The 139,402-nt window shown below is 35.9% G+C and overlaps 5 protein-coding genes across 7 annotated transcripts; 2 read left to right on the top strand and 3 right to left on the bottom strand.

Moving 5' to 3' along the window:
• Positions 1 to 4,460: 4,460 nt before the first annotated feature.
• Positions 4,461 to 23,072, bottom strand: LOC137408036 (sodium/glucose cotransporter 4-like). Its single transcript, XM_068094425.1, has 14 exons — positions 22,971 to 23,072; positions 20,646 to 20,714; positions 18,175 to 18,279; positions 17,540 to 17,704; positions 16,731 to 16,836; positions 16,479 to 16,559; positions 13,541 to 13,749; positions 12,614 to 12,749; positions 11,263 to 11,370; positions 9,227 to 9,377; positions 7,458 to 7,626; positions 6,302 to 6,520; positions 5,403 to 5,526; positions 4,461 to 4,699 (listed from the first exon to the last, which is right to left on the bottom strand). Exons 1-14 carry the CDS (start codon positions 23,070 to 23,072, stop codon positions 4,461 to 4,463), a joined length of 1,983 nt encoding a protein of 660 aa, XP_067950526.1.
• Positions 23,073 to 50,832: 27,760 nt separating this feature from the next.
• On the bottom strand, positions 50,833 to 88,586 carry LOC137408210 (uncharacterized). Its single transcript, XM_068094621.1, has 4 exons — positions 88,525 to 88,586; positions 55,575 to 55,964; positions 53,799 to 53,988; positions 50,833 to 51,254 (listed from the first exon to the last, which is right to left on the bottom strand). The coding sequence occupies exons 2-3, from the start codon at positions 55,942 to 55,944 to the stop codon at positions 53,855 to 53,857; spliced, it is 504 nt and encodes a 167-aa protein (XP_067950722.1). The 5' UTR covers positions 55,945 to 55,964; positions 88,525 to 88,586; the 3' UTR covers positions 50,833 to 51,254; positions 53,799 to 53,854.
• Positions 88,587 to 88,912: 326 nt separating this feature from the next.
• Positions 88,913 to 110,016, top strand: LOC137408369 (muscle-specific protein 20-like). Its single transcript, XM_068094871.1, has 5 exons — positions 88,913 to 89,090; positions 92,603 to 92,739; positions 106,247 to 106,344; positions 108,585 to 108,697; positions 109,177 to 110,016. Exons 1-5 carry the CDS (start codon positions 89,040 to 89,042, stop codon positions 109,333 to 109,335), a joined length of 558 nt encoding a protein of 185 aa, XP_067950972.1. The 5' UTR covers positions 88,913 to 89,039; the 3' UTR covers positions 109,336 to 110,016.
• A 4,350-nt stretch (positions 110,017 to 114,366) lies between these two features.
• LOC137408265 (uncharacterized) lies at positions 114,367 to 123,313 on the top strand. The gene is made up of 6 exons (XM_068094715.1): positions 114,367 to 114,496; positions 115,951 to 116,038; positions 117,275 to 117,426; positions 120,222 to 120,300; positions 121,410 to 121,570; positions 122,968 to 123,313. Exons 1-6 carry the CDS (start codon positions 114,424 to 114,426, stop codon positions 123,102 to 123,104), a joined length of 690 nt encoding a protein of 229 aa, XP_067950816.1. The 5' UTR covers positions 114,367 to 114,423; the 3' UTR covers positions 123,105 to 123,313.
• A 226-nt stretch (positions 123,314 to 123,539) lies between these two features.
• Positions 123,540 to 136,314, bottom strand: LOC137408266 (putative glutathione-specific gamma-glutamylcyclotransferase 2). 3 transcript variants are annotated; one of them, XM_068094717.1, is made up of 5 exons: positions 136,266 to 136,314; positions 134,063 to 134,273; positions 132,828 to 132,869; positions 131,222 to 131,458; positions 123,540 to 124,114 (listed from the first exon to the last, which is right to left on the bottom strand). In XM_068094717.1, the coding sequence occupies exons 2-5, from the start codon at positions 134,195 to 134,197 to the stop codon at positions 123,932 to 123,934; spliced, it is 597 nt and encodes a 198-aa protein (XP_067950818.1). In that variant the 5' UTR covers positions 134,198 to 134,273; positions 136,266 to 136,314; the 3' UTR covers positions 123,540 to 123,931. The 3 variants fall into 3 exon arrangements, with proteins under 3 accessions (XP_067950818.1, XP_067950817.1, XP_067950819.1); XM_068094716.1 differs by lacking the exon at positions 136,266 to 136,314 and adding an exon at positions 135,598 to 135,753; XM_068094718.1 differs by lacking the exon at positions 136,266 to 136,314 and adding an exon at positions 135,598 to 135,753 and having other exon boundaries at positions 134,063 to 134,270.
• Between the last annotated feature and the right edge of the window lie 3,088 nt (positions 136,315 to 139,402).

The following is a 139,402-nucleotide window of genomic DNA, read 5'->3' as shown; positions in this document are numbered from 1 at the left end:
TCAACACTCAAACTAAAATGAAGATATTTGTCACAACCTTTGACAATCTGCTATGAGAGATCATCAGGTGTGTAGATAAATCACAGAGAATAACTATGTGCACAACTATTCTGACTGGCCCGAAGGTGCTTGATTCGTGCAGGTGTTAGAATGTCAGTCTATCAAGCTTAATGTCATGAGTTGAAATCCTACACTAAACAATTTTATTCCAACATCCAACCGTGGCTTCGGATGGACAGACACGGCTCTTATCACAGTAAAGATTATAAACTTTTGCAAAAGAAAAGCAATGTTCATCAATTCAAACACCTTTTCGTAAAACAAACACATGTAACAGTGAGCAAAATGTAACATGATGACAATGAAATGTAATAATATAATATATAATATACTAATACAGTCAAACATGGATAACTTGCCCACAGATAGCTCGAACACTTGGTTAATTCGAACGGTTTTTTTGGTCCGTTCCCACGTAATGATAAATTGCTATAGATAACTCGAACTCAACACTGTTAACTCGAACTGTTTTTTGCCCAACGGCTACCGAAACGGTTGTTATCGCTTTAGAAAATCACTTTATTCCAAGCCATAGAGGTAAACCTCAACTTTTCGTAATTCATAAGCGTCGTTATTACCACCATCGGCAAAATACTTTTGTCAACGACTTTTCTAAAGGTTTGGTAAAATGTGATTTATACCAAACATCCGCTTAGCAATCGCCCTTCGGAAGCAAGGTAAAGTGAGGTAATCTTTGCATAAGCTTCAAGAAAAATCGGCAAAATTGATCGTGGGTAAAACGCTCAAAAGAAAAAGATGTCTTTTCTTTTGAGCATTTCAACAACGATCAAGTTTTGCCAATGTCAATCTAAAAAACGTCCTGGCAATAACATCACCTCAAACAACAAACCAATCTCAAGTGATAGAAAAATCTCTATACTTTTTGATAAAAACGTTTTAAACTTTACATTAGAAGCATTTAATTTGAAACAAGCCATTTGTGCTTTTGATTTATATTATAGTTTGTATATGTACATGTATCTACTAATAAATAAGTAAATACATGGACTTGTGACAGTGCTCTAATAACTTGAACGCTCTGATAATTCGAACACTTTCACTCGGTCCCGTGAAGTTCGAGTTATCCATGTTTGATTGTACATAATAATAGTGTAATATAAAATGTACATAATGACATTATGTTCAACTGACTGGCTTTTTCTTTCTATCTAAATCTCAAACTTTGTCAATTAAAATCACATTGCAAATGATTTGATCTTAAAACCTCCCAGTTGTCAGACCAGCAATCTAATCCACTACACTATAATAGCCAAGCTTGAAGCTCTTGAGGTCATTAACTGGCACGGTTGACAGCTACATGTACTAGTGACGTAACGATAATTTAGCCAACCTCAAACACAGTAATTGTTTTAGTAAAGGCAAGCTTACCTATACTGGCTTACCAGGTAAGTTACTCAAATTCTTTAGGCTATTATTTTATTACTCATGGCCCCCACTCATGCAATGCCACGCATTCAGCTAGTCTAGCATTGTCTCTGCTCAATGATGGAAGTGCTGCAAGATGGCACTTGTGGAGCTCAGGCTACATTGGCATCTGAGGTCAAGCGGTTGTGACGACAGCTATGATAAGTGGTTAAAACAAGGGAATCACATAATATATTACATAATATATTAAATAATGGATCACATAGTATTACACAGTATAAAAGTGAATAGAAGAGAACAGAGAGTCCTTTGCTACAACAATATGAGTAAGTACCTATCTTCAGACAACAGGTAGATGTTTGTGAGTTTTAGACAAAATGGCTTTCAGAGTTACTGAACACTTCTATTTTATTATCCACTGACATAGACATGTGATGAGAGTTGTCTGCACACTATTAGAAATTCTGACTACACGTTTCTTCTGCATACATGTGTTGACATTTGTCCTTTTGTAGTTGTATGCAGTTGGTAGCTAGGTCCAGAGGTTTCTGCTTTTCTTCTGTTGATTTGCTGTTCAAACTATGTGGCAACTTGAATTTAGCCTAGCTGTGACATTTTAGATTAGGGTGGGTGTTTTGTGATCCCCCTTTTTTGGCAGCAGCTATAAAATTTTTGAAAGATATTAATTTAAACAACTTAAACAATTTTTTGTAAATTTTAACAGAAAGTATCTGTATTTTTCAATCACTTGCGATTGTTTTTGATGTGTGAGGTGATCTGATTGCCAGAATGTTTGAAGATCAAAATTGATAAAACTTGATAGCGATAAAAATCCTCAAATCAATCGAAACTGCAATTATTACGTCTGTAGTTGCAAAGAGACGACAAAATAGAAACGCATAATGCTGCAACTTGAACGAAATAGCGGATATCAGCTATTGCAACGATAACAATTAGTGATGTCATTTCCTACATATTTTTCTTCTGAGTGTTCCAATTGCAAGCAAGTTTTACCAATTTTAATCTTGAAACATCCTGGCGATCAGAACACCTGAAACAATAAAGACAATCGCAAATTACAGAAAAATACCAAAAATTTCGGATAAAGTCTCCCACAAATTTGTGTAAGCTCATTTCCAAGATTAAAATGCTGCCTAAACCTGAATAGCTCAATTTAGCACAAATCTATTGATGATTTGTAGAAAATCTTTGTGGGTAAAAAAAACAATTTTTAAATTCCAAATTGTGATTTTTCAAAAACTCAAGAGCCATTGGCTGTAACTGAGATAACATCTATAGATTTCAACACAATCTAAATGTTTGTATGGGTAGATGGTGAAAATTTATTATTGATAATATTGAAACTAGACTAAAAAGCCCCTGAATCATGTTAGGCATTCTTTGCAGCATCTCAGTTTCGATCAGCGTCTGAGTTGTCTTTCCTTGAGCTGTGGAGATTATAGTAGGCCGATACAATATAGTACAACAATTAGATGCATTTTGTTTTTAACTGGTTACATTCACTAATTCACCAAGTTGACAAGAATATCTATCGTTTCTTCTCTTAGCCTATCACAAAGGTCCTTTTAACTAGCTCTTGTTCTTCTCTCTGATTGGACGTCTCTTGCTAGCCTATTCATTTTCTTATGGTACTACGCTATTCTAGTCAGTGTTAAATCCAACAATGTTATTTATGACAGCGTAAACAATAGTAATGTTAACTCTAGTCACACTAAGCCAAGCCATGGCAACTCTAACATCTTAGAATCCGTTGTTCCACGGTATTGTATCTTATTCCAATGAATGATCTTTCTAAATCTGTGTATCTTCTTACTTTACCTAGGCTTAAAATGTTTGTTTGGCATCAATTAAATGTTTCAAGTACTTTCATGGTTTGTTGCCTTAATTTTTCTATAAAAATTACAAGTTTTCAACTTATTTATGCTTCGTGATATGAAAATATTGCCTACAACATCTAACAACATTATTGCTAGCTTTTTTTTAAATGCTTGACCTAATGTGCCTTCTCTTAACAAGAAGATATTTTAAATACTACATCTAACCATTTATTTTACTTGCTTGATCAACTGTTGCCATTGTTTAAGGTTTTTGAATTAAATATTTTGGAAAACGTTTCTGTTTAAAACGAAATTACTGCAAGTCTATATATGTAAATCTAAGTGCTTGTCAGTTGGTTTGTTGTCATCACGTTATAGCGATGAAGTTATTGATACAAAAAACTGTTTCGCCCTCTAATTGAACTTAGAGACACTGGTTTTGCAGATAGGTGTACTAACCTCTACGCTGCACGCCCACCCTGCCTTATTAATAGAATATTTTTAGCTATACTTATTACACCTGCCATTTTTATTGTTGAACTGCTAGTGTGCTAAAAAATGTGCCAAGACTTCTCTAGAATGCTATAAACTTATGTATGTATGAAAAGTTAGAAAGCTAATTGTTGCATATGTTGATTACAAATAAACTGTTATAGCAAAAGATTTATTTGCAAAGACGGACATTCATGTAGTAAAGTAATAAAAAGATAAATTCGAATTGTGTTTGTCTCAGTAATGTACATTTGATTGTTGCTATCTGTAGCATAAAAAACAAATGATTTGGATTTTTTAGTATTAGGCCATAGAGTTATGAAGTCTATCAACTGAACACAGTAAAATTCAGTCTACTTACATATTCCCAAAAATCTGATCAAAATATTTTTTGATTTTTCAGTCTTACAAATGTTTTAAAGATATTGATTTATTTGTATACAAATTTGCTTTGCCATCCATTTTTTGAGATATAAAATTTTTTGTACAATGGTCTTACTCTTTTTCTGACCACAAAAAACAACAAAAGATTTGTTAGCTGTGAAAAAATTTAGTTGTCATGAACACGAATTAAAATAACTCCAATAAAGTTGTTAAAAACCATCAACAGGCTTGCTTCTTTGTCTATGTATCTAGCTATCTGTTATAAAATTTTTGTAAATGTCCATGCAATTAACATGGCCGCTATTTGTAGAAAACTGTAACAGATACAGCAAGAGTTGTTAAAACAACAGCAAACACGTTCACTAGAACTGCATGACTTCGTTTTTCATAGAGTAGTTGGTGGTTCATCCGCTCGTGTTGTTGGCTCTGATCAACTCTATCATTGGTAACTTTATGATCTATTCCACATAACCAAAGAATCGCTCTACGGTACACAGGTATAGGATGATCCATTTCATTTTCTTCATCTTCAACTTTATCTGCGACGACCAAACATACTGACAAAACCAATTCTACTGTTGAGACATAGAAAACAGGCTTTTAATTTCATGTCAGAGTTTTTTTTCTGATGAAAAACGCTAAATAAGTTCTCAATATAACAGCATAACAACATAGAGCTTGATAAAACTTGGCAAACTTAAAAAAAGTGCAGGCTTTCTTATGGAAGTTTATTTCAAAACTTCCTGTGAAAGTTCCTCTCAAAACTTCCTAAGAATCACATAAACACCAACCAGGCTCAATTTTCAATCTTAAACTTTTCATTTGCTACTTCTCATTTCAAGTAACGTACTTTTATCTGATTATAAACTCAAGAATCTGTAACGAATACTCCTAACGAACAAGCTCTTGGATTGTTGTCATAAAAGCAGTGCAGCATTTGCATTGACAATGAAAAAATCGTTAGCAAGATCAGGCTCACAATATAAACTTACATTGATAAACTAATGTCTCAAGTTAGTGAGAGGTTGAATGCCATGCATTTTATACCCTGCTTGACTTTTTGAGAGAAAGCTGTTATCATTGTAAGTACGTAAACAAAAGAAACCACAATGCTGATGTTAAACTTTTTTGCGATCTAATTGTCTCACAATACTTATTATTAGTCCATGAACAGACGACTCTTATCACAATATTGTTGATAATAACAATGACTTTTTAGACAGAAAGCCTTAGCCTACGTACCTGAGTCATGTGTCTGGATCGCCCTCTCATCCAGTAAGGATTCACTTTCATCTATCTTTTCTCCAGTTGGAAGGTCCACTCGTTTCTCTTTGTCAAACCGATTCCAGAATGTTAATCTGTGTAGCTGCATAAATTTGTAAACTTTACCGACCTTTTTTATCAAAGTGTAATTATTTAATTATTTAAAATGCACCAAATAATTTGCATGGGTTAAAGTAAGTTTTCATTTTTGTCTTGAGATAAGCAAAATTTCTGAGCTGACAAACATAAGGTGCCATTTTGCATTTTTACCTTTGTTTTAAACGTATTCATTATTTACCTGTACGTATTTTAGTTTCTAAAATACGTACAAACTCTGTACGTATTTTCCATATTGATATTCCAAAACTAAAATATGCAGCTTGACAGATATACATGTATTTTTACCTTGCTGCCACAGAGCAGTTTAATATCAATATATTTTTAGCACTCCAGTTATTCTAATTCTAAAAGATCATTTTTAAGGAAACCAATAAAGTATTTTGATATCGTGTCTTTTCTGTACGCCCTGTTCAACAAGCGCACTACATCAAAATCTTCTTTGTCATGTGTTCCTAAACTTTCATTGAGCCTCCATATTTTTTCTGGCTAGTTTGGCAGCAGTTGACTAGTTTGGCAGCAGTTGACCATTGTGAATATAAAAGCAGCAAATCAACTTCAATTACTGAGCTACTACCAATTAGTAAAAGTTGAATATAATACCAATAATGCTACCAATAATGCTTCTTTTCAAAATAATGTCGGCCTTTTTTAATAATCTGTGTATGTGCAGTTGAAAGTAAATCAAAGAGAGGCAGAAAAACTAAATGCATCGCAATTTGTTTTTTTTCACCAGAATGAGCAGGAGTTGAATTACTCACGTGATGAGGGCTGATTGGTTTGCTGAGAATAGATATAACGACAGCGATCAGCAGACAAAGAATGTAGAGCATAAGAGCGAAGTAAAGAAAGTGAACATCCTTGATGAAAGAAGGTCGCGTGTCAAGGCCTTCGCCGCAAGATGGTATCTCGTAGCTGTACTCAAGAGCAAATCTGCCTATACCAATAGCTGCTCCGATGATCATTGACCAGAAGGCTCCCTGGAAGTTAAGAAAATGTTTCAGGAAAGATTTTGAAGTTATTGAGGTTGTTTAAAAAATAGCGAATACTTTATAGTATCTGTATCATATTACCTTGCTTACAGCATTTCAGTAAAATATTATGAAACAGTAGGAAAAAAATAATCAATGCAAAATATGATCAGAAATAAATTTTGCCTCACTACTAAATATAATATTATTAGATTTATTATAATATTTATAAATATATTATAATTATATTCATAATATTATTTTTTTTATCATGTTTACTATAATAAGAGCAGGGTCTGTTTGAAGACATTGTTAAAGGTTGAAAAAAGGTTTGCTATGAACAAGAATTGAACCCATAACAATCAGCTTCACACCAACACTTTAACACCTGCACCAATCAACTCACTTCAGGTAATCAGTATAATTGTGCACATAGTTGCATATTTAAATATTTTTTCTGAGCCTTTTAACAGCGATTTTATCTACTTTAATCTTGGAACATCCTGGCAGTCAGATCACCTCAAATATCAAAAACGAAAACAAATGATAGATAGACAAATGCGGATACTTTCTAATAAAATTTACTAAAACTCTAGGCACCAATCTATAGACTATTTTGTCCGCAAAGAGACTGACAGAATATAGACGCGTAACGCTGCAAGGTGAACCCAATAGCCAATATCAACTATAGCAGCAATTGCAACTAGTGATATCATTTGGGCATGTATCTCTTTTTGAACATGTTAACAGTGATCAAGTTTTGTCGATTTTAATCTTAAAACATCCTGGCAGTCAGATCACCTTAAACATGAAAAACGAAAACAAATGATAGAAAGATACCGGTACTTACTGATAAAATTGACAAAAATTTGGTGGAAGTTCGAACTTGAACATTTTACTTGATGCAGCCTCAGTGTGAATAAAAGCCACATGTACAACCACTCACCTGTTCATTGACTCTTGGCACAAACAGAGCGAGTGTGAATGCAGCAATGACGGGAGGCTGAAAGAAAGACCCCACTTGTACTGAATAAGTGAATATTTGAGATCCATGGCTACCTTGCAGCAGCTCAACCCACAGCACACCCAAAGCTACCAGGATAATCACAAAGACTCTGTAAAATTAAACATAATTGGTTTGGTTGCACGACGGTCGAGGTTTATGCTGCCAACAGGAGACTTAAATGAGATTAGGAAAATCCAATTCTTCTAAAAAAAGTTTGTTGCTTAAAATTTGAGTTAACTTTATACATTATCTGCCGCAAATACAAGAACCAGTCAAATTAGTTACAAGTGATAGCGAGAATCTGCTAGGCATCTCTTAATTGCATGCACTAGTAAATTTCTAGCTAATGAAAAAGCTTTCTTGAAGGACATACCTACTGGCTGGCTTGACATGCCGTTAAATGGTACCGTAGCTAATTGGCTGAATTGTCGACCCATATCATTAGTCAGTCTGTCAACAGCTACCAACTAGTAGACTCACTCAGCATATAATTAGGCCGCACTGGCTGGATACACTAAACTAATAATAAATTTATTAATAATTAAATTATTGAAATAATGCGTAAATGTGGAGACAACTCTCAAATGAAACAAAGAAACGGCAGTTTTGTCTAGGCAGTCACACTCACCAAAATATTTTTGGGTTTATTATCTGATTTGCTGATTAGGCAAGCAATGATAACTCTAACTACTGTATGTTCTGCCTGAGCCTGAACACCAGTATATTCCCATGAAAAATGACCAATAGCATAAATCTAGCTTTATCCAAGAGGGAGTCAAAAAAGCTATAACTCCCTAATCATATTGATTTTCTCCCCTAACAATGTCACTAAATCTAACACTGTGTGTCTCGCTATCTACATTTTGGCCCCAAAAATTTTGTCACATGATTCTGCTCAAAGTTTGTAGAGGCTTTGTCCTATGATGAACAAGCGTTAAGCCATTACTACTATTACAGTATACAGATTATATGCTAATAGTGGCTGTTGAAAAAGCCTCTAGGTTGGAGTCATTTCCCCTTAGCTGTTGAATGTTGTGATTAAAAGAAGCAGATTCCTAGCTCAGTGTTTTATGTTGCTAGGAAACAAATGACATGCCGAAAATATAACTGTCTTTCATTAATTGCATTTGCTTCAAATCATTCTAAAAAGAATTCTTTTAATAAATATCTTGTCACTTTTTGAGAAACATGAGTCTTTGATCAACTTGTTGCTCAAGAGAGGAGAGAGCGGGATGCAAGAGAGCTCTATGAAAAGCTATTAGCAATAAAAACTAAACATGGAGCTAATTATTCAAAAGTGAACTTACACAAAACTTTACTAGATATCATCAGAAAGTATCGGTAATTTCTATCATTTGTGACTTTTATGTTTAAGGTAATTTGACGGCCAGGAAGTTTCAAGATTAAAATTTACAAAACTTGGTCGCGGTTAAAACGCTAAAAACAAAAATATGTGCTAAATGACATCACTAGTTTTTATCGTTGAGAAAGCTGATATCAGTTAATGCATTTAAGTTGCAGTGCTATTGGTCTCTATTCTGTCAGTCTCTTTGCAATTATAGATGTTATATTCATACTTTCACTTGATCTGACTGTTTTAACCGTGATCGCGTTTTGTCAATTTTAATCTTCAAACATCCTGACAGTCAGATCACCTCAAACCAGCTGATCTTAAAGTAATCTTAAGGTAAGGAAGAGAGGAAACTTGCCTGCCAACCACCATCAGCTCTCGGTTTGTCGCTTTCTTTCGAAACATTACCCAGATATCTAGAGTGAATATTGTGCTGCTCGAATTAAAAACTGAAGTCAGAGAAGACATCAAAGCTGCCAACATCACAGCGAGCATCAAACCTCGAATACCTATAACATATTGCCAAGAAAAAAGACATAATATTGGAAGGTCAGCCTAAATGTTCAGTTAACAAGCTGTGAATATTTGAAGTTTATTCTGTAATACAAAAGAAATCTCCAACTGTAGGAGTATTTTGAGGTGTCTCCCTATGCAGACAAATTCCTACACCTTACACAATACTGATACTTATGCAGGTCCACTATATCATCACATGCATGTCGTAATATATGTTTATGTAGTTTGCACATTATTTGCCCAACTACATGATATTTCTGTGTGCCTAGGTTAGACAATGATTTCAGCTTGAGTGAATTACGACTGATTGTATCATTGATAGTGAATTCAATTTGAAATCTCAAAGTCAGAGCTCTTTCTGTTAAGTTTAATCAAATTAAATTGGCCATTTGAGTTAGGCCAATTACCAGAATAAGATGATACATGTCTGAGGAGGACTTGAGATCATATAGATGATAGATATTCTCTCTCTATTTGAGTGTTCCATGTATGTCTTTGGGTTCTCTCTGGTGAACTTTACACAGCAAGTATCATTGACAGTTAATATGTTTAATTAACTGGCAGGTAAAAAATTTACACTGCCAGTCTATCTGTTACATGATAGTCCCAAAACTATATGATTAGCTAAACGGTTTTTTGCCACGGAAACTGCTAAATTTATTTAAAAAGCAAGTTTGGCAGTTGCACATCATAAATGTGGTGTTGTAATTTATTTCTGTACAAATTCAATTGTAAGTATTCCAAAAAAGTTTCATTAATAAGAATTTTCACAAACATGTACTAAAATACAACATGAAAGGCATACAGAGTTTTGCTATTTGTGTAACCACTGAATAAAACAATAGTTATATATAAATATTTTATGACCATTTTCTAGCTTATATGAGAAACGAAATATAGTTTTTTAGCAAAGCTCACAGCTTAAGAATAAATTTGCTATTTTTATTGACAAAATACTCTGTGCTTTTTACATATTTTTAGATATGTTGTGTATATGAAGATCTCATGTAGGAAATGTCTGGCAGTCTATTTCTGCGCAATAAACCAGAAAAGTTAAAACACAACATAAATTATTTTGAGCATGTAGTAAATTAATTTAGTATTATCAGCCCTAAGGTGTTAATTATCATGATTTATTTGAGAATACCACATGAGGGAGTAAGGAAATAGAGTTACTAATGTAGTGAGAGTTATTGTCTCTTAAGCACAAGCTTATGTATGTGATCAGTGAGAATAACACGATATAGTCACTGTGTGTCTATGAATTACATAGACTTACGAAATTCATAGAAACCAAATTTCTATACATCCATGCAATAAAGAAAGTCAGTACTGGAGAATTGTCATTTATAGCTTTTCTCTATATTCATTTATATATACATTTATAACACAGCAAGAGCAGTGGAAGACAACTCTCAAAGGATGTGCAAAATAAGAGTGACCCTTAAGGCATATACGTAGATGTAAACAGCTATGACCCATAAAAAAAATTTTTTAAACTGTCGCTGATAGTGTGCCTGTCTTGTACTGTTAACTAAACGAAGAAATTTGGTTCTACCTAGCATTGTTTTTTCTTAGAAAACTCCCAAGATGTTTTTTAACATAGAAGCAGTACAAATGGTTCAGCAAATTTTGAATGTTTCAATTTAAATTAGGCACTTGTGAATTTGAAGTATTTTCATTCATCACAAAAATTGATAATTGTTATTTGTTAATGTTTCTACTAAAAACAAAAATGTTTAAACATTTTTATTCTGTAGAAAATCACATAAAAACGACTATTGAAAAAAATATATAAAAAAGGTTTTTGTTCACAACAATATAAAAGGTCTGCATAGCTATCTTTGTGACAGTAACACAATTAGTAAGGTCTCTTACCTGTAGGCATTAGGTTTAGGACTAGAGAAGGATAAGCTATATTTGTGCATCCAGCAGGTGAGCCGCATACTCTGCTACAAGTTTCTGCATCCGCACAGCCAACTGTCTCTAAAGTATCACAACATTCGCAAAACATTAGCTACTTCAAATTATTATTATTAATTATTGTTATTATTAGTTGCTTCAAGGACTATTTCAAAAAATGTCACAGATTTTTGGACATCATAAACATTACTTCTAACATGTAGGTTATCTGAAACAACATGCTTAAAACATTAACTACTTCAAACAATTTAATAATATATTAGTCATTTCACACAATATTCATGGCATGATAGTTACGCCAGTTAATGGCCATGTTAGTTTTTAATTTTTATATAATTGTAGCCATTTTGAACAGTGTTCATATCATTTTAGTCCAAAAGCTAGTGTTTCAGCCTGTAGTTCTGGCTAAAATTTAACTAAAAATCAAGCGTTTGATATATAATAACAAGTGTTTGCTAATTGGTTAGTAATTTCAGGAAGCAAATTAAACAATTCGCTGAAAGGGCAGGCTGCTCAGTTGTCAGGCTAGATGAGCAGCGTAACAAAAAAACTAAACGCATCATTGGGTCAAGTCTTTGTAGAATGGTCTGATAAGGTAACTTTACAAATCACCACAAGAAGTGAGGGGCTGAGGTTCAAATCATGGGTACCACCCTTTTTTTTGACAGTCAAGCGTTTCGTCTAGTAGCTGTTATTAGTAAACAATGTCTTTGTTACAACTACATGTAGATCAACAATTCCTAACAAGTTATATGATCAAGGACTAGTAACTAACTATAAGATTAAGGACTAGTAACTAACTATGCGATCAAGAACTAGTAACCAACTATAATATCAATGACTAGTAACTAACTATAAGATCAAGGATTAGTAACTAACTATAAGATCAAGGACTAGTAACTAACTATAAGATCAATGACTAGTAACTAACTATAAGATCAAGGATTAGTAACTAACTATAAGATCAAGGATTAGTAACTAACTATAAGATCAAGGACTAGTAACAACTATAAGATCAAGGACTAGTAACTAACTATAAGATCAAGGACTAGTAACTAGCTATACGATCAAGGACTAGTAACTAACTATAAGATCAAGGACTAGTAACTAACTATAAGATCAAGGATTAGTAACTAACGCAATTACGCCACATAATTTTGACTTTTTTTATTTGTAGTATATTATTACCACATTTGCTATTTTTTGCTAGCCAATCAAATTATTAACTGAATTATTCAAAGCCTGGCTATAAGCCAGTTTCTTAAAGTTTCACTTTCATATTGTGAGGAACTTAAAATCTTGTTACCTGGGTATAGGATTCGGGCAGCCATTCCTGGTAAAACCAATAAAAACAATGGAAGCATTTTTAAAGCTCCAGCAAGAACAGTACCAGCTTTTGCATGGGTAATATTTTTGGCCGCAAGCGCTCGTTGTACAATCACCTAAAACATAAATAGATGTAGAAAATCAGAATTGAGAAACAATCGAAAAGTATTGTCTACAGTGTGAGCAATAGCTCACACTACAGTGTGAGCCATTGCTCACACTGTAGACATACCACCTCATGCTACAATCTCCTCGAAACTAGAGTATAATGTCTGTTTAGCTAACTAGGACTAGCTACAGCCTCTAGTTAATTGCAGTTAACTCCAGTTAACTGCAGTGAAGTTAGCTGCAGTTAACTACAGCACAGCCTCTACTGCAAGTAGAGGCCTCTACTGCAAGTAGAGGCCTCTACTGCAAGTAGAGGGCCTCTACTTGCAGGTAGAGGCTGCAACACACAGAGCCTCTACTGCAAGTAGAGGCTGTGTGCGTTTTATTTAGAGCATTGCTGCGCAAAGCCCTTGTGTTTTGTGCCTTTTAAAACGTTACACGCTGTGGCCTTGGCTGGACATGTCTGAGTTTAATGGCAAAAAACCTTGACAACTGGAGACATGCCCAGTTGCAGAGAGCAGTTTATGGTCATTTATTGGTATCATTCCGATCACCACTAATCAGTCGCTTTTTGTGGGAATTGAACCCCAACTTGCTGTTTGCTGATCAGGCACTCAAGACCACCAGACCACGGCTGCTCTATTGCCAATATGATCATCAGTGAATGTAAAGATCAGTCAAGACCAAACTCTAACATGGATCAGTCATGTATGTTAATTAAATCTATCCTAGAGAATATAATCAACGACCAATAACTTACAAAAAAAGTAAGCACTTTCAACATTTTTGCAGCACTTACCTGGTCGGCACACCAGTACCAGAGGGACTTCAGCACAGCACCCGTGAGGGCTCCTGGCCATGGCAGGTCTGTGCTTAGAGGGTCTTTAAAAATATGAAAGGCATCCTCAGGGGGCATGTTGCAGGTGCTATTTGAGAGAATAAGGGATTCTGGGATACCTCCGTGATAACCGTATACTAGCTTCGAATATCCTCCAATTGCTACAAAGCCTATAAAGAAGTATGTACTCATCTAAGTGTATGGTAAATGTGTTCTATATTATTGGGTGCCGCGGAGTCAGCATGTAAGTAAAAAACATGGGTAAGTACGGAAACCTCATGTCAGCTTTATCACAAACACTGTATTGTAAGTTCAAAACTAGTAAGTCATGTCTTAAGACCTGCAAAGGTCTCCATTAAAAGTTTATTATTAAATCTTTTATGATAATTAGAGCCATGTCAATTTGCTCCGACAGCTGGTTGCGAAAAAGATTTACACCGTGCATGATTTACACTTCTGACTTTCAGCATAGTAGACCAACACTCTAACAACTTCAATAATCTACCAGCTTCAGTTCTTTAAGGATAATTGTACACATATTTATTATACCTTAGGAATAACTGTACACATATTTGTTACACCTGAGGGATAATTGTATACAGATTTATTACATCTGAGGGATAACTGTACACATATCTATTACACCTGAGGGATAACTGTAAACGTATTTATTACACCTGAGGAATAACTGTACACATATTTATTACACATGAGGGATAACTGTACACATATTTATTACACCTGAGGGATAATTGTATACAGATTTATTACATCTGAGGGATAACTGTACACATATCTATCACACCTGAGGGATAACTGTAAAAGTATTTATTACACCTGAAGAATAACTGTACACATATTTATTACACATGAGGGATAACTGTACACATATTTATTACACCTGAGGGATAATTGTATACAGATTTATTACATCTGAGGGATAACTGTACACATATCTATCACACCTGAGGGATAACTGTAAAAGTATTTATTACACCTGAAGAATAACTGTACACATATTTATTACACATGAATGATAGTTGTACACATATTTATTACACCAGACAATCTCTCAGGGCACATCAGACTGTCAGGGTATTTACTAGTAGCTATCAAAATGACATTGTTTTTAAGAAATTTTGTTTATTAAAATATTTTGTAGACCGGATGTAGATTAAAAATAAAAATGGAAAACTATATTGTTATAATCAAAAACCAAATAATTAAAACACTAAATTTTGGTAAAATGTAAGTATATTTCCACTATCGTGTTGCTTCACCTACCATTTTATTGAAATGTCTTGTTAACTTGGGCACAAATGCACGTTCAACGTTGCACTATGATTGCGCTGGTAGTCATTACCTAGTGAAACAAAATGTTTATGTGGTTTTGCTAAAGTTCAAGAAAACTCCTGTTAGTCTAATATGATTATTATTCCTATTAAATAAAGCTCAGTGTTTCAACAGCAACTACTGTTAGAGTATTTATGTTTGTATCCTCGCTTAGTAAAATTCCATCTACATAAGCAACAGTAGCGTGTGCATTGAAACTCAAAATATGTGCGATATGAGCACCAAAATACCGCCCTCTAATAAAACCGAGCTGGACTAGTTATATGGTTCTAAATTTAGCTAATTATAATTAAAGCTCTGGTATAAGTCAAATCTGAAACAAGCGTATGAGCCATTACCAAAGTCAACAATCTCCAACAAGCATATATAAGCTAGCATGGTCATAAACATGATAAAAATAAGAGAGAAAAATGTGAGAATCTTTCATGGTCGTGAGTAAATATTCACTTTGACACATCTATTGTCAGTTCGGCCATATTTATTGACTTTTTGCAACTATAATTTGTAAAAGCCCTGTGAAAAACAAATAAAATGATTATCTTGTTGACAGCACTAGGGGAAAAAGATGTGTTAGTATGTATTAACTATTTTGAAAGGCTGATCACCTATACAGCTCTGCAGTTATTAAAACAAGAATGCGGTCTAGCCTCAACAAAAAATGCTTTTAATCCAAGACTCGCTTTATATGTTGAAACGGTTGTACGCTGGAGCAAATATACTTACAAAAAATCATTGTATTTTGTTTAATGCATCCTTTAACTCAGAATATAATGACAAATATTTTACAAACAATTATGCAAAGCATAAAATATTTTTACATAAATTGATGCAAAAATTATTTTTATAATACTACTTCTACATAAAAACTGCATACTTAATAAAACAAACTTATTAATGTTACATTACATTAGAGACAATGCAGAGATTTGTAAGTAGGGGAGGAGGTAGATATATAGAGCATAACATGTTTTAAATTATTCTGAATGAAGAAATCCTAATTAGCTTATTCAATACAGTTCTTATTATTTGTATACTATTTTACTATAAATTTACATTATATTAATTTTAACAAGTCTGTTTATTTTCATTTTCAAACCTGTAATGTAATTTTTGACATACTAGGAATGTTGAAAATAGCTGCAGGTATTGAGTCAATTATTTTCAAAATTTTTAAATAGAATGTAAAAAATTTCTTTTAGTTTGATTTTTAGTCGAGGTTTGAATATATGATTTTTTAATCATTTGCGACTTGATCAAAATATTTGATTGGCAGCAATTTTGAGTGCAGAGCAGTTAGGCAATAACTAAGTTCTAACTTTGAAGTAGTGATTAATTTCTAGGCTGCAAAACCTTATAAAAATGTATTTTACAAGAATAAATTAATATATTAAAATAAATACATAATAGTAAAGAATAGCACATCAGCTCGTGAATCCTGGTATATACATTCCAAGGGATACATCGATCTTTACAAACTTTATGAAGATACTGATGCTTGAGCAGAATAAGTAAGAACTTTGCTCTGAGCGAGAAAACAACTACTAACTTTGAACAAGAAGGAGAACGGCTCCAGCAACCATCAGTATCGTCTGCACAAAGTCTGTCCAGATTACTGCTGTCAGACCACCTTCAACATAGTTTATAGTTTCAGTAGTAAGTATTAAATAATTTATAATATAATAATATTTAAATAATTATTTATAAATAAAAAGCAAAAATTATTTTAGGGAGCCGATGTTGATCAATTAACAGACAGCAGCAGTTTTGAGTCAGAAATAGTTGCGGAGTATGTAGTCACCTGTGATAGTAAATAGGGCTGCCATAGTTACTATTGCTGCTATGGCCACATATGTGTTGAGCCTTGTTGCCTGCTCTATGAATACATATCCAGCATAAATATCTATCTAGAAAGTATAAAATCAGTCACATGAGGAATGAGGTGTAATTATAATATATGCAATTCACTATACTTTATGAGATAAAAAATATCTCTCTTTATTGCATCAGCATAGGTCTGACTCTAATATAATACAGACAACAATCTGTTGATCATTCATGCAAACTTTTAGTGGTTTTATCGATGAGAGAGAGGGGAGAGAGAGAGAGAGAGAGAGAGAGAGGGGAGAGAGAGGGGGGAGAGAGAGAGAGGGGAGAGAGAGGGGGAGAGAGGGGGGAGAGAGAGGGAGGAGAAAGAGGTGGGAGAGAGAGGGGGAGAGAGAGGGAGAGAGAGGGGGAGAGAGAAGAGAGAGGGAGAGAGAGAGGGAGAGAGAGAGGGAGAGAGAGAGGGAGAGAGAGAGGGAGAGAGAGAGAGAGAGAGAGAGAGGGAGAGGGAAAGAGGGAGAGGGGGAGAGGGGGAGAGGGAGAGAGGGAGAGAGGGAGAGGGAGGGAGGGAGGGAGGGAGAGAGGGGAGAGAGAAAGAGGGGGAGAGAGAAAGAGGGGGAGAGAGAGAGGGGGAGTGCAAGAGTGCGACAGTGCGTGAGTGCGGGAGAGTAGGAGAACATAATTTCAGTAAAAGGCTCTAATTCACTTTAACCAAAAGACCTGTTTTTGTCGAGGGTAGAGAAATAGTATAATAGTGATACTTATAAATATGACCTTACAGCTTACCGATATTTTTGTAAAAATATATGCAAGAAGTGAAAACCCAGAGAGAAATATTCTGATTCGTCTTCCTCCAAACCTGAGCCTTAGGTACTCTGGCATAGTATTAGATCCACTTGCGAGATAGACAGGAACAAAAACCCAGCCGAGTATCAGTACAATCATCACCGCCTACAATAGGTATCGTAATAGTGAGTCAACTTAACAAGTTTATGTTTGCTTTTGAGTTTTTATTATAATTAAATTGCTGATATTTATTTTGAATTATAAGCATAATTGTGACGCTTTCTTCTACCATTTTGGTTAACTATAAATACCATTCATTTTTATTATTTTATTTTCAATTTATTTATTTTCAATTTAATGTTACGTAGAATTATGTGTATTTGCACAGTTATGTCAATCTAGGTATTTAATTCATTTCTATACTCAGCTTAAGATCTATATTCAGGCAGGATTGTACTATGATAGTGTCATGATACAGTTGCCCGCATTGTGACACCATAACATTAAGCTTATCTAGCTATATATTTTGAGGATTATCATACCTTACAGCACATGAAACGTCAAGACTAATCTGAATAATATTTTTACTAACTATCTTTAAGGACGTCTGACAATATGTTTAGTGAATAACATACACTTATCTCATAATAAGCTACACTCAGCCCATTGGCAGCGCCTCCACCTGCCAGCCCTAAGAAGTGCTGACTTCCAATATTACTCGCAAATATCGATGCTCCCACCTGCAAACATAAAGCTTGTCCTAACAAATATGCATTTGACCGATTTCAAAAACTTTTGTATGTTTAATCTCTTTGTCTGTAAAATCGGACAACCTACATCATCTTACACTGAAACAAACTATAAACTCCAATAAAGCTTCTATCGATGTGGCACTACCATGCATTTCTTAATGCTGGTCAGTTTGCGTAACACATTATACTAAAATCATTTGAAAAAAATTAAAAAAATCCTAATAAAATGTTTTACAAATATACTAGTCTCAAATTCACTGATGCCCGAGTCGTCTTTCATTTTAATCCGACAGACATCTGAGTGTTTAGGAGGTTGGCTCTCATGAACCAAATGGAGGTTTGAAACCAAATATTTTAATGACTTGGTAAAAGACACTGAGCATACGCTTATCAAATTTGGATAAAACTGCCCAAAAAATCTGGAAACACATAGCATTGATGCGGACTAACAGACAGACAAAATGACACTGTGGGATTATTAATCTGCATGTAAATTTACTGCTCTTCTTCTATGCCATTCATTCAATTTAAAAATTCTCAGATCTTTTAGGTAGCAAAAGCAGTCATCTTGAATAGATTAAAAATTAAATTAACTTCAATGTTTAGGCGCGCGAGAAGTATTCACGAGTTTGCAGAACAGTGACCATTATCAAATTTCTTGAGGTTAACCGGGTCGGCTTCCTTGTTTTAGTGTGACATTTCAAACAATTCTGATTTTAGAGAACATTGTTCATTTGTTGGTAGAATCTCCACAATATCTTGGAACTCGCTTTAAATCATCTTAACATCTGGGACGCAGCACACCCATTAATCTGGTATCCTCTTTCAAAACACTGTGTATGATGCAATAAACAAGCACTATCTTGAGATCTTGTTAAAATTTCCTCCTTTCAGTCTAACGGAAAAGCGGTCTAAATAGTTGCTCATATATATTCTGCCATTCATTTTACTCTGCTAACAGATCCGAGACTTTGTGTATAAGGAACACTGGGGCAGCACGCTGCCAATAACTCAGTTCTATGAAAGTTCACACTAATTTAGCGTTTGTTAGAGAAGACATTTCTATGTTCCAAACGATTAACCGGTAACGGTGCATCTTAGGTCGGTAAAACGCGCACACAACGCATGCGCAACGGACATACAAGGCACTTGCAACACACAAACATTGTGGATACAACGCCGACACAAGTAATTAACAACGCATTAACAACAAAATATTTATATTTATAGCCTGTTAATAAAGCAGGTCTAAAACATTACAACTCCTTTGTTTATGGCAACCTTGAGCTCTTTAGTGCGTTTTTTTCGTTGTGACGCTAGTGTATGCGCGTTGTATCCGCAATGTTTGTGAGTTGCTAGTGCCTTGTATGCGCATAGCTAGTGCCTTGTATGTGCATTGTATGCACGTTTTACCGACCTAAGATGCACCGTTACCGAGTAACCAACATTGACAATGCCTGAGACCGCTAATACTATGATCGCGATTAATAGCTTCATCACAGCTCCTGTGTTAGTCACGATATTAGCTAGAATTCCATCTTTACTATCAAATCTTAGACTTCAACTTTTACATTCTTTGAAGGCTGGGTACTATGTTCTGCTAGGTCTAAAGACCAACTTCTTTGTCTATAAATCATGGCCACATCAATCTTTGCTTGAGCAAACACCAAAATTTCACCCTATCATCTAATCTTAAGAAATAAAACTAAGCAGGTATGATGTATGTATTTGCCTATACTTGTCTGAACGTCTGCTAATTCTATTGGCACAGACAATATTGAGACAGATTTCAGCCGCTCTCAAGCAATAGAGAGCATAATGTACAGATGTCAATAATGATTTATTTTTGTTGCAAATCTGTATCACATTCCAGCATATATTATTCCAATGAATAATCCTTCCAAATCTACGCATCGTCTCACTTTGCTTATGCTAAATGTTATTTTACGCCAATTAAAGGATTCAAGATCTTTCATGGTTTGTGTCCTTGTTTTTACATGACAGTTACAGATTTTCATCTCATTTTAACTAAAGTGATATGAACAAATTACATACAATCACTAACAATTATTTTGAAAATATCATTGCAAGCTGTTTAACAATTTTCCACCTAATATCCGTTTGCTTAGCAAAGAAACATTATATGTTAGATCATTTATTTGATTTTAATGGCTAGTTTGTTGCCCTTTTTATTTTTCTGTCCAATGGTTGTTGTATGGCATAGTTTAAAAAACATTTCTGTTTAAAATGAAATTACTGCAAAACAGTTATATATATATATATATATATATATATATATAAAAATATATATATATATATATAGCATTAGAAACAAGAAAATAGTGACACCTTACCGGAATCCAGTGTTGGTTCTGACCAGCCAAAAAATAGCCTTTGACACTCCCTCGATTTTTAGTTGACGTCTAAAAATGAAAAAGTTGAGGAGTTGAGATGGCGGAGCATTTTTATATATTCAAACTCTAAAGTTATTAAGCTCAGCTGATTTTAACTTGAGCTACAAAGTGAAAGCAATTTGTTAGTTAAGTACAACATAAAAGCTGCCGTCAAAGTAGATTGGAGAAAGCATGATATAATCTTCACTGGAATAAGAGTTGTGTCCACCCACGGAGCCACAGTAAGGTCGAGGTAAAATATTTCTTCGTGTGGGCGTTGAACTCATAGCATTTGGCTTTGAATTTGGCATACATGACCACCTTCCAGCATTTCGCAATAATTGTGTAGATACTTATCCTCTGTGCATTATTGGCACGCCTGACAAATTCTCACGATGCACTGTGTACTGTGTGTGTACTGGACCACACACTGGTTTGCTAGATACAGACAATGTCAATAAAGTAGAGTGGATAAATGTCTTTACAATATTCTATTTCTTTGTAAGGTGATTAAATTGGTGTATGTGTTGAAGTGTTGATCTACCAAGCTGAAATTCGTGAGTTCTAACACCATTGAAAGTAATGTTTTATCCCAACCACTAACCATTGGCTTTTGATAGACAGACAAACACAGCTTTTGTTATAGTCAAGATTAGCACCCTGGCAGTCTAGCATGCTGTGAGAATTGTCAGGTGTAATAACTATGCATACAGTTGTTCCTAACACCACAAGGCAGTCGATTGGTGCAGTTGTTGGAGTGATGGTCTACCGAACCTAATGTTGTGAGTTCAAATCTTGTCTGATCCAGTTTCTCTTTCCAACCTCTAACAGTGGCTCACATAGACATAGTAAAGATTGTAGTAATGGTTAGTACCCTGGTGGTTTAGTGTGCTGTGGGAGATCAGCAGGTGTAATAACTATACATACAATTATTCTGACATGCTAGATACATGCCAGGAGACTAGTCTTTACTATACTAAGGCCCGTGTCTCTGTCAGAAGAGTAATGCTAAGAGCGTCAGGAAAAAGTATTGGGCTACAAAGGAATCAAACCTAGATGTCCTGTTTTCAAGCCAAGCACACTACTATCTGCACCATCTTCCCATGTTGAAGAATAATCATGCAGGTATTTACTACGCATTACAATCACTTACGACCCACTGGATGTTAGGATTTTAGTACCACTCATGTTAGTCAACGTCTTATGTAAATATAATATGTTATTGTACCATTTAAATCCAAGGATCTGAATAGTCCCATTTATGGATACTACCAAAAGCACTTTTAAAAATTATCCAAAGTTTCCCACTTCTTTTTATCACCAACACATTATGTACATCTATATATATTATGTATTATATATTATATGCAATTATATATATTATGTATATCTATTTGTTTGTTTACTTGTTTGTTTATTTATTTGTTTGTTTTCTTGCAAACTCTTCAACCAAAAGCATATGCGACTAAATTTAGACCTCATTGATCTCTAACATAGAGTCTTTTTCTATCAATTAGCCTGCAGAGTTTTTTACAAGAAAACATAGTCTGAAGAGTGCATGATGCTTCTCAGCATTTCAGAAAACATTTCAGCTTGATTCACAAGGTAGCGCTGCCTGAATAGTGCAGGGTACGACTCAGCTGTGCGTGTATTAGAAAATAGCAACCAAAATGCCTCGTTTAAATTGCTATAAAGGCAGATTACTTGGTGCCATAGCAGGATGACATAGTCACGTCAATTATCTTTTTAGCTGTATAAAAATGGGAAATCAAATCTGAAAGCAAATTTTTGAGTTAAATAGTTATTTTAGAAGTGATAACGTGTTTATAAGATATCTAACCAATTTTGAATAACCTGAAGAAAAATTAATAGCGTGCAGACAAAAAGTTAAAAGTGACTGCATCTTTTGTTTACCTTGAAACAATTATTACAGATTCTCAATGACATACCTCAGTTCAACAGAACTAAACATTTACCAATACGTCCGTTTTCTGTTGTTTTGTACCGGTATACATGAATAAGATTTTAATGTGCACATACATCTATATTGGCAGTAAACCATTTAGCCCCTTTAGTTTCTGATATCTCTATCTGCATTTAAGTTTATACTAGACTTCATACATTTTTAGATTTAATAAAATTGCTATATAGGACACTGAAATAAATCAAATTAATAAATGTTTCAAAACATTGACCTAAAATGTATTAAAGGTATGTTGACTTTTTGTACAAGCTACAAGGTTCATGTTGAATTGGTAGTGGTTGTTCCACGCCTCTTTTACTCACCCATATCCCAATAGCCAACACAAACAGGAAGTAGACTGCTATGACCACGTAGTCACTCCAGAGTAGCAGAGATCTCTCATCTACGATGCTTTCTCCAGCCATATTTACTGTTTAGCTCTCCTATACCTCTCTTCAAGGCTAAATGAGTTTGACTAAAAGATGGGATTGATAAGGAGGTGCTTAACGATAACACCCCAAATATCGTTATCTCTCCATCGGGATCTCTCCATGATCTCTCAATGGCCCTTTAAGCTGAAATATCAATTGATAAGCTAAGTTTCAAAGAGCTAATGGGTGGGTCGGGTTTTGCTTTATTTGTAGAGATTCATTATATTATTTTATTGCCAAAAATAATATCATAATAATATATATGTATATACCAGTACGTATATATATGTATACCAGGGGTGTCCAATTGGAGGCTCACGGGCCTGATCAGGCCCTCCAGCTGTTTTTTTATCAGGCCCGCCAGCTGTTGTAACTTTTTTTTAACATCTTGCAAATTTTAAAAAGTTTGTTTGGCAATGCATTGTTGTTATTGTATCAGTAGTAATTATTACCGTACTTTTCGGACTATTAACCACACCCCTGTATAAGCCACATCTGCTTTATTTAAAAAAAAACAGTAATAAAACATTACACAAGCCGCACCTTTTGTATAGGCCGCAGAACTCATGATGGTGCTTTTAACACGGCAGCAACTTTGCTAGTTAAAACGGAACAGTACCGTTAAGCATTGTTTCGTTTTTTCTTTCACCGCTAGAGGCGCACTAAGTAGAGATTCCGGTTAATGCGCCCTAGCAGTGAAAAAAACTGCAGAATAGCTGCAGCCTCTAAATCAGCCGCATGGCTCAAAACATCAGAAAAAAGTAGCGGCTAATAGTCCGAAAAGTACAGTAGTTATCTGAAATTACCTGATCAGCATTATTGACAATACTGAAGTTTAGTTTTGCATTAGTGTGGGGGATTTCTCAGCATAAGTTGTTTGATTAGGGAATATCCAATAGTCCCCTATTTGAGATTGGTTCAACTTTAGTTTTGTACCTACAGGGAATTTCTCAGCTTGCATTTTCAGGACTTCTGCTATGAATAATGACTTAAAAAAATAATTCGTAAGCAATCATGGCTCAGAGGTTAGTAGACAGAGAATACCGACGTTTTAATCCAGACTGGACGACACAATTCTTTTTCATGAAGTAAAAGGGAAACCTTTATACGTTTGATATGCAGTAATTCAGTTGCTGTAAACAAGGTAGCAAATGTGAAAAAGCATTACACTCAAAACCATCCTGACTATGAGGGAAGATTTTCTTCAGGAATAACTAGGAGGTAGGAACACCTTGATAGACTAACGAGGTAGGCTAATGGACAAATGGCTATGATGAGGGGAGCTACAAACTTGCAAAAAAGAGCAGCTACTGCTGGCTATGAGTTTTGTTATAAAATTGCCAAGGCAATGGCTCCATACAGCCACAGGAACTGTTCAAAGAATGCATGGTTTCAGCCATTCAAGCGCGCTACCCTGAAAAGCTAGATATTCAGCAAGCTGTTCAGTCAGTACCGCTATCTAGGAATACATGTGCACGACGGATAAAAGCTATTGCCAATCATGTGACTGAAGGTGTCATATATAGCTTGAACAGGTGTGAATCATTTTCAGTTGCAGTAGATGGGAGTACTGACATAAACGATGTTGCTCAGCTGAGTGTGTTTGTTCGGTATTATCTCAACAACAAGTTTAGTGAGGACCTTGCAGCAGTTATTCCACTGGCAGAATGTGCGACTGGAGAAAATATATATCAGGCATTCAAGGCTTACATGGACTCCCATAAAGTGTCAATGCATAAGATAATTTCTGTAGCAACAGATGGCGCCCCAGCTATGGTGGGTGTATATTCTGGTTTTGTTAATCGCCTGAAAGATAACAATCCTCAGATGATTGCATTTCATTGTATCATACATGAAAGCATTCTCTGTGCACAACTGAAAGATGAATATGGAAGTCTTATGCTGGACATAATGAAGCTAATAAACTTTCTCAAATTAAAATCATCTCTACGACACAGCCAGCTTAAAATATTTTCACAGGAGTCTGATTCTCAGTATGATGAATTTTTAGTACACAACAATGTCGGGTTACTACCATATTGCTATCTTCGAATTATATTTGTCATACTTATTTTCATTCCATTATGATGAGGTGAAAAAGCACTGCAAAGTTGTGAATATTGTCAATTATTTTGAATATACAATAGGTATACTTTAATGTACTTGTGCAGATGGCTGAGTAAGGGTAGATCTTGGCAAAGAGTAGGCCTATATGGTCTGTAAGACAGCATATTGAGCAGTTTCTTAGTGAGATTGGAGGAGATGCAGCAAAACGATTTTTAGAGATTCTCAGATCGGAGCATTCACTGACAGACATGGCTTTTCTGTCAGACATTTTGGCTCATCTGAATGACCTAAACTTGAAGTTGCAGGGCGAAGGTCGTAATGTGGTAGAACTCTGGCAGGCAGTAACATCTTTTAAAGACAAACTCCACTGCTTTTACAGGACATAAACAGCGATATGAACCATTTTCCAATCATCAGGAAATTTGTGAATAGTCGTGATTACGTTGTGGACCTTACAGCAGCACGCGCTTTTCTCATTGATGTTTCTTCAAAGATGGAGCATCGCTTTGCTGCCTTCGATAGTATCTATATAGCATTATTAAGCTGGTTGTGTGCCATTTCAGACACATCAGCTTTGGAAAGCCCAATTTGATAACTTTCCTCATGTTCAGACAGGTGTGGCAGAATTAGAGCTGTGTGATTTAAAATCAGATATACTGGTTAAAGCTCAATTTGCTGGGCAAACTATTGTAGGGTTCTGAACGCAACCTGCTGTACAGGAGAAGTATCCTAAGCTACGCAATATGGCAGTGCGCTCACTTACTTTCTTCGGTACAACGTACTTGTGTGAATCAATGTTTTCAAAGTTGACAATTATAAAAAGTAGGTATTGGAGTCTACTGACAGAGGAGCATACTCAACAGCTTTTAGCCGTAGCAGTAACCAAAAATAAACCAGATATTGCAGCAGTAGCTGCAAAGCAAACTCACTTCCATGTGTCTCTCATTAACATTACGGATATTTCTGCATAGTAGATTTTGTTGAGAATAAACCTACTTATGTTGTTATGTTACACCTTGTTACTTTCATGTTTATGTACATGTATATATGTTTACTTACACATTACTTAAAATACACATACATTTACATATATACAGCTATATTTATGCCTGGCCCTCCTGATAAGGCATGTTTACCTGTTTGGCCCTCTAGTTAAAGTATTTGGGCACCCCTGATGTATACATATATATATATATATATATATACACAGGACAGATAGCGCAGTTGGTAAGGTATCGGGACCGTGATCATTAGGTCCTCGGTTCAAACCCCAACAACTGCACTTTTCTGGTGGTCCTTGGACAAGACCCTTGCTTGTATAACATCTACAACCTCTATGATGAGTGCAATAACCAAAGCCATGCCGGCTCGGACGTCGCCCGGTCAAACAAGGTCCGCGCTGCCTGTAGCTGAACCAGGATAAGGCAGTGAAAAATGGGCTACTGGTTAAAAACTGATGAAATGGACTCGGGCTGATAACACGGACCTCATGCAGTGCTATTTTATGAGCGAACCTCAAAAGTGGGGCTACATGGGAAGGATGCGTCAACTGTGGATAAATATGCGTCCTGAATTGCCACTAACTGCTAAGCAACTTGTAGCTCAGAGGAGTAACATAATCAAGCGGCACCTCATATCGGAACTTGAGGTAGATGAATTTAGGGAACAGTTCACCCAAGTAACCTCAACCAACGAGGAGTGCATATCAGCACACACTGTCACGCATACACAATCATGTGTTGACTCACGGGTTGAAGAGGACATGCACTTGGACCTTGATCCAAGGGTGAGAGAGCTTGCGGAAAATATCATCAACAAGATGTCAGCTGCTAATGATTATGGAAGCAGGGTACCTCTACGAAGAGTTAGCAAGGCCATACCTAAGAAGCTGTTAGAAGACATTAACTTGGCACTGGAGTCGATCTCAACTGGATCAATCAGTGAGACTAATGCCTTAATCTACAGTACAGCAACCCTCATCTTGGAGGAGATGGATATTAAGCCACTGCCAACAAGGCTTCAAGCCATTCCACCCTGGCAGCTGAGGCTACAAAATAAGATCAAGGACTTGCGCAAGAAAGTTAGTAGGCTCAGTGAGAGATCTAACCACAGTAAGATCTCTCACACAGTAAGATTCCCTTTTTGGAGCGTCCAAAAAGGGAAGCCACAATAAAAGCTCTAGAATCTGCCAAACAGCAGCTAGTAGCACTCTCGACACGACTGAAGCGGTACACCAAAGAGCGGGATAACAAGAGAATGAACAAACTGTTCATCAATAATCCATCTAGAGTGTATTCCCAGTTCAAAGGTAAACTGCAGAGGCCAATGTCTGAGCCTCCCCGATCTAGCACTTCAAAGTTCTGGAAGGACATCTGGGAGAAAGAGACTACTCATAACACCACTGCAAATTGGCTGAAGAGGCTTAAAGAAAGCCATCAACACACAGTGGCTCAGCAAGGACTCACCATCAGCAAAGAGGACATCAAGTGCAGAGTGCAGCGTATGAAGAACTGGGCAGCACCTGGCCATGACATGATTCAAGCCTTCTGGTTAAAGAAATTTACATCACTTCACACTAGAATGGCTAAGCAGATGGAATGCCTAATAGAACAAGGTGACCATCCAGAATGGCTGACCAAAGAACGAACTGTACTTCTGATAGAAGATCCAAAGCAGGGGCCGATTCCCAAAAACTATCGACCAATAACGTGCTTGCCCACCACTTGGAAACCGCTCTCAGGAATAGTTGCAGACAAACCGGAAGAGCACATGAGTCACTATATGACCAGTGCTCAGAAAGGAATTGGGCGCAACACCCGATGAGCTAAACATCAGTTACTGGTGGATCGGACGGTCTGTCAAGACAGCAGGAGAAGGCAAACCAATCTTGCCATGGCTTGGATTGACTACAAAAAGGCCTATGACTCAATTTCCCATAGTTGGATACTTGAGTGCCTCAGTATGTACAATGGTCACCCTGCTCTTGTGGCATTCATCAAGATGTCAATGACCAAATGGAAGACGGAACTAGAGGCTAATGGAAAAAAAAGCTGGCGAGTGTACAAATTAAGCGAGGCATCTATCAAGGTGACTCCTTATCACCGCTGCTCTTCTGCATATGCCTAAACCTTCTAAGCAATATGCTGGAGAAGACTCAATATGGGTACCAGTTTAAGAGTGGCACCAAGATAAACCACCTCTTCTACATGGATGACATCAAGCTGTACGCTAACAAAGAAAGGGACATTGATTCGCTAATACACCTCACTCAGGTATACAGCAAGGACATCGGAATGACCTTCGGTATTGAGAAATGTGGAAGGCTAATTCTTAAGAAAGGCCATTCTATGCTCACAGATGGCCTAAGAATGCCAAATGGTACCACCAAAGATATAGAAGAAGGGTACAAGTACTTGGGGATTATGCAAAGCAACATCAACCACGAAGCCGAGGCACGTCACAAAGCCATTACCGAATACAAGAAACGCCTTCGGCAGGTCTTACGGAGCCAGCTCAATGCCAAGAACCAAGTCATGGCAATAAATACCTACGCACTGCCAGTAATAAGATATCCAGCAGGCATAATAAAGTGGACTGAGGAAGCCATCAAAGAAACAGATATAGCAACTCGTAAACTGCTGACCATGCATGGAGCACTCCACCCAAAATCTGATACTACTAGATTGTATCTTGATAGAAAAGATGGCAGTAGGGAACTCAAGAGTGTACAGCAGACAGTGAAAGAGGAGGAGCAAAGCATTAAAGCATATGCAGCCTCCATGGCCATCTCAGATAAGTTGCTAGTTGAATTTCAATCGGCTGCTCTTACAACGGACCTAAGCCCTGATGATGAGGAAATTGACTGGCACACGAAACCTCTTCATGGTGCTTACCACCAACAAATATCTAAGGTTGGCGATCTTCACCAGACATATATGTGGCTGAACAAAGGAAACCTAACGGCCAATACAGAGTCACTAATCATGGCAGCCCAGGAGCAAGTGCTCCCAACAAGGCAACTCCAAACGAAAATCTATCACACTAGAGACGATCCTAGATGCAGACTGTGCAAAGATGCACCTGAGACCATCCAACACATCATCAGTGGATGCAAGCAGCTAGCAGGGAACGCATACACTGAGCGACATAATCATGTCGCAGGTGTTGTGTATAGAAGTCTATGTGATGAGTATGGCCTTAATAAACCACAACATTGGTGGGAAGCTCCTGGTAAGGTCTATGAAAATGACCGCGCTAAGATCCTCTGGGACTTCTACATCCAAACTGACAAGCATGTCCTAGCAAACCAACCAGATATAGTGGTGGTAGACAAGGAGAACAAGAGGGCTACTATAATAGATATAGCAGTACCCAATGACTACAATATAGCCAGCAAAGAAAAAGAAAAGGTAGAGAAATATCTCCCTCTTGGAGAAGAAATTGAAAAATGCTGGAATGTAAGAACAACTGTAATCCCAGTAGTCATTGGGGCACTGGGCGCAATAACACCGGCGCATAAAATGTGGCTTGCCCAAATACCAACAACAATCAACTCAGGTGAGTTGCAGTAAAGTGCGCTATTGGGAACAGCTAAGATCTTGAGGCGAGGGCTCAAACTCCCAGGTCTCTGGTAGGAGACCCGAGTTAGAGCAGAATTTACCACCCATACGGGGTATCCGGGGTGAGGAAACAATTTATATATATATATATATGTATATATATATACATATATATATACATATATATATACATATATGTATACATCAGGGGTGTCCATCAGGTGTATACATATATGCATACATAAGTAAAAGCCTAAGATCTCAGCAGAGTGCTCAATAATAAAATCAGAGCAAGGTAAAATCAATAAAACAGACTATAACTTTAGATAAAACACTTTATTACTATTAGTTTCATGCTTGGTAAGAGCAATCTTCAGATAAAGAATATCTTTATCTGAAGATTGCTCTTACCAAGCATGAAACTAATAGTAATAAAGTGTTTTATCTAAAGTTAAGTCTGTACTTTACAATACAGACAACTGAAGCCAATTATATGTTCCATCTCCTAGCGTTTGATGAAAAGATGGAATTGATAATCAACCATTTATATCCTAAGCTTTTTCATAGACGACCATTTTCTGATAACATGATAATCGCCACCAGGTGGTAGTGAACTCTTTTCATTTGAAACATTTCTAGTTCCCAGAAATCAATAATAAACTCACTTTGATTTTGAAATCTCTTTCTTTCTTTTCCTTGCGTCTTTGGAGAATAGATTACTTGAAGTAGTTGAAAATGAAATTGGGTGGTTGAACCTCTCAGCATGTATGTGGTTTATTGATTGATGCGAGTAGCTCATAAAGAAGGCCACAAAAAGGTCAAGGTTGCCTACCAATTTTATGAAATGTCTATGACCTTTTAATAAATGCAATGAAAGAGATTTTCGTGCAATATTATTCTCATGCTGTCATTCTTAAATGTTTGAAAATAGCATTGATGAGCTTGTCCACGCTTTATAGCATAGTGGCCAAAATGTCAATATTTTTTTGTTAATCTGTTAAATACATGTTTTCTAAGAAATCACACTTTGTCTAACGCCTCCAAAGAAAAGATCCTGTCCTGCACAAAATCATTTCCTCATGTTATGAAGTTTGGAAGTTACAGTTGTTTGACAAAGTTTTAAAACCTTTACAGTTGTTTTTATTTCTCTCTTAATTTATTTCAACTACACAAAACACTTCTCTCATGATATGTAGTTTGAAAGTAAGAATGGGAAATGTTGTTATATGTTAAAAACAAATCAATTTTCTGTCCAAATACTTTTTTATTACTCGGTCAATGCCAGCTAGCACAGCTAGTCTATATATATATATATTTCTCGTTGCTGGTATGTGTGTCCCTCCAGCTATAACTATCAAAATCTTGGAATAAAGAACCAAAACCAAAGAAGATTTGATGTCAGGCCCTCCCGCTCATCAGTCCGACACCGTATCAATTAGGCCACAGAGATGGATTTGTTAGCTAGCTGTTATATGTCGCTATATGGGAGCAAATACCCAGCGGCTTTGCGTACTACATATGGTGATTGCATAACGCCACTGAGACGAATAGCTCTCATTAGTAAGCGTACTCAAATTTCCCAATGGCAATGTGCCAGGCTGATAGCAAGTGGCAGGCAACTCTCATTACTTCTCATTGTTGTTTATAAGCTGTTTTTTAACTTCCGAGCAGCGCCGGGAAGCGCTGCCCGGAAATTTATAAATATATATATAAATATATATACAGCTAATATATACATATACATTAGCTGCATATATATATATATATATATGTATATATATACATATATATATATATACATATATGTAAATTTATAAATATTTATATAAATATTTATTTAGAAATTTATAAATATATATATAAATATATATACAGCTAGTATATATATACACTAGCTGCATATATATATATATATATATATATATATATGTATATATATATATACATATATATATATATATATATATATATATATATATATATATATATATATAATTGTTTCCTCACCCCGGATACCCCGTATGGGTGGTAAATTCTGCTCTAACTCGGGTCTCCTACCAGAGACCTGGGAGTTTGAGCACTCGTCTCAAGATCTTAGCTGTTCCCAATAGCGCACTTTTCTGCAACTCACCTGAGTTGATTGTTGTTGGTATTTGGGCAAGCCACATTTTATGCGCCGGTGTTATTGCGCCCAGTGCCCCAATCACTACTGGGATTACGGTTGTTCTTACATTCCAGCATTTTCCAATTTCTTCTCCAAGAGGGAGATATTTTTCTACCTTTTCTTTTTCTTTGCTGGCTATATTGTAGTCATTGGGTACTGCTATATCTATTATAGTAGCCCTCCTGTTCTCCTTGTCTACCACCACTATATCTGGTTGGTTTGCGAGGACATGCTTGTCAGTTTGGATGTAGAAGTCCCAGAGGATCTTAGCGCGGTCATTTTCATTGACCTTACCAGGAGCTTCCCACCAGTGTTGTGGTTTATTAAGGCCATACTCATCACATAGACTTCTATACACAATACCTGCGACATGATTATGCCGCTCAGTGTATGCGTTCCCTGCTAGCTGTCTGCATCCACTGATGATGTGTTGGATGGTCTCAGGTGCATCTTTGCACAGTCTGCATCTAGGATCGTCTCTAGTGTGATAGATTTTCGTTTGGAGTTGCCTTGTTGGGAGCACTTGCTCCTGGGCTGCCATGATTAGCGACTCTGTATTGGAGAGAGTCGCTATATATATATATATATATATATATATATAATAGCGACTATATATATTATAATATACATATAATATATAATATATATATTATATATTATATATATATAATATATAATATATATATATATTATATATTATATAATATATAAAAAAAAATTGTTTCTTCACCCCGGATACCCCGTATGGGTGGTAAATTCTGCTCTAACTCGGGTCTCCTACCAGAGACCTGGGAGTTTGAGCACTCGCCTCAAGATCTTAGCTGTTCCCAATAGCGCACTTTTCTGCAACTCACCTGAGTTGATTGTTGTTGGTATTTGGGCAAGCCACATTTTATGCGCCGGTGTTATTGCGCCCAGTGCCCCAATCACTACTGGGATTACGGTTGTTTTTACATTCCAGCATTTTTCAATTTCTTCTCCAAGAGGGAGATATTTTTCTACCTTTTCTTTTTCTTTGCTGGCTATATTGTAGTCATTGGGTACTGCTATATCTATTATAGTAGCCCTCTTGTTCTCCTTGTCTACCACCACTATATCTGGTTGGTTTGCTAGGACATGCTTGTCAGTTTGGATGTAGAAGTCCCAGAGGATCTTAGCGCGGTCATTTTCATTGACCTTACCAGGAGCTTCCCACCAGTGTTGTGGTTTATTAAGGCCATACTCATCACATAGACTTCTATACACAATACCTGTGACATGATTATGCCGCTCAGTGTATGCGTTCCCTGCTAGCTGTCTGCATCCACTGATGATGTGTTGGATGGTCTCAGGTGCATCTTTGCACAGTCTGCATCTAGAATCGTCTCTAGTGTGATAGATTTTCGTTTGGAGTTGCCTTGTTGGGAGCACTTGCTCCTGGGCTGCCATGATTAGCGACTCTGTATTGGCCGTTAGGTTTCCTTTGTTCAGCCACATATATGTCTGGTGAAGATCGCCAACCTTAGATATTTGTTGGTGGTAAGCACCATGAAGAGGTTTCGTATGCCAGTCAATTTCCTCATAATCAGGGCGTAGGTCCGTTGTGAGAGCAGCCGATTGAAATTCAGCTAGCAAATTATCTGAGATGGCCATGGAGGCTGCATATGCTTCGATGCTTCGCTCCTCCTCTTTCACTGTCTGTTGTACACTTTTGAGCCCCCTACCGCCATCTTTCCTATCAAGATACAATCTAATAGTATCAGATTTTGGGTGGAGTGCTCCATGCATGGTCAGCAGTTTACGAGTTGCTATATCTGTTTCTTTGATGGCTTCCTCAGTCCACTTTATTATGCCTGCTGGATATCTTATTACTGGCAGTGCGTAGGTATTTATTGCCATGATTTGGTTCTTGGCATTGAGCTGGCTCCGTAAGACCTGCCGAAGGCGTTTCTTGTATTCGGAAATGGCTTTGTGACGTACCTCGGCTTCGTGGTTGATGTTGCTTTGCATAATTCCCAAGTACTTGTACCCTTCTTCTATATCTTTGATGGTACCATTTGGCATTCTTAGGCCATCTGTGAGCATAGAATGGCCTTTCTTAAGAATTAGCCTTCCACATTTCTCAATACCGAAGGTCATTCCGATGTCCTTGCTGTATACCTGAGTGAGGTGTATTAGCGAATCAATGTCCCTTTCTTTGTTAGCGTACAGCTTGATGTCATCCATGTAGAAGAGGTGGTTTATCTTGGTGCCACTCTTAAACTGGTACCCATATTGAGTCTCCTCCAGCATATTGCTTAGAGGGTTTAGGCATATGCAGAAGAGCAGCGGCGATAAGGAGTCACCTTGATAGATGCCTCGCTTAATTTGTACACTCGCCAGCTTTTTGCCATTAGCCTCCAGTTCCGTCTTCCATTTGGTCATTGACATCTTGATGAATGCTACAAGAGCAGGGTGAACATTGTACATACTGAGGCACTCAAGTATCCAACTATGGGGAATTGAGTCATAGGCCTTTCTGTAGTCAATCCAAGCCATGGCAAGATTGGTTTGCCTTCTCCTGCTGTCTTGACAGACCGTCCGATCCACCAGTAACTGATGTTTAGCTCATCGGGTGTTGCGCCCAATTCCTTTCTGAGCACTGGTCATATAGTGACTCATGTGCTCTTCCAGTTTGTCTGCAACTATTCCTGAGAGCAGTTTCCAAGTGGTGGGCAAGCACGTTATTGGTCGATAGTTTTTGGGAATCGGCCCCTGCTTTGGATTTTTTATCAGAAGCACAGTTCGTCCTTTGGTCAGCCATTCTGGATGGTCACCTTGTTCTATTAGGTATTCCATCTGCTTAGCCATTCTAGTGTGAAGTGATGTCAATTTCTTTAACCAGAAGGCTTGAATCATGTCATGGCCAGGTGCTGCCCAGTTTTTCATACGCTGCACTCTGCACTTAATGTCATCTTTGCTGATGGTGAGTCCTTGCTGAGCCACAGTGTGTTGTTGGTTCTCTTTAAGCCTCTTCAGCCAATTTGCAGTGGTGTTATGAGTGGTCTCTTTCTCCCAGATGTCCTTCCAGAACTTTGAAGTGCTAGATCGGGGAGGCTCAGACATTGGCCTCTGCAGTTCACCTTTGAACTGGGAATACACTCTAGATGGATTATTGATGAACAGTTTGTTCATTCTCTTGTTATCTCGCTCTTTGGTGTACCGCTTCAGTCGTGCCGAGAGTGCTACTAGCCGCTGTTTGGCAGATTCTAGAGCTTCTATTGTGGCTTCCCTTTTTGGACGCTCCAAACTGTGGTTAGATCTCTCACTGAGCCTACTAACTTTCTTGCGCAAGTCCTTGATCTTATTTTGTAGCCTCAGCTGCCAGGATGGAATGGCTTGAAGCCTTGTTGGCATTGGCTTAATATCCATCTCCTCCAAGATGACGGTTGCTGTACTGTAGATTAAGGCATTAGTCTCACTGATTGATCCAGTTGAGATCGACTCCAGTGCCATGTTAATGTCTTCTAACAGCTTCTTAGGTATGGCCTTGCTAACTCTTCGTAGTGGTACCCTGCTTCCATAATCATTAGCAGCTGACATCTTGTTGATGATATTTTCCGCAAGCTCTTTCACCCTTGGGTCAAGGTCCAAGTGCATGTCCTCTTCAGCCCGTGAGTCAACACATGATCGTGTATCCATGACAGTGTGTGTTGATATGCACTCCTCGTTGGTTGAGGTTACTTGGGTGAACTTTTCCCTAATTTCATCTACCTCAAGTTGTGATATGAGGTGCCGCTTGATTATGTTACTCCTCTGAGCTACAAGTTGCTTAGCGGTTAGTGGCAATTCAGGGCGCATGTTTATCCACAGTTGACGCATCCTTCCCATGTAGCCCCACTTTTGAGGTTCACTCATAAAGTAGCACTGCATGAGGTCCGTGTTATCAGTCCGAGTCCATTTCATCCGTTTTTAACCAGTAGCCCATTTTTCACTGCCTTGTCCTGGTTCAGCTACAGGCAGCGCGGACCTTGTTTGACCGGGCGACGTCCGAGCCGGCATGGCTTTGGTTATTGCACTCATCATAGAGGTTGTAGACGTTATACAAGCAAAGGTCTTGTCTAAGGACCACCAGAAAAGTGCAGTTGTTGGGGTTTGAACCGAGGACCTAATGATCACGGTCCCGATACCTTACCAACTGCGCTATCTGTCCTATATATAATATATATATATATATATATATATATATATATACTAATAAATTATTTGAAAGCAATACTTATCTTTTTTTTTTTTTTTTTTTTTTTTTTTCCAGCTACTTTATATATATATATATATATATATATATATATAGATGATTACAAGAATACTTGACCGGTACTCTTCATTTAATAACTTGATTATATGGTAGAGCTAATCAGGGTTGTCAATGAAGTCACAAGTGGAGTTGCTTCACCTTGCGTACATAATTATGCTCAACCATCTCCTACGCAACAGCGATAAGTATGTGACAGGTTGAGCAATAAGCCAATCAGATCAGATTTCAAGAAAGCTACTTTATGTTTTCCTAATTTTCCATGCTGAATAGTTTGTTACTCTGGGAAGATCTTTGTATAAACTAAATATGTATGATTCAAATTTATTAACACAGCGTACAAATATGAATAAATATTGAAGTTTTACAACATGATCACCATGATTATCAACTGGTCAATAGTTAAATGACATCTCCAAAAGCTTCATTTAATTTAATATAAAAAGGCCACTAGAAAACAATTCACTAATTTGAGTCAATTGCTAATTATAATCTCTAAACAACTTGCCAATGAACAGTGACTCAGAGAATATGTGTGCTCATGTTTTCAGAATATTTGTCATTTCCTTGGCCTGACTGACATATATGCTGACTATATTTACAGGCTGTCAGCAGTAGTCTAGCATTAGTCATCCTCTTCAGAACTAAACGATTCGGATGCCGCTGGTACTTCCTGCTGCGCTTCAGGCGTTGTTTGAACCTGGACTTGACAAACTAAAATGCAGCATTAAAATATTGAATAAAAAATATACAAACTGCGTGCTTTCCAGAGTTTTATCTCAAACCAGGTTCAGCATGTAGGTATGTTGCACAAGTCGCGAAGGTCAAAGAAGGTCAAGTCAGCTCAAAACGATTAGAGCAGAACTTAACTTGAAGATTGTATTATTAAGAGTATTTTCAGGTTACCTACAGATAGACGGTATGTGATTTGAATACACATGAGGATTACCTACACATAGATGGTATGTGATTTGAATACACATGAGGATTACCTACACATAGACGGTATGTGATTTGAATACACATGAGGATAACCTACACATAGACAGTATGTGATTTGAATACACATGAGGATTACCTACACATAGACGGTATGTGATTTGAATACACATGAGGATCACCTACACATAGACGGTATGTGGTTTGAATACACATAAGGATTACCTACACATGGATGGTACAGGATTGGAACACACATGAGGATCACCTACACATAGATGGTATGTGATTTGAATACACATAAGGATTACCTACACATAGATGGTACAGGATTGGAACACACATGAGTGTTACCTACACATAGATGGTATGTGATTGGAATTCACATGAGGGTTGCCTACATGTAGATGGTACGTGATTGGAATTCAAATGAGGGTTACCTACTTGTACTGTAGATGGCTCATGATTGGAATAAACATAAATACTTACCTACACATAAATGATACGGGATTGGAATACGCATAAGTGTTACCTACACGTAGTTGGTATATGATTGGAATTCACATGAGGGTTACCTACTTGTAGATGGTTCATGATTTGAATACACATAAGGATTGCCTACCCATAGATGGTACAGGGTTGGAACACACATGCGTGTCATCTATACATAGACGGTACACATGAGTGTTACCTACACGTAGTTGGTATATGATTGGAATTCACATGAGGGTTACCTACTTGTAGATGGTTCATGATTTGAATACACATAAGGATTACCTACACATAGATGGTACAGGGTTGGAACACACATGAGTGTCATCTATACATAGACGGTACACATGAGTGTTACCTACACGTAGTTGGTACGTGATTGGAATTCACATGAGGGTTACCTACTTGTAGATGGTTCATGATTGGAATAAACATAAGGACTACCTACACATATAGATGGTACACATGAGGATTACCTATACATAGATGGTATTATGTGATTGGAATAAAATTGTGTGTCGGAAAACCACTATTGTGAAAGATGTTTAAGATAAAGAATAACGTTCACGGGCAAAATCATAAGAATGACAGCACGTCATTCATATTCATCTGTCTGTAGCCAAGCGCGTTGATAAATTTTTGTACAGCGTATTTGAAGCTTTGGAGAAAGGAAAAAAATATACAACGACTTTGTTAATACCAATATATAGTTTCTAATATATATGCAGAAGCTCAGCTTGTGCTTCAACCTGTGCCAGATCGTAAGAACTGAGACTAAATAGGCAACTGTCAAGGAAAGGAACTTTCAAGCACATAAAACAATTTTGATGGTATAGCTGCTAGACAGTGTGTGTCCTTAACTCAGTGGTAAATTCACACAACTTGTACTTATAACTTAGAGCTTTGGTATAAGAAACAAGTTCCACAAGTAGTCTATCGATGACAATCTCAAGACATAGTGTACGCCTCCTACCTTCGTAAAAAACTCTGGTGAACTGTAGAAGGAATAATAAATCATATTACTTTGAAAGTAGATAGTATAATAGTAATATTTCAATATAAAACAATCTACTTCTGGAATCAAGTTATTTTGGAAGTACTCCATATACTCCATCATAAATTATTAGTCAGGGAACTGCTTGTATGAATAAAGAATAAAGAGCTCTCACAGCATATATAATCAAACACAAGAATAGTGACATGTTGTTACTAATATACAACTTGTAATGAGTCATGTTGCTATTTGTTGCACTTGGAATTTAAAGTTTTGGTCTAAGGAACAAGCTCTACAATCAGCTTATCAAAATCAAAGACATATCTAAAGACACTTATAAAAAATAGTTTACGTCTCCTACCTTCGTAAAGATCTCCGGTGAACTGGACTGTAGTAGGAACAAGTGGTCTATCATAGAGTCTACAGAGGTTGTCTCCACTATTAAACTCATAGGCTGTACAGCCCCCTGTCTCGATGCATTGCCATGAACAGTGGGCGGTAGATATTGACTTGCTAACAGCAATGGGGTCAGAGCCAGGTTTATGATAGCTTTGGCGCACAAAGGTGTTCTACAATAACAGTTGATAGAATTCATTGGTATCAATATAATCTCCGCTGAAATATATGCAGAAAAGTGGATAATTAAAGCTTGCAACAACGTTTTCGCTATTTTAACAATTTTATACAGCAATAACTTACACATGCCTGGATTTATGTCAATACTAATTATGTATAGATATTCTCTTTTTTGTCTGTTTTTTGACAGACCAAATTTTTTTGTCTCTTTTACTGAAATGCTGACAGCTATACATTCTAATTGCTGAGTATCCAATACTTCATCCAAACATATAGCGAAAATTGAACAACTAGGTGGTTTCATGTTTTTCTCACAGTTAAAAATGAATGTTGGGTACAGCCAAATAAGATTGATGAAAACACAACGAACATCACACTGTGCTTGATTTCGAGCTATTACAATTTTTACTATAATAAGAGTCATGTCCATCCATCCGGCTGGTTGTACGAAGCCACCTTACGAGCATTAGGAAAATTTGCCTTGCGAGGGAGTGCAACCCAGATACCCTATTTCACAGACCATCACACTATCTACTACACCACTCGGCTACATCGTCACACCGTGGATTAATTATGCACATACTGATTATTCATGACGATCTCTCATGGTGCACGATGCTACCTAGCGTACTAGTAGTGATATAATACTGGTCGGATTGATTAGAAGTGGCACATTAGAAAGCTACCAATTTGGTAAGTAGGCATCTCTTTTGCAAATGATTCATTACAAACAACTTGAAATGCCTTACTTCATCAGCTGATATTCAATCGATGCCGGCAGCACTGACAGTATCGGACAAAAGACTCGTAGTTTTGACTCACAATCAGCAAAGTATGGCTTTTAACTTTAACTTGAACAGCTATCAAGTTTTTACAGACAGATCCTCAAAACTATATATTTATATATATATATATATATATATATATATATATATATATATATATATATATATATATATATATATATATACTAATACCCAGGCATTCCCTTAAGAGATAGTGATGAGTATTACCTATGCGCACAATTATTCTTAGTTACAGAGAGGTAGTCGCATGGTGAGATAGTAGCCTGCTTGGCTAGGCATTCAAAAATCTGGGTTTGATTCCTCCACGGTGCAATGTTTTTTCCTAACGCTTTGAACAGACGGACACAGCTCTTATTGTAGTAAAAACTAGCCAATTGCCTGGCGTTGCACGGGTATTAAATCAGCCTATCAGCAGTGGCAGGTAACGTAGTTGCCTGCCACTTGCCATTAGCCTGTCACATTGCCAATAATTAATTTGAGTAAGCTAGTATCCATAGTCTTAAACTTACTAATAAGAGCTGTGAGAGCAAGCTTTAGTGATGTTGCGCAATGCAGAGTGCTATGTGTATTTTAACCTAGATAACGACTCATATCACCTAATAAATCTGTTGCATCTCGAGTAGCTCAATTAGTTAGAATATCATCTGGTGAACTGGAAGTTCTGAGATCAAATCTTCTGTGATACGGATTCTACATTGTTAGATACCAATCAGCTATAACTGAACAGACTGAACGACGACAGACAATGACAAGCTTTGAGATTTATATATAGAATATTATGTTTTATACTGTTAATATTCAAATCAGTTTAATGTTATCCTTTTTAGTCAAACTAGACACTATTTAAAAGAGTATATTTACCAAGATTCTTAATTTTCACATCTTTGCTAAAAACTTCTGATCAGAACTCCTTAATTTTGTTTTTAAGATTGTTAAACATATTTTCATAATGGTGACCCTGAAAACGGCTGTTGAGGCCAAAAAAATTAGTTATAGTATTTGATGGGTTAATCCAAAAGCAAAAGACTTTTGGCAGTCTTCTTAAAATTTGAGTGACAGTGAAAATTGCTCACTAAATAGAGAGGAATTAAGAATTATCTTTTGTAACTAGACTAGTTGGGTTCCTTAGTGTCGAAGCATTCCATTGATATATAAATACCAATAGTATCTGGAGGAGGCAGCGAATATTTTGAGACAACAAACTTAGTCTGAATCAGCCTATTGGAGAATTGTCCCCCAACTACAAGTATTTTGTCTGGCACTGTATATCAAGCTTCATGAAATAAGCATTGCTCTTTGTTGAACACGTCCTCAAACATCAACATAAATCACCAAACTTGAAAGGATTTTTGACTTTGTTCTTCACAACTCACACTTACTAAGTAAATTAGAGAAGTAAGCATTTTGCTTTGCCAGTATGAGATGCCTTTGTAATCTTAACTTTGCATTGATAACAACAATAACTTACTTTACTTGATAACTTACTTCAATAACTTACTTGATCAGCCAGACTTGAACAGTAGAGTAGAACTAGAAAGTTCACCAGTGAGTTCATCGTCAGATGCTATTACATTTGAGTATCAGCTGCAGGCGAGTTAACCCGGGATGGTGTACATTAGCTGGTAGTCAAGATGAAAATGAACGGATTTCTATTTCTTCTGTTTATACATCATATGCGTTATCTGGAAACTTCTAAGGCTATATGTTAAAAGGTTTTTCTTATCAATCGATACCATATTTTTAGCTTTTCTTTCAGAATACGATCAACTTCTTAAATGAAAAGAAGGAAATTAGTTTCCTTTTGTTGATATTTGATTGCTTGAGCATTTAATAAATGCACTCGGCTTTGCATTATACATTTACAACAAACCAAAGCTGTTCGTGACATAGGCTCAAAACTGGAGTTGCTTCACCCCGTTTACTTTTATGAGATTTTTGATTTAAACATCATTATAGGGATCTTATCTGATACTATTTATTCGATTTTAGTGGATAACTGGTGCCCTTGTTTTTATAATTGTTGTGTACCATAAATTAAAAACATTTTATATAAAACTGTTGCCAATAAAGTAATATATAAAGTAATATATATTGCAAAACAAAGTAAAAAGTCAAATTAATCATATAAAAAGCTGTTATCTAACAATAGGTTACGAGACACTTTGTATTATATAATTAAAAATACAAGGAAATAGTTTTAGTAATATTACTTTTTCCTTTTCAAATGCATTGCTCTTCTTTTTCCAGTTGTCCTATTTTGATATCACCACCGCAAATGGTATATCCTGGTATACATTGTGACTAATTGCTCATGAGATTTGGTACAAGAGCAATTGTGGCTGGATGCCCTTCTTAACAACACCAATGGTCCTTCTGTGATTCGAACTTGTGACCTACTGATTATATGCGAGTATACTAACCACTGTGTCATGGCTGCTTCGAAATGCATTGATAATAAGCTAGTCATTTAATTTTTCTTGCTCAGAAATCAGCTAAGAAAGAGTGGCATTGTTGTAAATCAATAGATTTTTTTATAATTTTATCATTTTGAATGTTGTTACCTACATGTAGCTTTGAGTTCACAATTACCTACATGTAGCTTTGAGTTCACAATTACCTACATGTAGCTTTGAGTTCACAATTACCTACATGTAGCTTTGAGTTCACAATTACCTACATGTAGCTTTGAGTTCACAATTACCTACATGTAGCTTTGAGTTCACAATTACCTACATGTAGCTTTGAGTTCACAATTACCTACATGTAGCTTTGAGTTCACAGAATGCCCAGGAATATGGTTGCATATGATATTATGAATCGAAGAGAGCCCGCTATTGGTAGATCAAGACTCAAAATACAAATTTAAATTTTACAAATACAAATTTTCAAAATACAATTTAAAGCTCTATTAAATTTTAAAAAATGCATATTCTCTCCTAACTGAAATTAAACTTCTACAATGTTTAACACAGATTTGCAGATGTTCTTCGAAGTCCAGCTCTGAAGGATTCAATAGTAGCTTTATTTTGGGTAGAAGAATTGTGTGTTCAAAGTGTTCTGTGGTGTGAGCAATCCTTTGAAAATTTAGGATATCTGCTTAGCTTGCTACAAACAGAGGCTGTGCTTTTTTAAAGCATTGTTGTATCCAGGATGAAGTAGGGGCCAAGCAAGGAAAATCGAAGAGTAAATGGGAACTTTTAAACCGATGTATTTATTTACATTGAGCCGAGGGCTTGAATTCTACAGATTTATTGCAAAAATGTTAAGATCCAACATAGATCTAACCTATCAAAAAAATATGATATATGCAACTGCATGACTAGACTGAGAGAAACAAATGAACATTCAAGCAATGAGAGTGTGGAGAATATTGACCTATACATCTTGTTGAAAGGTGATTGTGAACACAACTCTTACAACTAGTAGTGTCAACTAGCATCTTAATTGGTTTCAACATTGCAAGTCAAACCACATGTACAATTCTGAAACATGGATATTTCACCCAAAGATGTATTATTCGCTGATGATTTAGAGAAAGAAGACAAATCTGGCATTATTCTAGTGCGCGTATTTATGTTTATTTATTTGCGTATTTATTTGATTCATATTTAGTTTATTATCAATTGAGTGTGAAATAACTCAGATGTTATCAGACAAATATTCTTAGCTACATTCACTATCGCTTTGAGTATTCTTATCAGGAGAAGACAACTGAAACCCTGTGATTAAGTAGTTTATTGTGTTATATATATTCCTATGACGTCTGTCGGATCCTCCCGTTCCCCAGTCCGACACCATACCAATTGGTAAGCTTACTCAAATTTTCCATTGACAATGTGCCAGGCTAATAGCAAGTGGCAGGCAACTCTCATTACTTTTCCTTGTTTATAAACTGATTTTTAATACCCAGGCGACGCCAGGAAGCACAGCTAGTTGTTTTATAAAGAGCATTTTCATACTTATTATGAACTATGAGAAGTCAGATGACTTCAACTACCATATTGGTTTTGGTTAGGGAGTTGTGTTATAGCCATTATTAATTTTCTACATAAACCAAGTTACCCCTCACGTAACACGGAACACATTCAACCAAAGTTGTCTTTAAAAACGTACTTGTAAGTGCGACCAGCTGTACAATTACATTTCTGCTTTGCATCAATCTACATTATAAGACATTCAAACATGTGTTTTTTATTTCTAAATCAATTGTTCTTTACATTGTTTAGCTAGTACAAAAAGGGACCACTGTCACCTACCTACTGTGAACTTTTAAAGAAGGCTTAGGTTAAAAAGGGGTCTAGGACTTTCTGGCGCAGAGTTTTTTGATACCAGATCTTTTAGCGCTGCTATTTCCACACCGAATAAATTATTTATGCTATTATACAAAATTATTTATGCTAATATACAGTTAATAAAAAATAATGATAATAGCATGAAAATAAAAAACATTTTATTTGTTATACTTCACACATAATGCCTTCTTTTTTTTAAATACGTAAAAAATCATCAAAAAATTGATTTAAAAATTTTGTGAACTACATCTGTCAAATACGTAAACTTCGCCGTTGTGTACAAACTTTTTTCCACATTTACTTAAAATTTGTTGAGCCATAAAACACGACAAAAGTTAGATAAATTCGGAACCTGCGTCAGAACGTTTGTGCCACAAAGTCCCATTCTGGTTAAGGATTGTGTAAAGAATATACGTCAAGCTTTACAATTAGCTGGGGTCATCGTTCACCAAAACATTACTAGGCTCCATATAGCAGCCAAAACAATAAAAACAATTAGCAAATTTTATTAGAATTGCTATCACTTCCTCCCTACAGTCCTGATCTTGTGCCATCTGACTTCTACCTGTTGGGGCCTGTTAAAAAGTTTCTGAAAGGAACCAGCTTAGATAGTGATGACAAGGTTAAGATTGCAGCAAGCAAATTTTTTTAAAAGTCAATTTCAAGACTTTTGGTACCTCGATGGCAAAAGTGTGTGTCATTGCGTGGAGATTGTCTAAAAAATAGCAGAGATTGAGAAAAAAATTTTAAGTTTTTGTTGATAATAGAATTTTTTTTATAAACCATTTCACTTTATTTATCAAGTTGGACTCGTATTTACACACTTCTAAAAAACATTCTAGATCACCCAGTCAGACTAAACTGGTGTCAATAACAACATAATATGATTTTACAGCAGTATCATTGAGAATAATTGAACACCCATTTACGACTGTAGCAGATTCAAGAGAGATATTTGTGTAAGGTTCTGTTTATCTCTGTTAAATTTCCTAATTTGATAATGCGCTTCACAATCTAGACACCCTGTGGGATTCACTGCTCCTGCCCAGAATGAATGCCATTTGATCTGTTGATCTTCGGTGATCTGTGGGTCTTGTGTGGTCTGTCTGATTTGCCATAGTGTTATACATTTGATCAGGTGTGCTTGAAGTCATTTTTCTGTCAGCTTTGAGCCAACAACATGTAGTGTTTCAGATCTGTTTTCAATGATGATACTTGGTTTTATTTGTATAAAAGTTTCACCATTACGCTAATATTATATACATATATAATTATATCATATACATAATATTATATAATCAAGAATTAATCAGAAAAAGAATCACATACTATTTAGAAATCTCCTGGATGTGTTATTAAGGTAAATGTTATATATTTCATTTTATGTGTTTTATTTTATATGTTACCAGTGGCTTCTCAGATAATCAACTGTATAATTAACATCATTTCAATAACTATTTGCCAACAATCAAGGTTTTGTTTTATTGTAGTTTCACGTTTTTGACAAGCATAAATAACAAATTTCAATAGAATATACACTATGCCTCATCAACCGTATGTGACAACATAACTGTGAACCAGGGAATTCGCTACAATTTGAGCAAGGGACCATATTTAGTCAGCAAAGGTAAGGAGTTGCTCTACCTCAGCTGAAGCCTATCCTATCCTTTCTTGTTTTAAGCAAATAATTTTAATTGGAGCTAAACTAGTTTTAAATACATGATTTAGTCAAAAGCTGGTTCAATTCAAAACAATTCATTTTGAATTGAATAAGCGTGTTGAATTCAAAATGAATTGTTTTGAATTGAACAAGCTTGTTGAATTCAAAATGAATTGTTTTGAATTGAACAAACTTGTTCAATTCAAAATGAATTGTTTTGAATTGAACAAGCTTGTTGAATTCAAAATAAACTGTTTTGAATTGAACAAGCTTGTTCAATTCATTGGTAGACTTAGCAAGAGAACATTACTCCAACATCTCTACTGCTAATAGTAGAAATTTGCTACATTATTTATAAGTAGCCAAATGAACTTGCACAGAATTTTAGTAGATTTTATCCGAAAGTATCAGTATTTTTTTTTTCATTTGTGATTGTTTTATGTTTGAGACGATCTGAATGCCAGTAAGTCAGTAAGCGCACAATAGGACAGCTAATCAAGTTTTTGGGCTTAAAAGTCAGCAAGCAAGCAAGCCCCAGGTTTGGATATCCCAGATCATTCAACAAATACTGTTTCAGTGCAACTTTAAATTAAACGATACATCTTTTCTCTTTGAGATGAATAGGAAAACTGGCTCTGTCGTCAGACACATAGTTAAAGACTTGTCTTTGGCCTAAAGTAGATATAGCGGCAGGCTTAGGTAAAGAGAGTTTAGACTGTCGAGTAAGGTAGTATGATGAAAGTTGAGAATAAAGGCAAGAAGAATATGCTGTAAGAGCTAAGAGACACAGAGGCTGTTGGTAAAGCTGTTGTATCTGTAGGGAGAACTTTAGGTTTTTTTGAAATTAGATCTGCATGTTAAGTAGCAATTTTTTGTATATAATTTTCAAAATACGCTTTTGTATAACAAAAATTTTGTTTAGATAAGTTTTTGGAGAGTTTCCCCCGAGCTACCAAACAGTAAACTAGTTTACTGTTTGTATGACAGTAACTGTCGTACAAACTGTTATAAAGTTATAACAGTTATAAAGATAGATTAACACATTTTTTTAAAAGACATGAAATGTACAATATACAGTATGTGTTAAGTTTAAAACTAGACTGAAACAACAATAAAAAGTAAAATGGTCATTTTTGGCTGTCAGAGGCTGGCAGATTTTAGTTCCCTGTTCTACTTACATAATGGCCAGGTAAGTGTCTGACTCAACAAATCAACTTTTGCATGTTTACATCAACTCTACTGTTAATTCCTGATAATCACCATTACCTTTGGCTTTACCAAATTATTAAAAAATATTTGAAATTATTTGTATGCTGAAAAACAAGTTAACTTGATTGGGGGACTCGTCCCCTCAATGCATCTTTTTAGCATCACAAATAGAGAAAGTAACTCCAAAAGAAAGGAAGTATTCAGAAGCAACTGACTGGGATCACGTGGCCTCAGTAATAAACAAGAGTAGACAACTTTAAATTAGTTTCAAATATTGTTAAGCTTTATTAATTCCCCATGCGAGCTAGTGACCTAGCAGTTTAGAACACCTGACCAGCGTACAACAGGTTGGGGTTCAACCAAAAAAGGTCACTGGTGGTGACAGGAATGACATCCAACATTAAATTGCTCCCTGCAATTAGACTTGTCTCCAGTCGTAGAGGCTCCCTTGCCACTGAGCTCAGACATGTCTAGTCAAGATCACAGAGCCATTGTTTGTGTTCTTAAAAAGCACAGCCTATGTTTGTAGCAAGCTAAGCAGATATACTGAATCTTTGAAGGATTGCTCACATCGCAGAACACCTTGAACACACAATTCTTCCACCCAAAATTCTCCATGTGTTGACCATAACATATTGTGTAAGATGATTCAGTAATAGCTATGAGTAGGTATTGCTCTATGTAAAATGTTCACTAATATTTGCAACCTTTCTGTAAGCGTAGGCAATTAGTGAGGAAGAAAAGTGATTGACTCAATCCTTAACACATCTAACTACAGCAGCGTCAGCGACAGACCTGACACAGCAGCGTCAGGCCTGTCTGTTATTCAGTACAGTAGATGCTCTTCTACAACATAAATAATTCGCTATAGTTCATAAAATGTTTAGTCAAACTCGGATAACTCGCCCTCGGATAGCTCAAACATATGGTTAACTCAAACGGATTTGTTTGGTCCGTTCCCACACAATGATAAATTGCTTTAGATAACTCGACCTCAACATCATTAATTCGAACAGTTTTTTGCCCAACGGCTACGAGACGGTTGCTATCACTTGAGAATATTACTTTATTCCAAGCCATAGAGACAAACATCAACTTTTAGTAGTTTTCAGGCGTCGTTTTTACCATCATCGGTAAAATATTTTCGTTAACGGCTTTTCTTAGGGCTTGCAAAAAATCAAAATTTTACCAAATATCCACTTTTTGATGTCGATTCGAAAGTAAGAAAAAGCAAGGTAACCTTCGGATACAATTAAAGCAAAATTGGCAAAATTTATCTCGGTTAAAATGCTCAGGAGAAAAAGATGCCTTTTTTCTGAGCGTTTTAACCGCGATCCAGTTTTGCCAATTTTAACCTGGAAACGTCCTGGCAGTCACATCACCCAAAACAACAAACAAATCTCAAGTGATAGAAAAATATCTATACTTTGTGATAAAAATGTTTTAAACTTCACATGACTTAACTTGCAACAAGCAATCTATGCCTTTGATTTATAAATAGTTTGTATATGTACATATATCTACTGATAAATACATGCACTTTTGACAGTGCTCTGATAACTCGAATGCTTTCACTCGGTCCTGTAAAGTTTGAGTTATCCGAGTTTCACTGTACTAATAATTTATGAATTATACTTAATATAATTCATTATAATTCATCTACGCTATAGGGATTTTACATTATACAAAAAATAAAATACATGTAAATTGTCTGATCCTTTCTAAGATTGTTCCAAACTCAGCCCTTTGACATCTCAAATAGGAAAAAATACATTTAACTCGTTAGTTTAATTGTAGCTCAATTAATTTAATAAGTAATTAATTTTTATTTTAATGACTACTGTAACTGTGGTATTACTGGTTTGTATTGACAACTTCTCTTACCACTTTCACTTAGTTTAGGGTTCATGATTACAATAGTTTTACACGCCTTCAATGTCAACCTAAATCAATTTTTTTTACTCAATTTCTAGACAGCAATGTCTATGCTAAGCAGGGCGGTATCTACCTGTTTGAAAATGGTACTGCGGGGAGAGCCTGAGAGGGGTGCTGGAGTGCCCTCTCGGTGGGGGGGCGGTCCAGGAAATTTTTTAGTATAACTAGTCAAAATGGTGCAAATCTAGCGCACTTGGCTCCTGATGGGGCACATGTTCTAACAGCAAATTTGACATTATAAACCACTGTTTTCTAAATATAAAACTGTTTATTGAGATTGTCTTTAACAACGCTTATTAAAAATATAATGTGAATGAAAGCTGCTAAAGGGGTTGGCGACAGCTAGCATGAGGTAGAATTATCACCGGGTACAATGCTGAATGGTGTAGGAGATGAGTAGTCTCCTATGAAATAGTTTAAAGTAAAATTAATAGAGTACCATGTTAAAAATAATGCACTTTTACAGTTTTACTATATAGTCTATAATACTGAGCAAGTAGTAGAATGAGTAAACTGAGTCATTTACACAAATACTTAGTTAAGAATTAATTTAAAGGAGGGAAGATTTTCTTTAGTACATTGCTCAAATAACCCCCACGCAGCGTAAACACTCAAGTCCAACAGTGTGCTCCATCAATCATCTCTTTGGGTTGCAGTTGGTGATGAGTAGGATAATTTAGACATCAATGATACCTCTCACGAAGCGCCGTGACTTAGTGTTGTTACCACAAATACTAATTCAATATGGCGGTGCCCATCAGTGAAAATTTTGGGTTTCTTCAGCTTTTTAAAGATTTATTAAAATCAAGCAAAAATGACGCGAGTTCCGAGATTTTGAGCCTCAAAAAATGGTACTGCCATGGCAGTAGTTGCAGTATAGGAGGATACGACCCTGATGCTAAGAAGAAAAAAAAGTTGAGTATCCAAAGACGAGAAAAGCAAAAACTACGCATTTAGTATAATAGCAAGAGTGGTGTCTGTCCATTTTCGGAATCCAGGGTAAGAAATTAGGATAAAATCTTGGTTTTAATTAGACTCCCACTTGTGACACTCAGATTGGTTGACCAACAATCTAACACTTGCAGTTAGGTATTTTTGTTAGCTACATTTTCTTTTTGCTTTCTCGGCAAAGAATCTCAAAAGCAGACTAGACAATCTCTCTCTGGACGCTATTGTGCGGGGTACTAGTATATATAATAGTGATACCTCTAGACATCGTTTTCTCTTCCAAATGATGCAAGAAAAAAAACGATATAAGGCTGACTTTGAGACTCTCATTATTCAAATCAAATTTGAGAACTTCTACTGATACGATACTTTACGTTATATAGAATTTTTATGTAATAGGAAGCAAAAACTTCTCATACATTTTTTACATTATATGAAATTTACATTATAGGAGCGGCTACTGTAATTGACAATAAAGTGAGTAATACAGTGAGTAACAGTAATACAATAACAGTGATTAATACTCGACTATCTGAAGAGAGGCCTTTTATACAGGCAAAAAACTTTTGTCGCCCAATTTCACTCTTATATTTCACATGTCATATTTGATTATAACCAAGGAAAACCCAAATTGTATAGTTGACTCAACACTTCATGGGTAGCGCCAAAAATATTGACACACATTTTTACGATACTTTTCATGTAATACAACACAAAAACTACACAAATTCTTTACAGGAGGTTTAGGCTATAGGAGCCTTGACTGTACTGAGATATGAGAACCCTTCCTACAACAGGCCAATGCCTCCACATCCAACACAACAAAAATTACAGCTGGTATCACAAGATAAGGTTTTATTGGTCATATGTATAAGAGCTGAGATCAAAAATAAACGATTCTGAAAATACCAGTGAATAAGGTACTGGGTACCTTGGAAACAAATTAATGCCAATATGGTGTCAATATGAAAGTTGAAATAAGCCGCTAACCACGCTATTACAGCAGCACAAAAATCAAGCAGCATTTTAGCTGAGACATGCCGATTTATCATGAGTATGGTCTAGTAGAATAGACAGGTCAGTAAAACATAAACTGTAGTTGATCACAACAAGGATTTTTTTATGTAAAAATAAATGTTCAAGTAATATACTGGAAGAAAAGAAGATGTAATTATATAGCCATAAATATATACTGCATATTGCGCCTTTCCATTCACGACCTTGCTTGCATCTGCCCTTGCACAATCACAACGCTATCACACCTACAAATAGTGAATAGACAATGACTGACAAGTGATTGACAATTTATATGTTTCTATACATGAGAGACACACGACACCTGCGCGAGATGTCATCCTGTAATCTGACAGGACAAGAAGCTACAAAAGGATGTACATTCGGACAAATTGAGGTACTTTCCATGTTAGCTAGCAGATCCTGCTTGGGAGCGCAGAATCAAATTTCAAGGTGTCAAGCAACGCTGTTATGATTCAGGGATTGGACCACAGCAACTTTATCTATCCAGGGTTACAGAAATGTCAACACTGTTGGTGTAAACAAATCTCACAACTTTTTCACTACTAGTAAAATATTTTACTCTTATCTGTTTCATAAACAAGTGAGTGATTTTAAAAAGAGCAGAAATGTTATGGGATGATTGTGGTCATGCGGTCAAAGATGGTCTCGTAAACATATTTGGTTATAGTACAGAATTGTGGTTTATTTCCACATATTTCAAAGAAGACCCGCCAAAATATCGTGGTCATACCTCAAGAGATGATAAAAAATATGACAAACAAGCCGTGAAGCAACGAATTGAGAAATGTTTGACCAAAGATTGACAGGTAAACACAAGAGAGCGGAGGATTGTGATGAGTGAGCACTACGGCCAACCAGAACAGACCTACCACAATCGGGTCGGCGGTAGACGAACCAAAAATATTGAATTTACTCCCGGAACTCAACCTAATACTATAACTATCTATTACTAATAATTTAATATACAGAGTCAAACCTCAATCAAAAAATTCGTGCAGCAAATCCATCTGAAATCGAACAGACTATCGGTACTCGAATTAGCCTGGTCGAGCCGAAGCACTTCTCAACCGTTTGGTAAATGTCTATTCGCCTCAAAGTGTAAGTGGAGTAAGACGAACGATCAAGGTCAACCAAGTAATTTTTGCCAATTTTCCACTTTTTAGTTTAATAATAGGTTCAAAAAATGCCAGAAATAAAGGGAAGGCATAATATTCTAGGTGGTTTCTAAAGTGAAAATGGATTAAAATACACACCATTGTTTCCTATGAAAAAATGTGTTTTAGTTTTTGAACAAACCTTCAATCGACTACCAAATCAGAACGAACTACAGCAGAGCACTGAGGCTCAGCTGTATAATTAGATTGTCAACTGTTAATCATTTTGCATAGACGAAATCACTATAAGTGTTTGTAAATACTGTTTATTTTAATATAAAACATAATACAGTCTTGTGCAATATTAGCCATCGTTTTATAGATGGAAGAGAATTAACAAGGTAAAATTTTTACAGAAGATTCCTTGTCACAAATGTGCTCCAGTTAGTCATCAGAAGCCCTAGGCAAGAGCAGCGCTATGGCAACCTGCGGCAGGATGAATACATTTACAGCCATAGAAAAGACCGGTGATTTATTGCCCAGAGAACTTGCATTTGCGTGTCACTGGGCTTCACGGGCAAGTCATTGGCACGGAGCCAGCGCGGCAAACCGCCATATAGTATCAGTGGATGGCAGGTTATACAAGAGGAATAGGCAATGTTAGTCCCACTACGACATGTGCACATCTTCGCAATTACGGATTTCGCTAAGATTACAGCTGATAAAAGATGGAGTATAATTGCTTTACTTTACCTAGGAGGCTAAGAAATAATCACAGTATTAATATTGCCTATCACTACACCGTCAAAAAAGATGGATGACGAAAATACAGACATTTTACCACTACTTCTTTGTGACATAGAGACACAGATTTTGCAGAGTAAAAATTTATCTTGTCAAACAGACATCGCATTGTCAAGTATTAATTACACTACACCTACTATTTCTTAACCAAAATATCTCCCATCAACTGGCAGTAACTTGCTTAGCGAATTGGGCAATGTGCCAAGTGAATATAACAATAGTTATGCTATGACACAGTTGATATAGAGACCTAGTATATGAGCCATGGAGCCAAATTGGAACCAAAGTAAAGGCACGTGGAACGATGATGTCAGGCAGAGTCATAGTGTGGGGGCCAAGCCCAACTCACTCAGAAATTCATTTCATAACTTAACTGTCCCATCTGACGCAATGCAAAAAAGGTAGGAAAAGCCATATTGGGCAATCAGGCTGCCTACTGAAAGATCCGTTTACTACTCTTGGTTACAACCGAGTAGTATGATAGTAGACTCGTGTGAATCAGAAACATCCCGTGTATTTTAGCCTAAGCTACTGGATTTATGCGACCGGCCAGGGAAGCGAATTATAAGACTTTGCCGTGGCAATGAGGAAACTACTTTCGAAGTAACAGACAAGAATTGACACTGCGGAACAGGTACTCAGGTGATGCCCTATGGTGCGGAGATTTGAAGTAAAAGAAACCCGGATTACAGGTGACTGACCATAATCGTAGCCAGCTACCAGTGTAACAGTTACATAACCAAAGGAATTTGGAGACCAACTCTTTTATCAAATGTTCGTTCTTTGTACGTGGAAATGCAAATGGATGTCAAAAACAATAAGGAAGTTCCTTGCGTTATGTGATATTCAGACAAACTACATTGTACTTACCAATCACTTGGGCCCAAAAGGCAAATAAATAGTGGATGAGCTGATAAAGCGTGGTACTAAGTACGCTGCCGGCAGCGTGTCTGTACTAGTGTATCCGTCATGGGAACGGAAGAAGGTTCCGAGTGATGACGTTTCAGCGATTTCACTGGCTCGCTGGCAGGACTTCCTCTTTTCTTGTGAGGAAAAAGTCCTAAAAAGAACAACATATGCCAATAATTGAAGTTCAACTTGTCCCACTTAACCTACATTAGGGGGCGATGACACAGAAGGACCAGGAGACGGTGCGGTATTATGAAGGACATGTGCGACTGTTGAACAGGAATAAAATTACAGAGCAGGAGCAATTCTAATTAGGTGAGTGATGGTAATGAGACGAGAGGCAGATGCCAGGTGATATTATGTTGCACAATGGCGGCCACTACGCTGGTCAACTGAGCCTACCATTAGAGGGCAGCAAAAATATAATAGGCAGCAATTAGCTGGCCTGGAGAGAAGATAGAGGAATGGCAATGGCAAGTGGGTGATCGAAGGAACTCGCTTCTCTTTATGCACCAATTACTACTGATCGTCATTAGGAAGTTGAAGTCCCATCTTGACGAGTGGTAAGCGTGAACACATGTCAGAGGTGATAAAGACAATGGCTGACAGGTACTTGTGAGCAACGAGCTATCACCAAACATTACACTAAGTGAAAGACACGAGCAAGTTTCCCCATCAAAAGCTTTTACACACTTGATTTATAGAATGTTAATTATCACAGTTTGGTTCTGTACCACCTGCTGCCAGAGTAATTCAAACAACAGCATTGCTCCTTAGTGGTAAGCACCACCAAATATAACCGCAAATAAGTGTTCATCAGGCTTTTAAGGCTAGTTCACACTATATCGTCATATGTCGGTCTTAATCACACATTATTTGAGTGATCATCTGTAATAAAATTGTTCACACTATCAAACCTATCTTCGTTTACTTTGAGCACATAGTCCGTGGTATTGCATTCTCATTATACAATTCGATCACAGAAATTATGAAACACCAGTCCCGCAACGAATGCCACAAAACAAAATATAGATAGAGCAATCCACGATGGCCAATCATCATCATCAAAGCGGTACGCATTGCATGGGCTGTTGTGGATGCTCAGCAAAACATTGGGAAAGTTTGACCGCTGCAAACATTTCTGACGAATACGCGTTACTTTGACGATGCTATCGATATGTTACGGGCGAACATAGTCGACGGAATAATCGCCGAAAGGACAACACCAACAAATGGTGATACAGTGTGAACCAGTCTTTCTGAGTTGAATACGCTAAATGTGACGCGTTTGAAGTTTTCACTTCATAGAATATGAATGAATGCATTCTAACTAGAATTTCATGTATGACTGATCAGAGTAAAACTACCATTTGTAAGGCTAAAGCGCGAACGGCAAAAATGAATGTATTTAACCAAACAGAGCTAAGTGACGAGCGAAAAATATAACAGAACTTAATAACTGCTTTTTGAGAGTTTTTTCAATCAGCAAACAACTGCTGACACAAATTAGTCTCGCCATCTCATCGCTCTTGGCATAAAGTGAACTTTAGTAGACAACAGACTGAACTTTCATGGGCAAACTTTGCACAAAACCACCAACAACGACATAATTGGTGCTGCTACGTAATAACAACAGTAGATTTTGATGAGATCAAAACTAGATAATGCGCTAGCACAACTAGAACATCAATAAAACGAAGATATTTCTGTAACGTTTGCATACAGGAAGTTACGTACCAGTAAGCTTGAGTTGTTTTCCATGAGGTTTGCTTTTAAACCTTGTTGCTTTGGTTTTGGTTAAGCATGTCTGATTGCTCTTTCTCTCCATTGTGGCTCGCTTGGGCGGCTGGAGTCTGTCCAATACATCTTCTTTAGAGTCTGCCATTGCTTTCATCTGCTCATCAACAGCTTCCCACTCGTATTGTCCTTGTAGAGGTGTCCCAGTGACGAAATTGAAATTATACTTCTCCCTGTCCTGCCTTATAATAGCTTCAAGCTGTTTGACAAGCTCTGCTCTCACTTGTGCGTGGTCTGGCTCGCCGAAGAGACAGCGCTTTGCTGCCGACGCAGCTCTGCACTCAGTCAAGACACTATATTCGCTGAGCATGTCTGGTACGTGAGAGAAAACTGTAAATTAGAGACGAGATAAATTTGCGCAAGACGTTTGACTACTCTTAAGGATATGCTAGTTGTACTAGCGTGCCAAGCCAAATATACGTAAACGGCCATGAAGCAAAAAATACCACTGCTATGATTGGTCATTGGGTACGATGGGCGCGGCCTAAAGATACTAAGCCAATCGCGACAACTAGTACGTGAGCAAGCAAAGCGTGACATACAGTCCGAGTGGGAAGGATCCGGGAGGAATTAATTGACTAGATAACCATGCACTAGTAATGAGATTTGGAAGCAGAAGTCATACGTATTAAGTGGCATATGGGGCTAGCAGATGGGATGAATAGTGTGTCTAGCCTACAATATGGTCGTTTTATTAGGAAGTGAATAAAAGGGTGGATTATATGGAATCTCTTTGTGTATCCGTTTGCACTTTCTACACAAATCTTACTGTAAGCCGAGCAAAACCAATTTTTTACTAATCGGTTTTCAGGACATCCATTAACAGAGGAAGCTGAATTAGGAATTTGTCTTTGGGGATGGGTAGAGAGTAACAACATCCGTCTTCTTTAGCCTGCCAATCATTTCCTAGATATGTATTCAACTGATTGTAAATAACCAACAAGCCTCAGGCAGTTGATGCCATATTTGGAATTTGCTCACAACAACAGGGCAGTGTTCGCCTACACAGTATTCTTTTGTACAAATCGCTGTGTTGAGACGTCATCTATCGTATGCTTTTCTCAACAAGGCTATTGTGGAAATATTCCTGGATTTTTTCTTATTGAACTTAAAGAGAATTTTGGTAAATTTTATCAAAAAGTGTCAGCGTTTTTCTATCATTTGCGATTGTTTTTGAAATGATCTGACTGCCAGGGTGTTTCAAAACTAGAATCGACAAAACTTGATTCGCAGTTAAAATGCTCAGATTGAAAATGATGTAACTATTTGCGAGGCAGCATGTCTCTCTCATCATTGATATCAGCTATCGCATTCAAGTTGCATGGTTACATCTCTCTAGTCTGTTGGTCTCTTAGCAACTATAGACATCATAAGTGCATTTCCGCTTGAATCTGAGTGATTTAACCGCGATCAAATTTTGTCGATTTCAATCTTGAAACCGGTCTTGGCAGTTAGATCACTTCAAACATCAAAAACAATCACAATGATAGAAAAGTATCCATGATTTTTGATGAAATCTAGTAATATTTGGTGCGGGTTCATCTTTGAAGCCTCAAACCATTTTTGAACCCCAATAAAAGTTTCTCTCCGCTCTTTCCAAAATCTTGGCGACGCTACTCGGCGAAAACACTGAACACAGTAAGAGAAAAGCCCTAGCCACAGCACTCCTTTTTAGCCCACGGAGACAACCTCTCTACTAGTTTATCAAGGAAGTAAGATTTAAAAAGTAGTGATTCACTAGGAAATTGGAAAATCCTCAAGTTGGGTAATTTTATTCCATGACTATTCATAGGACATATGTAGGCATGATCTTATCATTGTTGTACATAACATGACGACCAAAAAATCAAAACGTTTCCCATTGTCAAAATCAATAGAAAGTGTCTCTGAATACCCAACCATGCTATGGCGCCGTATCAAATGCCTCTGATAGCAACCTATGTCGGATTGCTGGCTCCGGCTAAAGAATAACATTCCCTACCCATCACGCCATCCGACTATCCATGTCAAGTGTCAGTTTTTTAGGAAATGCTAGGCAAGCACGGGCAAGTCCAGACAAGACTTGAGCATCAAGTACAAGACAGCCTGATGCACTGCATCTAGTTAAGCGGTGATGAGCAATAGCAGGTGATCCAGTGCAAAGCTATTTTACCAAATGCTGCAAATCCTTAGAAAGAAGTGCAATGAATTTAAGAACAAATGAACATTTATGGAAACAAGAATCTTGCCTTACAATCACCAAAATTATTAGAGTGAAAGAGACTTTCCATCAAACCCAACAGTAAGCCTTAAAAATTGCAAAACTTTATTTTGCAGTGGGCATTGGAATGGGAAGAGGAAGGATGATGTACCCATGAATGGTGAATAAGGAGTTTTCCCGTTCATACAGAACCCACCATACAGTGATATGAATGTAATGCCTGGTTAGGACCAATGTCTTATGTATGGCGCTCGAGGTGCTGCACGATCGCGCAAGACAGTGCTCTTGTGAAGTGCGCAGGAATTAGTTGCGTCATCCTGCGATTTCATAGCTACAGTGAAACATGGATAACTCGCCCTCGGATATAGCGAACACATGGTTAACTCGACTGGATTTGCTTGGTCCGTTCCCACGCAATGATAAATGGCTCTATATAACTTGAACTCAACACCGTTAATTCGAACTGTTTTTTGCCCAACGGCTACCGAAACGGTTGCTATCGCTTTAGAAAATCACTTTATTCCAAGCCATGGAGGTAAACCTCAACTTTTCGTAATTCATAAGCGTCGTTACTACCTCCATCGGCAAAATATTTTTGTCAACGACTGTTCTAAAGGTTTGGTGAAATTTGATTTATACTGTTATACGATGAATAGCACGGGCTAGCCGGGTCACGGGCGCAAGGATTTTCGCCACGCACATACAAAACAAAAACAGCATGTTGTTTTTGTTTTGTATTTGCGTGGCGAAACTCCTTGAGTGCGTGACCCGGCTAGCCCGTGATGAATAGTTTTCCGACGTGGATTCCGTGTTGAATCAACGTCGGAACGTTGAATGTTTAAAATGTTTTAAAAATTGTGGTAATTAAACGTATACGTTGTCTTAGCTAAAAAAACTATTCATCGTTTGACCTAAACACAGAATACGTGTGTACATTCAATAAGTATCCATTTAAAAAATGTTAGTGATATACAATGTACCGTAAAACCTCGTAAAACTTTTAATTGAACTGCCTCGGAGTGTTACTCTTAACGAATGCCAGGTAAAGTAAATTAATCTTTGCATAAACTTCAAGAAAAATCGGCAAAATTGATCGTGGGTAAAACGCTCAAAAGAAAAAGTTGTCTTTTCTTTTGAGCATTTCAGCAACGATCAAGTTTTGCCAATGTCAATCTAAAAAACGTCCTGGCAATAACATCACCTCAAACAACAAACCAATCTCAAGTGATAGAAAAATCTCTATACTTTTTGATAAAAACGTTTTAAACTTTACATTAGAAGCATTTAATTTGAAACAAGCCATTTGTGCTTTTGATTTATATTATAGTTTGTATATGTTCATGTATCTACTAATAAATAAGTAAATACATGGACTTGTGACAGTGCTCTGATAACTTGAACACTCTGATAATTCGAACACTTTTGCTCGGTCCCTTGAAGTTTGAGTTATCCGAGTTTCACTGTATTTGGTTCACATCAATCGCACTTGCATAAACTTGCAAAACAGGGCGCAGCGCTTTGCATGACATCGGTATGAACCAAGCATGAGATATAAATCTGTACTGTTGATAGAAGTAACTCATACGCCAGATTTAGGACTAGCTACCAAACTAGTGAATGGCGAAAGTTGTGTATACAATTAGTAATAGAATAATTTATATCGTAAAACGATATAGGTGGTAGGTCAGTGCCCTATAGACTGATTTCTGTACACAAATAGCAAGTCATGTGTGTCTCTGTTTTTAGTTTGTGACACGTTGCACAGGCCCTCACAAAATGGGTAGGATTTTTAATGCTTTGCACAGAGTTTCGCAGTGACGTTTCCTGTTAGAGATGAACATAGAAAAAGCTTAAACCATAACTGCCACGAACAACTTTTATCATATTTACTAGGTAAATCAGACATGCTGATTCCGATTTTGTAATCAAAATAAAGATTAGGCCACTAACTTTCAGAGTAATGAAGAACTTTTTATAGCGTTTTAATATCGGTCTCGAAAACAACACGATCGGCATAACAAGCTCCGCCCATAAATACGTGACGTAACCTAGCTTTTTAGGAACAGAAGTTACGTAGGGATGTTTAGACCGATTTAGAATAATAGAGATGGGTGTTTTAAAATCAATTAATATCTAAATTCAGCTTTAAAAATAATATCAGTCTTTTCTGAAAGGTAGATAAGCTATTTAGCATTGCATATTTAAAAAGCGCAATAACAACGCTAGCTCGTGATAAAACCGCGCTTTTTGAGCTCATTTTTCTCGGCGTCTAGCCCATTTAAACGTCATGTAACAAGCTGCGAGCAATTTTAAATAGTTTTATCCCTTTCATAAAAAACTGAAACTATTTTACAGGCTGGATTTAGATAGTAATGGGTTTTAAGACACCCATCTCTATTATTCTAAATCGGACTAAACATTCCCAACTTCCGTTTCTGAAAAAGCTAGGTTTCGTCACATATTTATGGGCGGAGCTTGTAATGCCGATTGTGTTGTTTTTGAAACGGATATTGAAACGCTTTAAAAAAGCCTAAATGACTTTGAAGGTTAGTGGACTAATCTTTATTTAGAGTACAAAATCGGAATCAGCGTGTCTGATTTACCTAGAAAATACGATAAAAGTTGTTCGTAACAGTTATGGTTTAAGTAGGCCTACATTTTATTAGAAAGTATCGGCATTCTTTCATCGTTAGCAATTGTTTTTGATGTTTGAGGTGGTCTGATTGCCAGGATGTTTATTGATTGAAATTGATAATACTTGATGGCGGTTAAAATGCTTAGAACTATAGACGTCATAATCGCACATACGCTTGATCTGCGCCTTTTAACCACGAACAAGTTTTGACGATTATAATCTTGAAACATGCTGGTAGTCATATCAAATTAAACATCAAAAACTATTGTAAATGATAGGAAAATACTGAAAAATTTTGCCCAAGTTCATCTGTCAGAATTCGCCATTTGATAGAGATGCCCCGATTCTGAATTAAAGTTCTTTAAAAAAAGATCAGCCAATACCGATTCAGATACTTGACACCCATAGCGGCACCGATACCGATACCAAAATTGGGGCACCTCTATTTGCCAGTCTAGCGGAGAATACTCTTCAGGAACATCATATGATGTAGTAGCAGCCAATGCTATAACGTATTTAAGTCCGTTTTTAAACTAAAACATTACGGTTTTTTTAAAAACTTGCTTTAAAGATTGTTCATAATAATGAACTTTGAAAGCGATACCAGCGACACAATAACTGTATCCGACTAATATCTTTTACTCAGTGATTTCTTGTTCAACTCAAGCTGATACTTTGGTATATAGGCTATGAAAAACATTTTAGCAGAAATGCTGAGGCCGATGGCATTAATTTCGCATTAATGTCGCTCCACCCAGAGCCGTATAGTTTCACAGTCGCGCGACTAACGAAAGCGTATATGGGCGCTCGCTCGTTTCCAAACAAACAGGCCGCGCCTACTAGTTTTATATAAGTTATAATGGACAGACTGCAACATTAATCAACAAAAATTACTCCCATTGGCAGTTGCTTTAAAATTGATTGTTGTATCATATACCATTTGAAAGAGGACAAATTTTCCTACAAAAAGCTACTAATAACTTTTTTGTAAAAACGTAAAGTAAATGCAAAAAAGAACAGTATTGAGAGCGAGGTATGAATATTCCATTAGAGATCAGCATGTCGTTTGGGTTTGTTTGGAAACAGGCGGTTTTGTTTCCAATTTTTGATCGCGAGACTTTGTAGAGCTATACGACTCTGACAGTACAGAGCTGTGTAACTTCAGAGTTTCGCGACTAACGGAAGCGTATATCGGAGCTCACACGGCTCCGAACAAACAAGCCTCGACTACTCTTTTTCATATGGAAGTTATAATGGAGAGGCCGCAACACTAACCAACAAAAAATACTCCCATTGGCAGTCACTCTGAAATTGATTGTTGTATTATACATCATTTGAAAGTGTACAAAATTCCCTACAAGAAGCTACAAATAATTTTTTTTTAAAGTAAAGTAAATGAAAAAAGTGATATGTTGAGAACGAGGTAAGACTAGTCTATTAGAGATCAGTATGTTGATCAGGTTTGTTTGGAAACAAGCAATTTTGTTTTCAGTTTTTGATGCAGGACTCTGTGAAGCTATACAACTCTGGCTTCACTGAAAGGAGAGTGCAAAATATAGGTGACATTAGCATCGCTTCACCCATAAAAGGGTCAAATTTATCTTCCTGAAACTCGGACAACCTAGTCAAAAAATACATTGCCACCTTCTATTTGAACGTCACCTCTAAGGACAACGCCGCTATAAGGAAAGGGGTGAAAAATACAGCGCCATGGCATTCAAATAGAGGTTTTACGATAACTAAAAATTAACATATTTCGATGCGATTTTTGATATATATATGTACAGTTGACCTTCTTTTGTTTTGACTAACACAGACTCAGCATGCCCGGACATTAAAAACGTCTGAATATTGAAAATTGAGTGCAGTACATTGAACAGCATATATTGTCTTGCATACATAGCCTACTTCTAATATAAAATAGTAAACACAATATAATATTAAAAGCAGTTAAAGTTACTGTACAACACCCACTAAGGGGCATGCATTGCTTGGGTCTGCTGTCGTGAAAGCCATGTATCAACCAATGTTGTCATTCCTAAGACAGACACAGACTCATCGGAAAATCGTCTACACCCTAAACGTTCTCAACAAAGTTGAAAAAGTCTACGGAAGTGAAGTCCGAAGAAGCTGTGATGACCGTGCTGATTTTGAGTTCCTTACATGCTTTTCTACCTAGTTTACAAGTGACTTGGGAAGAAGCTGGTACGACAGTATTAATTTTGAATTCCTTACATATATTTCTACTTAGCTTACAAAAGACATAGGAAACGTTATTCTATAAACAAAGAAATTGTGTTGCTAGTGAATCACGGCATCTAAATATGTTGCTTATCCAGACTTTCGGATATTGTCTGGATTTTTCTGAAAGATATCTACAAATTCTGATCTGCCCTATTGGGTAGTGCAAAGCCTGGTTCCCATATATGCCACAAGCACTGGTGGCAGGATCGCAAGGCTATCGGCAGTGAGTTGGGCACCTACACGCCTAGTACTGTCGGAAGTTTCCGGATGTAAAGTGTAAATGCAGGAGCTCAGCGCTGTTCAACTTTGGTAAGGAGCCTCAGGCACAACCTTTTCAAAATGCACTGTACAGGTGAAGTTGAGCATTTTTGAAACGGCATGGAGAGCGACCATTGTTATATGATCATTAGTGACACAACTTTATGTGAACGTAAGCCTCTGAACCTAGCGCCGCAAGTGTTTTGTTGCGTGGGATTACTACTGGAATCTCACAGCCGATATAGGAACCACAATCAAGCTACTGCCACTGAACCGGAGATGCTTAAAGTATATTCAACAAAGTAACAAAAATATTTGTGGGAGAAATGAGTCAAACAAGACTAAGCATTACTTCTGCTTGAGCATTTTCAAACAATAGAAACGTTCAAACTTGAACACCAACTTGACTAATTATTATTTTTGCTTATAAAACAAGGCAGGAAGCTTATACAATCGACCCAGCTGAAGTTCTGAAGTATACATCACTTTGTATTATTTAATAAAAAAAGATATAGCTGATATATTGCTACATCACCATAACATGCTCATAGACAGCATAAAACATAACTTTCTCCACAGATGAAAAATTAATGAAATATTTAACTGCAGACAATACAACAAATGTCCCAAAATGTTGCGACTAACAGTAAAATGTTTTATTACCTATGTTGTGCTATATTTAAGGAAAACATTCTTAATCTTTTTTGCTTTATCCTAAGGTTGAAAAAAGTACTAGATTTCTTACTATGTACAGTAGTTTAGTTTCTATATATATCTTTATTGGTTTTCATTGGTAAACCTGACCAATTTAGAGCATAATCCGAAGCTATGAAATTCCTTGGTTTAATTAAGTTGCTTTTAATCAAATGGCCATCTTATATCTAAAAACACAAACAATTTATGGTGCTTAAATAAATGGGAATAAGAAAACTACTTTTAGATAGTTGTTAAAATGTTTGCATCCCATTATGCTGTTTCGACATTTGTTTAGCGATGTAAACCATTTGCGAATATTTTTATCTAACAGATTCATTGTTACAGTTTGTTCAACTTAACAAAGATGGAGAACACAGAAAAATAAAAAGCCTTCAATATTTCTGAAAACAAGAAAATTTCATTAAAACTGAGAAAGATTGTACATGAAAAATATGATAAAATGAATGATGTCGAAACTTTGTTTAAAGAAATCAGAATGTTTAGACTAAATTATGTATAAAAACACAAATATATAAACTAGCGAAAGAATGGCTATGGTATAACAAAGGGAGTAAAATTTTGACTCGGTAGCTTCTCATATCATCCTTGAAAAGTAATACGATACTCTGACGATCTATACAGATCTTCACATTGATTATTATGTAGTGATAACGGAGAGCCTCAAAGAATCATGAACAAAGATGTAGTTATCACGACAAGTCTATACAGGTAGCTTGTACAAAGGTATAGATCGAATATGCCGGCGCTTGTTTCATCTCTAATTAGCTACTGTCGAACTTGCTTGCGCTCGACACCTCAGTCCCGCTTGCGTTTACGCACAGAGATGAAAGATGAGACCTTCCTTATATTTTGTTACCCTGCATGATGATTATTCTTAGGTTTATGATATTGAGTTAATTATAGCCGTGTAATTTATACTATGCATGAGAAGGACTGCCAGGCTTCGCAACCACAGGTCAACGTTTGCAGGTGTGTGTGAGAAATAATGGTGAGAACTCATGCTGGACGGCATGTATTTTGGAATATGCGCTGTACACTGGAAATCCTCACCGTTTTGGAGTATATGTATGGCATTGGATAACTTTCACTTAAAGATGAACGTACGAAATTATAGATTTTATCAGTAAATATCGGTATTTTTTATCATTTGCGAGTTGATGGTTGAAGTGATTTGACTGCCAGGATGTTTCAATATTTAAATCGACAAAACTTGATCGCCGTTAGAAGAAAAATACATGCGAAATGACATCACTTGTTGCTATCGTTGCTATAGTTAATATCAACCATTGCATTCAATTTGCAGCGTTACGCGTCTCTATTCTGTCAGTCTCTTTGCAACTATAGATGTCATAATCACACTTTCATCTGATATAAACTTTCATTGGATCTAAACGGCGTGTTAACGTTTAACGGCGTTAACGGCGATCAAGGTTGGTCGATTTTAATCTAGACACATCCTGGTGGTCAGATCACCTCAAAAATAAAAAACCACAAATGTCACAAATGATAGAAAAAAACCGATATTTTCTGATAAAGTCTACTAAAATTTTGTACATCTCATTTCAATTCAAACTAACAGGCCAAATGGTAAAGCTCGCAGCTTGAATTTTTATCATTTTAGATGATGTCACCTCAAATACTATTTAAAATACTCCATATTAGTCCAGTTCCGCTACTGACCTGACAATACAGCTCGTTAGTGCAATGGTTATAACATTTATCTAATCATTAGTAAATAAAACAGCCAGAAGCACTAAATCAAAATGAAGACTTCTGATTATCAAAGGCTCGATACATTTAGGAAGGATCAATGCAACTTTAGCAATTTAGCTTTGCAATTAGCAAAGCTTTTAATAGATATTCACACGCCAACAAGCAGAAATATCTGCTTGAGAGTTGTGATGACAAGCTCACAGCTGATTAACCCCCCTCACTCACCTAACAAAACACTTATAAAATTGATGCAGGAGTTCGATCTAGCTAAGCAAATGGTAGGTGAGTACTTGTGTAAAGTGGCAACTGAAGTTTTGATGTTGGTAATGATTTTGTCAGCAGTTTGCTTTTCCTGATGCAAGAATCATGCAAAACTTGGCAATAGTAAGGCTACAAAGCTAGTCAATGCCATACAAATGAATGCTGCTTGAAAAACTACATTAAAGGTTGACTTGCAACAAAATTTACATTACAGTTATTTGGTATCAAAAGATTCACCATGTCTTACTCTGTTGTGTTGTAGGTGCCAAATATGTGGAAATGTGATTACAAGCTCTTAAAAGCTCAAAAACGAAAAGCCGCCGTAGATTGGAATCTCCTTATTTCTCTGACGTATTTATAACAGTTTGGTTATTGTCTTGTCCCGTGATGTTCTCACGTGAATTGAAAGGCCAATAAAAAGCTCAATATAAAACTTATCACAGTACTAGTTTATGACAAACACTTCGGGTTTTACCGAAGACCCCGTATCAAATATAGATGCTCGCTACTTTACAGTTTTGTTTCGGTTTGGTCTAATCGGCAAGTCGTAATCTGATCATGTGACCCAATACTTCGCAAATAATTTTTGCAGCACTTTTCGATTATCACAAATGACCAACAGGCTCGTCATGGTTATCAGACAATGATATGTACTCCTTCAAGATAAGGCTAAAAAATTAAACGAATTTTTCCGGTAAGTTATAAGATATCACTGCTAAAAGTGACAGCATTACAATGATGATAAAACAGACGCGTAAGAACAATAGACATGGTTTTATTGAATGCGTGAAGTATATTTGTAAAAATATTTCGACGAATAAGGTTGCATGAAAGTGTAAACAGGAACCATCTACCACAGCAACGTCACATTTGAGCCGTTTTGGAAAGAGAATCCAAACTACGGCGGTCTCATGTGGCTGCGATTAACTGTTCGTTTTTTAGCTTTTAAGAGCTTTTAATCACATTCCCATATATTTTGCACCTACAACACAACAGAGTAAGACATGGTGAATCTTTTGATATCAAATAACTGTAATGTGAATTTTGCTGCGAGTCAACCTTTAATCACAAATCAAAAATAGATTTTATTAACTTCGTTATTTACCCCGAACAATCTTTTGTATAAAACATTAAAAACATGAAACATTCTCATGAATTATTATGTGAGCGTGTGTGAGCCAATCCCTTGAAGATAGAACATGTATTTTTAGCTTACTGCAAGCAGAGGCTATGTAGGTTTTTAAGAACATTATTAAACCTATTAAGAACATAGAACTATTAATTATACTATTTAACTATTAAGTATGGTTAATAGGTCCATGTGTTACAAAAACAATGGCTCTGATCTTGCCTGGACATGTCTGAGTTTAGTGGCAAGGGAACCTCAATGACTGGGAGACACAGTAACAGAGAAAATTTAAGATTGGACGTCATTCCTGTCACCAAGGGTTGCCTTTTTTGGGAATTCAACCCCAACTTGTTGTTTGAAGGTCAGGCAATGAATTATTACATAGTGCCAAAAATATAAAAATAATGTAAAACAGTATTTTATTGTCTACATCTTTTCAATAAAAATATTTCAGTAAGATAATAAAAAAATTGGATATTGAGTAGAATATTGTGTTATCTTTGCTCCCATATGGTAGCAGTCGATTTGTTGAGCTTTAAGTGCAAATCGTTTGCTTATGAGAAATTATGAACTTATTTTTGGCATTAATTGCTTTTCAATAGCCATTCATAAGATGCCTGAACATTTGCCAGAATTTATTACCCGTTGCTGGCAACAAGTAAGGTTAAACAAACTCGATAAAACCTATGTATGTGCAGAATGATCCAGATAGTCTGGGTACTGCCAGTTTCTTTATTACCCCTTTATCTATCAAATAATTTTTTTACCGGGACTAAATTACACATTCAGTAAAACCTAATACTTGACAAGGCCGAGTATAAATTGTCATAACTTTTGAACCTTATGGTTTATATAAAATATTTTAATACCAAACTAATCAGCATAAAATTTTACATCAGCTGATGCCATTAAAATGTCACAAATGTGTTGCAGCATGAGCTCGGACACTTTTTCGGCTATTCTTGCTACAACTGCGTTGGAGTAGGACGATTTCTCAATATTATTACAGTTTACAGCATTATTATTACAGCTAAAAGTAAGATAATCACTCTGAGTAATAATATTGTTTAATAAAAATCACCCAAACTCCATTGATCTAAATTTAAAAGAAACCGCAGTAGCTGGAATACTTCTGACACGACTGGTCATTACTAAAAAAAAATCGCGATAAAAAATTAAGTTTTTGCAAAGCGAAACTATGCTCGGGATAGGTTGTAAACTTGTTTTCTATTGGCTCAACGCATGCAAATAATTGTTCCTTTCAAGAGTTAAAAGAAGAGTTGAACAGTATTTTCCTGGGCGATCATTAATCTGTTATTAAATGCTGTGGTCGCAACAAGGGACCAAAATGTATTTTTGACAAACCCAAATGCTGCCAGTACCAGCTTCAAAAGTACAAGAGTTGTGATTGGAACATTTGATGTCTATGTAAATGGAATTTCTGAATGTGGCGTAGGTGACCATGACATTGTTAATAAAATGAACTAGAATACCATCCGGAAGTTAAATTTTCTAATGTACAGCCTGACTCCTTCCGATCGACTTTTTTGAACAAAAATCTTTAGCTGTTGTCGCTTTCACACGCTACTATCTTCTTCAAATGCTGCCTTCCTTCATATGTAAGGTGACCTTACACTAAATTTCAGTGGAGTAAATCGGAAGGTAATCGGACTGCCAGTATATTTCAAGACTAAAATCGATAAAACTTGATCGCGGTTAAAATGATCAAAAGAAAAATATTTGCGAAATGATGCCACTAGTTGTTATCGTTGCGATAGCTGACATGCACTATTGCATTTGAGTTGCAGCGTTACGTGTCTCTATTCTGTCAGCCTCTTTACAACTATAGACGCCATAATCGCACTTTCACTTGATCTGAGCATTTGAAACGGGATTAAGTTTTGTCAATTTTAATCTTGAAACATCCTGGCAGTCTGAAAGACCACCTCAAACATCAAAAACAATCGCAAATGATGTAAACATACTGAAACTTCCAGATAAAATTTACTAAAATTCTGTGGAAGTTCATCTTTTAGCATCCTGGATTATTAATGGTTTATTAATGACCTATATCCAAAGGAAGCCTCACGATGTTATGACTTTTTCTATTCAATTATTTTAAAAAACTCTGACTGATGGCAAACCAGTGCAGTCCAGTTCAGTATGAGAGCTTAGCTGATCTCTCTGTTGTTTGAAAGAGTTGACATGGTATGTGATAAATTGCAGTGAAGCCTAAATATAGAAAACGAGGGCCTTGTACTAGCAAAACAAATCAACACTTGGATATAGTCCAAGTTTGGTCAGAAAGCTCCCTGGCATCTCAGCACCTGGGCATTTCACTGCCAAAAGGTTATAAGCTGGTGGTTTTATCAACAATTACCGAAAAGCATTAATTCAAAGAGGGAGTGGCTACAAAGTTCAACAGAATATCATGACCCATTTACTGAATAGAAATTAATGGCTATACTGCAGTGAAGATGGTTGGCTGTTAGGAATTTGATAGCAAAGAAAACACCGAGGCACAACAACCTTATAGCATTCTGTATTCCTTTGGTAACTTATGCTGTAAGTGATATGCATGTTTTCATAACGAATTTTGTAAAAAAAGAATTATAGTCTCCATCTTTGTATTCACTTGGGTATATATTGATGAATTATTATATTATTATATATATTGATGAATTATTTGAAAAGCATATCATCTTTCGACATGCACCAACTCAGGGAAAATAATTAGCGTTACATTCTCATAATAGTGGAGTTACGACATCCTGGAAAGATATTAAATTAATGGTGATGCCGTACCAAATGACCCTTACTATCTAGTCCATAGCTTTATAACCCTATATGATACAAGTAGCCTTGATACAAGTGTATGTGATACAAGCAGACTTGATTCAAGTGTATATGATACAAGTAAGCGTGACAAAAGTGTATATGATACAAGTAGACTTGATACAAGTGTATGTGATACAAGTGTATGTGATGCAAGTGTATGCGATGCAAGTGTACATAATACAAGCGTACATGATACATGAATACTTAATACAAGCATACATGATACAAGTGTATATAATATAATCACGCATAATACAAACATACACGATACAGTGTACATAATGTACATGATACAAATATATGAAATCTGAGAAGGCATTTATAGCAAAATGAGGTTGGTGATTGCTTGGAATGTTTTTACATAGGTTCATAGGCTACATGTCCACTTTACTAGTACCAATCATTCTTTTTGGCTCAAATCATGTTGAAACCTTTTTGAATAGTATAATGAATACCACAGCAATTTTCTATCAATTTATTACAGCCAGGATAAATTTTAGCTTTAGCTTTGCCCAAAAAGGCACGTGGTATTTAGTTAGTGTTTTGTTATGCTGTAGGGGGCGATATAGTATGTACATTAGATATGGTAATTACTGGTACCCATTGGATGAAGCATTGCTGAATGGTGACAGCTGACATAGAAGAATGGATGTTTAAAGGTGCTGAGGCTAAATGCTTCTTGAAGAGATGTCTATTATATGAAGACATTATGGAAGGTGTTTGACTACCGGAAGATGTTCATTCTATCGAAAGCAACAATCAGAAATCAGTTATCCGAACAAACGATAGAAAATTGTTGTTTTAAAATCGGTAATTTTTGTTTCTGCGTGTAATATAAGTAAAGTTCGTTTATGTCACTTGTTCATGAATGTATATTTGCAGCATTGGATAGATTATCATTATATAACTTATAAATTTGCAGATTTATAGCCTATTTGATAGCATCATTGCAGTAACAGATCTTACATTTGATTGACTAGCGTAACTCCTCTCCTATCGCACATATAAAGCTAGTTTTGGCTGCAAACTATAGCAAAAATATCAATGAGTGCAATGAAGTTTTATGCAACATTGTTAAATATAGATATAAAATGCAAATATGTCTTCAAATTTAGACTACAATAAAAATTAAAAGCTCCAACAAATTGCAAAGCAGGATAGAAGTTATAATATCATCACAGGTTAATTGCAAGCAATAGACATCAACTGGTCAAGATATTTCTCGGTTTCTTAATGCATATTTATTAAGAGATTTTTGAGAAGTTGGAGACAAGTTAGCAGATTTATCGCATCCAAAAGGTTTAATACCACTCCATCAAAGAGAGAAGGCAAAATATAGGCGACATTCGCTTCACCCGTGAAAGGCTAAATTTATCTTCCTAAAATTCTGGCTAGCCATTAGAAAAATACAACGCCAGCCTCTATTTGAAAGCCACCTACAATTGACCGCCACTAGAGAGGAAGGGATAAAAAATCGTTCAATTAGAGGTTTCACAGTAAATTTGATTCTTTCTACTCATTTTTGCTCATGCAAATTGTCTGTGTTTTCATTGCAATTCAAAAAGCTAGCAAACCCACTTTTCAGTATTGGTAATGCACACACTTTAATTAGTCGAATTCTTATATTTGTTGGCATTCAACAGCTGTATGACATCATAGTGTGCATACAAAGTGTAAGTTAGTGGAGTAGAGCTACTAGCAGTTTCACAGAAACTACAAATGAGAGCCAAAGACATTATGGAATGTTTAAACACATATCTGAACTATAAATACTAGCTTTCAGGGTTTTTTAGTATCTAGCCAGTTTCTTATTTTTTACAGAACAAATGAATACTCTCCATTGATTGCAGTAAAAGGTTTGATGTCATGATGTTACTTATTAAACAGAAAAGTCAGGGAAAACTGTACCAGTTACAGCTACTACCTCACACAATTAAACTTGTTTTCAGGTTTACTAAATAAACTCATAGGTTCTAGTTTCAAAGTTCCTTCTGTGGCATTGTACTACATATGCAGTCAATTATCTCCATCGCACTTACTAATTCATGATAGAGGAGTGTTTACAAATTTGTTACACATCAAAACAAGGTTGTTTGTCAAAAAACACCAATTGCATGGAAAAATAAAGGAGAATTGCTTTTTTCTCTGCGAGAATGATGATTTAAGTCAAAGAGTTAACTCGATTGATTTTTATATGCCAACACGGTATTATCAGCTAACTTATTATAGATATACCTTAAAATTAACTCGTAGACGATTTCGCCAAAGTTCTCAGTCACATATTTTTGAAACACAATCTTCCCAGTATATTACAACACAACCTAGTACATGTTCTGTTTCAAGAGACAGCGTTAGTCAACACTTCTTCACGTGACCAAATTTGGAAAGAATTCCTTACAAGATCCTACATATATCTCTAAAAAGTCGATACGCTACTTGACTGAAGAATACCTGCAACGATTTTATACGATTAGTGGCACTGCGACACAAGCAGAGCCTTAGATACAAAAGAATATTTAGTTGTATCAACACAGGAATGTGTACGAGGTTTATCAAAACCAGGGGCCACCGATACTGAGATACTGAGCTGGGATTAAACATTGACATTAGCGTGACACAAAGAAAGAAAAACAAATTCCCACAATTCATTGGCAGACCCATCAGCTTGTTAGAGATAATAATGAGGGCATCTATTATTTAAACAAATATTTAAAGTTTCAGCTTCAGTTATGACACCTAAAGACAAGGATGAACAAGTGGCTGTGTTTATATAGACGATTGGGTAATGTCGTACGTAATTTAGTGGGAACTAAACTCTAGGCTTAAGCTATTGAACTCTAAGATAAACAAACACAATAGTACTAATTGAATAAGCACTCTTAAAAGTTCTCATGATGCTCGATCAGGGGTTACTAGTCAATAGGATTTGCACTTAAGATTTAGAAAGAAAAGAATCACATGGGATGAACCAGCATAAATACTGCTTTCTGTATTGTATGTCAATTTAGCCTCTAAAGCATCGGTAGTAATGTAGAAAAGTAGAAAATGTCATATGTAGAGCAGAAAGCCATTAATATTCGGCAGTTTAATCAGTTAACTCATCAACTGAGTTCCAAATTCTGTAGTCTTTTTCAAATATGACCAGTTTATATCATTGACTACCTTGCAAGTCTGGAGGATCAATGAGAGGTTTAATGATAGCATGAAGCCATCAGCAATCTGCATTATTAAAGGCTGGTACACACCGCCACTACATCGCCATACGCTGAAGCTAATTCCACAATACTTTGGTGATCGTCTGTGATAGCATAGTTCACACAATCAGAAAACCTTCTACATTTACATCGGCGAATAGTCCAAAGCATAGCATTCTCATTACACAGTACGGTCGCTGAAACGATAAAATACTAGTCCAGCAGCAACTGTCATGGGAAAAATATAGATCAAGCGATCTGCGACAGATAACCATCCCCGAAGTGGTACACCTTGCACAGACTGTCGTGCATGTTCAGAAAACTATCGGGAAAGTTTGACAGTTGGACAACTGCAATCTTTCTCAACGAATTTGAGTTGCCATGATGCCATCGGCTTTAAGGTGCACATAATCGGCAAATGATCGCCGAGAGGACAACGACCGGAATAGCCTTAGTGTCTTAAAGCCAGGCATAGCCCTAGAGAGTAATGTGTAAGTTTTATGACACGCTCCTGAAAATTTACAGAAATGTTCCGTGTTTTGCTATTGCCACAACAACATGTTTTGAATGTGGCGCGTACTCTCTTTGACCCTTTGTTTACAACACAAGAAAGCTATTGAGTAAGAACAGAGAAAGTATGTAAGAAATATGATATGAAGTCAGACTCAATTATTTGTTTTAATTCATATTGGCAGGAAGTTTGTGCTAAAAACATATCGGGTATATTGTTTGTGAAGTCGGCATTACTTTTTTGTAATAAACATAAAACTGGTTGCTTCAAATGTTCTTAACAAGGTAAGTATGTCAAAGTAAGTAACAAGGTAAATCTTTGACCAATATTTGACTAATGAAAAATCATCAAATCCTATAGAGTATAATCTCGGCTATTCATAACATAACATATTTGTCAGTCATGAGAAGAATGGATTTTTGAAGGTGACATGGCTAAACGCTTTTGAGGAGTTGTCTGTCCATTCATTTTCTCAAAAATTGTTTTATCGATCATTATTTCGCGATTCTAAAATGCAATTGAGTCTGACTATTCATCAAAATAAAAGATCTCAGTAATTTTACATTAACATAAATAATCATATACATGTACATTATTGGGTAATACCGCTAAATTATAACTATATAATAATAATGAGAAACACCTTTAGTGCTTGGGAAGCCTTTAAAATCTTATATAATCTCATACGTATTTGCTTCAAAAACTGCATCCGGTGTTTATAGTTTTTCCCTCTAAGTGATATAAAAAGCATAGCCCAGGATTGACTCAACTGACTCTACCATGCCAATTTACCACTTTTTACTGCTAATATTTCCAATTGCTAGAGGTGGAACGAGACAAGTTTTTTAAGTTCGAGACGAGACTCGAGACACTGTCTTGTAAAAATTGGAGACACAAGACAATAAAATAATGAGCATTTGGTGACGATTTCGCTACACAAAGACTATCGCACTTGATATATATAAAATTAATAAAAGCATGTCCACAAAGCCAGTTTAATGAATGTAAACCATTTATAATATAACTTTTTATAACTGTTATATCTACAGATAAGCCTGTAATCAAAAAGCAACACAAAAAACATACGCAAACATGACATGACACAAAAACATGACACAAAAAACATACGCAATCAATTGTTGTCTAAAAGTAATTAAAATTTGGACAAGATAGCAATACGGGTTTCTGCACAAGTCCTTTGGATCATATGAGCTCCACAAAATTTTGCGGACAAGTAACAAAGCCTGAGGAGTTTGAAGACAAAAAGCAAAGGTTACAACGCAATAATGTACACCCATTATTGTTCAATCTGCTGTAGATACACTATGAATGCAATTCAGATTTGCATATATATATATACTAAACATTAAAATTTTTGGAGTCAAGTAAAAACCTATAATTGATAAAAGTAGTTATTGACAACTATACAAACAGCTCGTATCTTTGGCCTCTTTCAACTTTTTGCAAACTAATTGTTTATCCATTTTAAGACATGATTAATTTTTACATCTGTTTAATTAATTGTCATAATTAGACACACATGAATTGCCGAACCTGTTCCAAACTCACCCCTCAATTCCTTCAAATGAAAAAACTAACCATATTTCACCCCTTTATTCCCTCAAACATGAAAAAAAACTAAACATAGCTTGCTAATTTAATGACTGCACAGCAGCTGTTAGTTTGTATCAATAACTTTCCCCATTTTCTAACCACTTACTGTTAGTTGGGGGTCTATGATTATGGTACTGTTTCAGGTAGAAAAGCTCACACCTTCAATGTCAATTTAAATGAGTTTTTTTGTCACTAAAAAGGTCTATGCTGGAAAGGATAAGATTTGTTAGTTGGGAGTCTATGATTGTGGTACTGTTGCACGAAGAGAAGCTCACAACTTCAATGTCAATTTAAATGAATTTTGTGGGCCTCTAAAAAAAGGTCGATGCTGGAAAGAATAAATAGTGTATAGATCTAAAATAAAGCATAAAAGATAAAATAGATATCCTGATACGTTGTTTTTTTTTCGAAGTGTGGCAAGAGAGAAAACGATATTCATAAGGCTGACTTTGGGACTCTCATTATTCAAATCAAATTTGAGAACTTCTACTGATACGATACTTTACGTTATCTGGAATTTTTATGTAATAGGAAGCAGAAGCTTCTGATAAATTTTTACGTTATCTGGAATTTACGTTATAGGTATGCAAGAAAAAAACCGATATTTATAAGGTTGACTTTGGTACTCTTGTTATTCAAATCAAATTTGAGAACTTCCACTGACTTGATACTTTACGTTATATGGAATTTTTATGTAATATGACACCAAAACTACACAAGCTCTTTATTCGCAGTGGAATTTACATAAAAGGTTTACGTTATAGGGGCATGTAATGTGATGGTTTTTAATGTAGGCAACAAATCAATAAATTTCCGCAACAGAGGGTAATAAATTTCAGTTGATGAACCTGATGCACACGCACAGTTAAGAGCCAGACAAACTAGTTAGGCAAATGTCAGAATTATAATTATACCTTAAAGACAAAGTTTTCGAGCAACACAGCAATTACATCCTCGCAGCATTATTATGTTTTCAATCAGCTGTTAAGGCAAGATGACTCTGAAAGTCGCTATAATACCTGTTGGCACATGTCCACACAGGCTGTTCATTTTAATAACTTTCCCGCCAAAAGAGCGTATTAGCAAGTTGCATGAAACCTCGCATGGAATTCAAATGAAGACACAAGTGAGACAGGGAACACCTGTATTACTGTCTTGCTTAAATAGCTAATGACAACATTGAGTGGTTTAAGTGACAGAAAATCATGGATTATGCAACATTTCGATGTTTACACAGTTGTGACTTTTAAATTTGATGACAGTCTAATTGGAGCAAGCCGTATTAATTACATAACAATTTTGCTTATGGTAACAAAACCCTGGAACCAACTCGCTTAAGAAAAAATTTTGTTCAGTTAATACTATTTAGCCTCTGTGTGAAGCTGTGAAAACACCTTTGCATTCCCTATCTTTGTACAACAAAATCTTTACCATAATAAAGCCTGGTTCTCATATACGCTGCAAGCACCGGCGACAGCACCGCAGGCTATCAGAGGTAAAATGTGAACATGCGCGCCGTGTACCATCGGTAGTTGCCGGCGGTCAACGCAAGAGTTTAGCGCTGTTCAGATTTCGCGAAGAGTCGCAGGCAAAACCTTCCCAAAAAGCACGGTACAGGAGAAAGTCAGCATTATCGAAACGGCATGGCGAGCGAACATTTTATGCGGTTATTAGCGATGCAGCTTTATATGCGAACAGAAGCCGCCAAGCTTAACGTCGCAAGCGTTTTGCTGCGCAAGTTACCGCCGGGGTCTCGCAATCAATATGGGAACCAAGCTTATCAGAGCCGTGTCAGTCCGCTGCGTGAAAAAATATTGCATCACACAGGAATTGAACTCGGACTTCTGTTTCTGCAGTCAGGCACACTACCAACTACCTTGCCTAAATGAACAATAAATGTGCTCATACTTATTACACCTGAGGGTCTCTCACAGAATGTGGTACTGATTCTAAATTCTATAAATAAATTCTAAAAATAAATTCTACGTACTCATTTTTACCTAGAACATAATGAATATCAGCAAAAATTATTTATCAGATAAAAAAGTCCCACATTGATTTTTAATTATTTTCTCAACAATGTAAAAATGTTCCCTTGCTAACTGTTCCATATTGGTCAGAAGCTTGTTTGAAAAAAAACTGATCGCATATGTAATTTACTTAATTATTACAAAATACTAGTGAAGTTAATCTAGTAACACCAGCAATTTTCAAGTTTCCTCAATTTTTCTTGCCATTTAAGAAGGCGAGAAAATCTAATATCTATGAGCTAAAGGAAAAAGTTTTAATTGTTTTTCTAATCAGATGAAATATGGAGCTCTATTTGGCTATTATATTTGAATGCGAATATCAATCTGTAGAAAACAACTCACTCACTACCTTTGCTTCCCAATTATGAACTGCTCTTTAATTTTTACTAATCTTTCGTTTTTTCGTGACGTCATTCTATCGTTGTCGGCCATCTTTGTGAACACATTTTATCGTTAAAAACACGAAGCTTCTGCATTTAATTATTGCAAACAATGCTTTGTTTGCAAATTTTTTATTTTAGTGTCAAAACAACACCGAAAAATACTATTAATCAAGGGAATGACGATCGTTTTCTACAAAGATGGCGGCTTTTTCGTGGACGAGCGCATGTGCAAACAGGGTGATGACGTAAAAAAAACGATGGATAGTTGTTGAACGGGACAAATATTAAAGGAGTAGTCAAGCACAAACATATCACTAGGATCCAGGGAGCTTGTAGAGGTAGAAGATGATTGATTAGTGAGTTTTACCAACTTTACAGTCATGACTTCTTGATGATGGGATTTATGTCTTAAGCAATGGTAGATCTAACCTTTGTGCGTAGGACTGTTGAAATACACACGGGTATAAATTTCATTTGCTGCCGTCCTATATGCGAATACGGCACAAATATGAAAAATTGCTATTGTTATTTTTATAATTATTCCAGCTGAAAAATGCGAGATTTTGCATGTGCTGTTTTGTAATCTGTATTAAGACATCCCACTTTGTCATTGTGTGTGACTATCAGTATGGTAGTCTGCATTAACGCAGATTTTTTATATTTTTAGGCTGATTTCATCAAAATTTCCCACGCATACGATCCGTGCCTTCCACCAGGTTGCTGAATATATTAGGTTCTAAAACTTAGGCTGGTGCGTGAGAACCAGCCTAAGTTTTAGAAGTACTGTGGGTGTTTGAGAGGCTGGTTCTTTGGAACCATTATCTTAAACACCCACCTGGGGGGGGCTGTCGGATTGGAAATAAAATTTTCTAGTCAGTTGAGTACATAGTCGGCTAAATATAACTATAATGACAAGACTTCCCGCTTGCCATTGACATATAAATCTAAAAACCCCTGTAAAACCTACTGTAGGAAAATATGAACAGAAACATTAAAATAAGTAATTTTATTCAAATATGTACTATCATGGTCGGTGATGAAAAACACCCTAACCGACGCCTTAAAGTGGGATACTTTGATGACACCTGATATATAAATATATATGTAAATGATTGACCATGTAAATATCAATATCCATGACTACAAGTGCAGAAGCTAGTAAACCGTGAGCAGCCAGTAACACCTCTCACCAAGGGGTGGTCACTTGAGCGCCGAACTGAACTAAATGACGCAAAACGACGTTGCTGTCAGCTGTAAAAAGTTCGGCCGAAAACATTTGTGGCCAAAACGAACCATTTCGGTCCTGCTCGAGATTTCGTGGCCGAACCCTTGCTCTTATTGGCTGGTTAAAATTCTAGCGAGCACGCGTCACATTTCTCCTTACGTGTGTGTGAGCGAAGTTAAAAAAGAAATGGGACGATTCTTTTATTTCGTTAAATAAACAACATGAAGCAACTTACGACAAGGCTCACCCGAACTTGTGAGTGTGGTGCATAAAGGTAAGATGTTGCACTTAAGTTTTGCATAAATGTAAGAGAATGGTTGTGATTTTCTTTCGTTGGAAAAGTAATGTGTCATATTCATCCTGATGAAGTATCTTTGACTGATTTATTTATGTAAAACCAAAGTACTATGATAAAGCCGGTTTTTGTTTGTTATGTACTCAGCATAGAAAAACATTCATATGTTAATAAAAAATATAATTATGTTGATGGGAAGGGTTGGCAAAATCTTTGTATCGAGTGATTTATATCGAGCAGCTGAACGAGCTTCTGATAAATCTGCTGTGTAATTATAATTTATAACTGTTCCTCAAAGCTTTTTGTTTACAATAGAAATATTTAACTCAAATACATAAAAAGTACCAATGAAACAGTGTCCTGTCTCTATACTTATGGTATCTAGAAAGCGAAGTGACTTCGGATGCCGTGTGACATGTGCCACGAACCGAACCAGCCTCCGAACCGATCCTGCGTCGATTCGGCGCTCGTGTGACCACGCCTTAAGCATACCGTATAATCTCTAATTGAACTCCACCTCTATTTGAACGCCACCTCAAATTGACCACCACCCTGAGAAAAGGGTTGAAAAATAGAGTGCTACTCTCTAATTGAATGCTACCATCATTTGACCGCCACGTTGGTATTATTTGATCTTTACCAGTCCATAATATTAAATGATCAATAGAAAAGTGTCCACAAAATCGTATTAATAACGAATCAATAAGAAGTAATAATTCTCTTGTTCAATTCCAAAGTCTTTTGTTTTGTTAAAACTTTGAAACCAACCATAGAAATAATTAATAACTGTCTCAGGGTAATAGAAGTTCTTTGTTTAACACAGTCTTGATACTTCGAAGTACATGTATATAAAAAGGTTTACATTTACGATGGTTTATGAATGACTAGTTTTAAGGTGAAGGCTGCGTCTGGCGAACAAAACTTTTAAGCATTGCATTTGTGTTAAATGCAGCCCGTAAGCGTATTGCTTTGCCAAAAAAATTGTTTGGACACTAATATTGAGTAATTCAGCAGTGCAGAAGAAAAGTTGAGGTCAGAAGACATTGTGGAAAGTATTGGACAACCAGAAGAAGCTCTTTCCATCGAAAGCAACAATCAGAATGCAACTATCCGAGCAAACGATGCAAATATTTTAGTTTTAAAAGTGTTAATTTTTGTTCATGCATGTAATATAAGCATGGTTCATTGATGTCACTTGTTCATGAATATATATATTTGTAGCATTTGATCGACTATCAGTATATAACTTATAAATTAGCAAATTTATAGCATATTATTTAATAGCATCTTTGTGGTTATCTTAACACTGCTTACAATGGATGAGGCTCATAACTCCTTTTCTATTGCATATAGAAAGCTAGTTTTGACTGCAAAATGTAGCACACATATCGATGAGTGCATTGAGCTTTTATTCAACATTAAATTATTAAATATAAATACGAAATAAAAAAATTAAAGCACTAACAAATTGCAAAGCAAGGCATAGGCTATAATACTGTATCATCCCAGATTAATTGCGAGCAATAGATAACAACTGGTAGAAATATTTCTCAGCTTCCCAATGCATATTTCATTTAGAGATCTTTGACAAGTTAGAGGTGAGTTAGCAAATTTATCGCATTCAAAAGGTTTAATATTGCCCCACTAGAAGAAGAGGGTAAAATATAGGCGACATTCGCTTCGCCCAAAAAGTGCCAAATTGATTTTTCCAAAACTCTGATGAGCAATTTGAAAAATAAAATGTTAGTCCCTATTTGAACGCCACCTCTAATTGACCGCCACTAATAGAGGAACGGTTGAAAAATAGAGCGCCATAGCGTTCAATTAGAGGTTTTACGGTAGATCTAAATGTCATTACGATAATTTTCCTAAATAAAAAAAGTGAGTAAAACAAAGTCACATTGAAATCCACTAACGGCCACAAAATTATTTTAAAATCACTTGAAAAACTCATTTCGGCAGATATTTGTGAAATTTATAACCCGCCTTTTAAACAAATCATGAAAATAAAGCTTTAGATGAAAATAAAGTTTCTCGACCCGCACCAATTTATCTGGGAGTGGGGCTAATCTAACAAATGTTCCTCATATATAACGCTTCAACAGTGATGATGCCATTCAAACCAAAACGTGTTTTGAGCGTTTTCATAAGAAAAAGAGCATTCAGCTTAGTTTTTGTTATGTAGTTCCTTTCTATTAATCTAAAAAAAACTCTGTTGTTGCGATGCTCTTACATGTCTCCTTGAGGTTAGAAGAAAATGGCTTTCATCTCCTGCTAAGTTTCCCAGTCTACATCCGAAACATACTACTGTTTCATCAAAGGGAATTACAATTCGCACATACTCCAATTTTATCCAACGACATTGAGGCATTCGCAGCAATTACTTTCAACTTTCAAAATCATTTGATGATTAAAGAAAGTGATACAAAATACAAACCATTTTAAACAACTAAAGATAATTCAAATTAAATTTAAACAACTAAAGACAATGCTTTCTTTGCCAATATCTGTTGACTTAATAGTAATTTTTCATACCACCATGAACACCTACTTGTCTTTACTTGCAATTTTGGTACTGAGTAATCTGATTACCTCAAGCTCTGTGATCATCCTGAATTATTTCTAGCAATAGTTATGAGTCATGCAATCTAATTGATAGTGCAATTTAAAAAAAAATTAGCATGGCACAAAATATATTCTGGCTTCAAAAGACTAGCACTCAGTTATGTTATACTCGTACTCCTCCAGCAACTTACGACCAAGGTGCTCTATCTACGGGCTTTGTATAAGACCAGGATCGGCTGATAGTCTTAACATAAGTAGTGCTCAACATTTACAAATTATCAAGGTTTTAGTTTCATCACACTAAGATTTATCCACTACCCACGTATCTCTTACACCGCGATTGACCACAACAACTCCTAAATATTCTTAGATTCAGAAAATTGGATTTTTAAAAACATTCAAATAAGTTTTCTTGATAGAGTTTGCACACGCTAACATTGAATATGAAAATATTTGTTTTTTTTCAAGCCCTGAGTAGAAGTCAACTTACACCGCGACACATATGAAAACGTGCAATGCTTATGTCCGATTGTCTTTAACCTAGACAATAAATACTATGGTAAAGGGAACTAAGCATGCGGATTAGAAATAATTTAAGGTCAACCGTGAGTATCAAATGGAGGAGTAAGATCACTAATGCCGAGATATCGAAAAGAGAAGAAATGCATGCCATCACTCAAAGTCATCCTTATCCAAATAAATTGATGATGGCTCAGACGTGTCGAGAAGATGGATAATGAGAAGATGAATAATGAGAAGATGAATAATGATCATGTGCCTGGAGTAATGTTGCACTCCTAGTAAGAAAAAAGTGAAAGACCAACTAGGGAGGCTTCGAGTAAAATTTGAACACGCAGCCAAGAAAACTATGAAGAAAGTGAGTATGGATTGTAGCTAAGGGTGGCAGTAAATATGGTTGGCTAAAGATGTTAGAACTGACCAAAATCAAAACAGTCGTTGTCACACCGACATGGGAAGGTAAATTAGGCGCTTTTTATTAACCAGAAATGGTAAACGCAAACTACATATGATATGTCCCTGCATATAAGCCTATCTTGCATATAAGCCAGTCCTAGAAAAACAGCCCTGTAATATGGGAATTTATGAGAATTCACAGATAAGCTGACCCTGTAAACCGTAACACGCCGTAAGTACCTGTTAAAGCAAAAGGTTGCGGAAATGAAGCGACTTTTGCAGGCTTTTATGATTGATGAGTAGTTGTATAATTTACCTATCGTGTCTCTGCTTAATCGAAAGGAAACAATCATCAGTTTGTGTTGAGCCAATGAAAAACGTGTTTGCATTTCATGCTGGCCTTAGTTTCTCTTTGCAAAAACACATTTTTATAGTTATTTCTTCTTGGCAATGATTGGATGCATTACAGCTATGTAGGTTACACAAATTGTAGAACGATAAACTTCTGATGATTATTTATTGGGCAGTAGTAATAGTGAGAGTATCTATTTTTAACAGCAATAATAATAATGCCACAAGCTATAGTAATAGTGGCAACTCTTCTGACTCATACCATGCTTTGCTTGTCAGCCATGATAGTATGAAGAGAACAAAAGTGTCTGAACTGATTCTGCAACACATTTGTGGCTTTTTATGGCATCAGATGATGTAAAAATTTATGCTAATGAACTTAGATGTTATGACAACTTATTGCGCCAATGTCAAATATTTGGTTTCACCTAATATTTAATTGTCTCAGTAAAGAAATTATTTGGTATTGAAAGAGTTGATGCTAGTGGTAACCATTTTTTGTTTTACTTTTCCCACGACCAAACACGAGTGAAGCAATTGTTTGGGAGATTTATGAAGAAATGCATATATGCACACAACTCACGAAAATTATTCATAAACGGCCGTCGCAAACCCTTGTACCGAAATCTCATCAACGAATTTAACCATTTTTCAATGGAGTCGTTTAAGTATAATAACGGTACAAAACACATAAACCTATTTAAATATGTTACCAAGTCTTTATTTGTAAAAAATTTCCTAAACCTTACCTATCTGATTGGATTATACATAAATAGACAGATTAATTCGGCCTGAAATCGTTATTAAAACTTGACAAGCCTTATTTTTATCAAAATTAGGACCAGCAAACGAAACGCCGACTGACAGAGAATAGAACCATTAAGTCGTGCGCATTTCACGAAGAAAAAAATGTGCCCATTTCACCAATCTATAGCATTGTCCAATTGCTAAAGGTTTCTGTAATTAACGTAGAAGTACTGAAAAGCAATCGTTTCTTTTTTGCCGATTTCAAAGTAACTGACATTTTGGACACTTATGAGTACTTTGGTATTCCAACTCATGTCCAAAGCAGTGAAAGTAAAGGAAATGACGATGATATTTTTTAACGATTCTTATGAAATTATTACAATTTTTAATTATAAGAATAAGCATTCGAATTTACAAGACCGAAGTATATAGTGACTGATGTTGGGCAATATGTTACTGTTATTACTTTTTCTAAATAGTTTTGTTAAATAGATTTTCTAAAAATCTAGATAAATATCGCAACTTCTTGATATTGTTAGCTATGACATTTTAAAATGTAAACAAAATTGTGCATTGGTTTTTTATTATTACTGTATTACTGTATTACTATATTAATAATATTGGTTATTCTAGTAATATCAGTGCATTTTACTTCTAAGATTGCATTTCTCCTATTGCGGGGGAGAGATATAAACATATGATATTTTCCTTTCATTATTGCTGTTTGTTGTACATAATAACACCCAGTACAATACAGCTACCATTGCAGTTATCCTATTACACTGCAGTACCATTTGACTGCTAATATTGCACTTCTCAACCATCAGTACCCTTTCTTTTTTCCAATATCACTTTGGTCGTGGGCTGTATGACAGGAGAATTTCTAGTATTAATAAAGTTGAATTAATGAAGGTTCGAGCTGTAATTGTTGAAATTAAGTTAGCATGATGGCATTTACCGTAAAACCTCTAATTGAATGCCACCTCCATTTGACCGCCACTCTGACTATGATCTTCATGAACCCATAATATCAAGAGATCAGTAGAAAAATGTCCATAAAATCGTATTAATAATGAATCGTTAACACTAACAACAATCAATTCTCTCGTTGTCCAACTCCAAAGCTTTTAGCTTTTTTCGTTGAAACTTTGAAAGCAACACCATAGAAATAATTAATAACTGTCTCAGGCCTATTAATAATAGTAGTTCCTTGTTTAACGCGGTCTTGATACTTCGAAGTACGTACACGTGTGTAAAATGGTTTGCAAGTTTTGGGCTAAAGGTTACGTTTAGCGAAACATTCAAGCGTTGCATTTGTGCAACATACAACGCGTAAAAGTTTTGCTCTGCCAAAAAATACATGAAAATATTGTATGAATCATAAGAATTCACTTGCGTAACATCCTTTTATGGCACGTTTCTGTTTCCAATTTCATGTGGTTACAAATAATATAATTTTCAGTTTGCTCAAGGGTACTGTTTCTACCTCTACACTGTAGTGTGAATCACACTACCACTATCCTCATCATTTTAGAGACAATTGTTTGTCTTAATTTATACAATATAAATGCTTCGCTCCCAAGAGAACAGTTTTTGCATACTTTCAAGGTGCGTTTACATGAGGATAATTTGTCGGAGTTGTGTTTCCACTGAGAAAATTGGAGTGGCTTGTAGTGTTTACGATTTGAAATATTTTTTGCAAAGACAACCCCAAACCGTCTTGAACACCGAATATATAAATGGGTCACCTTTCAGTCAATGAAATACGACATAGATATACATTACATTTTGACCTGATCCAATGGGAAAATAGAATATACCGTCATTATGCTTGTATCTGCAACGTTATTGCGAGATATGATTGGTCAATTCCATGTTTTACTCCCTCAATGATAGCCATCAAAAACTAACCAACCCAGTATGCATTTCCGCCAATCTTGTGTAGGAGACTAGAACAAAGCTGTTTTACAACCGTTTCTGTTTTACACCAGACTTTGTCGGCATGAAAGCAACTCTGATCCTGGTGTTACCTCAAGCTGATAAAATTTTAGCTCAACTGTCATTAAAAAACTTTATTCACTGCGTTCTCATGCTTCAGATGGGTTTGGAGTTGCTTCCACTCCGAATAATAAAAACAGTAAAATCCGAATGCATTCTACATCGTAGAAACGCTCACTGCTGGTGGATCCGAATTAATGATATTTGGATAAGCTTTCCCCAGTAGAAGTAGAAAATTTAGAAAGGGTAAAAAAGCACACAACCACGCGAGTCTCTGTTATGAAAACGTTTTACTGCTTCTCACTATTGCTTCTGCTTGAATTTTTACCTTTGCATTAACATGCCAACGATGGGTTGCTCGTGCAAGGATGACGAGATATTATTTTTTTAGATGTAGTGAGACCAATGTGGTAGTGACTCAAAAGTGAGTCTACTGTAACAAGTTCTGTTTTGAGTGATACTTTGTGAATCTTGGAAAGATCTAGTATATAGTGGAACTTTGAATAGTTAAAACAGTGGGATACCGAATTTGTCGGCAGCGGACAACTCCAACTCCATTAGAAGCATGGAAACAGGGATTGAAATCTGGGATTGTTTTGATGTTATATGATATAAAACTATAAAGCAATGGAATGTCACATGTTTTCACTCTATTGTATCCACACATGCCTTATTATTTGATAAGCAATATTATAGGAGGGTTGCAAGCCTGACCATATTCTAAAATATTAGGTGATTGTTGACGATGATTGTTTAGCAAATGGTTGGTGGTAATTAATAGTTCATGATAAACCTGTTGGTAGATTATCCTTCGTTTTTTCGTGATGTCATTTTATCGTTGTCAGCTATCTTTATAGACAATTGTTATCACTAAAAACACGAAGCTTTTGCAATGAATTTTTGAAAACGATGTTTTTGTTTGCAATTTTTTTTATTATAGCATCAAAACAACACCAACAAATACTATGAAATAAAAGAATAACGATCGTTTTCTAGAAATATGGCAGCTTTTTCGTGAACGAGCGAGCGCATGTGCAAACGGCTTGATGACATAAAAAATGATGGATATATAATATTCATGCTTAAAATTGATAAAAGTATTCACATCTGTACCCTAGTTTCATTGGCCTGAAAACTTGTAAGTTTAAATTACCGAAGCCACAACTGAAACATTAAATTAGGCTTGAGTTACCATTTACCAACATAGTAGTTCTAACGAATAACACATTGTTCGGCTAAATGCAATATCTAAGCACTGCAATTAGGATAGGAGCATGTATGCAAAACAATAATCCGGAAAATGCCAATACAAACACAAAGCTGAGTTAAAACTGGATTTATCTTCACTTCAATCGATGAAGAGGATAACTAAATAAATCCTTATGTAAGTAAATGTTCAGTCACATGAAATTCGAGTCAATTTTATCAGAAAGTAGAAATATTTTTTTATAATATAATTTTTATAATTTTTTTATAATTTGAGATTTTGTTTGTTGTTTGAGGTGACCTGATTACCAGAAAATTTCAAGATTAAAATTGATAAGACTTGATCGCCGTTAAAATTTTCAGGAGGCTTTCCTGAAAATTTTCAGGAGGCTTTCCTGAGGGTTTTTTATGTTTGCTTGCTTTTCAGGAGGCTTTCCTGAAAATGATGTCAATCACTTGAAACGAACAAAATCTCCAATGATATAAAATATCTGTACGTTACGATGAAATCTACGTGTACCAAAATTTGATGTGACTGACACTTTACGTCAATTTTTTGAATATATTTTGGTATGTACACAGTGTAGAACAAACAGCATATTGCCAAGGATTATGAAAGGAGTATTATGACCACAACATATTATAAAATAGGAAGGTCACAAAACTCTTCCAAAGGTTTGGTGGTATCAGGAACAACGCTAGATTTTAAATTACATTCCTGACTTCTAATGAGAAAAACATATTCTGTGCTTGTGATTAACAGTCAGGTGTTGTGAGTCAATATAATAAGCACAGATCAGTAAGTGATTACTAAGTGATCAGTAACTTGTTACGATCGCTAGCTCTGATCAGAAATCAATAATCAGGTTAAGTTTATTGAGGCAAGTTTACAATTGAAAGATTTGGGAATAAACCAAAAAAACAATTTGTACCTTCTGAAAGCAATTTATATACAATAGACGCTTCTACAACCTAATTAATCTGCTTCGAGAACGTTTACGCCATAAGGATTTTATGTTATGCGAACAATAAAATACATATACGGTAAATAGCCTTGACCGGTCCAAAATCATCCAACACTCACCCCTTTGGCCCTCTAAATAGGAAAAAACTAAACTTGACATTTTAATTTAACAACTGTATAGTAACTGTGGCTAACGTAAAAGGTTTACATTACAGGTATAGGGATGTCTACGGTAATATACGCAGTAACCATGCGTAACATTCGACTAAGGTTGTTAGTGAACCGATCTGATAGATTAATTTCTCAATAATCTTGCAAGAATTGCAAATGCAGGAGGTTAAACAACAATAATAATAGAATAAATGAATAATTAATAAAGATTCGAGGATATAGCAAACAGAAACCTTTTGAGAACATCACTGCAAAAGCTACACATTTTGATTAAAGCGTGTAGCATTAATCCCGTACATACATAAAACTGATGTTTTTAATATTCACTTATAATACAGTTGCATCGTAAATAATATAATAACACAGTTTTTATGGCATTAGAAACACCCAAAAAACAAAATGACACCATCTAATAGGTAAAGATCGTTTAGTTCGCCCAATTCGTACTTAGGCTGATTTTGTGAGGCTAGTTCTAAAGTCAATTTTTTTAATTCAGCGTCGATTTGATCTGATTTGCTCGGCACAATTGCCTGCATTTTGCTCTAAAAGGTCTTCCTTGTGGTATTTGCTCTTGACATACGTGTACGATCCCGTGCCTAATTGGGTTCTAGACATTATCATGGAAACGGAATGGCAAAAGGGATAATATGCATAGTTGCCAAAATATTGAATAAATGATGAACACGTTCACTAGAACTTGGTCGACTAATCGCTAATTTGTTTTACCTGATAGTTCGATACAAGTTTTACTACATCAAATTTTGGGTCGAGCTTCTAGAATTTTGGCGCAAGTAGACTCTTTATGGCTCTTCTGTAAAAGAGAGTAAGCTAAAATTGCCTACGTGTTTACTTACTAGAAATGAGCCGTGATCATAGAGCAAGCCGACCTCTTCTATAGCGCCAATCGACTGGGTGCGTTGACAAATTCCTGTTACCATTAACGTCAATAGTATTTGTGTTTGGTATTAGTTTTATTGTTTAACTCTGAAGATGTAAATAGCCTGTTTAGAGTACGTTCACAAAACGTTAAATAGCTCTATTTTGACGATATTACAAAGACTACAGTGCGTAAATGTTTGCGGGTTGCTACCAAGTAGTTTCTTTTTAACTCCCGAGCGGTGCGTGTCGGAATTGTTCTTAATTTGAATTTCGCTGAGCAGCTCAGAAATTAATCGCCGCTGGTATTTCGGTCTAGTGATGCGTAAGATTGATTTGTGAATTATTCGAAGTTTGTACACGAAATGTCACACAGAGCGACCAAATCGGGTATAAATCGTGATATTCAAGCAAAGGTATGCAGACGCTAACGTTAAACCTTGAAATAGTGTCCACATGTTTTCTTATGTATCAGGTTAACTAAGCTCTAGTTTTTTGATGTTTTTCGCACTGGGTCTGCCTATTAAACTTTACGAGCATAGTTATTATATTTGTTTCATACTATGAAATTTGTTTAAAAAATCAGTTTATAAGTTCCGTGTTACCTTGTAATTCCCAGGGCTGTAAATATTGCACGGCTTCAAATGTTATAGGCCTACAGCAGTTTTTAGTTTTGTGGAAAAATTGCGTTTTTGCTCTTTTATATTTCTGTTGCAGTAACCTACAACGTTTCTGATTATTTATTGTTGTTGTTGAAGTGTATGTGCTGTAAATTGTGACGACGATGATAATAAGGATTTAGGTCGTGTTAACACTTACGATTAGCGATTATTATCGTAGTTCGTTTACTTTTAATGGAAAAGATGCTTGTTTATGAGCTGCAATTATAAACAAAAATTCAACTGCAAACGAGATAAGACTAAAGATCAAACCGTTGCGTGCAAACTAAGTTTAAACTAAGTGAGAATATGATATCTATTTTATTGACTCGGATGTTTTCAAACTGGTCAGCGTTCAAGTTGGTGGATGCACTTAGTCATATATTGTACATATTTGTGCCAGTTTATTCAGCTGTATAACCCTATGCTGCAAAAAGCATGTATATTTTTATGCGCGTATATTTGCAATATTTCACATACTCGAAAGCATGCATTTGCCTAAATTGATGCAAATATTGAACCATTCTGCGTTCATCTTTGTAATTTTGACAGTCATTTTGACAGTTGAAAGTTTTAAGTGGTATTTACAATATAGTTCGAACTTTTTTATTATCACTTTATTTAAGCTCATGTAGTATTTGTCTGATTCTCAAAGAACTGAAATATAATAGTCCTCAATTATGTTGATAACCGCAAACCTGTTGTGGTTTGCGGTTATTAATGTACTTGAGGACTAGTATTCATGAAAATATTTCATGAAATAATAGTTTCCTAGTGATTTAAATAGAAGATCTTTGAAATGCATTGGCTAGTCCGTTATTTTTACTCCTAGTTGAACAATTCTGCTTATAGCTGATCGATCAGCTGATAACAACATCTTATCTTAATGTTTAGTTCTCAAGGCAGGCTTTTGTATGACTGCTCCTACAATAAATTGGGTCAATTGTTTGAATGTTTTTCGTCCCATAACGCTGGCATGCGCCGAAGCACATTCCTAGAATAACAATGCATAGGGTAGCATTATGTCTTATAGTTCTAACAATGACACTAGATACTGCTATATGTCCAGTCGTATGCGTAAATGTTGCTCTACATAACTTGACAGAGCATAACAATCTCCATGCTGTGAAGGTTGAAATTATTCAGCTACTGAAGCAACATCGGTCTACTTGTTAAAGATTTTACCCTTTCCTAGGATATGTGACTTTTCTGCAATCATCCCTTCATTGCAAAATTGTTTCGAAATGCTCAAGTGTTTGGGGCGTCTGGTTTGAAACCACATACCATCTGACTCTTTGGCATTAAAATGATTTGTATTTCAAGTCATAATCTTTACTGTAATAAGAGTTGTCTAGAGGGGAGGAAGGAAAAAAAAAAGATTGTATTGCCCGGGATTCGAACTCGTCGCATTCAGCTTGCTAGACCACCACTCACATATGCGCCAATCCGACATTATGGAATAATTGTGCGCATAGCTATCACGCCTGACGATCTCTCGTGGTGCACTCGACTGCCAGAGTACTAGTTATTAATAAGAGTCAAATGAACACAAGCGAAGTTATATGAAGTTTTGAAAGAAACTTCAAACTGATTTGTGTAATGGCACCTTAAAGATGAACTTAGACTAAATTTTAGTTTATTTTATTTGAAAATATCAATTGGTATTTTTCTATTAGTTGTGATTTGAGGTGATGTGACTGCTAGGATGTTTCAAGATTAAAACCAACAACACTTAATCACAATTAAGATTCTCAGATCAAGCAAAAGAGCGATTATGACGTCTGTAGTTGCAAAGGGACCGACAGAATAGAGACGCGTTGAAACACAACTTAAATGCAACTATCAACTATCGCAATGATAACAACTAATGACGTCATTTCAGACGTATCTTTCTTCTGAGTATTTTGATCGCGATCAAGTTTTATTGATTTTAATCTTAAAACATCCTGACAGTCTGATCACTTCAAGTGTCAAAACCAATCACAAATGATAAAAACTACGGAAACTTTCTGATGAAATTTCCTAAAATGTATCTAAACTAAAAAAGGAGATATAATAGGCAGCTGAAAGGCAAGTAATATATATCATACCTATTGATGATACATGTAGCTGTAACAATGTGGGTTCAAGGCCTCCAAGCTTCACAGGCATGATAGAACAATTTGCTTACCGTAAAGGAGTCTTTGTCCATCAAGACTATCAATTCTTAAATATAATCATGCATATAAATATATGCATAAATATATAATACATTAATATCATGTATTATAATATAAATGTAGCATTTTAATAATAACATATAAATATAATAATAAAAAGTAATTTATTGTTTTATAAAAAACAGAACTTCACCAAAAAATTTGAAGGGGCGTATATGTCTCTTCAAATTTTTTTGTGCGGAAGTGCTGTTTTTTAAAAACAATAAATTACTTTTTGTAATCATTTTTCAATACTACATCAAGTATGTCTCTTATTCTTTAATATCCCCCTGCATTATTTGGAATTGCTCGAAACAAAGCATTCATTCTGCTAACTAAAACCTCGGTATACATGAACATTTAGTTGATAATATTCCAATACGTTTGGGCAAAACAAAAGCATGAATAATTCTATTCTTCTAGTTTGCTTTCATGGTATGATGACATAGACTAGCAGGTGGTCGCGCTTTTAACAGAGTGCAGTAGCATTAAACAACCTGTTCATTCCCAAGTTGATAATGAATTTGAAAAGGTACTGATTGGTACAGCCACTCAAAACTCTTGGTTCATTTCACATTCTGTCTTGCCGCGACAAAATTTCTTAGTTTCTCTCAACACGCTGACACAAGCAGTAAAGGCAGCACTCTTAGCCATCTTTGCCTTATATACCCGGTATATATATACATGCATAACCTTTTTTTGCCAAGCATTTGGGCTGGAAATGGTACACATTAACCTGACTATCATATGTCAAGGTCAAGTTAGGGAAGATCTTAGGTCCAAAATAAATTATTTAACTAGGCTAGGAGGTTTTACATAAATAAATGTCTCAAATTTTAGGGTATATCTGTGTATTAGTCTCATAAACACCGGCGTGTAATTCATGGGATACAGTAAAACCTCTATTTGAACTCCATGGCGCTGTATTTTTCAATTTTTCCTTCATAGCGGCACTGTATAAGAAGTGGCGTTCAAAGAGAGGTTTTACAGTACTCTAATTATTTTATACTATTTACCATTCATATACGCTTGTGTTTTATAGCATATCAGTCCTCCATGTTTTTGTTGCAGCTCGCGTCGAAGTATGATGGGCAGCTGGCTTCACAGTGTCTTGGCTGGATCAGTCACCAAATCAAGGAGTCGTTTGATACTGCAGGCGACGCCAAGAATGTACACTTACAGCTAAAATCAGGCCAGCGCCTTGCTAGGTACGTATGTTTAATCTTTAAAACCTGGTTTCCCTATACGCCGCAAGCACTGGCGACAGCACCGCAGGCTATCAGCAGTGAAATGTCAACCTACGCGCCGGGTGCCGCCGGTAATTGCCGGCGGTCAATGCAAGAGTTTAGCGCTGTTTAAATTTCGCGATGAGCAGCAGGCAAAACCTTCCCAAAATGCACTGTGCAAGGGAAGGTCAGCATTATCAAAATGGCATGGCGAGTGAACATTTTTATGCGATTATTAGCGATGCAGCTTTATGTGAACTGAAGCCTCCTAGCGTCGCAAGTGTTTTGCTGCGCAAGAATACCGCCGGTGTCTCGCAATCGATATGGAAACCAGGCTCAACCCATCTGCTAGAGGAGAACACAATTTACATAATTTTCTGCGAATATCTTTTTTGACACCCTTTGCTAGTCGTTTCATGTCTTCACTCGGCATCATCTTGTATTGGAAACATTCCTCCTTGTGTCGCTGCCGTAACTTATCACGCCGTAACTTAACGCTCGCACCACTCCGAATCCACATCATGGAAACATAGCGAATGTTGGCTGTGTATAATAGTAACAGAACTAGCAGCATCTTCTGCGGCTGTCTCACTCTCGACTCCTTCTAACGGAGCTGTAATCATCCAAAACACATCTGCTGTCCTAATCCGCATGCTTTTGCACTCGGCAGCTGAGCGCTATCTTTTGGGACGAGATAAGGGCAAACACGCTTTTAGTGTAGTCATCGCAATAGAGCATATGCAAGTAGGTAGAGGGTCGTACTAGTGACTAACCGCCTTGTTAAAATTCATCAATAACCGATTAGGCAGAGTGAATAATCTAAAGGTGGTGCTTGGGAGTACATGTCGTATTGACATGTAATAATAACACACCCATTGTATATGCACCGGGCATTGTCTAGCTTCAGCGCATTAATGCTCTGAATTCTCCTTCCTATACCTCTAGTTAAAATAGCTGTGAGCTGTCTCTTAACTGTGGCAGGAGGCCAAAGGTCATTGGGTCAGCTCCTACCTAATGCTATATTGACCTATGTTGATATGGTGTCCTTTCTCATCACCTGTAGACAATCTATACCTCTGGTTTTTAGCTTAGCGTAACTATTTTTGCTAAAAGATATATATCCTTTAGCATTCGTAGTCTTATATTTTATCTCTCAGTGACGAATGACCTTCTTGCCTACAGTCTGGAGTAGTCAGCTCTTTGGTTCCGTGTCTGTCAGTACTATAGCATTGTGGTAGCAGTTAGTAGTTGACTAAAGCCGCTTCCAGCGCAGTAGTAGAGCTTCATGATTTCCTAACATCACCAGATGATTCGATATTGCAAATGAATCATTCACGATATATCACGATATTATTATGTGAAAAAAAACTTGTAAATTATTTTGTGTTTCAACTTGAAAAGAAAACTATTTTGTGTTTGGGATATATAGAAACATTTATTTAATGAATGCCCGTATTTATTTATTTAATGAATGTCCGTGTGCGTGGAAGGCCATGGACTGAGATTATAAGATTAGAAGGCCCGTACGTTTTAGTTCCACCATCGCTCACTCTGAAAATCGTCGGGTTTGTGATAAATCGCCATTACATGATCATATTGTTTATCCGATTGGTGATATCTCTTTAAATGATGGCGATTTCAAATCGTCTACCTTTAAAATCATCACCGAGCAATTAAATCGCCTAATCATGAAGCTCTAAGGAGAGCCTGTGCAGTCATCAAACGTGTCAGCGATGCTAGCGGCGTGAGTACCAGCATGTTTTGTCCTGGTCTCTCTGCTGCCTCTCATCCCCCATGACATGTTTCCAAACATTCCTCGGTTATGTACAAATATTCAGTAGATCTATTCATATATGATTGCTTACATCATGTTAGTTTAGTGGTATCTGATGTTTATAAATACTATTCATGGTATCTGTCATATTCGAAAGTCACTCGTGCTAGCCATGGCTGAGGAATAATCACTCATTAAACGGGCAAAGGTGAATATTCTGTAGTCTGCCAGTTACTGGAAAAAGCAGCTAATAAGATAGCAATGGTTTCCATAGTATAAATATAAGACCCTTGTATTTTTTGTAGCAAAACATACTGTTAAATGTAATCAAAACAATACTTTTGTATTCGGGAGTTGCTTCCACTCTGAATTATAGAATCGGTTTGATCCAATCGCATTGAACACAATTTTGCTTTGCTAAATTTGTGAGGGTATCGCTGTGAGAATACTTTAATATCATAAAAATGCTTACTGCTGATGTACCTGAATCGATAATACTTGGCTTAAGCTCTCCCAATCGTAAAAAACTCAGCCGCCAACACGTGGGTCGCTGCTACAAAACTCTTCTACTGCTACTCATTACTGTTTCTGCTTGACTTTTTAACTTTACATAAACATTTACATGCCAAGGATGGGTTGCTCATGCGAGGATGATGAAATGATTACTTTTTAGTGCAACTAGTTGACAACACATGAATTGAAAAGTGACCTTGACCCGAAAGGGAGTCTACTTTAACATGTTTTGTTTGAGGGATACATCAGAAATCTTGGAAAGATTTACATAGTACAACTCGGAATCGTTGAAACGGTAGGATGCGTGTTTTTCGGCAGCGGACAATTCCAAACGCATTTAAAGCACGAAAAACAGTGCACGACTTGTGCCAAATTCCCTTCTGTCAGTTGTTCCTGCTCCAACTGATGCTGTAGATGTTAGCTCTAGTTGTTAGTAAGTTATTGATTGACTACGGCTGAATAGCTACTTGAAAGTGAGTCTGCAGGTAGTGCTGATTCCTCGTTGTAGATATTAACAGTTGATCATTGACTTCTTCATGTGTCTTGGGACCATTTGCTATCATAATTCTGTTAGCAACTAACAATTGTGGTGAGATTGGAGGGATAGCACCAATTATGTTGGGAACTGTGCGGGGCGTTTGACTTCTAGTTATGCTCTCGTTTGACTTGTAGTTATGCTCTCGGCTTGCCAACCTTAAGTATGCATGAGCTAGTATTGTGTTGGCAATTACCTGTACAATCGTCTAACTTTTACAGTTGGTTACTTAGCAAATTGTCTGTGAAATTGACTGTGTTCATCTCCTAGACAGCTGTGTGGACCATAAGATATTGCAAAGTAAGAGAGTAGTTAGTCGAAATAAACTGGTATGAGGAGACCACCTTCATTTGTACTTGTGTCTTCTGTGCTTTGTGGTATCGCAGTCAACAATTACATCTAAAAAATGCCTTTTATTGTAGAAATACAATTTTCAAGTATTCAGGTAGCCAATCTATCTGATTTCTCAAGTTGGTTATTATCGCGGCCAAAGTAGGCTTGGAAGGCATTTGCCTGAGATAATTTCCATGGTCAAAGCCAATTCTTACGACCAATTCCAAGGGTCAAAGCTTCTTGTTTCATAAGTGTAAGCGGGATCTGGTAAAAAGCGATATATATAATATTAACAATATAAAAGCTGATAAATAAATAAACATATTTTATAGATTTAATTTTTACTATAATAAGGGCCGTGTCCTGTCCGTAGCCGTGGTTGTTATTTGGGAAAAAAGATTGCATCATTCGGGATTTGAACTCCTAACTGTAAGCATACTAGACTAACGCTGTTACCACTGGCATTTCAAAATAATTGTACATATAATAATTATACCTGACAATCTCTCACGACACATTAGACTGCCGGGGGAATGTTAGTTGCAAAAAATCTACAATTACATTCACTGGGCCAGGTGAAACTTTCTGAAGCACAACTTAGAGGAAGTCACGCTGTTATCTCGGTTACTACTTGTCCAATAGCTACACTCACTTGCCATGTCTCCAAGATAAAGATTATAAATTATCATTACCGTATTGATGGTTTTTATTGCTATTTTCTAATTTAATTTTCTAATTTGTTCAATATAACGCATTTATTTTAACGCCATATATCTTCAGTGTTTATTTGAGGTTTCTTGGCTATGAGTTTAGGTTTCTTCTAAGAATACTTTTCGCAATTTTTGACAATTTCGACATATGGAAAAAAATACATCAGATTTAATTGACTTTGTGTGTAGAGGTTTGGCTGTACCGATATTTGTACAGTTTAGGGCCGGAACGAAGTGTGTGATATCACAGTCGGCTACAATGCACGCTGAATGGAGTCACCGAGTGGTATTTGATTTAGTCCATAGTCGAGTTGAATGGCGCTTGCAGGTTCATTTGGTTCATTCTTTGTTTTTTCCTGCTAGTGTATCACCACTCAGTGGCCTGTGTGTGCGTGCCACTTGGCTCGTTTGTTTGTTTTATTCCGCTATTTATCTTTTTTACTATTCATTTTAGTTTAGTTTGGTATCAAAAAGTTAGCTAGCATACCTGGGACCCACAGATTCATCATAAAAGCATATAGGGATTCCTAGTGCGCCACCCCCATCCCTCCCCCCCTCGTCCCCGGGATACAACATTCCTGTTTTTGTCTTATAATGTGAAACATCATTTTTTTTTCATTCCCTCGTTAAGGCATTTTTTGCCGCACGACAGCGAAAATGTGTCTCGAAATTCAAATTTGGCAGACGATGTGCTGAATATAACGGAATCATGAGGATGTCGATATGTGCTATTCGACGAAATTCCTCCCACAACACCTAAAAGAGATATGATACTTGATCTCTCTCAGTACAGCCGTACTCAGTATTCTTCGTATTTCGTAAATGCTTGATATTGCTTGAGTGAAACAACCTTGACCTATTAACCATACTAAATAGTTAATATTTAATTGTTAATAGTATAGTTAATAAGTCTATGGAGTGAAATGCCAATTTAAGAAAAGTAAGCGAAAGTGAAAATTTATTGTGAATCTCAATGTTTAATATTTATAGTAAGTATATATATATATATGTATTTTAGTAAGTATTATAATATTTACTATAAAATTTAATTCATTATGCGTATATAACTGCATATATAACTTTAATGCGTTAGCCATGGGTCCTAAGATTCATAACGACGTTAAAGGAAGAAATGAGAATCATAACCTTAATCATACCATAACCGCTAAGTACGCTAAAGTTTCTGTAGGTAACTATAGTTACTAAAGTTAATATACTATTTTATTACTAATTTTTATTATGTACAGCACTTATATAACGTATATAAAATTTTGACATTTTTTACAAGCGGTGTTTGCATTGGATAGTTACTATGGGTTTCTATACCCCGCTGTACGCCATTTTCACTTTACGATGCCAACACCAGAACGAGTTAATGTTGTATGGCAGTGGTCCACTGTAGTATCAAATTGGAGTTATCACTGCCTGAACGACATTTCTATCTTGGGCATTGTATGACATTAATTTTTATATACAAGTTCAAATCCCATGCGATGCAATATTTTTTCCAACTTCCACCAGACTCTAGATGGATAGACACGGCTCTTATTATAGTAAGGATTTGTGCAACAGTTTTATAATAGACAGGTGAGAAAAAGGTACAGTGCTAGTGATTTTATGAGAAAGTTTGCAACTGGGTCTGCTACAAATGTCAGGGGTATAAAGTTAACAAATGAAGTCTTATAATCTACAGCTATTCATTGAAACAAGTCGAAGAAGTCAAATGACAACGGGTTGTGACCATTACGAAGAAATCGTAACTGCACATTGATAAGTACTCACTGATGCTCTGATATAAAATGCATTGCAGTTGCAATGAATATTTGCCTGGGTATCTAAATATATAGTTGTATTAGCAGTGCAGCAGGGGAGATGTCACAGCCATGCAGTTTGCAGTATAATTCCGTTACATTGCAGTGCAGATGTTCGGAAAGCCAGCAACTATCTATCCACAGTATCAACTTCATACTAATGTGCCGATGGAGTACACAAGCAGTTTCAGGTTTCGAAGAATGCACATTCGCTGTATGCATGAATTGCTGGGTTTCGTGGAATGGAAGTAGATGGTAGTAGATCAGTGTGGGTAATTTGTAGTATGATCGCAGTTACAGTAGCAGTAAATGTCTACAGAGCATTACAAAGTTGTAATGCTCTGCAAAAGTACTGTATACTGCACTGCAATGATTCAATGTTGTTCTAATGCGTCACAACCCTGTACGATAACAGGAAGTTTGATGATTTTCCATGGGTTCCAATATTCTCATTTCTTTCAAGTCAAATAAAATAAATTTTTACAATCAACTCTATATCACCTTTATCTGTGCAACGTGAAGCTAATATCCAAATAGCCCGACAGTTTTACATAAATAACTGCATGATATGACAGACTTTATTGCGAAGGTATCAAAAAGTCGTACTAACCAAACTAGTGCTGGGCACGAGTACTTCTTGGTCAACGGGTTTAGACCCGTCCCCTTCTGTTCGGGTTTTTCGAGTATCGGGTAGCTAGTAGTGCTAGGCGCGGGTATTTCTTTGCCTACGGGTTTTTCGGGTATCGGGTTTGTTGATATGGATTTTATGTTTAAATTTTCTAAACAGATATATCTTCATATTTACAATGCAATTAGATTTCATAGCAATTTATTTATCATTTTTCACAGTTTTCATCGACCGACATTCGTACTCGCAGCGTTAACAGGTGGATTGTTAAACAGTCAAGATAGTCTGGGGCTACAGGGCATTTTCGTGTCAACAGGTGGCAGAAGATAGGGTCTATGGTAGCTTAATACTGAAGCATGTTCTATGTACCTCTCTGACTTTCTGTAGATGGTGCTCTAAATCTCATAAAAAACTTTACATTATCGGCTTTTTCCGTTAGTATGGCTTGTTGGCTTAGTAAAACTTGGTTATAATGAATTATGTAATCCATAATAGTTAGCTGTGGTAATCAATTTAAACAGAGTTATTAAATTTTCACTGCTACTACAAACGCTGATGGCTGTTTCTAACAAAACGATAGCGGAAACAGACTAAAGACCTATGTGTTATCGGTGATAGCGAACACGCGCCGTATTAAAAAAGACATAGATTTGTTTACGAAGCCGATTTGGCTAATTGCGCAAATAAAATTTGACGTACCGGGTAAGTATTTCTTCTCACCTTTTAATGACAAGTAATCACTGCTTGACTACAATATTTCTAGTAGATATAGTAAATAAGGTATGATATGTTTTATTCCATCTATTAAATTAAAGACTCGTTAAACCCCATTGTCATGCCTCCTTAGCAAAAATGCCCTGTGGTCCCAGACTAAGAGCGCAAGCTGCAATAGACTGAGTTTTTGTTAACACTACCCGACGGATCCGTGTACCAAAACCCGAACTTGAAAGTCAAAACCCGAACCCAAATGACCGGAATACCCGAAATCTCTATTACCCGATACTCGAGAGAAGATAAACCCGCGAGTTCAACGAGTATTACTACCCGTGCCCAGCACTAAACCAAACTATCCAATACAAACCAGTCTTTAGTAACTGTCATGATCATTTCAAAGTTTTCTAATGAATTTAAAGTTTGTTTTTAAATAAGGGGATTGTAGGTGGTGTCGTACTTGCGCTACAATAATTCCCTTTTCTTTCTTTCTATGACTACACAGGAGCTAGTTAGTTATTGACCGCTGCTTTAGAGTTATTGCGCTCTATTGTATGGTAGACACGGATTGACAATGAGAACAAAGGCCGTTGGTCTCTGCAATAGTTGAGCGAGAATACCACATTGTTTCAACACTTGTAATAGCGGCCATAGATTATAACCTAGTAGATGACTGGTAGTAGTGCGTTTCACTAAACTTCCATAGACAAGGTCAGTCCTCAAGTTCGTGTCATTCACAAGATGAAAATGGTAAAAACCTGCTAATCAAGCAAGTTTTGTTACTCACAAATCTTTGTCGAATGTTGCATGCCAAAGATGGACATGACACTTGCAAATGATGTTCAAAAAATGCAGCGCAAGCTATTCCATTTGAACCAATTTCCACACTTTAGTCATTCCTATTTTGAACGCGTGCTGTTAGACGAGACAAAAGTGCGCTGCTATGACCTCTGGTTCTGGCTCTATGACCTCTGGTTATGGCTCTATGACCTCTGGTTATGGCTCTATGACCTCTGGTTCTTGCTCTATGACCTATGGATCTGGCTCTATGACCTCTGGTTCTGGCTCTATGACCTATGGATCTTTTTTAACAAATGGCCGTTGAAACACTTATCACCCAGTAACTCCACGTGCGCACAATTCCAAATCCGAACCATCCGCGTTATGTATACATAGTGACTGACTAGGAAAAACTTTTCTTGTCAGTGAACAGATCAGAGGCAGGTCTTTCAATCTCTGATGAGGTGCTCAAGCTAAAGCCCTTAAGTCTCATCTAAATACTAGAATAGGAAGCGATTTCGCACACACCAGCTCTGGTTTCTTCTATTTGTGGACGGCATCAACACAAATAAGTAGCCTTCACGGTATCTCATTCAGAGAAACTTGCCGCTTAGGCTAACTTATCGAAAACCATCATTTTGTTGATGATTGCCAATACAATAGTGATAGTATGGATTAAGGCTGGTTCACACTAGATCGCCGTTTGTCAACGTTTCCCTTTCGGCGTTCATCGTCGATTATGTGAACCGTGAATTGATGGCATCGACGAAGCATCGCGGACAAGCAATCAATAACTAACTTGTTCCAGCGTAGTCATAGAAAGGTTGGAAAGGGAAAGTTTGCAGCTGTCAAACTTTCTCGATATGATAGACTGATTTATTCATATCCGTTTATGGTAGTCACTGCGGGGATTGTTTTTTATTCTAGCGCGCGAAAACAAAGAGGTTTCTTCTCGAAAATTTAAAAAGATAAATGAAAGCATTACGTCACAGAGTATTTCCTGATGCAAACGTGGATGGATTTGTGATAGTGTGAACATGGTTATCATCGACGATCACCGAAGTATTATGACATCAATGTCGAAATACGATATAGTGTGAACCAGCCTTTATGGATGATGGGAAATACTATCACGGAATAGCCGCTAGTCGGTTACTCCGTCTCTCATAGCGACCACTTTGTTGACATGGCAGTGTTTTGATGATTTAAACTTTCCCAAATCAAAGGGAATTGGCTTCTGGGAGAACAATCCCTAGATTGGACTGAACCGATTTGCCTGGCTAGTTCTTTAACAACCTTCAGTAAATTGCGGCTTTACAAAACAATGCTTTTGTTCATGTGGCTAACTTAAGCTTCAGCTGATGTTGCAGCGTGCTGACCATTATATTTTGTATGTATTAATAATAGTGTTAAAAATGTATTTCGTGTGTACTCGTATGGCTTGCGCGTAAAAGTGCTACTGTAATAGCCTTTAAAATCCAAGACAACAGATAAAAAGAGAGGAGAGAGAGAGAGGGGGAATGAGAAATGGAGGGAGGGTGAAAGAAAGGGAGGGGGAGATAGAGGAGTGGCTAGTGAGAGAGAGAGAGAGAGTTTGACCTCATTTGCACTTTTACTCTAGCACTCGAAGTCTGCATTTGCGTTGACCAGTAGATAAAGCTACATGATTGCTATATATTCGCTACATACTTGTAGATCCAAGAGTCTGCACTATTGATTGTTGCTAGTATCATCCTGCGAGTTTAACTGAAAACGCCAACTCTGTAACTCATCTCTGTACCTTATCAGTTGTTTAGTTGCTGGTCGATGATAATGATGCGTTACTTTTGCTGCGATAATTCGCATTCGCATTAACTTTTTCATAAATATTTCTCATCCTGTGTTTATAAGTTAGCTAGGAAATACCAGTTAGCGTTAGATCCAAAATTCAAGCTTGATATTCGACGTAGTGGTTATTGCATTTTTTCAGAAAACGTACTATATATATATATATATATATATATATATATATACTATTTCCACACAGTGTTAGAATAACGACACACCCCCATGTGGTGCTGCAATACCACCATGGAAACAGTCGTGTCACTCTCATCCTTTCATGATTCAGTGTCGCTGTTTGAAAGTGAAACACCCGTGTGATGCGCCATATTTGGCTGTGGAAATGGCCTTAGCGACCAACGTCGTTGTGCTTGGGCATTAAGTCTTGCTTTCGTTTTGCTTGATATACAGACATAGGCCTTGACATTAGGCGTCACACAACCACCACTCTACTACAGCTTGATCATAGCGTAATCGGCTGGTCAACCCAGCGTAGCGCTTCGGGCCTGACACACCCAGGTGTTGCTACACCATCGCTGTACAGAAGCTTAGTAGTTGTTATATAAGAGTGCTTCCGCATTCTCTATGTATAGGGGCACACAGTCGACTTTGTGCTTGTACAACTGTGTCAACTCGTTTCCTGTCGGTCGTTGCCGGTGCGGTGTCAGGTTACCTCTATATTTTTACCATGTTTTAGTGTATCGACCAGTTCCGATCAGATTTGTGTCATGAACTGTGGAAGCTCATTGATCGAGAGCCAATATTGAAACTAAAAGCGTTTTTGATATTTATTGTAGGTTTCATGGTACTTGAGTTATTAGTTTCATTCCATTCATGGCTTCTACTTCTCTAGCTGTCAGTTTTTATCATAGACCTATTAACTACACATCAACTATATATATTAAGTATAGTTAATAGGTCTATGGTTTTTATATTTTCTCAGCATTTCTCAAATATTCACAAGTTCTCTTCATAATATCACAGTGAGTTATAGCAGCTGAAAGTCTACTATTATACGAGCAGTGTCCGTCTGTCTGAGACCACGTTTGGATATTCAAAAAGAGAATTGCACCATTTAGGTTTCGAACTCACGACTCTCAGCTCAGTAAACAAATTCTCTAACCTCTGCGCCAATTATTCAACCTTCCAGCAATTTAGACTAATTATGCGCATACTCATTCCATGTGCTTTGTCAGCATTCTGACGATCTCTCTGAGAATTAGTTTGGATTAATCATAGATATATATACCTATAGGTATATATATCTATGGGATTAATAATTTCTTCGAGTTATAGTTCTGGCAATGTAAAAAAACATTTAGTGTTTTAACAGAGTTTTGTCATCGCAAAACTTTAATAATTAGAAGAACATCGAGTGACAAACAATTGTTTTTTCTGTTGCTGTTTTCAGCTGTATCTGAAGCAGTTAAAAACCAGATAGCATTCCAACATCTGGCTGCAAGTACTCAAGATATAATTTTTATTGCCCAGATGTAGGATAACAATTGTTTGCATATGACAGGCTTGACATGCCTACTTACTGTGCGCTGCTTATTGGAGGCTGGATGCGGGTGATTTCCAATGTGATGGAATTGTTTCCTCTTGTTGTTGATGTGGCTTACTTATTTAAAATAGTTGAAAATGTGCATGTTTTTGAGCATATATATTTGTATATATAATACATATATTTGTATTTATGTATATAAATACACATTATATATAACATGTATATATTGTGTATGTTATGTTATATTTATAATACAATTATATATATATACATATATATGTTATATATACATACATAATACAATTATGTGTATATATCTTATATCATCATATATTACCATATATACATATATATATGTATGTATATATGATGTATGATAATATATGACATATTATCATATATATGATAATATATATATATATGATAATATATATATATTATCATGTATATGATAATATATATATTATCATATATATGATCTCACGACCAAACACGAGCGGAGTGATTGTTTGAGAGCTTTATGATAAACGCATATGTGCACACAACTCCCGAAAAATTATCCGTCAACGGCTGTTACCAAACCCTTGTACCGAAATCCAATCAAAAAATTTAACCATTTTTGTGTAGTCGTTTAAGTATAATAGTGATACAAAACACGTATAAACATATTTAAATATGTTACGAAGTATTTGAAAGGTTGACGCAATATCCTAAAACTAACCCATCTGATCAGATTATACATAAATAGATTAATTTGGCCTAAAATCGCAATAAAAACTTGACGAGCATTTTTAAATCAAAATTAAGACAGGCCAACGAAACGCCGATAAAGTTGTGCAACAGAGAGTACATTAAGCCGTGCACATTTCATGAGAAAAACGTGCACATTTCACCAGTCTATGGCATTGTCCAATTGCAGAAGGTTTCTGTAATTAACATAGAAGTACTGAAAAGTAATCGTTTCTTTTTTGCCAATTCTACCGGACTCTGACATTTTGGACACTTATAATGAGTACTTTGGTATTCCAACTGATGTCCAAAGCAGTGAAAGTAAAAGAAATGACGATGATATTTTTCTAACGACTCTTATAAGATTATTACAATATTTAATTGTAAGAATAGTTATTCGATTTTATACGATTATTATAAGATTTAGTTATAAGAATAATCATTCAAATTTGCAAGATCAAAGTATATAGTGACTGTTGATGTGCAATATGTTACTGTTATTATTTTTCTAAAGATTTTGTTGATGATACTGTGGCTGTGCCCAATATCGCAGTACTGCCAAGCCGTTTTTAATATCTGCAAAATTAAGTAATAGGCCTACATTTTTTTATAGATATACATCTATTTATGTGACAACCAGCTAAAATCTGTTTAGATTTTTAAATTCAGCATAATTTTTAGATATAAATACAGAAATCTAGATAAATATCACAACTTCTTGATATTGGTTGCTATGACCAATGATATACAGCCCCCCCTGTGTATATTACACAGCAGCTTGCCATTTTACTTCTAATATTGCATTTCTCTTATTGCAGGGAAGAGATATAAACATATAATCTTTTCCTTTCATTATTGCTGTTTGTTGTACATAATAACAGCCAGTACATTACAGCTACCATTGCAGCTACCATTGCAGATCTCCTATTGCACTGCAGTGCCATTTGACTGCTAATAGTGCATTTCTCAACCAGCAGTACCCTTTCTTTTTCCATTATCACTTTGGTCATGGGCTGTATGACAGGAGCATTTCTAGTAGTATATATATATATATATATATATATTATCATATATATGATAATATATTTATTATCATATATATGCTAATATATATATCATCTATGATAATATATATATTATCATATATATATTATCATAGATGATATATATATTAGCATATTTTCATATACATGTATATGCTAATATATATATTATCATATATATATATTATTATAATATATACATTTATGATGCTAAATGTCGCAGGTTTGAATCTCATATGATGCAAAAATTTTTCCCAACTTCCAACCCTTACTTCAGGTGAATAAACACGGTTCTTATTATAATAAAGCTTTATTGTTTATTTCTGTATCATTTATATCGTCATGCTTTGTTGCTACTGCTGGACGAAAGTCTCAACATTTTCTTTCCAATATAACATACCTTTCGTTTCTCTTTTCCAGGTAGTCTTCCAAAACTGCCCATTTCATGTCTTCATATTTTCTTTAGCCTTCCTTAAGTTCTCTTTCCATATCTTGATGTCCAAACTGTTTTCATGATGGTTCATCTGTTATCTTGTTTACAGATTATTTATTATTTGATTTGTGACTTATCTATCTATTTATATCTTTCTTTAGGCTGGTTAATGTCATCCAACCTGGCAAAATTTCCCAGCGAGCGATTGATACCGCCAAAATGCCTTTCAAACAGATGGAGCTAATAAACCTATTTATCAGTAAGCTTTATTGTCTTTTCCTAAATGTCCTATAAGCAGTTCCCTTGCATGAGCATTGCAGCAAATGTATGCAGTTCTATTTATTATGGCATACAAGAATCATAAAACCACAAGCAAACAAAATAGGATAACAGCTAGTCGATAGAATCAAATGGTTTGACATATGTTGTTTAAAATACTTTTCTCTGTTAATAGAACGGATATTACCATCAATTCCGGCATACAAGTCGAGGTTTAATGTTCGGTTTAAAAAGACAAGTTTTAACATGTACCCGCCGTATAATTGACCCCTTCTCTGGCTCTAATCGTTTGATCACTAATAGTTCAGTCGGTATGTGAGGCGGACAATGTGTAGCTTAGGAAATTACAGTAAAAAATGCCCATGTTATTTGGTGCCATCTGCAATACATACAGCAATTAACAAAAGATCGAGAGATGACAGTTCTAGTGAAGACCACAAGACACAAAAAACAAAACTTCACCATAATATTTGCCCGCCTCTCCAATAGAACAAAACTGCCACCTTTGATAATATACATGTACGTTTTTAGCAAAAAAGCCATGCTGTAAGACAAATTTCTGTCAGGAATCGTGATTCATGTAAAGGAAAAAGGATGGATGGATGATAGTGGATATGTCAAATGGATTACCAAAGTGTGGGCTTGTGGGCAGATGCTATGGAAAAAAGCAATAAATTTGAAAAAGCATGTTATTCGAGAAGAGAACCCTAGCGATGACAATTTGAATGGCGAAGAATGGAACTTTGTGTTTGATCCGTCTCATGTTCAGTAGGATTACTAGTATTTTACTATTCTATAAATAAATCCCTATATGTCATATAATTTTGATTTGTGATGGTTTTTTAAAGTTGAATTTTACTAGAATTTGTGTCATGAAAAACTTGACCGCCGTCTAAGTTGAGGATGGATTTTTAATCTTGAAATTTGGTATCAAGTTTTCGACTTGTGTTCCGGAGTTTATGATATGGGAACATTGTTAGAGCAGCTAGAAATAATATTTTCAAAATAATTGTTAGAGGTTGTATGCAATTTGTACATATCACTTTAGTTGAAATGAATTGAAAATCTGTAACTGCTATCTAAAAACAACACAAACCATGAAAGCTCTTGAAACCTTTAATTGAAGTAATATAAACATTTAGCATAGGTAAAGTAAGAAGATGCAAAGATTTGAAAAGATCATTTGTTGGGATAATATATGCTGGTTGTAGATTTGCAATTAGCCGAAATGCGCTTGTTGGCATCAAAAATAAATGCTTAGTGACATATCTGTTGAGGGTGATAAGGATGTAACATTGAAAGACTTTTTATCTTTAGTTTACCAAGTGGAAGCAACTTGTGATAAACTTGGTCTGTGTCTATTCCTGACATTTGTATGAAATTATTCTCTTTGGCGTGTGTGGGTGCTGATTCATACATTAGCATACCAGACTACAATGTATATAGCATGCAGATAAATGTATATATTACTGGGAATTATGTTTGATTATGCATTAGGGATGACTAGATCCCGGTTGGGTTGGCGCTAGATGATTCTAGAAGAATCCTTGCCTTAGCATTAGACAATAGTAGATATGGTCAACCCGTATTGTTTGTTGATATTTGCTCTCTAATGTACATTGTTAATTTTCTTAAAGATGAACTTGCACAGAACTTTAGTACATTTCATCAGAAAGTATCAGTATTTTTCTATCATTTGCAATTGTTTTTGATGTTTGAAGTGATCTGATTGTCAGGGTGTTTCAAGATTACCATCGACAAAACTTGATAGCTAAAAAAATGCTCAGGGGAAAAATATGTGCGAAATGGCGTCATTACTTGCAATAGTTGATAACGACTATTGCGTTCAAGTTGCAGCGTTGTGGGTCTCTATTCTGTCAGTCTCTTTGCAACTATAGACGTTATAATCACACTTTTAATAATAATAATTTTAACTTTTTTGAATCGCGATCAAGTTTTGTAAATTTTAATCTTGATAAGTTGATATATCCGGGCAGTCAGACCACCTCAGACATCAAATCATAGGAAAATATCAATACTTTCTGATAAAATTTACTAAAATTTAACAATCGCACATGATAGAAAAATACTGATGCTCTTTGATACTAAATCTACTGGTATCAATAATACTAAATATCTTTCTACTAAAATTTTCTGGAAGTTCGTCTTCAAACCTCCAATCAGATTCCAAACGTTGAATTAAAAATATTTCTTCAATAGATGCGTGCAAAGCTCTCGGAGTGCCTGATCATGAGTGCTTTGCTACAGTCGACCTGTACGAGGAGCAGAACATGAACCAAGTTGTGACCTGCATAGCTGCTCTCATGAGAAAGGTAACTTATGCTCCAATCATTTAGTGTCTAGTGCATTGTACCTTTGACCTGGCTTGCTTAGAATGATTAGATATTGATAGACTCCACAGTATAACAGGGTACATTTATTACCTCTTTAAAATGCACAAAATTTCTTAATCTCGCAAGGCATGCAAGTTTTACGTGTAAATAAGATAAAGTGTTTTATATAGTTACAAGATGGAGTAATCTTATCGTTCTTGCAGTTAAATTATTTAGTAAAACTTTGTGTTCTTTTGGGAGTTGCTACATTCATATGGAGTTGTGCCCACTTGCAACCAGGCAGTTGCCTTGTTCGCTTGTTAGAAGTAGTTCTGGGGATCAACCAGTTCTGCTCAGCCTTATATTGAACGGATTTTAGTCGTACTTATGGAAGTAGAAGAATAATAATGCCAACTGACTATACTATGGGTTGTTATACCGGTGGCTATCTTATTAACTGTAACCTTTTGTCTACACAGTTTGGCCTGGGGCCTAAAGAGGCGACAGAGAATCCTCGTTGCTTCACCCAGGAGCAGATGAACGCAGGAAATGCCATCATCGGTCTACAGATGGGCACGAACAGGGGCGCGTCTCAGGCTGGAATGAGCTTTGGCAAAACTCGCCATATCGCTGACTAACTTCAGGCATCAGCCTCTGTCAGTCGCCTCTCGCGAACATTTGTCAACATTCAGGATCATAAACCTCTCTAGACAATTTCGCTAGATCACTGAACTCAATGTTTCAATTTATTTAGGAAAAATTTGACAAAAGAAGTGCCAGAAATCAGTTCTTAATTACAGCACAATCAATCCTTGCCTTTGGTGCCTCTTAGCGATGACCACTTATGCGTTCCACCTTATTTATATTTACTGTCCATAGTGGTGATATTCTAAGTTTGTCAGCAATGCGTTTTACTCTCTGACATTCGAAACTTGACATACCATATTGTGATATAGCGGGTCGTTACTACATACGTAACATTCTCATAGCCTTCTCCGAGGTATTCTCGATATTCTAGATCTGTCTTAGTTCTCAGACTAACCAATATATGCTTTCCTAATGTATCGAAGAGACAATTGCTGTTGAAGCTAGTGGTTTGATTTAATATTTAGCTCTCGCATTTATATAGTACTTTTGCTGGTAGTTTTGTTTCATTTATGTCGGCAGCTGATGCCGGCTGCCTCTTCAGTAACCAACTTTGGTTTTTTCCTCTGATTCAAACTAAATCTATTTGTAATTGAGGTCTGTGTACTCTCAATGTGTCTTCCTTTATTTTGCTTGCCATGAAGATTACCCAAACATCGCCAATGTTTCACTTTCATGTTTGTTTTATGTCATGAGGATGAGGAGGTGCATTGACAGTTAGCTTAGTGGGTTAAACATCTAGAGCAAAATTGCAATTTACACGATTAGATTTTGGCAGGTTCAGCAACAGTAACACTAATGTCTCTGCTGCGCATTTATACACTATATGTAAATCAGTTTTCTTCTATTCCTTGCAGACTGACAGTTCCTATTGGAACAGAGGCTTATAAAGTTCCTCCCTAACTTTACTATGATATTTAAACTTACAAACATGCTCTAGTAGTAAATTCTAGTGACTCAAAAAACACTGACAATCATATTTTTATTCTTAGTGCCTTGCCATTGTAGTGTTTATTGTGTGAATGAGTAGGAATTTATGTACAAATTTGAAGTTGTATTCTCTGAATTATTGAGTAAACAATTTCTAAATCCCGTTAGCATTGATATTATTCACAGATAATCCACACTGAGTAAAGCCGGCCAAGCTATAATTAAAACTGTTTCTTAGTCTTCTATGCTTACTAAAGATATCAGGCTGTGGCTCATTTAGCTTATAAATGCCAAAAATAGATGAAATCTCACAGCAGTTAATTTACCTTAAATAATGGCAGCAACAGCTTACAGTGTATAGGTTAGTTGTTACATCTATCTCTTATCTATAATTGAGATTTAAGGGCAATATTTTGGAACGCTTGAAAAAAAAACATGATTATCTTTTAACTTACGATCAAAGTAAATTTAATTATTTCTTTAATCTGTCTTATGTGCAGTGTCTATTCAACAGTTTGTTTACCTCCTTGTAGCCAAATTATAAATAAAACTGACTGTCCAAACAGCCTTTGGTTGATAAAAAATAGTGAGAACCTTATGAGTTTTACTGACATGATAAAGATTTTAAAATGCCTACATAGTGTCATATAAATTTATGACAGCCACAAAAAGTCACAATGTTTACTATAATAAAAGCTGTAACCATCTGACTGACCGAAGCCACGCTAAGAGTGTTAAAAAAGAAGCATTGTCTCACATGGGAGTTGAGCTCAGGTACTCTATTTGGCAGGCAGACCGTCATCTTCCCTCATTGTGGAATAGTTGTGCATGAAATTATTACACATCTCTTACGTCGCACGGGATTAACAACTTACTAGCAATCATGGTTTATTTAGCAATAAACAGCTGAAGATGTACAGCTTGTGACCAATCTAACATCTATACTTAACTCGCGAAATGTCCAACGTTGCGCGGGTATTAAAGATCAGCTTATAAACAGTGACAGGTAATGTAGCTCCCTGCCATTAGTCTGGCACGTTGCCAATGGCTAATTTGAGTAGGCAAGTAACTTATTGCTACATTTACTGATATGAGCCCTGAGAGCAAGCAAAAATGGCATTGCGCCGTAACAGAGAGCGGTATGCATATTTTTACCCATATTGCAGCATATATCACCCACTAGGTCTATTAATCTAATGTAGCTCAGTGGTTTAGCATATCATCTAATGAACAGGAGGTTAAAAATCAAATCTTCTGTGATACGAATTCTGCATTCCAAGATTTCGAAAGCTATAGCTGGACACACAATCTTTGAGATTTATAGATAATCTTAGATAGATCTAAGGCAACACTGCTGATTGGCTGACATGACTCCATTATAGTAAAGACGGGCTATAAGCTCGGCAATAGCCAGACTTTTTTTAATCTTCAATCAGATAGCCGGCAAATGGGTGTTTAAGACGCTGTGTCTCAGGAACTAGACGAAGTTTTGAAACCAACATATTTTGTGACCCAGTAGAAGGCACGGAGCATATGCTTGTGAAGTGGAATGAAATCAGCCGGAAAAAATGTAAAACCCCACAGACCAACGGATGCGCACATACACAGGCTGACAAAGTGGGGTTTATTATTCAAGATAAACAGCTTTGCTCTTTGTGTATGCATTGGCTGAGCGGTTGATAGTTTACTCTAGAATTGTTATATTTCAGTTTAAAATCTTCCTTGCTGAGTAATTCTGTTGACGTCCTCGCCTTTTTTTTGGACGCCAATGTTTCACTTTCATGTTTGTTTTATGTCATGAGGATGAGGAGGTGCATTGACAGTTAGCTTAGTGGGTTAAACATCTAGAGCAAAATTGCAATTTACACGATTAGATTTTGGCAGGTTCAGCAACAGTAACACTAATGTCTCTGCTGCGCATTTATACACTATATGTAAATCAGTTTTCTTCTATTCCTTGCAGACTGACAGTTCCTATTGGAACAGAGGCTTATAAAGTTCCTCCCTAACTTTACTATGATATTTAAACTTACAAACATGCTCTAGTAGTAAATTCTAGTGACTCAAAAAACACTGACAATCATATTTTTATTCTTAGTGCCTTGCCATTGTAGTGTTTATTGTGTGAATGAGTAGGAATTTATGTACAAATTTGAAGTTGTATTCTCTGAATTATTGAGTAAACAATTTCTAAATCCCGTTAGCATTGATATTATTCACAGATAATCCACACTGAGTAAAGCCGGCCAAGCTATAATTAAAACTGTTTCTTAGTCTTCTATGCTTACTAAAGATATCAGGCTGTGGCTCATTTAGCTTATAAATGCCAAAAATAGATGAAATCTCACAGCAGTTAATTTACCTTAAATAATGGCAGCAACAGCTTACAGTGTATAGGTTAGTTGTTACATCTATCTCTTATCTATAATTGAGATTTAAGGGCAATATTTTGGAACGCTTGAAAAAAAAACATGATTATCTTTTAACTTACGATCAAAGTAAATTTAATTATTTCTTTAATCTGTCTTATGTGCAGTGTCTATTCAACAGTTTGTTTACCTCCTTGTAGCCAAATTATAAATAAAACTGACTGTCCAAACAGCCTTTGGTTGATAAAAAATAGTGAGAACCTTATGAGTTTTACTGACATGATAAAGATTTTAAAATGCCTACATAGTGTCATATAAATTTATGACAGCCACAAAAAGTCACAATGTTTACTATAATAAAAGCTGTAACCATCTGACTGACCGAAGCCACGCTAAGAGTGTTAAAAAAGAAGCATTGTCTCACATGGGAGTTGAGCTCAGGTACTCTATTTGGCAGGCAGACCGTCATCTTCCCTCATTGTGGAATAGTTGTGCATGAAATTATTACACATCTCTTACGTCGCACGGGATTAACAACTTACTAGCAATCATGGTTTATTTAGCAATAAACAGCTGAAGATGTACAGCTTGTGACCAATCTAACATCTATACTTAACTCGCGAAATGTCCAACGTTGCGCGGGTATTAAAGATCAGCTTATAAACAGTGACAGGTAATGTAGCTCCCTGCCATTAGTCTGGCACGTTGCCAATGGCTAATTTGAGTAGGCAAGTAACTTATTGCTACATTTACTGATATGAGCCCTGAGAGCAAGCAAAAATGGCATTGCGCCGTAACAGAGAGCGGTATGCATATTTTTACCCATATTGCAGCATATATCACCCACTAGGTCTATTAATCTAATGTAGCTCAGTGGTTTAGCATATCATCTAATGAACAGGAGGTTAAAAATCAAATCTTCTGTGATACGAATTCTGCATTCCAAGATTTCGAAAGCTATAGCTGGACACACAATCTTTGAGATTTATAGATAATCTTAGATAGATCTAAGGCAACACTGCTGATTGGCTGACATGACTCCATTATAGTAAAGACGGGCTATAAGCTCGGCAATAGCCAGACTTTTTTTAATCTTCAATCAGATAGCCGGCAAATGGGTGTTTAAGACGCTGTGTCTCAGGAACTAGACGAAGTTTTGAAACCAACATATTTTGTGACCCAGTAGAAGGCACGGAGCATATGCTTGTGAAGTGGAATGAAATCAGCCGGAAAAAATGTAAAACCCCACAGACCAACGGATGCGCACATACACAGGCTGACAAAGTGGGGTTTATTATTCAAGATAAACAGCTTTGCTCTTTGTGTATGCATTGGCTGAGCGGTTGATAGTTTACTCTAGAATTGTTATATTTCAGTTTAAAATCTTCCTTGCTGAGTAATTCTGTTGACGTCCTCGCCTTTTTTGGACCTTTTGCGCAACCCAATGTATATTTTTGTAGGGCTTTCAGAAAACTCAAACAGTAAGGTTTCGCAAAAAAAATTGATTAAAGCTAAAAGTTTTTTTTGCATTTCATGACAAATATAGCGGCAGTTAGAGAACCGCAGAGCTTATGAACAAGCCTACATAAATCGTAGAAACCGATAAGGTGAGACGCAAAGGGAACGACTTCTCTCTCAAAATGGATAAAATATTCATAAATCTCTTGATTAATGACACTCATCAATCACCTGCTACTCCTGTCATCCTTTCCTATGGTAAATTGAATGTCAGACGCAGTCAGGCCTTCGTGAAGTGTGTCAGGGTTCTGTGCAGCAATCATCATGTTCCATCTACTAGTACTAGCTACGCTTGGAGCTTCCTACTCTCTTATTCTCGCAGTGCCTGTGAGATCAGGTACTGTATCGCTGGATAATTATGCCAGCGCATGCTTTTTTATGCAAAATTCTTTTCATCAAGTTATGTAGTTTTACATGCGTGTTAATGTTCCGTATTATATTTCATTTTGTAGAAAAGCAGTGCATTATGTATGTTCTATAGAAAGCAAAAGTAATTAATTTTATTTGTGCATCATACTGCTATGAAATATATTGTGTATTTCAAAAATTAAATTTAGTTCACTTTAGCAAATAACTCCTGCACACTGGTAATGAAATATTAATCAATCAATAGCCATTTCGCTATTATAGCAGTTTCTCAAACGAAGGGCTCCGTTGGCAGCCATTCTTTTTAAGCAGATGTGCAATAGAACTGATGCTAATATTTTGTGTAAAATATACATGTATATGTCTTCTACATCATTTTTAAATTTTCGTGGGTAAACGATTTGTGATGTTAGTGATATCAAACCCTTCATCGCTTATAGCTCTGACTTATAGCTTGTGATGCTCAAGATTTCTTTCCCGTTCGCCTGCATAGCTTGTAAAGATTTTCTACCCAAATTGTCACATTGATTTCACGACGACAAATCATGAAGGCATTTTTTGAGGACTTTGTCTTTAATTCAGGCAAAACGCAATTTTGAGTTTCCAGTCATTTGAGTGTTAAAGAGGCTGATTTTTAGGAACTAAACAAAGTTTTAAAACCAAATATTGTTGGCGATTTGTCGGAAGGCATGGAGCACGTGTGTGTAAAGTTTGAACGAAATCAGCCAGAAAACGTGGAAACGCAGACTAACAGACAGACACAATGACAAAATGAGATTTAATAATTGCGATATTTTATATTGTTATAAATGTTGTCCGTTATTTTGTCCGAAGCTCCACTTGGGCATTGAGAAAAAATATTGCCTTGTGCAAGAATCAAACTCCTGATTCTCTGCGTGGTAAACCAACACTATAACACCTGCGACAACACCTTCCAGCTTACTATGAAAATACAGCAATTATGCAGATACTCGCACGAATAACTGATGGTAATGTTCATTTGAACTGACATACATGTATTATCAAATAGATTTTACTGTATGTATTAAAATTTACAAATATATTTCAATACATTTACTAACTTTATATATATTTTATACTTTTTGTATGTTTTATTTATATATGTAATTTTGTTTTATAAAAAATTAATACTTATTGTTTTTGTTTTACAAAAACAAAAAATTTAGATTGTTGACAATACTTTTGTTTAGTTTTTATAGTTGCTCTTTTCACATTAATAAATCTTTCCCATTTTTCAAAGTAGGATGTATTAACATACGTTGTAGATGAATCACCCAGCTATAAAATAATAAAACAATCTCAAAATAACTGATCTAGTTTACATTTCAATCAACTAAAATAACCACCATGACATCATTTGCCCATATGAGAGATATTCTCATCAACCTGTGGTTTCCTCTGCAGGTCTACAGGAAGTGACAACGTGCCGTAAGAGCTTAGCTGATTTGCATGAGAACTTGTTCAGCAATGAAATTAGCATGCCATGCTACAGGTGAGTCTGCCTTACTCAGGAAGACCTTGCCACTAGTATGCCAATGTTTTCATTTTTCTAGCTTCAGTTGCAAGTACTATTGTTATTGTTTTTATTATGATATGTAGGTGATCATGAAAATCACCAATATGAATAGATTCAGAGAAACACACTCTCACAACTTTCACTCTTATTCACACTTTATAGTGTCGTTATTATTATTACTATTATTATTCAGGGATCAACATGAGGCTCTCATTGCATGTAACTGTAAAACAACGAGTGCATGGCAGTAAGAACTAAGCGTCTAGATTTGAGTCGAGCCATAAAATTGGGTATTGCTATGGTTGACTATTGCATCAAAAACTGAACAAAAGCTTGCATAACGTATTATCTTGGATTTGATTAAAAAGCACAATATTGCAATATCCGTGTCTGCTATATTCTAACTCATATGTACTACATATGCTTTAAATAGCCTGGGCACGACTTGAAAACTTCACTAGTTGTGTAAACTTCGCAAACTTTTTTACCTGCCCTCTTCTAAATGGCTTTGTTTTCGAGTCTGAGATTCAAAGCATTTTCTCCATTTACTTAGTCTAGGAGACTCTCTGAGCAGAAATTTTTCAGCAACCTCTTTTCCTGTTTTTGATATAGCGCCAATCTTAGTCCTAAATATGATCAAAATGTTGGATTCTATGGTAGGAATATCAGCAAAAAATCTTATTTTCAGCAGAGTAGGGAAAATAACTCCAAGTCCATTTTAGCTATAGAGTTATACATGTACCAATATTAGCCATAAAGTTATACATGCCACTGTATTAGCCATAGAGTTATACATGTACCAGGATTAGCCATAGAGTTATACATGTACCAGTATTAGCCATAGAGTTATACATGTACCAGTTTTTACCATAGAGTTATACATGTATTAGTATTAGCCATAGAGTTATACATGTACCAGTATTAGCATGCAATGCATGCCATGCATCCATTATGCGGAAATCTCTCAAGAACTTTGATCTAATATGAAATCATTAGAAAAAGATTTTAATGTGTTTAGCTGATTCCCTATTAAACTGAAAGAATGAGTCTATAAGTTGATTTATTCATTACAGCAAATTATACAGAGAGTGAAAACCATAGATATAGTAAACCCATAGATATAGTGTTTGCTATATCTATGGTGAAAACACTCAACAGTTGTACATAAGTTTTGTCAATTCAGTTGATAGCTAACTCTTATGATTTATTCAGTGTCCCTGAGAGCATCTCCGAGCTGCTGCAGCAATGCAGGCCGTCACAACCCGTCCACATGCTGGTCGCACTCAAAGTTCTCTTGACTGACCTTGGCAGTGGACCCATCGCTTGCAATGACCTTGCTAAACCGTCACCTTTGCTAATATCAGGTAATGTTGGAATAGCTTTTTATGAATAGTTCGTGTCAGGAAAGTTTTAAAGTAATTGTTCTATGGCCAAAAACTGAGACCTGCCGCAACTTAAAAATAGTGTCCAGAAGTAACCATTTTTTTCAATGCAGTTTTATGGCAGATAACTGTGCTATTTTAAAAGTATCTTAAGGTATCTGGCAAAAATCAAAGCCAGTAAACTCTTTCGTGTGTTTCTAAGTTCTGACTCTCAGAGAGAAGCAAACTACGGTAGCTTATTGTCTCAAAATACTACTTTTGCCATGTGCATTTAAGCAAAAATATTCAACCATCTCTGCCGCTTAAGTTCTAGACTCTAGTTTACTTTATTCCGTTGTACATTAATCAACAAAATTAAAAAAAAAACATATTTAGAGAAATAGAAACTATGGCATGTTCTTTAATTAATCAAGTCAATCTTTAACTAGTGTTCAAAGATTATTTAGCTTTGTGCAAAAGCTTTCTGCTATCTTAACTGACTATACACTATGTTTCCATTGTGTGGGTTATACAGATTTGGAGTTGTACGTGTGTTGAGTTATTATATGATAAGTGTTGTAACAGAGTTTCGCATGTTGCGGATTGACGTGGAAGTTTTGTTAACAAACATAAGAAATTCTACTCTAGAAGTCATGCCGATGCATTTCTGTCGCACTTAGCAGAGCGTGCTCAAATTGAAATAGGAATGACTGAAGTATGGAAAATGTTTAAAACGGAATAGCTTGCGTGGCACCTTATTGCGTATCATTCGCAAACGCTATTTCCATTTTTCACAAACATAAAACATTAGAAACAAAATGGAAACCCTGTTTCCATGTTGTAGATGATACAAACTTGTGTATTAACTGCATCATAAAAATATAGTGATAGCACATTTAGTGATCGGTATAAGTTTTCCTGCGTATATACTTTTTCTCCTGCAGATGCAGATGGTGCGCAAGCTTCTCGTCATGTTGCCATGTAATAAAGACATACACTTAATATACTGTCTGTGCATTCAATCACTTCAAACACTATGACATGTTGGAAACTGTTGCCAGCGTTTCATATTTTGCGTTGGTAGGCACTAGTATACATTCATCAATGAGTCACCTAATTACAATCGCTACTAATAGAACTGCGAGGAGGCGACTCCCTTTAATAAATTAGACTTATCGCTGGAATGAATCTCTTGGAGGCGTTATTGCTTTAAGATAATCTGATCTGACAAAAGCCGTTTTTATGGTTAAAATTAAGTTAATGACCAGCCATTAACCAGCTAACCAGTGTGATTCGCCTAAAAACTATTTAGTACTAAACCATAATATTCTGTTTAAGTAGATCTGCAAGAATTCTTGCAGCCACGCTGTTAAGCACTATGAAGATTACATGACTAATACGACTGTCGCTTCTCACTGCACTGTGATATTTATACATGCCAAAATTCTAAACCTCCAAAGAAAATGAGTTTAATTAATTATTAATTGTTTCAAATTTAAAAATTAAAATTACCTAATTTTGACATAAAGATATATTACTGGTTAACACCTTGAAGTCTGGGATCGTGATAATTCTGGATGTTGTTTTTTCATCAGATCCTATGCTCCAACAAAGTTGACTGTGCAGTTTCCTAACTTCTGGTTTAGCTGAGATTTCAAAATTTTTGTTGCTTTGTAATATGTTTTTAGTACAATTTCAAAGTTTTAAATCGATCGGACCACTAATTTTCAAGAGATTGCCAAAATACTAAACACATTTCAAACTAGCAAAGAAACAGAAAATGGTTGTTAACAGGAAATCAGTTTCTAATAACATACTGATTAAAGTTCTTGGTAATAAAGGCTCAAAAATAAACAAAACTCAAAAGCTTCTCCTTGGCACCAAAAGAACTACATTAAAACTTATATGTTTTTCTATTCATAACACATACACACTCTATCAGACTCGGTGTGCTGGAGTCATTATGTTTCTTCAGTTATCTCTAAAACATCACTTTTTGTGTGAGAGTAAAATAAGAACTATTTATTCAATTTTATTTCTGCTTTTCCCTTGTCTGCTACAATTTGAAAATTGAATTTGAAATTATATTCAGTTCAAAAGGAATTGTGCTATTCTAAGTGTTTTCAGTCAATTAAAAGTTATTAATACAGTCTGAGATCAGGATATCAGATACCCGGTATCTGCTGTGTATACAAAATAAAGCTTCATAGTGTTAAACTGCAGAAATTCAAAACAAAATGCCACAAATTACATCACTTTATAAGCAAACTAGCTGTGCTACCCGGCGTTGCCCAGGTAATAGAAAAGTCTTTGAATAAAAAAATGAAAAATTTAACATATAACAACATTTGCCATTTTAACTTTCAAACTACATATCATGAGAAAAGTGTTTTGTCTTATAAACAATGAGAAGTAGTGAGGGTTGCTCGCTGTTAGCCAGTTTAATAATGTGAGTGAACAGCATCTCATGACGTTATGCTATGACCCGTCATACGCAAAGCAGTTAGGTATTTGCTCTCATATAATGACTTATATTGGCAAGCTAGCAATTCGATTTCTGTAGTCTAGTGGGTAAGGCGTCAGACTGATGAGAGTCATGGTTAGAGATCAAATCTTCTTCAGTACGGAATATTTAATCCAAGATTTTAAGATCTCTATCCAGACAATCAATCCTACAAACGACAAATTTTGAGAAATATATAGACGGTGATTTATATATGTTAGTAAAAAGGAGTCAGCTTTTATAGCGTGTATTGTTATAAGTTAATGTTAATTTAATTGTTTGTATCTCAATATAGACTGCAGTGGAAGTATCAAGTGCTTGAGACAAGCATTGAATGGAGACCTTCCCAAACTGTTTGATTGTGCGAGTGATAGGTGAGTCATTCTGATAATTAGTATATATATAACAGATACATTTATGTGAGAAGTTATGAAGAAGATTTTCATAAAAATATTCAACCTCTATGATAGCCTAACTGACTTATCCACAAAACTTGTTTGTACAACGACTTCAGAATGTATTTACCATTTACTTGTTATCATATTTGTTTTGCCAAATGCTTTTTTTTCAATTTATGCATTAGATTATGCAAATTACACACAAACTAAAATTTTTTGGTTATTTTTTGTAGCCAACAATAATATTCTACAAAAAAACTTTAAGAAGCAGCACACTTGCCTTTTAAATACAGTTTTTTAAATGTTGGCGTTAAAATTAGCAAATGAAATTCAAGCTGTATTTGCTTGTTACCAATAGTAGTGCTGTTTATGAATTACATAAGTTTGCTTTTTACATTAGCTTTTATCTTTGGAATTTTATAAGAAAACTGAACTAAATTATTCTAATTTGCAAGTAAGTTTTAATAGCTAAAAGAAAATGCAGTTTGAGTATATTTCCGTAGCTACAATGGTAGCCTATAAAGGGTTATCTACTCTATGCAAACCTCCTTTGTCATGAGTACATAACTCTTTATGGGCATAGCATGCACATACATGTACATGTCAATTAGTTCATTTATTTTATGTATTTTTGAAGAATACTTATTAGACGCTAGTTTTCACCTGTGTGTTAAGTGTGACAAGAATAAAACTTGTCATGTGATAGACATAAATGAGACATCTATGCCTCATCTATGTTATTGCTCCTCTCTAGCATCCAATATTTGAAATAAACCAGAAAATGGATTATTTTTGTTAGACTAATGAATAAAATAGCTAATTTATACTTGGCAATTTATGACTTAAATTGTAGTATATAATAAATATTTATTAACCATTTGTAGAACCTAGTTATTTAAATTACTCACATCAAAACTATCAAGGAGTTGTCTAATTTGATTTTTTCGACATGAGCAGACAACTCTTAAAACTAATTTATATGATTGCTGTAAATAGAGACAGGCCTATTCCAAAAGATGCTTATCTAGCCTGACAAAATGAATGTCCTTTTGCTGTATTGAAGTTTTCACCAAAGTTAACCATAGTTTCAGAGGTGCAACTATGAATGACACTCTGGGGTGCCTCGCTAAGAACCCTTGCCCCATATCAGAGATGATGAGCTATGTTATACAGAAGACAGGAGATCAGCTTTGCTCCTCTGGCCCGATGTGTATAACTGAGTACGGAGTATTTGAAACTGTGCCAAGTAAGTGATAATTTATGCACAAAAATGCATATTCACTATTTTTAAGTGTAATCATCGGTGTTAATGTAATGTAAATTTACATACTCTATTATAAATTAACGTATTTACTGCAAAACATAAACAAATTTTGCTTCAGTGGAGTTAAATATCACATGGAGTTAAATATAAAATTTAATTACTCAAATATTGCTTTGTAGTGCGTAGCCTGTAATCTATATTTTCTGGCATCTCAACTTAGCTAACAGTTTAGAAATGGAGGAATTTTATGCCCTGCGACCATTTTTATACATTCCTTACTAGGCATGTTGGGTTCAATCTTTTACCTAACAATGAGCTCCCTATTTTTACATTAATATACAAATGCTACAAACACTGATAATATAAAACACATAACTTGAATAGATACTTATATCTATTCTTCCACATTTATGACGCATCATGCTACATCCACCTTTTAGTACCACAACCTATTTGTTCGACCTAGCAGATTGACTAGGTAACTACTAGTAGGTATGACTACAACTTATTTGTTGTTGAAGAAATAGTTGTCACTCAATAATTCCTGATTTCTGTCTTCACATTTTTGTTTTCTTTCTTTTGGTATGTAACGAGAAACATCATTCTGTTGATGGCTACCAACAAAACGCTATAAATACTAGTCAATACTAAAAAGAGCTCTTAGCCTCAATTAGTAAAAACATGCCAGAGGTTCTCAGTCAAAAATTGGTTAATTAGGCTGTAGCATTTAGTTCTAGATAATGAGCAAGTCGGGTTTCCCTGTATGAATTAACAAAAAACTACGCCAACGAGCAAAGCTATCAACTGTTATAGCAAATCTTCATAGACTATGAAATAGATTGTCTGTACGGTATATGATGGAATATTTTGATGTACCAATTTAAAAGCTGTGGCCATACTAAAATGGCTACACAGATGTTAGAGAGATAAGATCTGCGGGTAGATTTGATATGTTTGACAAGAGGCATTAGGAAACAAAAGAAATCTGCATCGGCTTTTCCTTTTGCTACTTCTTCATGAATTCACAAGCTGCTTCCATTTTTCCTATTTTTGGAAATAGAGCTAACCAATTATAATCAACATAAGCTTAGAATGGGAAATGTCACGTCATGATGGGGTTTTGCAATTATCGATGACTTCATCATTTTAATGTTTTTACCGCTAAAAGTAACATCATCATCTCAAGTGTGCTTGTTTACAGGCAAGTGCAATATGCAGAACAACACCAAAATAATGATTTCTTCATATGCATAACTACGAAAGTGAATTAGAGGAGAAAGCCTACATAATCTGTAGCTCATCCACTCTTTAGTGCTCCTATAACTAGACTTGAGCTGAATAACTTATTTCATTGTAACCTGGAAACTCATGAATTGTAGACAGCACATGCCGAGAATGGACATGGTTGGATACAGCAACTGCCCAAAGCTATAACTTTGTGGCACCGGGGGGCACAACATTTCAAACCGATCGATGTGGGATATTTGAAGACACTGGCAGCATCTGTTATAATTAGATGAAAAGTTGTTATTCAATATTCAAGACTCGCTGTTATTATTCCAAATATTCTCTTTAGATGTTTTGTTATTTTATATACCTTTGGTCAACTTTTGTTAAATTTGCTTTGTTTTTTCTTACCTTCCGGTAGCTTTTGAGCTTTAGTAGAGCTCTTACTCATTATAGAAAAGCAGATATGATATTTTAATAATCCAAAAAGTACATTTATGCTGCTGTTTTGCAAAAATTTAGCACATTAGACAGCTAAACGAAAACCTGTTACTTAATAAATCTGGCAGTAGCAAACCTGTTAAATGGTATCTAAAAGGAAGTGTCTCGCAGGAAACCTTCAAAAATACTTCTTGGAATAGGCAGAGTGAAATGATGGTACATCCCTAATGGACATTAATGTCATAAGACATATCAAAAGCAGGAGGTGGTATTACTTCATCTTAGTGTATTTCTCCTATATCTTGCGTCATTTGAGATTCCAAGTAGAATATATCAAGGCATTGCTAGAGGACAAGTTGTAATATTTTCCATTAATACATGACTCAACTTGAAAATTAGTTATGCAAAGAAAGAAAAAGGATTAGATCAGGTAAATGGTGGTCAAGAGATGAGATCTCGATAAAAATATGCATATAAAACCTTTCCTAGTTCAGCACCGATGTGGAAGCTGCCAGCATCCGCAGCTGGCATATGTTAGGTTGTCTCCTATGGTTAATGTACTAAAGTTTAAAAATAAATAGGGTGGTGTGACATCAACAACAATTAGCCAATGCATAAGATGACTGCAAGAGATCCAATAAACTAGCCTCTTTCATAATCAAGCAACCCGATTGGCTACTTAATTGGCCAATGGAGGTTTTCGTACTTGTACTTTTCCAAGCTCTCTCCTTTTCGCTTGGCGATTTCGTTTACCTCTTCCTCTAAATTGTTCAAATGATTGTCATGGTTACCAGGAAACAACTTCCTGTTGCACCAGATAAGCTTCATGAGATACTCCATGTTTGGACCGCACATACCCTGTAGAAAGTCAGCGAAGGTGATGTATTCATGTATCAGGCCTTGCGAGGCTCTATAGAGTTCTTGCAGTATAATCAACATGGCAGAGGAATAAACTAGCATGCTTTCATTGGTATTCAGCCCCTTACTAGCTGAACAGAGAAACTCAGAGTTCTGGTTAGAGCAGATGTGACAGTTTACTAGCATAATTTTGAGAAAACCAGTGGTATTTTAATTAGAAGTGATTTCCTTATATAAAACAATTCACAATAATATGGGAAGTTTGCGTGCAAGCAGTAGCATGGGTCAATGACAAGCATAAAAGGCTGCCATAATTACACGCAGACAGACTTAATAGACTAATATATTTACAGTCAAACTCAGATAACTCGCCCTCGGATAGCTCGAACACATAGTTAACTCGAATGGTTGTGTTTGGTCCGTTCCCACGCAATGATAAATTGCTTTAGATAACTTAACCTCAACTTCATTAATTCGAATAGTTTTTTGCCCAACGGCTACCGAGACGGTTGTTATCGCTTTAGAATATCACTTTATTCCAAGCCATAGAGATAAACCTCAACTTTTATTAGTTCATAGGCGTCGTTATTAACATCATCGGCAAAATATTTTCGTTAACAACTTTTCTAAAGGTTTACAAAAATTTAATTTTACCAAACATCCGCTTAGCGATGGTCCTTCGAAGGCAAGGAAAAGCGAGTTAACCTTTGGATAAACTTAAAGAAAAATTGGCAAAATTGATCTTGGTTAAATCGCTCATAAGAAAAAAATTTCTTTTCTTCTGCGCATTTTAACAGCGATCAAGTTTTGCCAATTTTAATCTGAAAACGTCCTGGCAGTCACATCACCTAAAACGACAAACAAATCTCAAGTGATAGAAAAATCTCTATACTCTCTGATAAGACTTTTTAAAACTTTACATTAGAAGCATTTAATTTGAAACAAGCCATTTATATCTACTAATAAATACATGGACTTGCGACAGTGCTCTGATAACTTGAATGCTCTGATAACTCAAACACTTTCGTTCGATCCCGTGAAGTTTGAGTTATCACTGTTTGACTGTATATATATATATTTTTTTAATTATAGCTAGAAACGCTAGTTTCATGAACAATAATATAAAAAAGCACTCAATACACCTTGTGTAAAATAAATTATATATAATGTATAATATGGAGAGTACTTAGCTGCTGTTAATCATAACAGATCTGTTTTGAACAGACATAGGTCTTCTCTCATCAATTGGTAACTTTTCCAATTACCACCTGATGAGAGAAGACCTACATGTATGTCTGGTCAAAACAGACGTGTCATGATTATCAGCAGCTAAGTACTCTTCATATTATACATCTTCTACAGTAATACTTCAACTTACGAGTGCTCCAACGTACGAGAAACTTGAGATACGAGCCAGCTTTCAAGCACGTTTTAGCACTAACATACGAGCCATGTTTGAGATACGAGCACTTGAGTCAGTTGCTAAGTATGCCGGAGGTGTTTTATGAGAACAGCATCACTATGTATTTTTCAACTGCTCAGGTTATACTGTTGTACCGTGTTTTTGTGCACGATTTTCTGTGCAGAATTATGTGAATTAAAAGTACTGTGCGTAGACCGAAAGTTTGCCAGTAAAATGAAAGATATTACAAAGAAAAAGCAAATGATAACAGTCGATATTAAACGGAAAAATATTGAAAAATATGCGAAATGTGTATGCGTGATTCAGCTAGCTCGGCAATATGACAGAAATACATTCATAATTATCAAACAGAAGGATTATATTCTGGGCATTTAGTTCGCAAAAGGACTAACCATAGTTTCTAAACGGTGCAGCGATCTTCACGACCGCTGATGGCATTGGACAAACAATTGGCCGGTGACAGCGTAACTGAAACGATGCTATGTGAAAAGGCCGGCGCTATCAATCCAAACTGTTTAATAGACATTCGTACAAGTTGGCTAGTGGTCGTGCGTTAACCATTTGTGGCGACACCTGTGTTCGTCCTGATCGCAACATGTTGCAAGGGCGACAAAGGCAAACGTCCTTAGATAGGTTTATCTTAAAACGGCCGGCTAGTCGTGAAAGCGAAAAAAAGGAAACATTTCTCGCTAACCAGCGAGAAATTTCAAACTAGGAACGCCGAAGAAATTTTAATTACGTTTAGTTGAAAATGAGAGTTTGCTTTTTGGTTTGCTTGTAGGTTTGTCTTTTAACACTTTGATAAAATCCAAATTTACCAAAGTCACCTGTTGTAACGAAGGATAACTTATATCTCCCTCCCTGGCAAATGCGAGTGTTAACTGCTATTGTATGTATTTAATTTTACATTTTAATTAATCACATTTCCTTGCATTGTTTTTTATTTGTTGCTTTTTAAAAACATGTACTACGTAAGGACAATAACCAACATGTTCTTTCTGTTATAATATCTTGTTTTGAGTGTTTTATTTGCTTTTTTTAGAGTATGGAAACCAATCAATATATATTTAATTGTTCTATATATAAATGAATTGCACCAACATGCGAGTAAATTGACATACGAGCTCAGTCTCGGAACGCATTAAGCTCGTAAGTTGAAGTATGACTGTATATATATATTTCTCAAAGTTTGTGTGCATGTTTGTGTGTTCCTCCAACTATAGCTATTACTAGAATAGCTGTAGCAGGACAACGCTGACGCAATGTCATGGCGTACCGCCATTAGAAGCCTAGCACGTATTACCTAGCTTACTGGAATTTTTCATTGGCAACGTACCAGGGTAATAGCAAGTGGTAGGCAACTCTCACCACTACTCATTGTTTATAAGCTGAGTTTTAATCACCCAGGCAACGTCGGGAGTCACAGTTAGTTATATATACATGTACATCTCAAAGTTTGTCTGTGTGTATGTGTGTAGATTTTGGCATGAACTTCAGTATGTCCATAGCTATTAACGTATAACTATCAACATTTAGGAACTAAATGCTCGCACTCTGCTGGACTTGAAAAGTCGTGAAGATTGCAACAGCAGGTTTGTAATCAAATTGTCCAACCACAAATCTATGATGGCCCTTACGATTCATAGCTCTTACTATACACTATATACCTCCTTTTCTCAATTGCACGCGCTAAATGACGTATTAATTAAAACTATGAAATACGATGCTTTTTCATCCTCGCCGTTCTAAGGCTAATTTGTTTTCCACAAAACAATATCAATGAACATTTCTCTCGAAATTAAACTTTGGTAATCGTATCTCAGTTCAGCGTCATCCGTTATAGTAAAAGTGAATTCGCAAACAGATAAGTGATAATAGTTTGGTTAAAAGTTTACTAGAACGCAAACTAAAACTTCGTTCAAGTATGTTTTTTGTACGCTAAATTCATAAGTTAGATACAGTGTTAATGTTACATGTCTGTCTTGAAGTTAAGAACTCTACACGTAGTATATTGTAATGTTATATTTTCTTGTAGATGATAACCACAAAATGCACTAAAGTTATTGTACAGTAGGTACCTAGAGTTACTAAGGTTAACATTATGTTTTGTTGTTATTTTTTAATGATGATGATTTTTACCAGGAGGTGATTGCATCAGATAACTACTGTGGGTTTCTATACCACCCTATACGATATTTTCGTCTTGTGATGCCAACACTGAAACGAACTAAAACCATGTAATCGTATACCAAATAATTTTTCATTGTAATCGTAGCAAAACAGACTATATTTAGCCATTACTTGCTAATGATTTCACATTTACATTTAAGCACTTTTACAGTTTTATTCTTCCGCCTAACTTATTTCAACAAAACACTTCTTTCATGATGTGAAATCTAAAAGTTGCAGTTGTTTGAAAAAGTTTCAAAACCTTTACAGTTGTTTTATTTATTTTCTTAATTCATTTGAACTGCACAAAAACACTTTTCCCATGATATGAAGTTTAAAAGTTAGAATGGTAAATGTTGTATATGTTAAATAAAAATAAATTTTTTATCCAAAGACGTTTTTGTTACCTGGGCAACGCCAAGCATTCATCTAGTATATATATATATATATATATATATGCATGAGCAATCTTTATATTTCTAATCAGCACAATAACTTTGAGGGTACGGCTGATGAGATCGGTTAGTAAAGGCATCAGTCTAATAAGCAGAGTCTCACTGGTTGAATTCACATCTTGGTCAGAGTGTGAGTTATCTCATTATGAAATCAAATTTGAGATAATTTTTATTCACAACCAAGTCCTTTTTCAGCCCTAACGCCTTTATGGATAGTGAACCCGCAATCCTTTTGACACTAAGACCTGGGGAGTATCAAAGAAAATCAAATGCAAAATTTCAGACTAATCGCTTTATTTGACATTAGTTTCTCTAGAGGACATAACCACGGACAAACAAAGCTACATACATACAGAGATGTAGCCTAATATCTACCCTGGTCAACCGTTATTACAGCAAAGTTTTTGTTTGAACTTTAGTAGAACTTGGCTTAAGATAGCCTAACAATAATCGCAGCAGGGAATCTTATTACATGTATTTCTGTTTATTGCTAGTAAACTCTAGACTATTTCGAGCCTCTGTCAATCAATAATAGTAATGTTGCATCATTATTGCAATACAGACACTCCCCAACTTACGAATGAGATATGTTCTGACCGGTCGTTCGATAAGCGAATTTGTTTGTTCATCGAATTTGTTCGTTCATCGAATTTGTTCCTAAGATGTCTTAGTTCATTATTTTGTACGGAACGTATGTTTAAGGATTATATATGTATGTTTAAGGATTATATATGTATGTTAAGGCTTGTATAAGTAACCTATCTTAGTTTGTACTGAATTTAAAGAACACTAAATAATAATAACACAATACACTCTAAAAAGATGTGTACAACTAGAGAGAAACAGTACTACTATAAAATGGTATTGCATTTTTTCAAAAGTGTTGCGGCACTTCACGAATATGTTCGCTGCGTAATTATTTAGAAAGATTGAGCTGCTATTTACTGCTTACATAAAACTGTTAATTTAATGATAGTTGCAAAGGAAAGAAATTAAACAGAAAAAAGGTAAAAAGAAAGAGGAAGTAAAAACTGTGCAGCAAAATCAGTGGCGAAAAGTCACACTACTTGGAAAAAGGGGCGCAGTGCAAAATCTAACATACGGCATCTCTGTACGAACATTTTTGACATACGTACAACACCATTCGTATCTACCACTGTTTGTAACACGAATGTTCGTATGTACGACAGTGTAGTTCGAAAGTTTTGTAGTTTGAAAGTCAAAAATGAATATTACTACCTTAATCTATATCACAAAAAAATATCACAAAAATAGAGCATGTCGAATATGCTACTTTTAGCTGCTCTATTTTTTTCAGTTTTTTGCTATACAAGCATATTATAGTGTATTTAGGAGACGGCAGTAGAGATGTGTGGATGGAAACATTCGCATGGTAGTTAAACCATGCGAATGGTTTAATGGTTTATATTTTACGAGCATTTTAACCGTTGTCAAGTTTTGTCAATCTTAATCTTAAACCATCCTGGTAGTCAAATTATAACATTAAGAAAATGCAAATAATAGAAAAATATCGATACTTTCTGATAAAATTTACTAAAATGTTGTGTAAGTTCCATCTTTATATACACTGATTTTATATGCGTTATACATGGACATGGTTGGCTTATGTAGCCATCTGTAACCGTGTCCCAACACATCAGACAGGGCAGTCACCCTTTAAGAAAAGACTTATTTCCGTTTCCTTGATTACAATTTGATGACATACATGGTGACTCCTGAAGCATGGGCTATAAAGTAGCCCAGGGCTTGGTCTTAAATTATTGACACTAGTCTTTATTGATTGACACCTTATCCAGGAACTCTTTCATCTTGCATTGCATCAGACACATTGTGCCAGGTTACAAGCGGTGTGCCAGGAGGTGCTAACAATCTTTTCTATAATAAGAGCCGTGTCTGTCCGTCTGAAGCCACGGTTGAAGACTGAGAAAAAAGATTTCATTAAATGGGATTTGAACCAGTGACATCGAGCTTGGCATGCTACCACCTGAGTCAACTATTCGCACTAGTACGCTTGCCAGTACCATATACCGTGAGAGATCGTCATGAGTAATCAGTATATAGAGAAATCGTCCGTGAAGTGTCTGAGTGGTGTAGTGGCAATGTGCTCGCCTTTAAATCCGACACCCCGGGTTGAATACCTGTTCAATGCAATCTTTTTTCCTAACGCTTTCGGCGTGGCTTCGAACGAACGGACGCTGCTCTTATTATGTAAAGATTATGTTTGAAATCATTACGCATATTGGCACACATGATGATCTCTCACAGCAGCCCAGACTTCCAGGTTACTAGCTGTTACAAAGCAACAACCTTCTTATTTTCAGATGCATAATCAAACTAGATTGGCTCACTTCACTTGATAAAATGCATATATGTACTTTGCTGACTATGAACTTTTACTACCCTATACAGCGGTTGTGTACATTTAAATAACAAAGGAAAAATGGGCAATTTTTTGTATTTTGAGATGAGATTGTCATTTTTACATGCTACCAAAATGTGTTTTATTAAAAAACAAGAACCTATGAGTAATATGTTATGCGGACAGCACGTCTTATTGGTTGATCTACCATAAAACCTCTATTTGAATTCTATGGCGCTGTATTTTACAACCCTTCTTCTATAGTGGCGTACTATTAGAGGTGGCAATTAAATAAACGTAGCGTTCAAATCGAGGTTTTACGGTATTTGTCAGCATCACAGATTATTTTGTAGCGTTTGTGCGCATAGCCACATCTATATAACCCATTGGCTACGCCCTTCATCCATGCGCATAATCATATGTTATAAACCTTTACATTGAATAAATCCATTAGCTTATCTTCACACGTACTTATTACATTCTCCCGGTAAGAGATTTAATATACACAAAACCTTCACTAGAGAGTACAATGTATATTAATAGGTTCAACTGGTCGATGACTTATCAACAACTGAAGTCCTTCACCCTTTTAGCGCAGCTGTCACCATATATTAAAAATTCCCTAGAAATTAGGTAAAAATCCACCAGCGATCCAGAGATCTACATCGCTACCAACTTACATGAGAATGGTAAATTTGCCAAGCGATATCTTCAAGTGGTGCTGGTCCGAGGTATGTGTCTACGTTCTCATTGGCAATGAAGAGGTTGAGCTCGATTCTTGTATCGCCATCTGGATTGTGCAGCGGATAAAAGGTAGTCTGCACCGATATGTAGCCTGTTTCTCTCTCATTCAGGTTTTGCTTGACTGACTCAACATTGTCTTCGTGAATACGGAAGGCAATACCAAGTACCTTCTCCTAGCGAATTACAGCGAACAGTCATAGTTTAACAGACGACAGGGAATATTCAATAGTACTGTGCTTGAAGTAACAGTCAGTATGCTCGAAAATCACTGTTTCCATGACACGCATTTGGAGTTGTGTGCTCATGTTGAGTTATTGTGCGATAAGTGTTTCAATGAACATTCACATATCAGGGATTTGTTAAAAATAAGATTTCTACACCAAAGTTTATAGCGGCGCCTTCGGAACTGATTAAATTGAAAGGAGAACGACTGAAGTGTGAAAAATGTTTAAAATGGAATAGCTTGGACGGCATTTTCTTGCAAAAACATTCGCAAGTGCTGTTTTCATTTTTCGAAAGCATAAAACATTCAGAAACGATTTCCAAATAATAAAACTCGCTTGACTTGCAGGTTTTAGCCGTTTCCATCCTGCAGATAACGACAAACTTGCAGATTAACCGCACCACCATGGAAACATAGTGAATGTTCATACAAAATAGATTGTAGGTCAAACAGTGGTTGTTCATACAAAATAAATTGTAGGTCAAACAGTGGTTGTTCATACAAAATAGATTGTAGGTCAAACACTGATCACCCAGTGAGCAGACGAAACTCGAAGGTTGATATGTACTAATCCCCTGTATTCAAACATGTTGGCGGTATAAGCTATAAACTTATTTCATAATACGAGGAGGCTATCGTCTGCACAAACAGATACGGGAGTTTTCATATAACCTTTCAAGTTACGGATGCACCTGTTCAACGATATATGGCGAATAGGTAACATCGCAGTGGGAATTGGTTGATGTGTTCCAATCAGAAGTCGATTTCAAACAACCTTTTTCAAGGCTAAAGATTTGAGTCTATAAATCAAGTACGGATAAAACCCTCGGATAAAAACCTCGACAAATTTGATTGGGTTGCTAAGAGACCAAACAAATGGCATATTTAAATACAAGCCCTAATCAGGTTTTATTACTGCAGCGAAGAAACAAAAAAACACACTTGAGTTATGCCAGAAACGATGTCGACACCAAAAGCTGTTGAATGACAGGTGCGATATGGCTAGTTCATATCTCCGTGTTACACGCCATTACATTAATCCACTTAGCAGGTGGAGCTATGGGTATAAACTCATAACTACATACATGTAGGTCAACCTACGTTCCCTTCTACATGTAGATGCTTTATGTGAAATTTCTAAACTTCGCTAATACCTGCGCTGATTGTATATTGGTCAATTTATTAGAGCTCAAAGAAATTTGTAGCGATTCCATTTTATTATTCAATTACCAAAACAGTGGTCTGCATAGCTCCCTTCCCTTTGTGAACTCTATATAATGAAAATCAACTTCGTAAAAAAGAGATAAACTCAGACTAACCTCTCTGTCTTCAGATTCAAAGACGGACACAACTCTGCCAGGCTGCAAAATAAAAATATAGAAACCGAATTATGCACCGACGCCAGGCCCAGAGGGTATGCATGAAAGGAAACCTAAATATGGCACATATTCCATACATATCATGTGCTCAGCAGCATAATAATGTAATAAGAAGGTCCTCATCCAAGAGCTAACAGCTGGGACCACAGGCTATTACGCGGACTAACTGCTGAGCCTCGCTCCGGTGATCTAAGCCATCAAAGTAGATGAAAGCACGACATTTGAAGTGACGCAAATCATGGATAAAGCTGCCATAAATTAGGGTGTCCCCTCTCGAGCTGTCACTACATAGAAGTGAAGTTAAGCCACTAACACCTAAGTTTTAACTTGATGGAAACTTAAAACTTTCCATAGACAAAACTGATATTGCAATCTCAGTTTAAAGAATCAACCACAACTCACAAAAAATCTGTCTAGACTAGCAATCTAGAGATTTAATCTGGCTGAAAATATTTTTTGCGATACTAAAAAAAAGGGATTTTTAAAAGAGGATTCTTTCAAAGTACGACAACAGATGATTTTTAGCTTCAACTTCTTTAGAGAAACGAGAAAGTTAAGATTGTATGATGTCAATTTACATTTACAATGTCAAAGAAAATTTTCAGTTTTGCCAGTAATTTATGTACGGCAGTGTTACACAAACTCTTCATTTAAATTGGCACATTGAATATAAATTTAAACAAAATTTTAGTAGATTTTATCAGAATGTATCGGTTTTTTCTCTATTCATGTTTGATTGTTTTTGATGTTTGAGGTGATTGGATGTTTCAAGATTAGAATTGACAAAACTTGATCGCAGTTAAAATGCTCGGAAGGAAAATACATGCGGAATGACATCAATAGCTGCTATCATTGTTATAGTTGATATTGGCTATTGCGTTCAAGTTGCAGCATTATGTGTCTCTATTATGTCGGTTTCTTTACATTTATAGATCTCATAATTCCACTTTCACTTGATCTGAACATTTTAACCGCGATCAAGATTTGATCTTCATCTCAATCTTGAAACACCCCAGCAGTCAGATCACCTCAAACATCAAAAACAATTGCAAATTATAGAAGAATACTGATATTTTCTGATAAAATCAACTGAAATTTTGTGAGTTCATCTTTAACGCTGACAGAAAGAAACTGACCATGTTGGGTAAATGTAACAAAGGTTAATCTGCACTAACCCTGCCTGGTTCTCCTCTGTGATCTTCACTCCCTTGCCAAAACCTTCTCTTGAAGCCTTTCACGTACCCCGGAATTGCTTCCTCATATGGAAAGCCTTGCTTCCACAAAAGTGAACCGTAGCCAAACACATACATGCTGAGGCTGAGATGGAAATCAGACACCTAATCTAATTCCTGTATTTGTTCCTTGAGCAACTGGTTTTGATTGCTGCTACAAATAAATAAATTGCATTTCACGAGATTCCCAATTCTAAATGGAGAAAATAAACCGTAGCTTAATGTAAAGAAATCAAACACTCGAGATCACTAACAAGGTCACTGACAGTATTTGCATTGCATAGCGTCAACTGCACTTATTAGATATAAAGGTTTCCAACCACTAACTTATATATTATTCAGCATTCCAGTGACTCTTTGTAGCAGGTTATGCCAACATAAGAAATTCAATCCGTAGACCAACACACTTTTTCACCGACATTTCTTTTTGGTCAAGGCGCTAGCTGCTAAATATAGCTGTTTTAGTTTGACAATCACATTAAAGGAATGAAAGTCTCAAGGTTTGCAACTTGTTCTGCAAACATACAAAAGGCCTAAGCAATGACTCGCGTCCCTGGTGCGAATGAAAAACTTTGGTTACTGGGTTGAGATTGCTCCACTGGCTGATATATGTCATGATGACTAATAGAACTTCGAAAAAGGATGTGAAATTAATGTCTATTTTATTTTAGACATTTCAGATTTGGAATGTTGACTTGAAAAATTAAGTTCACAAAATAGTACAAAGTACATAAACTGAGCGTTTTCTCCTCATCATCGACTCCCAAGTTTATTTTAAACAGGTTAGGCAAACCACCGACCAGCAAGCTTTTGAAAGAGCTAGTAACCATAACCAATTTGAAAGACATACAAATTAATGACATAAAATATAAAAAGGTTTTTCCAAGGATGTCTAAACCAGCAGTTCTTAAAGTCCTAACAGTAAGGTGCGTTAGTAAAAGGGGCTCTGTGAGTGTAGTCCATCTTATTTAATTTACTTATATCATTACCATATGTATAATTTTCCATTTACAGTGGATTTGATGAGCCTACTAAAAACACATACGACTTTTATATCACTAAAAAGTTAGGAACCACTGGTTTAAGCCCTTTATAGACTTCTACCAGGCCAGTGCGATTCACACCTTATTTATAAGCAGATAAAAACGACTCGTTTCATTTTACCGAGTTGACCACAAATCGGAATTCTGATGTCTACCTCTCAACTTTTGTGAATTCTTCTTAGACTGCGAAATAATAACACTAGTTAAGGCCTTCATCTTTCAGGCCGTTTTAATATTATTGTAGTTAAGGCCAAATTTATACCCATATATCTAGACGCCATAAGTATCATCGTTGAGCTCGCTTAAAAACACTTAGAATAGCAGAACGTTTTGTAGGGTACTTACTATTAAATAGTTGCGAGCGGACAGGTTAAAATTTTTTTATTAACGATTGTTAAATGATTACAAAGCAAGCCAATCAACTATCTTTCTTACCTTTAGTTAAATTTACAACTTTTTTTAACCTAGTACTACCAAACTAGCTAATATGTTGAGAGATAGATTCGTAAGCTTCCATACAATCATTCTCCTAAACGGCACTGTCACATATTTAGTAAAATCGATTCCAGCTCAAGATCAGCCATTGCAACCCTTGCCAACAGAACGCAACGTCTATTCAGTAATTATAGCCCAAGTTATCTTATCGATAATTTACGCATTAAATCCTAAAATACGTAAAAACACTGAATGTTTTCAGTGTTTTATCCCAGACTAGGTATACCATAATAAACATGGAAAAGACAATCGTTTCCACGCCATCATCATATATAGTTATTACTGTCTATAATCATAGAGACAGAGCAACTTGAAAGACAAGAGCGGGCAAATTCAAATAGAGTATAAAATATCTATCCATTTATGCTTTATTAATTTTTAATAGCACCAACTGTTTATCTGTCGAATAAACCTTGTCAAAGTTAAAACTCTCGTTTCCCATACTGCAAACGAACATTAGCAAAATGCTAATTGTCAAAAAACTGCTAAATTTATACTTAGCTCATACAATGAGCATTTAACCAATCAAACTATGCATCTTTTTCATATTCTAATTATAAATAAACTTACATGCTGAAAATACTGCTAACTTTATTTAAGTAACTCACCTTGTAAGTAGTGTATGTCGTACCATATAAGTTTTAGCTGAGTTTGATGTAGCCTGAATGATACGTATGAGCCTGAATGATAACGGTGATCGCCGACATGGGACTTTATATCCGAGCAAAACACCTACCGAAAGAAACGTATATATTATGCTCAACAATAAATTTTACTTAAAGCAATTAAAATATAAGTTTAAACAATTTTTAAAGATTTTCTTTAATTTTGTTAGTTTTTGTGTAAGAAAATTTAACATTGTCAAATTAAAGCAATTTAAATACAATTGCGTACATCAACGCTTTCTATGTAGGTCGAAGATGATGAAATGTTGCGTTACCTCCAGCTTGCCCTTAGCGTTTGCTGAGAAATTGGAAACACTGGAGAAGGCAAGCGGCTGATGAGAGAGGAATGGACAATCACAAGTGCTTAGGGATGGAAAAGCTATCCCTTCTTTATTCCTGTTCGAAGGAAATTATTTCTTACTTTTGTATTTACAAGAGGTTATCTAATATTGCTTAAGTAAGGAACAATACAGCGGGGTGTGGTACCTTTGACAATACAGAATTTGAGTAAAAATTTTTTAGCTAGCACATTGTGTTCTATTGCACCTCTATTGTATGCATGAAAATAAACTATAATTTGAGTACTAAAGACTACCATGATAAGTGGTATTTTACATTTACAGACGAAATATATGCCTTAGGAGTGTATAAGGCTAGACGATGTGTATTATGTATTTAATGTATTTAATGTAAGTAATGCTATTGAACTTTAGCAAAAAATAGTGTAAAGCAAGCTAATTTCAAACTATTTCTGATCAGACCTTTGATTTTATACTAGTAAAACCAATTACCAAATATTTTAGTAATTTTCTTTTATATTCATATTACTTTATTGGCAATAATTTTATTTCAATTATAAATGTCTTCAGATTATGCCATACAACCATACAACAATAATAAAACAGAAAAAAGGGCAAAAGTTAGCCACTAAAATCGAACAAACATTTTGACAAATAGCGTGCAAAATACACTCTCTGTTAGAGAACGGATATTAGGTAGAAGATTGTTAAAACAGCTAGTAATGATATTTTTAAAATAATTGTTCGTAATTGTATGATATTTGTTCATACCATATAAGTTGAGATGAGTTGAAAACCTGTAATTGTCATATAAAAACAACACAAACCATGAAAGCTCTTGAAACCTTTAATTGAAGTAATATAAACATTTAGCGTAGGCAGAGTAAGAAGATGCAAAGATTTAGAAAGATCATTCGTTGGAATAATATGTGCAGGAATGTGATATAGATTTGCAATTAGTCGAAACGCTCTATTTTACAACAAAAACAAATCATTTGTAATATATCTTGGAGCTAGATTATAATAAATGTGTATACCATAAATAATATGGCAAAATATAAATTGATAATAAAATGTACTGGCAGATTGTGAGTTTATGTATGTCATGCAAAACTGGAGCAGAGTCAATTTTACCACTTTCAAATAGGATCGGAACCTCACTGAACACAATGGAGCCCTTGTTCCCTAGCAACTACGATTATGTGCACCACAAACTCACAAAAGAGTAAAACAAATCAGTTGGTTGGTAACCTGAACACACTGTTGGCATTCAAAAGCAAAAGCAAAAACAAAAGTCTGACATGCCAAGCAGCTATGAGGTGGGTAGAAATCGCTGAGAAATGAACATACCATATCTTAGTTTTCCTCATTTGATGGCATGGTATCAAGAATAAGTTGTACAATGTATGATTTGTGCTGTCAGAACTTTGCATGGCTATTCACAATATTGGGAAATAATCTGTGGGAAGAAGTGCGTATACAGAACTCAAGGCTAGCAGCATGAATGTAGGAAATGACTCGCATGATGCCATACATACATGTAACGGAAAACTCATAAATGTCAATAAGAAAAAATTAAGGTGTGTTGTAGACTGGCCATCTTTATGCTGTCTTTGTGGATACAGGAAGTCGTCGACTTATGACCTATGCAACATACATCTAACCGACTTTACGACCACGTTTGTGGGAAGGTCAGGCAGCTCAGTGCGAGGCATAGCAAAAGCCGTTCTTCGCTATTTTCATTAAACTTTTTCGTTATTTTTTTTTATTATATACATTAATAAGCAATACACGCTGCTCGTCATGGCGAGTTCAGCGTTATCCATTATGGTAAAAACGGATTCCCAAACAGATAAATGGTAAAATCTTAGTCAAAAGTTTAAAGTGTACTAAAATACATACCTACTGACACTCCCTTCACGTATGTGTTTAGTAAGCTAAATTCATTTATTTTAGATTAGAATATACAGAATTGACTTACGATCTGCCAGTCGGAACCAAACACGGTTGTAAGTCAACGAACGACTTACTGCACTTTCCTACCTGCCAAAACTTTACCAAGAAGTCGATACACTCTCTAGAGATTAGTTGAGGAAATACCAAATGTCTAAACCTGTAAACATTGAGACATCATATTTTAAAATACGATATAAAGATTGCCAAGAGTTGATTCCGTGAAGCACATTTAAAAAAAAAATTAATTTGATCCTCTGGAAATCTTTAACATACTTGTAAGGTTGCTAAGAGTGCGCGCGTTCCATCAAGCCACTCTGACGGGTTTCAATGGAAAAATTCCTAAGGTACCAGACGGTTAAGGGTTAAGTTAATGGAGCGCATGACAGCCGCTTCAATCAAGTAAAGTACTTGATGACCCATCTTCACCTTGATCACAGATTCAGTCATAAACTCATAATAACTGTTTCAATGTAGACATGAATGTCTTTGTCTGCAAATTCCAAAATATGACAGCGTGTGCAATATTGCCCTCATTGAACTCATGTGGACACAACTCTTGTGTGGGTATAACTGGGAGATCACAATGTTGTGGTGCATTTGAGTTTCCTGTGCTAGTCACTGTGTCCATTTTAAGAAACCTGCCATGAGCTTAAACAGATAGTCCAACCTTTGCCTAAACATATCAATTTCCTAACATACAGTATAAGGTTGTTAGGAGATACAGTATAAGATTGATCTACTATCCGAAGTGAAAACGTGCCAAAGTGAGTTCAAATTTCAAGGTCAGTTGGAGTGGTCTAAACTGTAAACACCGTAAGTACAGTG

This window comes from Watersipora subatra, chromosome 11, assembly GCF_963576615.1.
Source record: "Watersipora subatra chromosome 11, tzWatSuba1.1, whole genome shotgun sequence".
NCBI classification, from domain to species: domain Eukaryota; kingdom Metazoa; phylum Bryozoa; class Gymnolaemata; order Cheilostomatida; family Watersiporidae; genus Watersipora; species Watersipora subatra.
This window is presented reverse-complemented; position numbering and strand designations above follow the sequence as displayed.

What these genes read in the sequence shown, in the direction of transcription:
- LOC137408210 (XM_068094621.1), bottom strand. Translation starts at nt 55,944, where the DNA reads ATGCTCAGCGAATATAGTGTCTTGACTGAGTGCAGAGCTGCGTCGGCA. An exon ending in AAAACAACTCAAGCTTACTG is followed by an intron (nt 53,989 to 55,574) that starts GTACGTAACTTC and finishes TGTTCTTTTTAG; the next exon opens with GACTTTTTCCTCACAAGAAA.
- LOC137408369 (XM_068094871.1), top strand. Translation starts at nt 89,040, where the DNA reads ATGTCACACAGAGCGACCAAATCGGGTATAAATCGTGATATTCAAGCA. An exon ending in ATCGTGATATTCAAGCAAAG is followed by an intron (nt 89,091 to 92,602) that starts GTATGCAGACGC and finishes TTTTTGTTGCAG; the next exon opens with CTCGCGTCGAAGTATGATGG. An exon ending in TCAGGCCAGCGCCTTGCTAG is followed by an intron (nt 92,740 to 106,246) that starts GTACGTATGTTT and finishes ATCTTTCTTTAG; the next exon opens with GCTGGTTAATGTCATCCAAC.
- LOC137408265 (XM_068094715.1), top strand. Translation starts at nt 114,424, where the DNA reads ATGTTCCATCTACTAGTACTAGCTACGCTTGGAGCTTCCTACTCTCTT. An exon ending in ATTAGCATGCCATGCTACAG is followed by an intron (nt 116,039 to 117,274) that starts GTGAGTCTGCCT and finishes TGATTTATTCAG; the next exon opens with TGTCCCTGAGAGCATCTCCG. An exon ending in TTTGATTGTGCGAGTGATAG is followed by an intron (nt 120,301 to 121,409) that starts GTGAGTCATTCT and finishes AGTTAACCATAG; the next exon opens with TTTCAGAGGTGCAACTATGA.
- LOC137408036 (XM_068094425.1), bottom strand. Translation starts at nt 23,072, where the DNA reads ATGGCTGGAGAAAGCATCGTAGATGAGAGATCTCTGCTACTCTGGAGT. An exon ending in TAGCTTATTATGAGATAAGT is followed by an intron (nt 17,705 to 18,174) that starts GTATGTTATTCA and finishes TACCTATTGTAG; the next exon opens with GCGGTGATGATTGTACTGAT. An exon ending in GAGCTGATGGTGGTTGGCAG is followed by an intron (nt 7,627 to 9,226) that starts GCAAGTTTCCTC and finishes TTAATTTTACAG; the next exon opens with AGTCTTTGTGATTATCCTGG.
- LOC137408266 (XM_068094717.1), bottom strand. Translation starts at nt 134,197, where the DNA reads ATGTATGTGTTTGGCTACGGTTCACTTTTGTGGAAGCAAGGCTTTCCA. An exon ending in TTGAATCTGAAGACAGAGAG is followed by an intron (nt 131,459 to 132,827) that starts GTTAGTCTGAGT and finishes GTAATTCGCTAG; the next exon opens with GAGAAGGTACTTGGTATTGC. An exon ending in GGCAAATTTACCATTCTCAT is followed by an intron (nt 124,115 to 131,221) that starts GTAAGTTGGTAG and finishes GACTTTCTACAG; the next exon opens with GGTATGTGCGGTCCAAACAT.